The sequence below is a fragment of the Prorops nasuta genome, unplaced genomic scaffold (genome assembly GCF_024137725.1).
Source record: "Prorops nasuta isolate Cenicafe-Biocafe unplaced genomic scaffold, Cenicafe_Pnas_1.2 PNAS00032, whole genome shotgun sequence".
NCBI classification, from domain to species: domain Eukaryota; kingdom Metazoa; phylum Arthropoda; class Insecta; order Hymenoptera; family Bethylidae; genus Prorops; species Prorops nasuta.
Genome location: NW_027116829.1, coordinates 2,222,795 through 2,344,690, shown reverse-complemented (window position 1 = coordinate 2,344,690; position 121,896 = coordinate 2,222,795). Strand labels below are relative to the sequence as shown.

General features: G+C 39.9%; 11 protein-coding genes and 3 long non-coding RNA genes across 30 annotated transcripts; 10 read left to right on the top strand and 4 right to left on the bottom strand.

Moving 5' to 3' along the window:
- Window positions 1-5,009: 5,009 nt before the first annotated feature.
- Window positions 5,010-23,302, bottom strand: LOC136783093 (retinal homeobox protein Rx1-like). The gene is made up of 5 exons (XM_066742945.1): window positions 22,826-23,302; window positions 18,024-18,256; window positions 7,425-7,522; window positions 7,146-7,327; window positions 5,010-6,667 (listed from the first exon to the last, which is right to left on the bottom strand). Exons 1-5 carry the CDS (start codon window positions 22,998-23,000, stop codon window positions 6,504-6,506), a joined length of 852 nt encoding a protein of 283 aa, XP_066599042.1. The 5' UTR covers window positions 23,001-23,302; the 3' UTR covers window positions 5,010-6,503.
- LOC136783119 (uncharacterized) lies at window positions 8,255-10,028 on the top strand. The gene is made up of 3 exons (XR_010824222.1): window positions 8,255-8,522; window positions 8,602-8,852; window positions 8,915-10,028. It is a non-coding gene; the product is annotated as an uncharacterized lncRNA (long non-coding RNA).
- LOC136783094 (uncharacterized) lies at window positions 14,922-29,492 on the top strand. Its single transcript, XR_010824221.1, has 5 exons — window positions 14,922-15,033; window positions 17,996-18,234; window positions 22,656-22,813; window positions 25,285-25,566; window positions 29,361-29,492. It is a non-coding gene; the product is annotated as an uncharacterized lncRNA (long non-coding RNA).
- Window positions 29,493-30,554: 1,062 nt separating this feature from the next.
- On the top strand, window positions 30,555-32,055 carry LOC136783130 (uncharacterized). Its single transcript, XR_010824224.1, has 3 exons — window positions 30,555-31,581; window positions 31,653-31,755; window positions 31,842-32,055. It is a non-coding gene; the product is annotated as an uncharacterized lncRNA (long non-coding RNA).
- Window positions 32,056-33,886: 1,831 nt separating this feature from the next.
- On the top strand, window positions 33,887-38,108 carry LOC136783092 (kynurenine/alpha-aminoadipate aminotransferase, mitochondrial-like). The gene is made up of 8 exons (XM_066742944.1): window positions 33,887-34,738; window positions 34,855-35,042; window positions 35,257-35,427; window positions 35,528-35,788; window positions 35,871-36,050; window positions 36,502-36,628; window positions 37,048-37,256; window positions 37,355-38,108. The coding sequence occupies exons 1-8, from the start codon at window positions 34,645-34,647 to the stop codon at window positions 37,415-37,417; spliced, it is 1,293 nt and encodes a 430-aa protein (XP_066599041.1). The 5' UTR covers window positions 33,887-34,644; the 3' UTR covers window positions 37,418-38,108.
- Window positions 38,109-50,804: 12,696 nt separating this feature from the next.
- Window positions 50,805-74,426, top strand: LOC136783117 (homeobox protein orthopedia-like). Its single transcript, XM_066742978.1, has 7 exons — window positions 50,805-51,072; window positions 54,879-55,019; window positions 55,743-55,924; window positions 67,811-67,991; window positions 68,137-68,304; window positions 70,911-70,956; window positions 71,044-74,426. Exons 1-7 carry the CDS (start codon window positions 51,027-51,029, stop codon window positions 71,357-71,359), a joined length of 1,080 nt encoding a protein of 359 aa, XP_066599075.1. The 5' UTR covers window positions 50,805-51,026; the 3' UTR covers window positions 71,360-74,426.
- A 247-nt stretch (window positions 74,427-74,673) lies between these two features.
- On the bottom strand, window positions 74,674-79,093 carry LOC136783116 (peptidyl-alpha-hydroxyglycine alpha-amidating lyase 1-like). The gene is made up of 6 exons (XM_066742976.1): window positions 78,505-79,093; window positions 78,215-78,416; window positions 77,532-78,155; window positions 77,055-77,453; window positions 76,756-76,959; window positions 74,674-75,967 (listed from the first exon to the last, which is right to left on the bottom strand). Exons 1-6 carry the CDS (start codon window positions 78,613-78,615, stop codon window positions 75,759-75,761), a joined length of 1,749 nt encoding a protein of 582 aa, XP_066599073.1. The 5' UTR covers window positions 78,616-79,093; the 3' UTR covers window positions 74,674-75,758.
- A 378-nt stretch (window positions 79,094-79,471) lies between these two features.
- LOC136783053 (HEAT repeat-containing protein 3) lies at window positions 79,472-81,848 on the top strand. The gene is made up of 6 exons (XM_066742848.1): window positions 79,472-79,681; window positions 79,750-80,010; window positions 80,074-81,011; window positions 81,080-81,362; window positions 81,455-81,628; window positions 81,702-81,848. Exons 1-6 carry the CDS (start codon window positions 79,541-79,543, stop codon window positions 81,846-81,848), a joined length of 1,944 nt encoding a protein of 647 aa, XP_066598945.1. The 5' UTR covers window positions 79,472-79,540.
- A 135-nt stretch (window positions 81,849-81,983) lies between these two features.
- LOC136783054 (enolase-phosphatase E1-like) lies at window positions 81,984-91,182 on the bottom strand. 9 transcript variants are annotated; one of them, XM_066742858.1, is made up of 9 exons: window positions 90,804-91,180; window positions 89,683-90,632; window positions 85,254-85,533; window positions 84,576-84,640; window positions 84,090-84,339; window positions 83,889-84,014; window positions 83,535-83,814; window positions 82,776-83,444; window positions 81,984-82,633 (listed from the first exon to the last, which is right to left on the bottom strand). In XM_066742858.1, exons 3-9 carry the CDS (start codon window positions 85,439-85,441, stop codon window positions 82,595-82,597), a joined length of 1,617 nt encoding a protein of 538 aa, XP_066598955.1. In that variant the 5' UTR covers window positions 85,442-85,533; window positions 89,683-90,632; window positions 90,804-91,180; the 3' UTR covers window positions 81,984-82,594. The 9 variants fall into 9 exon arrangements, with proteins under 9 accessions (XP_066598955.1, XP_066598954.1, XP_066598946.1 ...); XM_066742857.1 differs by having other exon boundaries at window positions 81,984-83,444; window positions 83,538-83,814; window positions 90,804-91,182; XM_066742849.1 differs by having other exon boundaries at window positions 81,984-83,444; window positions 90,804-91,178.
- Window positions 91,183-91,505: 323 nt separating this feature from the next.
- LOC136783056 (activating signal cointegrator 1) lies at window positions 91,506-94,797 on the top strand. 3 transcript variants are annotated; one of them, XM_066742864.1, is made up of 6 exons: window positions 91,506-92,744; window positions 92,821-92,961; window positions 93,023-93,420; window positions 93,486-94,343; window positions 94,406-94,597; window positions 94,662-94,797. In XM_066742864.1, the coding sequence occupies exons 2-6, from the start codon at window positions 92,894-92,896 to the stop codon at window positions 94,733-94,735; spliced, it is 1,590 nt and encodes a 529-aa protein (XP_066598961.1). In that variant the 5' UTR covers window positions 91,506-92,744; window positions 92,821-92,893; the 3' UTR covers window positions 94,736-94,797. The 3 variants fall into 3 exon arrangements, with proteins under 3 accessions (XP_066598961.1, XP_066598960.1, XP_066598962.1); XM_066742865.1 differs by having other exon boundaries at window positions 91,512-92,961; window positions 93,023-93,135; window positions 93,199-93,420; XM_066742863.1 differs by having other exon boundaries at window positions 91,507-92,961.
- A 5-nt stretch (window positions 94,798-94,802) lies between these two features.
- On the bottom strand, window positions 94,803-98,047 carry tamo (PUB and ZnF_RBZ domain-containing protein tamozhennic). Of its 3 annotated transcripts, none has more exons than XM_066742859.1 (5): window positions 97,861-98,047; window positions 97,715-97,771; window positions 97,378-97,518; window positions 97,115-97,314; window positions 94,803-97,043 (listed from the first exon to the last, which is right to left on the bottom strand). In XM_066742859.1, the coding sequence occupies exons 3-5, from the start codon at window positions 97,508-97,510 to the stop codon at window positions 95,547-95,549; spliced, it is 1,830 nt and encodes a 609-aa protein (XP_066598956.1). In that variant the 5' UTR covers window positions 97,511-97,518; window positions 97,715-97,771; window positions 97,861-98,047; the 3' UTR covers window positions 94,803-95,546. The 3 variants fall into 3 exon arrangements, with proteins under 3 accessions (XP_066598956.1, XP_066598958.1, XP_066598959.1); XM_066742861.1 differs by having other exon boundaries at window positions 97,715-97,784; window positions 97,866-98,047; XM_066742862.1 differs by having other exon boundaries at window positions 97,866-98,047.
- Window positions 98,048-98,534: 487 nt separating this feature from the next.
- syd (JNK-interacting protein syd) lies at window positions 98,535-108,100 on the top strand. 5 transcript variants are annotated; one of them, XM_066742957.1, is made up of 18 exons: window positions 98,535-98,798; window positions 99,158-99,463; window positions 99,532-99,706; window positions 100,226-100,633; window positions 100,720-100,914; window positions 101,025-101,060; window positions 101,309-101,326; window positions 101,478-101,535; window positions 101,605-101,661; window positions 101,722-102,054; window positions 102,146-102,319; window positions 103,374-103,575; window positions 103,842-104,716; window positions 104,797-105,016; window positions 105,091-105,376; window positions 105,440-105,634; window positions 105,784-105,873; window positions 106,564-108,099. In XM_066742957.1, the coding sequence occupies exons 2-18, from the start codon at window positions 99,158-99,160 to the stop codon at window positions 106,698-106,700; spliced, it is 3,765 nt and encodes a 1,254-aa protein (XP_066599054.1). In that variant the 5' UTR covers window positions 98,535-98,798; the 3' UTR covers window positions 106,701-108,099. The 5 variants fall into 5 exon arrangements, with proteins under 5 accessions (XP_066599054.1, XP_066599055.1, XP_066599052.1 ...); XM_066742958.1 differs by adding an exon at window positions 105,989-106,049 and having other exon boundaries at window positions 105,091-105,634; window positions 106,564-106,700; XM_066742955.1 differs by having other exon boundaries at window positions 105,091-105,634; window positions 106,564-108,100.
- Window positions 108,101-108,961: 861 nt separating this feature from the next.
- On the top strand, window positions 108,962-115,388 carry Cat (Catalase). Its single transcript, XM_066743138.1, has 8 exons — window positions 108,962-109,315; window positions 111,564-111,738; window positions 111,863-112,004; window positions 112,487-112,637; window positions 112,796-112,975; window positions 113,057-113,248; window positions 113,387-113,623; window positions 113,927-115,388. The coding sequence occupies exons 1-8, from the start codon at window positions 108,977-108,979 to the stop codon at window positions 114,326-114,328; spliced, it is 1,818 nt and encodes a 605-aa protein (XP_066599235.1). The 5' UTR covers window positions 108,962-108,976; the 3' UTR covers window positions 114,329-115,388.
- A 1,439-nt stretch (window positions 115,389-116,827) lies between these two features.
- On the top strand, window positions 116,828-117,591 carry Def (Defensin). Its single transcript, XM_066743185.1, has 3 exons — window positions 116,828-116,944; window positions 117,144-117,345; window positions 117,437-117,591. Exons 1-3 carry the CDS (start codon window positions 116,878-116,880, stop codon window positions 117,483-117,485), a joined length of 318 nt encoding a protein of 105 aa, XP_066599282.1. The 5' UTR covers window positions 116,828-116,877; the 3' UTR covers window positions 117,486-117,591.
- The last annotated feature ends 4,305 nt before the right edge of the window (window positions 117,592-121,896 follow it).

Here is a 121,896-nt window from a genome sequence, read left to right as displayed (position 1 = left end):
CCCAGCGAGCAGCGCCGTTGATTTTCCCGAACCAGTCTCGGGCGATAAAGGGAGTTTCTTAAACCTTGGCACATTTTTCACCAGAGTGTAAGAGTTAGGAGTTAATCGACGCACGACAAATCATTCCGCCAAGTATTTTCCAATTTTTTCCCTTTGTTTCGGTCGTTTTTTGCGTCAACAGTTTTTTCTTCTTTAATCTAATCTATCGACAATTTGACGGGCGAAAAAGCAGCCGCCATTTTTCGCCCCTCCGGCCCCGAGAGCGTGGCGTAAAGCTATTAAAATTCATAAGCTCGGACATACGAGGGGCTAAAACGTGGAAAGGTGGACGAGAAGGCTCCGCTGCAAGAATGTAAGAGAGGGAGAGACGTAAATATGGGATACAATAGAGAGATTACCGGACAGAGCGAAGCTTCAAATGAAGTAACGAAATTTGCGCTACGTTGATGCATGGCCGGTGCGAAATGGAACAAGAGAATATATATGTATAGGTAGATACGAAGCCCGCGGCTGAATTTTGAATATGCATAGCTCGTGCTTACCAGTTCATCGGTACCGCAGGCTGCACGCACCAGGCGCACCTGCAATTACAAGCCTCCGGATAGACAATGTTGCTGTGGCCAAACTATTCGATTATATAGCGACCTCTTCAGCGTCGTTAATCTTTCCTGCACGCTCTCGTCTACCACCCTCGCCTCCCTCCTCCTCACCGAAATTACAGCCCCGCGCGCGAACTCTAATCCCTCGTTAAAAAGTTTGATTGCACCGGACAAATCCCCGCTAGCCGCGTCGCATTACGATAAAATCCAACCTGGCCCGAAACGAATGTCACTTTTACGTCCAGGTAAAAATCAAATTTAACGCGCCTTCTCCGCGACCTGTTAAAACACGCCCTGCGTGCACTTGTGTTTCCGCTACCCCGTTCGGCAACGCCGCCCGATCAAATATTTACCAGGAGAAAGCGAATCTCGCATAATATACACCGAGCCATCTGCACGCTGCACATTTTCTACTAATTGATACAAATCCAACCGCCGATTACGTTCTACGGGTCGATTAGTGGTTAACCGAGGGCTTAATGAAATTCTATACAAGCCTCGGGTCAGTTGGTCAGTACACCTGAAAATGTATATACAATATATAGTACATATATCTATCTATATAGCTAATTCTAAGTACCATCGTAATCGTGTCCGTAACGAATTATTTTCACCGTCGAATCGACCGTATCGCTCGAGCCTCTCTATACTATACGCATGACTTATATTTTCATTGGTAAGTGGTCTCTCTTCTCTATCTCTTTGCTCATTACTCTACTTTCTTCTTATCCTCCTTTTATTTCACGTGTGTGTTTGTTATTACCAACAGGAGCTAACAGCTGCAAGTCATTTACGTTTGGATATATATCTTCTCTTCTTCGTTTCAAATTGGCCTCTATAAATGGTGTATTTAATTTATTTCTCTTTTTGAGAATCAAGTTTAAAAATAAGAAAGTATTATATGAGAAAAATCTTTTGCTACTTGTTACCGACTGTCGACTAATGGTGTGTTCCAGTGTATCGGTAAGGTAGAGAATCGTTTGCCGTTGTTTCATTCCCGGCCACCTACGTGGCAGCACTTGTCGCAAGACGCGGGGCGGTATCAATAAACCGGACTAAGCTGAAATTTTAGCTTAGCAATTACTTAAGACGAAGAACGAGCTAAGTATTGCACTAAAGGTTAAAGTGAGACAATTGATCTTATAGCTAAGCCTGTCCCAAGCTTAAGTTCAGTTTATTGATACTGCCCGCGGAAACCGCGAGACGAGCACCGACGAGAGTAAATTGCTTTTGAGTATTTCATCTGATATTGGTAATATGTTACAGTGATTATTTCGTATATTGAAGAGAAGGCTCTATTTTGTAATTCTAATGTCAAATATCGGTCGGAAAAAGAGTCTCTTTCTTAGACTCAACCTCTGAAAGATTTGAGGGTAAGACCATTGCAAATAGTCAAAGTGGGAGTAGGTGGGGAAGGGGGGAGTGGGGTTGGAGTAAATCGGCGGGAATAAAGAACGCTAAACAACTTAGGTTACTGGAGGAGAGCTAGAGTATTCATATTGGACTATCGTTTGCTCGTTGGCTCGGTTTGACGGTCATTTCACGTTCAGCAGTGCACTGTTATAATTACGTAGTAGCAATCAATTAGTACACCAATCATGCGTTGATTAAGGGGTCGATTGGAATGTAATGGGGCTGTATAGGTGGTCAGTGATAATTAACGTCCGTGGAAATCTACCAATGCGTACTGCGTAAAATCAAATAGTACGACGGTTACACCCTCTCCTCCCTTTCTCCTTGTGCCGAAGGCAGAAGTGAAATCAGGTGAAATATGTGATAAGTGTGGTCAGATTGATTTCCCACTTTTGATCGTCTTATACGTATGGACAATGAGCAATTGAAAATCTCTCTTTTGATTAAAGAGTACGAATCATTTGCACACACACAAAGGGGATATGAGTACAATACTATATATTTACTGATGCGTCCACTGCACCAGATAGAAATAACGATAAGAGAAAGCTGGAAAATGATTGTCGCTTAATCGATATTCTTGCTATAAATCGATATAATTATTATTTATAAACGGACGACGCCAAGCGGAAAATCGAGCCAAATTATTGCGTTCTACGCAAATTCTGATAGAAACGCGACTTTATAATGGAACGATAAACTCATTCCCGCACAATTATAAAATATAATTATTCTGCACGTCATGCGCAAGAAAATAGTATCGGATATTATTTTCTCAATTGCGTTAATATCCTGGCAAATGTTTCTCTTTCCATAATTGCCCTGGCTTTTCTCTTTTTTCCATAATTCCCTATCTTAATTATAATAATTATTCGGAAATTCAACCCCGTAGAAACTCCTGGACTGGTTGGCAACATTTCCAAGAAGAATTTGAGCCTCTGCCTGCAGGAATTCGGCTCTTGACTCTATGGACTGTGCGATTCGTGGAAGACGGAAGGCATAATTTTGTTTTCTATTGACTGCGGCGTAAGTATATTTGTTGACAGAGCGTTATATCCCACCTTTATACCATATGTATGTACGAGTATGTACCCAATAATGGTTCGTATATGAGCGTGCAGCCAGTGAACTTTTAACGCTGCATTTTATTTTTGCGCAGGGTCAGCTTTGAAATGCAAATCGATTGTTGGACGAGCCCCTGCAAAAAAGCAAGCAATTAGGGAGAAAAACAATCCTGCACTATTTGCGCCTGACTCATTTTGAAAAGCCGCGCCTCCCATCCCAAAAAGAGAGCTCATTTTTACCAAGCTCCAATTTCGAGCAATTGCCAAAGCAAGCTTCTCTTTTTCAGCCTTTGCTAATTTTCTCTATCGCCGACGGTTAATAACGAATGAATTTTTCATTGTCGCTCGGGTACCAGCCAATGAAATTCATTTATTTCTCTATTTCGCAAATTGCCCTTTGCCAAGGAGAGATTTTTCCTTCGTTGTGTGTAAGAACGGTGGGAGTAAGCGTGAAGGGAGATTAAAACTACGCCGCCGACCAATTAGCAGGCTAGAAGCAGCAGCACGAACGTTGCGGTATTACATTAATCAGCGTAAAAAAACGAAATTTTCCCTCAGCGTATTTTCACGTTAAGGCTAACCGCGACTTTCATTTAAGTTACCAAGTGGTAGCTAAACTATCTCGTAACTCGGTTCTCCCCACACCCACCCACCTCCACCATATTACACGGTTCTTCCTTCCATAAATATCCTGCTATAAAGTCAAAATCGTTCGAACGGGAAAGAAGAATAAAATTTAATAACAAGGGTATAGGAAGGATTAAAAACTAAAGTTTTCGAGAAGACGGTTTTATGATTTTCCTGGTGCCATATTTGCTGGGGGGTAGTATACAAATATTTTCCTTTAACCCTGCGAGTCCCGCTTAAGTTTTCTCTTTAGCCAATTAAATGTAAATCCCTTGGATCGGGTCACGGCTTGATTGATCCGCCTGGTGGTAAATTGGTCTTATTCCTCTTATCAAGCTATCTTCTCGAGCTTCTTTACTTTGTAAAAGCAATAAGGTTAGGCGGAGCAGACAGCCAAGCGAGGTGCGCGATAGAGAGAGAGAGAGAGAGAGAGAAGGGAGGAGAGAAAGAGAAAGAAAGAGCATCGAACGATATTAGACAGACAGGATCTAGGTCTTCGCCCCCCACCCCTCTCTTTTTCACCCTTCCTATACCCACCTGTCCCTAAACAAATTTAATAAAGCCACGATTTCCGTGCCAATTTCAGCGTGTCTCGTTCGTCTTGAACATCTACACTGAGAGTGGATCAAATCATTTATCTCGTTCTTCCAGCAGCAAAGTAGCAAGAATTGAAGAATTTATTGTAGAATACCAATTAGAGGACGAACGGACGAACGAACGGACTCGAGATGGCTCGAATCTCCAGGCTCGCTCGCATGGTTAAGCTGGGTAAACAGGAATTAGCATTTTATTGGGCGAGTTCTGGCTGGCTCTTAGCGGCTCCCCCCTCTCCATCCCCATCCGGTTCATCCCATTGGCACTCGACAGTCGACACCCCAACGCCGCGACGATTGGAATACGTAATGTTTCGGCACTGCTCGCCATCTACTGGATGAGACGAGATTCACTATCAACCAATTTTCTAACACCCCTCTATATACTTACTACTTACAATTTTCCCGCTTCTTTCTTACTCGGCGTCCATCTTTCTTTCACTGGTCTTCCATCGTAATTGCAACTCTAACAACCAAAAGAAAACTAACTAGGTACCAAATTTACCTGTCCAATCCGGTCTTCCATGGATTTTTGGCGCCAAACCAGACGAGAGGAAGAAAAAGGATTGGATTGATGGGAACTTGTGTGAAAGAGCATATACTAAAGCACAGCCGAGCACAGGCCGAGTTCTCTTATTTTTTCAACAAAGCTTTTCTTATTCGCATCAGGTAATATGATTAAATATGTACATCCAATTTTATTTTATCACGAACAAGGTATATACAAATAGAGGTATGGGGTGATTTTGGGAGATATGCTACAACCTACGCTGCTCTCGTTAGCAGCTTATTCAAACATAAGATTAACGAGCGTCGATCACCAAAATTTTCAACGGCACAATACCCTCTACGCGTTATTTTCACACTTCTTTCTCTCTTTTTGTCTATTACGCTGTACTTTTACCACGAGATTCGCGTATCTCCAGCTTAAGGTATTAATACTGCAGGATATTCTTAATATCAAAGTGTCTCTTCCTTATCTGCTTTTTTTTTCTTTCTCTACTCTACAGAAGATATACGTGTTTAATACCTTTCTCTCTCGGTTAATTAATTTCCTCGGAAAGGAGAAAAACAAACTCAACTGAACTCTAAACTGTCGCATTTGTTTTCCTCTAGTATACCTACTGTACCCAACGCTCGATTGCTAAATCGCCTATAAAATCAGGACTTTACAATTTTGTCTAAACGGTACAAAGTACTCTCTACCGTGATTTCATCGCTGCAATCATTGCAGTTTTCACTAGGCAAGACTTTGAGGTATTCTTGAAAAATTATTTTCTAAATTGGAGAAAATGACCAACCGTGAAGCTCGCCATGTCAAAACGACGATGACCACGAAAGCCTAAAATCTATTTTTTTTACAATTTGATGACGAACCAAAAGAAGGCGACTGCAACCGACAAACGGTTCTCAACCTCAGGCTTTCTTGCTGCGCTACTGCGAGGATCCAACACGCTGCAGTAGAACAACTTTGACTCGTAGGCGCGCGCACTTCTTATCTTTTCAGGTATATCACTCATAACGTATATACAAATAATTTCCATGCTTGATTGTCTCGTAGGACACTTGGCTCGTGAAATCAGGTTCTTCCTCGTTCCCGCTTCGAATGGAAGGAATACATTGAAAATTGAAAAATTCCGTTTACAAAATGAAGAAAGAACCGACCAATCGCGAACTACGAACTCTCCCTTCTTTATTCCCGATAAGTTCTCGCCAATTAAGTTTTACCTATTGCACTTTTAACACTTATTATTTTTTACTTTTCAGCCAATCCGAATTAGTGCTCCAGATATTGATGGATTTCCGTTTCCGTACTGTCGGGTCGATTGTGTGGACGACCTGGAGGTTGTACGAGCTCGCGTATGGTTCAACAAAAGTCTTGTCTCTGTGTCTTCCGGAAGCCCAAGAGTACCGGAGATTTTCAACAATGAGGAGTTCCATTTTCTTATTCTGGAAATAAAGTTGTTTGGAGCTGGCGAAGAGCCGGAACTTGGAACACGCCTCTTTGTCTTGTGCTATCATCAGGCATCTTTCGAGAGGTTTTTCATGAGATATTTCGGCCAGGACGTTGTTTGGGAAGCTGGGGTTTTATCCTGGCTTTCTTTCTAATGTATATATTCTCTCGTTCAAGGAGGAACACTGGTTTTTTCGACAATTGCAGTTTTAGGACACTTGGGGCCCGTGGCGTCACGTGCTACGGCCATTATTCAAACCATTTGGAGGCCTTTGGTTATGCTTTCCACGTGCTCCTTGGCTCGCATTCTCAGCGCCTGAATACTGGAAGTGCGAGGATCATGTCCGGGTGGACTCGGTGGGGGTGGTTGGACGTGCGACGACCCTCCTATGTTCGCCATGCCTGCTGCCAGGGACCCTGCAAATTTAAAAAAAAACACACCAATCCTCCCATTATATCACGAATCTTACCCGACGGAACCAATTTATCTTGCTCCGTCTTAAATCCCCCCATCCCTCTCCTCCTTCTCTCTTTTTCATTCTCATTAGAGATAAAAGGTGTAACGTTATGTGAAACGAACCATTTTTTGAACAAATTTAAAGAATTCTTCAAACTCTAAACTCGGCACGCCTGGTTCCAATGATCCTGTGAACGATCGAAAGGATCTATTTTTATTTAAATCCTACACTGACGGAGTAATATATCGTCCTCTTTCCCTCTCTCATTTTTTCTCTCCTTCTCTATAACTCTCCCTCAAATCCAACCGATTCCTCGAAATATTATTATTAACTTTAAAACTTATACAAGATTGTTTGCTGGGAGCATGAAATTCTTGAAAGAGGAATTTTTTTGGAGATGAGTCAGCACCAGTTTAATGGAAGAAGAGTGAACTCACCGGGGACTGTATTGCTCCCAACGGCGGTAACGCTCGGAGGTGATGGTAATCTTCTCGGAGATGTGAGGTAACTTGGATATCCCGTGTGTGGGGCAGCCAAAAATCCTGGCAAGGCGCTCAAAAGTCCCGGTGGAGCCAGCCAAGGATCCCCAGGTAATGCCAAAGCAGGACCTCCAACGTTTCTGATCAAAGAAGTATCCATTCCTCTTATTATATGGTTATAACGATAAAATTATTTATTATTCAAAGAAAACAAATTTAATAGGAAATATTATTCACCTTAAATTAGCTGCGTGATGATATTCGCTAAGACCTAGTCTGGCAGCTTCCATTTTTTCCTGTCGACGCCACTTTGCCCGCCTGTTTTGGAACCAAACCTAAAATTTGATTTTTCAGATTTGTTATTACAATGGGAGAGAAGGAGAAACACTTATAAACGATTAATAATATGGAGGAAAAAAGCTGTGGAAAAATGGACTTGGTCAATGCAGAAAGCGAGCGAAAGAGTGCTGTGCTTAGGGCAATGGAAAAAAAGGACGAGTGGTAGGAAAAGGGTGGAGAAAGGATAGTGAATAGAGTTGGTTGGTGGTGAAAGGGTGTGAAAAGTAGCTGGCGAGCTTTCTGTTTAGCTTTGGTGGAGAAAGAGCAGGAGCGGGATCAGAAGCAGCAGGAGGAAGTTTGGTGGTGGGTGGGGAGGGGGGGGGGGGAAGAGGTATAGGGAGGGGAGTGAGGAAATGTGTTTGGGCGGGCCGAGACGGTCCACCCCTGAAAGCTTAGCGAGAGAGGAGAGAAATAAGAGAAAGGAGAGACGAGGTTGAGGCTAAGAAGGGAACCACCCTTCACAGGCACTCCTGCCTTCTACTGCCGTTACGTCTCCCCCTTTCCCTTTTCATCCCTTCCAGCAGAACCATCTCTCACTCCCTTGCCATTTTGAGCAACGAACCATAAGGAGAAATCGAAAGTGAGCAGATTCTACATCATAGGCCAAAATACAAATACAGCAATCTCGCACATGATAAGGTATTATTTGAGAAATCACATGATTCGTTGGAATGTAAACATCGGATCCGTCGATCGTTAAAACTGTTAAATTTCAGGTAAGAGAAAAATGAGTGTGCGGGGAGGATGGCGAAATTACTGAAGAGGCTTTGGGGGGTATATATCGAGGGTAGGAATGGATATCGAGGCATTCCCGTCCTCATCAGGACGATATTCAGCTTTAGGACGAGAAGCAATTTTCTTTCCTGGGCTACGAGGATGAGAAAAGGCTACGGACAAGATGCCACGTCGAAATGATGGGAAAATAAGCGAATTTCCCTTCGCGTCTCTCGGGCACGTAGATACACCGTCGAGTAAATGTGTGAGAGAAGCAAACACGTAAGTATATTTACGTCGACCTTTCTCAGTCCCAAGGATCTTTCACTTTTACCAACCGTGCACACTTTTCTTTTTCTAGCTCCACGTTCATTGCTTGTTTCTCGGAGCTTGCTGTCAGCGCCCCTCTGCCCCTCTCCACTCCCGCAGCAGTCTTTCACGACGACTCGTGCCTGGCCTGCTGGTCTCCCTCTCTCGCGGAAATATAAAGAACAGGGCTAACGCGGTTTAACCTTTTTAGGTCGTAAATTTATTAGAGTAGGTACTTCCAAAGCTCTCCTACCCATTTTCCTCCTTATTCAAGACACTGCGCCCGGCAATGATATTGCCAAGGTAAACTCGCTTAGACGGCTTAAATGCAAGTGAATTGGGGAATAAAATGGAAGTTATTTCAGGATTAAAATTGCACGACGACGACGTCTCACGGACGAGGGCGATCAAAGAAAGGGAAGGAGCGGCTAGCTACACTGCTTTTCCATGGAATATTACCAAGGATTCTTTGCCGTCAAAGTGTTAAACGGTTGGAGCGGCGCTGGACGGGGGAGAGACCGATGCTAGATTCAATTAGAGAATGAAAAAGTGTCTGCTCTTCCTGCAGCTACTCTCTCAAATGTGGCCTCAACGTTGGATATTTAATTAACCAGTGGAAAGAGATAGTCAAGCTTTAACGTACTACGTCCTTATCAAGATAAATCAAGGGACATTGCGCAGAGTTAAAGATCCAAGAAGATTTCCTGCGAGTGTGGGGAATAAGGAGAAAATCCGCTAAACGCGGCATCGACAGGGACAACAATGTGACCAGGATAGCGTGAATAGCTCGTCGAATACCTTTTTACGGGCGCTAATCCGTATTCGGTGATACACGCATAAAGAGTTCACCGTACCGGAACGATGCGTAGATTAGTGAAGTGAGAAAGCGAGAAGGAGACGGTAATAGAGACACTCGAAACATTTGTTGGAAATAGATTTTGCTCGCGATACCCGCCATTGTTACTCTCGAGGATCTGCTTTTTTGAAAGCGCACAGCGAGTAAAATTAACGTTTTTATTCGATACTTCACGAAGAGTTTATCACTGCCGCAGCCTCGGGGCTAGGCTTATAAGGCTGGATTCTGGTTCAGGGCATCGAATATGCGTAGACTGCACTGGGATAGATGTTTGGGAAGGGTGGGACTCTATTATTCGTCGCGCTTTTTATGCCCCCCACCCACTGTACGCTCTGTCAAACTGTCGACCAAACTCAATTCAGCTCAGTCGTTCTCATATCTCGGCGCCTACTCTCTTCTCACTCCATCACTTTGCTTCTCTTTTAATTTATAACTTGCGTTCCAAGAAAATTCTACCTTTATACTCTCCTGACCATTATTATTAATTATTAAGACACATGAAGATTTTGTAAAATGGTAGCATATCGTTGAAATGTAACCGAGCAGTGAGTGTACAGGCTGAGAATCACTGCTCTCGTTCTTCAATAAAGCTACCCTTGTCGGTGCGTGTAATCACCCTTAAACACTCGAACGCCCCGACCCTAAGCCTCGTGCGCACTGCGATACAATACTAATGTGCTACAAATAACATCCCAAACACCACGGAGGCGATTTCACTATTACAATGAGACTAAAGAGCTTCGCTCTTTATTTCGGGATGCTCGCGACTGTATCTTTCAAGTATGGTATGTGTAATATGGTATTATAAGTTATATAAAATATATGTATGTACAGCTTATATAATACTAAGGCAAGTCGAATAGCGTTTGGTCTTTAAAAGCTAATTCGAAAAGTCGGTCAACAATGATGTAGAGGAATAAAAGGTCTCGACGGTTGTGGTGTGACGCGTAGCTTTTTAGAAAGTGAATAAGGGCGATGTATAGGGTAGAATAGGAGCGCAATGAAATCCAGTAAATTAGCCGTATGCTCCACGTGTATTTTGACACTGCACCCACTCATTGTTTCGCCAATTTGGCCATGATTCAACGCAAAATCAGCCTTTACCCCGTTCCAACGATTCTCCTATTATATGATATTTATATGTATGCGTGGTAAATCTAGGGGTAACTTGAAAATTGCATTGAATTTCGGCTTCTTTGAAGCGCGATTTTGCGCTGGTACACATATATAGGGCTAATAGAAACTATGGGATGACCTTGAGAATAGAGAAAGAACAATAAGAGTTCGGCTGCCGTTTGAAGCGACAATGAAGCGACGCTTGGTTCGCGAAAATCCGCGACGATGTAATAACTCTAATAACTCGTAATAAAGCTCGGGCGGAGGCATATTAGCGTCAGAAGCACGCGCGGCCGCACAAAGGGCGACCGCCCTCGACAAACACTGTGACTTTTGATGATTATTAACTTCACGGGTGAGTCGGCCTGTACGGAAAGGGGAGGGACGACACTGTAACAGTGTAACCGTGTAGTAGTGTAGCCGTGGCTCGTGGCGTGGTCCACGCAGACAGCGTGGTCTGGTCCGTGTGTAACCCACGTAGGCCTTTGGGACGTAGACTCGTAGTCCGTAGACAGTAATCTGTTAGCCCGTAGGCTTTCCAAGCTCTCTTGCTTACCCGTCCGAACAACCCCTCCCCGACCCGGCAATCCAACCTGGGAACCGAATTAATAGTTCGTTCTGCCGGATATATCTCCAATTCCCTCTCTATATCTATCTCTTTCTCTCTATATATACATAATATAACGTATATTCCCCAGCGAATCAGCCAAACCTCCTATGCATCATTAACAAATGCCTTCCATCCTCTCCAATATCATTAATGAGATCCAATTTTCATCCCATGCGATCACTCGTACATTTGATTCGAGTATAAGAAAAATCAAAGTTGTGTCAGTTATAACGTTGCATAACGTTGCGATGCAGGTAATTATAAGCCTCGGTAGATGGAAACTGGTCTTGTGAATTGTCGCGATCCCTTATATAGTTATACTATTATAGTATATACGTGTATAGACTGATCTTGAAGGCTCACCCTTCTTCCCTTAGCCCTTGCTGCGTTTGACAACGGAGATTAATAGTTATAGGAAAGACCGACGACGTCTCGCACGTGTGATATCTTCCAATTTGATCAAACTCTCTGCTTTCCTTTTGTATATGACTTCCACAGACAGACCCCTGTGTATCAAGATTATAACCAGTTAATTAATACCTTGATAAAAGCCACCCAATTATACCTCCGTTGCAAATAATTTCATACTATTACCAATAGCTGCTCTCGTTTGACTCTGGACTCTCGGATATTCCGTCGAGGAATAAGAGGAAAATCCCTTGTGCAATGTTATTGGAATTTCCCACATGTGGAGCTGCATATGGTTTGCTCGGTAGTCGATAAATAAAAGGCGATTCGCCTTTCTGCTTCCTTTTCTACTTTTCTCTACTCTTCGCTCGACAACCGTCGGATGTTTCTGTTTTGCATGGTTGTTCGCGTCGCCGTCGTGCATTCTTCGTGAAAAGAAGGGAAAAAAGAGCATCGGGATCTTTTTGAAAACACAAACGATACTTTCCTATTGCAGGGAGTAAGCAGTGTTTGTCCTATCTCTCGTATAGATCGTATCCCGAGGGAGGTTTGGTAGATTAAAATTTTGGGTCTATTCGTGTTTCGGCGTATACTGTATATAGTTTAGTGTTACTAATCCCGATTGCAAATCCGTAGGCGGTGCCGGCTCCACTGGAAACGGATATACTATATTTTCGACTGGTGACATTCATCCCTGCTGGAGAGAACATTTCTGGAGCGGGTAGCTTTGTAAAAGATCTCCGTTGGATTGTACGAGTTTGGCATCATCGTCACAGGAATGGAAGAAATCTTAGAGAAAGGTGGGGTGGAGGCCAGGCAGAGGCAGAAGCAGAAGCAGAAGCAGCTACGACTACGGCGGTAAGAAATTCGATCTTAGAGTAGAAAGAAGAAACGAGCCAATGAGAAGGGGACCAAGGGGGACAGAGATCGGAACTGAATACGTTTGTACCTGGGCCCGACAATGGCCTCCGTAATTCGATTACAAGGACCGCCAGCTAATTGTTAATTGCTGCCCTGCGAAGCATGTGCCGACAAAGCTCTTATAACATTCGATGAAATATTAAAACCAGCGATCAGGTATGATTCAAAAATCTTCAAATTGTCCTTTCCGCTGAGAAATCCTCTTTGTGCATATATAAAAAAACCCTCTTTATCCATTGGCTTTTTTTTCGCAGTGACAAAAGCATCCAGCAAACATGTACGTTTCATCGCTGTAACGCAGCTATGCTGTATGGTGGATGTTGTACACTTGTTGAAAATTAGTCTCGAAGAAGCTGAGAGTTTACGAGGAAGAGAAGAAATTCTTCTGGTGTTCTCTCCGAGTGTTTCTGAAGGAGATTAGCTGGCCAGGAATTGGTATAGTTTCCGAAGGTAGGAGCATCCGGGGCATGTGGCTCAATTAAGTATAGTAGTGCGTTTAGCGCGTGGCTAAAAAGGGTTCAGCTTCGAAGAGAGGCCGGGCTCTCTCCCCCTCGAGCATCAATCATGCTGGCAACCCTTTCCCAAGGGCGGTTTTGCTCCTCTATTGAGACGAAGTGTTGTGCTCAAACACAAAAACACTTCATTTGGCAGATTAGCTGTTAAACATCGCCTGGGGTACGATCTGGAGAATAAGGAGTGCAAAATGCGACATGTATCCACTTTCTCAACGAATGCAACGAACCAGAAGAAACAGCTCTGCAGCACGTAAAGCTATTTCAACACTTGCTCTTTAATATCCGCCTTCTTCTCTTCCTTCTTTTCCGTGGATATATTTATTCTTGGCTTGATTCGCGTCGACCAGACTGAGAGAGCGAGCGAGAGGGAGAGAGCGTCGCGACGCTACGTCAAACTTTGCCATGTGTGTGCGGGGCGCGCATATGGGCGTGCGCGTACGAAAGGACGAACACTGGCCGTAATGGAGTTTCCAAATATTCGGGGAGCCCTCGCTCAATTTCGAACAATTTGCATTTAGGGTGAAGTGCAATTAATAGAAGCGGGGTGTTGTCCCGCACCATTCCACGCCTATTAACACTATATTCCGCGGGAGTTTAGCATATCGAGGGGGCAATATTGAGTTACCCGACAGTAATTATAATACTCGTTAGACGGCGCTGCAAGAGTTTACCTTCTCCGCATGCTGCTTGCTCTGCAAGGACCTCCAGAATTGAACGGGGAGTCTCTCGCAGCCTCTTCTCCCGAATCATCCAATTTTCATCAGAAAATTCTGTACAATCCCTCCTAACGATCCTCCAAATTTACCACATAAGCACTTTGTAAAATTATTGCCCGTCTAGCGAGTTTTATTTTTTTGTTCGCATCATAATTCTCGCGTTCTATTATACTACCATTATTCAATTGAAATCAGATGTTTGTACGTAGAGGTGCGCGTGAACCTGTTGCTCTGGATGACGAACGTTCTTGAGGAATAATCATAATGATTTTATTATCGTGCCTCTCGTCGGCTTCCTCGAGATTCCCGGGAGCGGTGTCTATCGTTTTGCTGTTGATCAGTTTCCTTCGATCCCTTCCTATTCCTTATCGCGCTCTTCCTCCGGCAGCTCGTTAGGATGGTTCCCGCTCTTCTTATTCTCGATGGTTATTTTTACTCGACTCTCTCCCTCTCCCTCCGAGCCGCGCCAGTACCAACGAACGTACACCATGCCGTAGCTTTACTTTTCTGGCCCCCATCGTCGGAGAGAGCGAAGAGTCAGCTGTCCGGCTCTCACGATCTTTGCTATTTCTCGCCCGTGCCGCCCCATTTTCTCGCGTCTAGCGCGCCAAGCCATTATCTTATTTTCCGCCTGAAAACATCACACCCACAAGAAAAACGATCCCAGAGGCGAGAATGGTCCGACCAGCAGCCCCTTCCACCCCCGACTGAGAGATCAGAGGTGCTAGTGTAATAACATTTGTATCCCCGAGCGCCTTTCTTTCCCCCACCACCCTCTTTTTCTTTCACTCCTCCTTTTTTCATTCCTCTCCTTTCTTCTGTCTGTATCCTTATCTCTTTTGTCCAATACGGCTATCCGCTCGTTAATCCTCTAAACTATTATTGCATATATATATATATATGTATGAATATATATACCTCGCTCAGCTAACCAGAATGATAATGATTTTTATTATTAATAGGTGATCACCCTCGATACTGGAAGGAGGATAATCCTGATTTATGTATATGTATACACATATGCAGAGAACACTACACGGACGAATAAAGGATTCCCACAGAAAATGATCCGTGGCCCGTGGCCGAATTCTCACCAAGAGCTAAAGAACGGACGACATGTGTGCAATAATATCGAGATAGAGGGCCGTTACATATGTTCCTCGCTCCGCTAACCACGAGGGAGTAGCTAACACGGCCGAGCTTTATGACTGAAATAAAAAGGGGCTGATTGCTTAATACACCTTCACCCCTCCCGCAAAACGGACAAATACTCTGCCGTCGAGAAGATTGCATTAATTGAAGGCAAAAGTCAAATGCCTCTTTCTCAACGTTTTTATTCAAGGTAACAATCTTTATAATCAACCTCGCTTAAAGGAATTGGAGAAAGTACTATTTACGTTGATTTTTGTTTAACTTCTGAAAACCATAATGATATAATATTTTACTCTTTGATTGCAAGAAAAAATTTTCTGGACATAGCGCATACATGTATATCAGTGTAAATAGATGACGTTTACCAGCGTTTTACACATTTTTTGTTTATTCCTAATGCGAGGTTTCGCACTGCTCACGTGTTTGCTTTCATAACGGTCTTTAATCTTTACGGTATAACCGTAGTAGCAGCGTCGTCGTGAAGCACTGCCTGTTGAGAGCTTGTATTTTAATTTTTTCTTTTAAAATAATAACCTTGTCAGATTTTTAAGCGTGTTCAAGCAGTGTAGTGCGTATAAGCATATTACTGTCCAGCGAATCTGATCTCTACGAAATTATCTTCTCGAAAAATACACGAGTAATTGTTTTACGAGTAATATTTACTGCAGCTATTTTGATAAAATATTGAAACTTGACGCGCGATAAAATTCTGTAACTTTTAAAAAGCTTTGTAATGCGACATTCGAACGTACAAATCTGATTTCGATTTGGTTGTTGAATTGAAAGATGGTCAGATAGAAAGAGAGGCGAGGAGCAAGAGACAGAGTCTCGTGTGCGCAGGCCCAAATAGAATTGCGTGTATATAGCATAGTAGTAGGGAAATTTGACGTGCGGCAGTTTCCATGGTGACGCGTCGATTAGTCGAGGAGGAAAGGAAAGCAGCCAGAGCGTACTTGGCTGGCTAATGTGACACTTGATAGTTGTGCAAGTAATAAGCACACAGCTGTAGCGCGCAAGGTGAAGGTGAAACCGTCGTCGTCTGAACGAAAAATCAAGTTCGATTTGCAGTTTCTATGCCCTTTTCATAGCAGCATCGAATTAAACGCTCCAGCAAGCATTTTCGTCCATCGAGAAACCTCCAAGGCCGGAAAATCCGATATAAACCTATGAATTCCAGCTTGTAAACTTGCTTCCTTCCTTCCTTCCTTCGTTCTAGAAGAGCTTGATTGGCTTAAACCGTTTTTTGTGCGAGCACACTGTATTTCGTCTCCATCGGCTCGAAGATTGTTTATAACGACGAAGGAAGGAAGGATTTGTTGATTGGAGCTGCGATGGAGGGGAGAAAAACTGTTAATCGAATTCAAGAATATTTCAATTGGCAATTGTCTATCGGAGAACGAGGGGAGCCATTTGGCGTATTCCGGCTGGACAGTCCATCCCATCTCTCGTTCGATTCCGAATTAGTTGGCCGACCGCGAAAAATCAATCTGTTCCCTCTCTCTCTCTCTCTCTCTCCCTCTTTTCCTCTCTTTTTTTAAGCCAACGCTTATACGGGCGTAGTATAGGCTCGATCGTTGTCGATTGCACTTGGCGGTCGAGGTGGGTGGAAATGGTTAGTTTTTTTGGCCTGCCGCCCATTCGTTCGAGAGAACGGATGGAAACTGAAGCTTGGAAGAGCGTATATAAATCCGGAAGTAATAAATGTTGTAAATAGCATTTTCCACGGGGGATTAATTGCGATAAGTGTTTTTAGCTGCACGGCAGTATCGATTGCTGGCAAATCTCGTTTTTAAATCGACGGATTACTCGGCCCTCTTTTATTAGCGTAGGTGGTTCCGGTGTTCGCGTGACAGGAAAGTAACACTCGCTTCGACAATTGCTTCGTAATAATATAATAGGTCCCAGCGAGGTTTTATTGTTTCAACATGAGAGATAGAGTGAGTTTTTCTATCGAGTGGAGCTTTGGCCGGGCCAATAAGAGCTCGTCAACGTTCATCCACCCTCGTTTCGTCTCTCGACTCGACTCGGCTCGACTCGCTGCCTCTCCTTCCACCTGATCTCACCTCGCGTCAGTCGATCCAATAAATCTGACAGACGGGATTGGCGTGCGCTATCAATTAAAAATGATGAAACTAAAAGGGCAACAGCTTGGTCGCATTCCTGGCCAGCCTAATAAGCTTAAGCGATTAGGAGGCGTAGGTACTTCGGAGCCACGCCAACCTAGCACCGCTCTACCCTGCCTCTTTCGTTTTTTCATTCTCCTCCTCGCGCTGGAGGAGGAAAAGCAACGAGAAAAACTTGGTGCTTGATAAAATTGGAAAAAAGAGCCAGCAAATGTTCACCTCCTCGTTTCTCTCTCGACGACGCGACGTCCACGGCCAGCGAAAGGGGTGGGAAATGGGAACGAGCGTGGTAGCCGGCAGCTTTTAAACGTAATTTAAAATTTTAATTGCGTCTCTTTTTAGAGAGCCATTCGTTCTCGTTCCGGTGAATCTACATGTATAGTGCATCACTTTTGTGAAAAATTTGGTGCAAATAGTCCATAAGGAGGGATAGAAGCAGCAGCTGTGTGCTAGGAGTATAGAAGCAGAGGAGAAGCGGAGGAACAGGAAGAAAAGACGGAACGGAACGGAACGGTTGTTGGCGGGGAGGTAAAAATCAATTTGGCGTATAAGAAGCGAACGAGTGAGCGAGCAGGTGGCTGTCGAGTCTGGCTCTGGGTAGGCCAAGTTATTATCCGAAGGGTTGCCGTTGTGGGACCGCTCTGTATACGTGTGTACACACTGTACATAGGTGAAAAGCGCGTCCGCTTCCCCGGGAACACCTAATCGATGCGTCGTCGCATGCGATTGCGTGCTTTTATCGCTGTCACGCACATAATTAATTTAATTTAGTTTAATACGTTGGCCCAGCGTCAGGCAGCGATTGCTGTTCCGATTGTTTGCACGGAAACACTGCCATTAAGCCCCATTCCCCTTCACAAACCGAATCCTTCTGCGCATTATTCGAATTTCACCGTCGTCGTCGTCGTCGTCGTCGTCGCCATTACTCCTCAATCCCGTATCCCAGAACGATCGATAACCACCTTTTTAATTCATCCCTGCCAATTGCCACGATATGGAAAACCCGACTAATTGCTGATATTTTTTCAGGTGAGATTGAGCAAAGTCGAGAACTGACCTGAACACGAACTTCGGGCAAATTAACCTTCATGGCGAGCTCCTCCCTCGAGTAGACATCAGGATAGTGGGATTTTTCGAAAGCTCTTTCAAGTTCGTGCAGCTGGTACGTGGTGAAAGTAGTCCTGTTGCGACGATGCTTTTTCTTGCCGCCATTTCCGTTGATGTCATCCGTGCAGCCTGGCCCGAGCTCCTCGTCGCTGCCGCCTCCAGTTGAGTTGCAACTATTTTCACCTGCAATGCACGCAAACCATAAGTTTCCCTGCGATCGACCGAGCCTAATTGCACCTGGGTAAAATTTCAAAATCAGCTGGCTCGAGTCGGTAGCAGCAGCGAATAGCTCATTAGAATTAGGAAAGTAATTGAGAGGAGGAAGTGATAAAGAGGATTTAATCCAATAGAAGTTGACGAGTCGAGGAAGGGCCATTGGCACTCTCGGGGTGCCATTATTGATTGTTGTGTTGCGATAATTAGCCAGAACAGGCGTGTCAATCACGATGCAAGGCGAGCTTATTAGGCTGTTGGTTAGCACCAGACTGCACCTCATAGTAATGCCTAGAGTGTGTCATCTCGCTCTAGCTTGCTCAGCGTTTCTATGTGTACACGTGTATCGTCGCCATTGAGCCACCCGATTACCTCCCACAATTCGATCTAATACGCTGCTCTGCGATGCGAGAGAAGACTAATTATGCTGTTAATGAGAGCCTCGATACATGCACGTTTAACGTGTGCGTGTGCTATAGTGTAGCTAAAACACCCTCACCCTCTATTGGGAACTGGCCAACGTTATATCATGGCGAATTGCGTGGCAAGACAGGCAGCGGAAGATGTAAACGGAAAATACCTACTTTATATATATATATAGTATACATATCTCGATTGATTATCCCTTAAGGACCAATATACGATCGCCTTCGCTTTTCAATATCAAAGCTCTGTGTAATGATTGAGCCTTCGGTATCACTGCGCGATGTAGAATGGAAAATTAGTTGTGACGCCTTGGTTGCTTAATAACCGCAGTTTTTAACTTGATTAAGAACCGTCGCGTCGGAGGAATCGGAATGGCTCTTGGAACGTTTTAAAATTTATCAAACGATCAATGTGTTGGCCCATTAGAGTCAGACGCTGCTTTTCGAATAAGGCAGGAGTGAGCACTCTGCTCATTCTCAGCTATCTCGACTTGTCAATCTCTTAAGTAGTCAGAACCGACTAGGATACCATCAATCTTGATCTGACCTACCATGGAACTTCCAGCAGCACCAAACGCACGTGGATTCAACACATTTTCGGTAGTCGGTTGAATTCTTATACGTACATAACAAGTAAGGAGAAATATCCAATTAGAAAATTTGTTTTCTTGCAAAATCCTAAGAGATGGAGAGAGGAAGAGGGGGAGGCTGAGAAGGTGGGGAAAGAATAAGGCACGCCGTCATACAAAGGGCTTAGCTCACCGCGACCAAAGAGGATTACAGAATTTCTCTTCTCCTGGACCATCAAAGCTTCCTCTCCCACCCATCGCTTTCTCCCCATTTTTTTTTATTCTTAAAACTTGTCTCAACTACTTATTTAGGATCCCCAGACGCTCTTTGTTTTTTATCCTCGATCAATTTGCTCGATTCTTTTTTCTTCCAAACCCACGCTACATCTTCAGCAAGCAATACAAGCGTGCATAGAATAATTACCGGGGTGGCAAGAGATAGCTGCAACAAGCACTTTGCGCGCCACGCTAAACTTTCGCTAGAAATTTCATCGTGGAACCGACCAACTGTCAGCTGTCGCACCTTTTAATCCGACGTGCGCGCTTCGAGGCTGGAAAAAAAGTACTTTTGTAGCTTTTCAGCTTTTTTAGTGGCTTTGTCGATAATCAATAAATGGTCGGTTAAGGATTGATTAAGGAAGCGATTTGTCGATTTTCATTGGTCGAGAGGAGCGTATCGATATCGAATGATTAAGTTGTCAGACGACATGGCGAGTGGAGAAAAGTTTAGAGAGCCTCTCTCTCTCTCTCTCTCTCTCTCTCTCTCTCTCTCTCTCTCGAGGAAAGCTGCTTCTTCTTAAGCTGTCATCGAGTTCTTGCTGCTGGTGCTGGTGCTGCTGCAAGCGAGGATAAGGTTTCCATGTAAACGGGTCAACGCACCCCGTCGCGACGTCCGACATCACGCGTACACACTGCACGTAGGAACAAAGCGCTATATCGAATAACCAGCGTAATCTATATTAATCGATTATAAGAAATGCCTCGATCGAGCCTCGAGCTTTTAATTAGCAATCTTTACAATTTATCAGTTTTTGTATGCGTTTTATTTTCTTGCGGTGCGCTTGATTATAATATAGTAACGAAGGTGCTCGTTATCGTAACTGCGCTCAGTAATTTAATTGTTGGCTGGCGTGCAAGCTTTATTGGGATATCTCCGGTGGGGAATCGCCACTCCAAAAGAACAAGCTGTAGTATAACGGGGCTTTTGCGCAGAGTCACGTAAAAGCACGCGTGTCATCACACTTACCCTATCCAAGCTTTGCCTTTTAACCGCGGCAATCTTGAAACGCTCAAATCTTCAATTGTATCGTATAGAAGCGAGAGTGTATTGTAAATTCACTTTATATCAGGATTACACGGTCTTATTAAGAGAGATGCGATCGAGCGAGCGGCGCGGGAAAGAAAGCGAGGAAAAAAATATTGGGAATCGATAGATTGGCAATTGCAGGTGAGATCGTTTTCTTTTCCGAGTGTCTGCTGCGCTCCCGGATTTAAGCGAATTACCGTCGGATCAAAGCTTACGAGTAGTAATTGGTGCACAGGTGTCGTCGATCAATCGTACACCACCACCACCCCCATCATTCCGTCAGTGGAGGGGAAGGCCTATTTCGCATGGCATAAAATACCGATCGGTACACCTATGTAAGGAAAAGCGTTATCGAAGTTTCCATGTGTCTATCATAGTATGTGTCTGATTGTAATTGTTTGATGAATGTCGATCAGAGTTGTACGCAACCATCGTTCCCCTGCCAATCTTACACTGTTTAGAACACTGATCGGTACACCCATGTAAGGAAAAGCGTTAGCAAAGTTTTGATGTGTATAGTATATCTGCTTATAACCGTTCAATGATTGAAAATAATGTCTGCATTAGCGAAGGAGGTCGAGCCTGTAGAAAGGGGGTAGGAGGGGCGTGACAGTATATTCACAGCGGTCACAGCAAGTCACAGTGACTCGGAAACGTTGGGCCTTCGCGTGTGCAGCACGCTCGCGTCGCTCGTAAAAGCTTCTGTCGAGGGAGTAATTTTGATCGCGTGACAACGCACCACCAGAAGGCCTCGTCGCGTCGTGCACAGCCAATTACGTGTAATTTTATACCCATTTATTGCGGGAATACCTTGTATTTTGATTGCCACTCGCCCTTCTAACAGAAATTCCAGAAAATTTTCATCGAATCTCGTTCCAAGATTGTTATTAATACTAGTGTTATTGGGAGATGGTAGAGCGCGCACTGCATAGATCGCAGATAGGTTTAAGGTAGTCAGGGTGGGAAGGAGGGGGGGGGGGGGGAGAAAAGGAAGAAAAAGTAAAAATGAGATGAGGTGGGTGCGATCCATTAGTAGGTACGTCAATTCAGCTCTTAAGAAGCGAGTGACTTAAAGCCGCTTTCATCTATCGCTTCTTTTTATCTCTCGGCCACATCCTCCCCCCTCTCTACCCACAAGCTTCTCTATACTACGCTTCTACTTATTACAGGAATCCTCAATTAATCTTTGCTCTCGCTCGCCTTATCATAATTAACGATAATTCAATTATGACCAGCGCTCCGAAACCAGTTTCTCCCTATGTACACATAACTCTTTCATCTAGTTGGAATTAGGAGAATCTAAAGATTTTATTTTTTTCTTTCGGGACAACGATAATTAAAGGGCAATTACCGGCAGCTTTTAACGAAACGCAAACGTCATTCCGATCGATCTACCTTGGAGGAGCTGCAGTAGCAGATAGCAGGTAGCAGCGTTGCGTGCCAACGTGCGTACTAAACACACACATAAGGAAGCACAGTTAACACATGCCAGCCATAATCGTTACGCCTCGCACGAACCCGATCGATTACACTCTTTCTTCGCTCTAATCCAGTTTCACCAATAAGACAATTAAACTATTACGCAGTTTAATTAATTTCACCTCCCTCCTATGGAGGCTTCGACGAGAATCGAAATTTAGCAATAACAAAAGCGCCTATGGAAATTGTTTTGTCGATTCTTCATTGTCACTTTATATATATATATATACGAGCATAAAAGTGTCGCGCGAATGTCCAGCGTGTTCCGAGAATCGACATATGGTCTCGTGAAAACTTTGTTTAGATTATAGTTTTATTGCTTATCTTGATTAAGATTGTGTCCAGTGGATTAGCGTAATAAGTTGATACTATTGGTGAAACGTGGGCATGGCTAGGTTTCGCGGTGGTCGATACACATTTGTCGGACGACAGATTATTAGCACTCGCGCACACCTACAGAGATCATGCTACGTAGATACTAATGATTTTCCAATTATACGCTACTGCTATTACTCGACCTAAATACTTTAATTTATTATATAGAAATATTTTCTTCGATACACTGTGTAACCGAAAGTTGAAATTTGCAGATTTGGAGCGAGCCGTCGGCAAATGGTTGGTTAATCAAAGAACCAGCGGTGTAATTAAAGAGGACTGTACAACGGTGATATAGCTGGTTGGAAAAGGAATTAAACGAAGACTATGGAAACAAGGATAAGCAGTGCAGTGTGAAGCAGCAATTGTCTATGTACTTAATTACCAGTATTTTCCTGGGCATCACGGCCAGTTTCCTCCATCTCCTGATGACTCCTTTTGTGATTGGCGAGTCCTAGGATCGCGTCGATGCTGTGCCTCGGCGTGGTGACCGCTGGTTTTGGCAAGACCATGTCTTGACTGTTCTGCGAAGCTGTGTCCACCAATTGTTGCGAGTCCATTTCTGGTAGATTTTCTTGGGAGACTTTGTTTTCTCTCTCTCTCTCTCTCTATCTCTCTTTATATTATATATATATATGTCCGTAATCTCTATATCACGTCGAGTATAACACTAGTCTTTCCTGATTTCAACTCTGAAGAAAACGAAAAAATATCCTCGTGCCGTTCCGGTACGGTTCCGTGACACCTCGGGACATCTCGGGATCTATCGTCGGTAGATGCTCATCGAACCTCGATGACTGTCCGCTGACACGAGGGATAGATACACTGAAGCACGCATTGACACGAGAAAACCCATATAATAGCGACGACACAGCGCTTTAACCGTTGTCTTATCACACGGCGCTCCAATGCTGAATTTGTGGATGCTTTGATTGGATGATGAAGAGTGGCTACCGTGTGTCGGCTGGCTGTTGATCGTAGGTCGTTCGAGTGGGGACTAATCTAGAGGAGCACGAGCGACGTTTGGAAAGTGGTGGCGGAAGCTAGAGGAAGAGAGTTAGGTGGAGAGAGCGAGCAAGGGAGAGTGAGAGTGAGAGAGAGAGAGAGAGAGAGAGAGAGTGAGTTAAAGGGAAAGGGAAAGGGAATAGAATGGCTTCGGGGTGGGCTTTGTCGGTGGTGGAGAGTCGTGCTGCGCCGTGGGTCTCGGCACACTATTACGGGAACGGGAGGTGGTGCGAGCGGTCGTATGGGCGTGACGCTTCACCTCCAATCATCTCCATGGAAGAATCGAGCGTGAACCAATGGTTGGCGAAAAGCGGGAACATGGCGAGCGAGCAGGGATGCTCAGTCTGCTCGCTCGATCATTGAAAAGCCCGCTGCACTCCGGAACGAATCTGCCTCCCTCCCGCCTAGGGCTGGGCTTGATTCGCCAAAGAGGCGACTCCCGCTTTTCAAGCTTTAGCCGGGCTTCCGTGGCGCGGAGACCGGGCGGCCGGCACAGCTTTTGGAGAGACCCTGCCAAGAGGGATGTGTATAAGGACATACATACACAGACAGGGGTGTGTCTCGTTCGAATTGGTGCCTCTGCGCAATCGAGAAACATATACAGCACACACAGGCTCGTGCGGCTTGATTCTTGCGGCGGATTCTGGCATCCCCTGTAATTGCCAGAAATGAGGTAAAGCTTACCGCTTACCGCTTACCGCTTACCGTGTACGCCGTGCGCCTCCTCCACGCTCCCGAATCCTCGCCTATTTACTCCACTTGATTATCATAGTCCGTATACAATAACGATTCTCTCTCTCTCTCTCTCTCTCCGCACTCTCCACCACCAGATTTGCCGATAAAGCTCTCCACGCGCTGATATGGATCTGTGCTTTGAATTTTAGCCTCTTCTCCTCTTATACACAGCATTTGGCATTTTAGCCTCCGGCCGTCACCGAGCCACTCCGTGAACGCCCACAAACCGCGCGACAAAAGATATCCGCCTCTAGCGAAACTGTAGCTTCGCTCCGAATCGATTCGGTCAAACCGGAGCAAATTATACGTTGCGAGAGACGTCTCATTTTTCCCATGCCGAAAGATACATTGTTATCGCGCTCTCTGCAGATGGCGGAGAACGTTTGGAGCTCCATTATTCGACGCCTAAATTCCAAATAAGCCAAGGAGTACTGTGGTCAGCGTGTGCCGGTCTACTCTACATATATACGTGTTTGTGTGTGTGTAGAGGCGAACGGTACGTTCAAATGAACAGCGCTACCACTCTGTATGGACTACCTATAATGTATATACCTATATCCTATAATAGTCGCAAGGGCTCCTTCGTTCGGAAGAAATCGGCGGCGCGCAGCTGTTTCGTCAAGAAAGATCACCAAGATAAGTCTAATTTCGTTGGATTTGCAAAGAATCGAGTGGCGTTAAGAGAGTGAGAGGTGCGAAAATGCTAAATAAAAAAAGCTCCTTTTTCTCTCCATTCTTCGTTTCGATCCAATTTCTTCGCGTGAGCAGCTTTATCGCCATTCAGCCGTTTCTTCTTGCTTTCCAACAGAAGCTTGTTTGGTGTTTACGCCATTGTTCAATCACAAGAGGTTCGCGACAGGTTTTTCGAAAAACTCACCCAGCGGGTGTGCTACCGGCTACCGTTGCCAGATCTTTAGATTTTCCTTGGCTAATCCGCCAGAGTCCCTTCTATAAACTTTCAAAACATTTCCACCTTCTTCACCGCAATAATCCTAGACTGGTCTCTCCTCCCCCCCCCCCCCCCCCCACCCCTCCTTTTCTCTTTCTATCTTTCTCTATGGAAAATATTCTTCCTCCATGAATAACTCTCTATTTATTTTACAGATTCGAGTGAAAAGTTGGGTTTTGATACTCGCTTGGTGATAAAGGGAGGACGCCTGGCTAGCGGTGCTCCGGTTTAATTAACTGTGTATACACTGCAGCCGTTGTCTTTCTCCCTCCGACCAATTGCACCACGAGACAGCGACACATACCGCCAGCATCCCAGTTTAATTCCCGCGGCATGATTTCATCAAGTCCACCGTTCAATAATTTGGATTTTTGGGTGCGCCAGTGTTTTCCGTTTTTTCATGCTGATGAAATGGGAAAGAACGAGCGAGAGAGAAGGTGAGTGAGGGTGAGGCCGATTTGGCGCGGTACAAAAAGCACAAAATTTAATTTTGGCTCCCCTCGCGCACGCAATATACGAGAATCGCTCAGTCCTGATGGAGAGAGAGAGAGAGAGAGAGGATTGGGGTGCGGGATGCGAAGAACGAGGTGGGGATGAATCGCTTCTCCAATGGCGTTTAGCGGTACGTTAACTATCATTCGGCTAGAGCCCTGGGGCCAGTTCGCTAACCCGTGTTTACCAATGCCCACGGCGCTGTTAAATAAACTACGTCCTCGGACCGAATGCGTATAAAGCATTAAAAGCGTAAAACCATTCTTCGTCGAAACACACCCCTTATATTCGTTTTACTCTTATCCCAATCGACGATAAGAAAGGTACGAAGCAATCCACGCGGAGACGTCACAGTAACGTAATTATTTCGAGCACAAAAGACTGAGAGAAGGGCCTGTATAACGTAATCTTTATCACAGATTGGTAATCTATTATCGCCCGAGCGGATCGTCGCAGATGCACGATCCTAGGGATTCCTGCTGAGTGCATATGTCCAGGATATGCTACAACTTCTGACAAGTATTTATCTCTGTTGGATACCTTTGTACCCCTTTCGCAAGTACCATGTGCTGCTTGCCTCCCCACCTCATCCCCTCTCAGAAAATCCCTCCTACTTTTATCATAATTTTTCTCATTGTCGTTAACACAATTTTCAATTATCCAGTGTAATTATAATCAAGCTTCGATCGTTCAGTTAATTATTAATTTATAAATAATCTATAAATGGTATTGATAAGTATTAGTTTGTGCTCTGGTATATTGTCCAATGAGAGAGAAGTTTGCGATTATCCATGTTCAATACGATTATATCCTTTTCGCAAGTGTCAAGTACTGCTTTTGCTCCTTCTACCAGATAATTCCTCTTATTTCTATTATAATTTTTCTCATTGTCATTATCCTAATTTTCCATTATTCAAAGCAATTATAAATACACTTTGATCGTCCAGTTGATTATAAATAGAAAAGTATATCATTCACTTGCACATGCATTACGGTACCATCGAATTTTAAACAATGAAAGAGGAGCTTGGATTTACCTTAATATTTCTCACTGTCTTTTATCGAATTTTCAATTATCCAACGCAATTGTAACCATACTCCGATCATCCAGTTAATTATCAATTATAAAAACTCTGTAACCACTGACATGTATATGGGTACTAACCTGATGATGCTTGACCAATAGGAGAAAATTTTTTATTTATCTCTATTAGATACTTTTGTACCTCGATAAAAAATGTTCTCACTATCTCTGCCCAATGTCCAATTACTCAAAGCAATTACAAACACGCTTTGATCGTCCAGTTGATTATAAATAGAAAACTGTATCATTGACATCGACAATTGCCAGTCTGATGGTATCTTGGCCAATAGGAGAGGAGTTTGCTGCTTTTATGCTTTGTGGAGAAAAGCGAGGGACGTTTCCGTGTGGTTTGGTAAAAAAGGGAGGCTGAACTCAGGAGGTGAAAATTGAATCGTGTGCGTACGGCATGCTGACGTTTTCCGCCGCGGGCTCCTCTTTTTTCTCTCTCTCTCTCCCTCTCCTCCTTTTTCGTTGAAACGCGAAAATCGCTGGAACGCGCAAATGTGACCTGCCAGCACGCCCGGCCTTATAAATCCGTCATTCCGCGCGATTGTGTATGTTGGAATTCGGTCTGTGGACGAGTCGTAGAGGGAGGAGGAGAGAGCGAGCGAGAGAAGGAGAGAGAAAGAGCGCGCCCTCCAGCAGCCATGTTTGCGGGTTTATAAATTGGGTTCGGTACTGGGGATTTTTCTATTAGGACAAAATTGGTTCTTTCAACCGCCACCAGAACGGTCGCCACCACCTCGCTCGTGCTCGACCCAATCTCTCCTCCTCCTCGTCTCTCTCTCTCTCTCTCTCCACTCTTTCTGCACATATCGCGACTTTGCATCTCGTCGAATCTGCTCTTCTTCCTCCCCCCCCCCCCCCCCTCTTACTCCTTTTACCTTCTGCTGGCAAGATTATAATATTCCGGCGCATTTGGAAGGGGATAGACGGAGCGTGAAAAATCTGGGAATCTCGCGTTTCGGGGGTGAAGAGAGGCACGACACGGCACTTTGATCGGTAACCTCGTTTACGAGGACGCTGGACGCTGGAGAGGAAGGTAGGAAAGAGCGATAACACCGCTGACGGAAATATCGACTTTTCGGAGCAGCCACGAGAGCGTACCCGAGGCATCTCCTCTACCAATACACTGGTGGCTGACACCCACACCTAGCCACGTCATAACGGTGTCCCACTCTGCAACACAGTCCTTGTACACACATCGGTCCCGCGCAAATGCCCGTAAACGGCTTACGTACACTCCAAACTCCCCCTCCCCCTCCCGCCCCTCTCACATTCCACCCTTAGTCTCAAACCGATCATCGTATTGCTCGTTAAATCATCCGGCTCTTTTCTAACTCCACCCCCCCTCCCTCTTTCCCCTCTTTTCGGAGAGTAGCGAGTGGTCTATCCCAATATTTATATGTATATGTATATACGAAGAGAAAAATTTCATCCCTTTAATTATAATGGGCGGGTGGTCGAGAAATAATCGAATTGCAGATGAAAAATCGAAAACGATGTATTCGCCGTTCGAGTTCTTTGTTCCCCTCGTGTTTTGTCCTCGGTATGCTATAAACCGGGCTTGCGCGCGGTCCTCCAAAGCAAAATTATTGGATTTTCTCGCAGCGGCAACTCGAGGCACCGTATCCCGGGGTGACAAATACGAAGGGAGGCTTTGGTCATTTGGCTTGACTTCATAAGTCATTAGATTCAACCCCGTCCACGTCGCGTCGTTCCTCGGTGGCACGATTCCTCTACAAAACATCCAATCAGAATCTTCGACGAACATTTCTTTCCCACTATGCATATATTTATATGATATAATTGATATGTTTAATCAATTAGAAACTCGCTATTCCGAACCATTATATTTATCGATGCGAAATACTGGAAGAATCAGAGTTTAGCGCAACGTTTGGTTATAAAGACTCGGTGTGCCGGGCGCAAGTACCGAGGGGGATCCGCGCCTAACCGAATTACATCAATCCTATTTCACATCGTTTTCACATGGCAATTGAGTTTTGCGAACGAGCAACTGTTGTGTTTTCTCTGCTGTTACAATATATATATATATATATATATATATATATATACATAGAGAAGAAGACTAACGTGCAGAGAGAAAGAGAGAAAGAGAGAGCACTATACACAGCAGGCTAGTCGAATGTTTTTTCCAAGTTGTTGAATAAGAAAGAGGCAGGAACGCCACGCGAATAGCTATTCGAGTTTTCAGGCCAGTTCTTGCCAAGGGGGTGGAAAAGGAAAAAGGGTCCAAGTGCCTTAACTTTTCCTTATCGAAAATAAGTCGTTAGCTAGCCTTTCATCTTTAAACGAGTTTTCGCGGCGTGCTGACTTTTTACCCATCCATCCAGCCAACCCGTGCACCCCTCTTGCGCGACTCTGACGCATTTCCACTATAATCTTCTCCCTCCCGCTCCTCCCGCTCACCCCCCTCTCCCCCTGCTGCTTCGGTTTAAGAGATTTTTCAATTTTCTCGTGGCAAGCTAATTTAATTTCCTCGCGAGAGCTCGACGCACCCGCCGTGGATTCCTTTTATCGGCTGCTACCCGATCGCAACTTCCTCGACATTATGCCCCAATTATCCTTCCAATTAAATCTCCACAAAATTTCTCAATCTTTTTCACGCTGCAGCTTATTATTTTCTTTCAGACTCTTCAGTCACCGGAGAAGAGTTATTGTTTTTGGCGTCGTCCCGGTGCTGCTTGCGTTGGGGACGGATTTTGGACGAGCAAGCAAATGCACCCCATCCACCACCACCGCCACTACGAGCTTCTCTCTCACTCTCGTAGTCCCGCTTCTACCCCCTGCTGGACTTTACTGGTGCGGCTTAGAAGACTACAATACTGTAAAACCATCGACAATCCGCTTACGGAGTGACATCTTTACGCAATTACCGATAATTGGTCTACGCACTACTTTGAAACACCACTCCAAGCCTAATTAGACTTGAAATTCTGGATTTCCCTCTCTCTCTCTTCGTACCAACCACAATAAGCAGCATTGTTATGCTAAGCGATAGGAATTCTACCCGCAACCAAAAGAGAATGTTTACGAGCGACGATCGGCCACCGGAAACGTCACAGCGATAATCGATTTATTGAAATCGAGGCGATAATTAAATGAAAGCATTTCGCCCAGCTCAGATGAGCGTCTTAACGAGGTTCGTCCGAATTATCAGCAATTATCGAGCCTTCGATGTAATTCCGTTAGCCAGGATGAAGTTGGAAAAGGCGTCGCTAAAAGCATTTGCCTGGAAAGGTCGCAAACTGAATTTTAGCAACCGGCGCGTCGGGAATCATTCTGGATAAATCGTCATTGTCACAGCAACCAGGAAACACTGGTATTTTCTTCCAGATTGTGTAATATTATTCTTTAAGACAGATTTATAAGTACATAAATCAATCTAGACGAGTCGATGGCTCGTAGAAATTAGAAATTTTGTAAAATTGAAGTGTAAATATACCAATACACTTGCGATCTTTGTAAAGAGGAATAACGCGAACGACGGTTTTCTCTCTCAAAGAGAAAGAGAGAGAAAAATTCGGTCGGACACTTTGAGATACAGAAGCATAGTGTGTATATATATATATATATATATATATATATATATATATATACGTGCATACTCCGTGTTACAGTATTGTCAGGTAGAGAAAAGAGAAAGAGAATGGTGGTTGGTGAGGCGTTCTTGTGTATCGTTGGGAGGATTACGAAAGGTGTAAGGGAGTATTTTGACACTCGATATAATGGAGAGAGCAGGGGGCTGCACCCAATTAGGCATCAGCGGCCCGTGAACGAACCACACCGCAGTACAACAACGCGTGGAAACTCAAGACACTCGATTGTACACTAACACACGTATACAGGAGAACTATACTACAATAAGCTTTTCTTTCTCTTTCCCTCGTCGCAACTGACAATCCAACAGGATTATCTCCTCTTTTGTTCTCGAAAAAACAACGTGCTATAATAAGAAAGTGTATCTATGTATGTATGTATGTGTGTGTATATATAAGCTAGAGGCAGGATTGTCCAATTAATAATTCCTCCAACGAAATCCCGGTCTTCGTGGGACGATAATCAGTCGCCGGTATAACCAGGAAATTCAGACCCGCGAGAATTATTAGCAGCGAGAAAATAATGAAATTTCTGGATAATCGCTAGGTAATTCATAGTCGCTGAGTGGTGCTTTCCAATCCTAGCAAGACAATATCCCGTGAGGAGATGGACCTTTTCTGCAATATCTCCGACGTCAATTCAACCCGCTTCGATAAGTTTTTTTTTCTTTTTTTATTCTGCTGCGATGCTTTACTCGGTTATTTCCTATGAGAAACTGACATTGTGTCGATAGTCAAAAGTGCAGTGAGAAAATAATTTCAGGCGTGAGAATTTGATTGTTATATTACAGTGAATTAATTAATTTTGTAAATAGTATTATTAGAAAGATCTTTCTAAATTTTGCAAGTTTTTCACGGATTAATGTAATGAGATAATTAAATAAGGCGTGAGATAATATTGTTAATCGACGATTAAGTTGATTAGATGAAAAATTAGTACAATCTCTCTCAGGTTTGAAAGATTTTTGCTGATTGGTACAGTGAGAAAATCATTCGAGACGCCAGGATGTTATTATTAGTTGACTTATTCCAGTAGGTGAAAAATTGACACGATCGCTCCCAGATTCAGAAGATTCTCGTGGATTGGCAAGGCGGAGATGGAGAAACGTACTTAACGAACGGAGAAGTTCGTTAAAAGCGAAACGACATTAGTCGACCTAAAATTAACCCTGCTGTGTCGACGTTGAATCTCTGCTGGAGAACCTCCTACTAATTAACAGGTGCAGTGATAAGGAATCACAGGAACGAGTTATGTAAGATGGAAAAAATTCTGTAATTCTCTGCTTGTTTTCGAAGCATTGATATTGTAATCCAAAACCTCTAGTAATCTTCTTTTGAGTGATAAAATGCTGTTGACCTTGGATGCCCTTGTTGGAAAACCTGCCAATTAACAGGTGCAGTGATAAAAAATCACAGAATCGAATTACGTAAGATGGAAAAATTAACTTAATTTTCTGCTTATTTCTAAAATATTAATATTATAATCCTAAGCCTCTGGTAACCTTCTTTTCAGTGATAAAATACTATTGACCTTGAATCCCAGCTGAAGAACAACCCAATTAACAGGTGCAGTGATAAGGAACCACAGGAACGAGTTACATAAGATGGAAAAAATTCTGTAACTCTCTGCTTATTTCTAAAACATTGATATCATAATCCAAGACCTCTAGCCGTCTTCCTTTCGCTGACGAAAAATTCATCTTTAAACGCTCCAAGTTTATCACGGATCAAGGTGGAGCTGATAAAGCTATGGTAAAGAAAGTTTTCCAAATTATCTCTTTCTATTCTTAAACGATAAATAATTATTTCGAAAGCAATATTGCGTAACGTAATAAGAAACACAGTTTTCTTTCTTTTGTAAAATACCTGAAGATCGAGTGAGAATCAGGTAAAACGAGGGGTTTCCTCGCTTTCAAATTTCTATGAGAGGCAATCGTTGCTTTCGTCGAATTTAATGGTAAATTGAATAAAGCGATAGCTGGGCTATCGAGAAAAAAATAAGAGATACAAGTGCATATTATTCGTGCGCTATCTCTGACGTTTAACGATATACGTAGATTTAATGCGAAGAGGGGAGAAAACAAGGGAAGAGAGAATGAGCACGAAAGAATAATTGTTATCTGTTGTTCCATTACTAATGACCGTCCCGGATTATCTTAAGCGATATGTATTTGCCACGACAAGAAGTCAGCTTTTATTTCTGCACACCACTATTCCGATACTCCATGCAACAATACAGAAATAGCAAAACCGGAGGAGCAAGAAAAATACGAAAAGAGCTAAGTAAATTTATGCTGGATGTTGCATCAGAAGAATCTCTTACGAAATTGAAAAATTTTTTAGTTTATAAGGTGGTATATCACTACATATAATTATGCAAAAAAAATAATATACTCTTAGTATGCTATCTCTCAGAGGAAACCAGAGAAACGTGATTTTCCTATAAAAATCTTGCGACGAATTAATATTTCGATTAAAATTATAATCACGAGAATCCCGTAAAATTCCTATAAAATTTCGTAAATAATTTAATGTTGGTATCTTGAGTACCAAGTGATTTTTCATAATTGATTCTCGCTAGTTAATTTAACGTAGAAATTATTTTCCATGCGTGAAAATCCAGTGAGAACACTACTAGTTAAATAAATAAATAAATAAACAAACAGATGAATTGCGTTATTCGGTATATAATAAACAGCAGCACGTAACGTGGGTTTCGCTCAATGTCTGGCTGACTTTCGTCATTCATTCATAGTACGCACCAGCACTGCGTAACCGTAGTTTTCTGTTACATCATTATTCATACAGCTGCGACCTCCTATCGGCCAAAATCTCGCGATTAGAATGAAAAGCAGGAACTGTGTATATAAATAAGTCGATCGATTTGCGAGTCTATAGCTATATCGTGGCTGATTATACGTATACATCGAAACCGCAAAAATATTGACCATAAACAAGGCCGGAAGTCTGGATTAATTTCCAAACTATTAACCTACATATATATATATATATATATATATAAAAGAAGAAACTCTCGAAACCCGTTATTAATTTTATCGCAGAAAGAGAGAGAGAGAGAGAGAGTAAAGAGATAAAGCTTCAGGTGGATGGTAAACAGGGAATACGAGTCAATATTCTTTCGGACGATAATATGAAATTACGATTCACATCTCTGATGCATCTAATGCGTTCGTCGAAAAATAATCGACTTAAAGAGGGAATTTTTCAGGAGACTCGACTTCCGTGGAGTGATTTAAATAAAAAGCAAATTGCGCAATTTTCTCGAGAGCATTTCTCGAATGCATGAGAACTCTATTGAATGTGCTGGTACTCGTATACGTGTATTTGTATCGCGACTGCGTATAGGGTATATGTTTACGTCGTTCGGTAATAATTAATCGGGAAGAAGGAGGAGAGCAGTGGCTCGCTCTACGCGAAAGAGCAATCGTGTTCCTTTGCGCCAAGTGTGTTTATGAAGATCTGACGCAACCAAGCCAATCGCTAAATATAAAAGCGGACTGGACAGGGCGTCTTGTCAGTATTGACAAGATCGTTAAGAGCATCGAGAGCGTCGTCGAGGTAAAAGTCGTTCGCGTTCGAGGAAAGTCTAGTCCGAAAAGAGAATAAAAATCGCTAGGCGAAAATAAAACAGCTTCCTTAGCGCGAAACTGGAAAGACCAATCGTGTTTCTTTGCCAAGTGTTTTTACAACCATCTGACGCAACCAAGTCAATCGCTTAACTATAAAAGCCAACTGGACAGGCTATTTTGTCAGTATTGACAAGATCGTCAGGAGCGTCGTCGAGGCAGGAATCGTTCGCTTCTCGAGGAAAGTCCAGTCCAAAGGGAGAAGGAAAATCGCCGGGCGAATAAAAAAAACAGCTTTTTTGCGCGAGACTGGAAAAAGTGGGCGAATAATTGGCCGAGATTTTTCACCGCGACTTACTTTCCCGGATCGATCGTTATTTCCGATATTAAAAGCCGAAAGCTGCGAGCGCTTTTATTCCGCTTTTAAAAGTTTCATCCGAACGGCCATAGCGAGTTTTTACCGTGCTACCGGTTAATTGGAATGTCGAGAACGAACGAAATCGAGTTTTGGAACTCCTAATACCCTCTCTCTCTCCTTTACTTTTAGTCCTTCTCGCTCTTTCCCTCCGATACTCGAGTACAGTTGCACTTTAACGTTAAGAAATTGCAAAGAACTCTCGCCAATTTCTTATTCAATTTTGCACACGAGTGTTTGTTGTTTTTATCGATTAAATAAATATATATATATATATATATTATTGAAGAGCAAGTATTTTCTTCAACATCGACATGCACAAGAATAAAGAGAAATTCAAAATGGATTACTCTTACTTCAAAACAGACATTTCCAAACGCAGGCGATCGGCAACTACTAGAGAATTGAGTAAGAATTTTTTATTTCGATTCTAGAGGATCGATTTTCTGGGATTGAACCTATATGAGTCTTTTTGTATATAGTATTATCTTAATATAGTTTGTAACAGTGAATTTTTCTTTCAGCAAAAATCGCTTATTCAGCGTCGAACAATGTGGTGTCCTTGGCAGAGGGCATGCCCAATGAGGAAACCTTCCCTTTCACGGAAATCGCGGTGAAACTCTACGATGGATCTTCGTTCACTCTTGAGGAAAAAGAGTTGGGTGCTGCTCTTCAGTATATACCTAGTCAGGGATATCCGCCTCTTCTTCAGGTAAACATAAAGCTATATTATTTTTGTACAGGGAGCATGAGTTCATATTCACAAATCCCTCGACATTAAATAAAGACAGAGCGATGGTAACAGTACTACTATTACAAACGCAAAAGAAACAGTATATATGTGTATATATTCAATTTTTATAAATAAAAATATCGACTGTCAAGATCAATGACCGATCTCCTATACTAATTTACCTAATTTTCAGGTAATAAGGGAGTTTCAGAAGAAAGCACATGCACCCCCCATGTGGGAGAGTCGTGACGTAGTTATCGTTTCCGGATCCCAAGATGGTCTCAGCAAGACTCTCGAAGCTGTAATCGATACAGGAGACCCTATCCTGGTGCACGATCCTTTTTACCCTGGTGTGGAAGTAGTGGTGAGTATAAACATGTTTTAACAAATCAATTCCTCCTGCAAGAATAAACCAAATCGCTTTTGTTGACAAAATAACTAAAGACGCGTGCGTTTGCTCCTAGGTGGCTCCTCACAAAGCAGAGTTCATTCCAGTGCCACAGGACGATTTTGGAATAATTCCGGAGAAGCTGAGAGAGATTTTGCGAGAGCGCGAGTTGTCCGCGAAAAAAATGCCGAAAATTATGTATATAAACGCAACTGGAGCCAATCCAAACGGGGCGGTTATTCCTCTGGAGAGGCGAAAAGAAATCTACAGGCTAGCTTGCGAATATAATTTCTTGATCTTGGATGATGATCCTTATCACTTCATGTACTTTACTGACGTATGTTTGAATGCTATTTGTATATTCATAATTGATGAATAAATAGTCGTAAAGCTTCAATAACAATTTTGTATCATTACAGGAGGAACCAACGTCATTTTTATCGTTGGATATAGAGGGTCGAGTGATTCGTCTGGATTCATTTTCAAAAGTCGTGAGCAGTGGGCTCAGAATTGGTTTTCTCACAGCAGCGGCACCCCTCGTCGCCAGCATAGAACTCCACATGCAGAGCAGCCACTTGCACGCTCCTACGTTATCCCAGGTGGGTACAAAATATTTTTTATTGATTTTTCACTCGTTTCTATTTTTTCCTTCAACATATTCGATTTTTATAAAATTCCTTCTTCTCTGCTCCTTAGTCTTATCTCTCAAATGGGACGAAATAAAAAATAAAAAAAGTGAATTCAACAAAAGAACTCTACGAGTAATCTAGAAATTTGTTTTGTTAGCGGGAAGTATATTAGCGATGATGAATGTATCGGATGTTCTAAGAATACTGGATAGCGAAATCGTAAATATTATTATCATTCTTGTTCAATGATGAAACTGAATATCAAAGTTTTCGCACGCTTCGTTTAATCGTTGAGCTTTAGACAATCGTGGCGCGTGTCGTGGCTTATCAAATTCGTAAACACTGTATAAACGAGCTGAGGTTTTGCGGGAATTAAAACAGGAGGAATGAGGTTTTTCAATTTATCTCTTTAATTTTCCAGGTGATAATGTACAGGCTCCTGAAGATTTGGGGCTTTAACGGTATGATGGATCATTTTGAGAGGATAAGACTTTTCTACAAACAACGCAGGGACGTTATCACTGACCTGGCGAAGAAACACCTTAATGGTAAACTGAGAGGATGCAGTATATCCTTTAGCATCGTGCAGATTTTTTCTGTCTACCTTTGAAATGACAATTTACCTCGTTTTGCGAAGCAGAGTCCATGCGAATTGTATATACGAGCCTTTTTTCCCGATAACATTCTAATGCGCGTGCCGATGCTCGGTTCCCTATCGACGTATAATATTATGCATGACCTACGATCCGGCATGATAACAGCCTCATAACAAGAAAATGAATACTCGGATGGATAACGAGCTCTTTGATTAGCTTTTATCGATATGAAAGAAAGTATGCAATTATCGAAATGACGCGCTCCATTGTAACACATTTTTATTGCTAATAATTGTTGTTCGAGCCTCGTTCCGTGTATACATGAATGTATGTGTATTTTTTAATTAATGTTGATAATCGATGATTTTTAGGTCTGGCAGACTTCGCTGAACCGAGCGCTGGAATGTTTCTGTGGATCAAAGTAAAAGGTATAAAGGACACTTGGAAGTTGGTAATGCAGAAAGGGATAACTCAGGGTGTGATAATGGCCCCGGGTGCTGCATTCATGAAGGATCCTACTAAACCCTGCAATGCCATTAGGGCTAGCTTTGCCAAGGCTAGTTACGAGGAAATGAACCTGGTGAGTCGAGGTTATCAACTATAGGAAATAATATTTTAGATAAGAACATTTAATGGTTCATCAATTCCTATATTTATTTATTTTTTTTTTGTTTTTAGGCCATGGAGAGGTTGGCTCAACTTATAAGGGAAGAACTGGAGAACAGTCCTAGTTTAACGTAGTCGATTTAAGGTTCTGAAATTTTGAAAGAAAGTTAAAGGAAAATTAGACAAAAATAGAAGAATTTAGACGTGGAAACGTGTATAGGTCAGGAAAAAGAAAGTAGTATATTGAAAATTCTGGATTACCAGCTGTATGCCCGTGCACGCGTTACCGTGAGTCGGTAACATGGAAAGAAGGAGGATCGAAAGCCTCGTAGGAGACTCGTTTCAAGCATTACCTGAACGATCGGTCTTTCCAGACTGCAACCGAAAACAAAATATAACACTTTGACCTCTATGAAAATCAAGAGTTATTTTCAGTTAGAATAATTTTTGTATTCCGGTGATTTTTACTACTTTTTTATTATCGATAACATAAGGAATATTGGTGAGCGTAGTTGCCAGAGGGCGCTACGCGTCCGAAATCAATATACGAGAGATGTATTAATTAAAATACACCTCGAGACATAAAATTTAAGTATTAGTGATGTTGTCATTAAAATCCATGGTTTTCTATCAATTGGAAACCCCTGTCGTAAAGAGTTAAACTGTATATACTAGTATATGGTAGGAATGTCGATGAAATAAATAGCTTGTGATAAAAAAATTAGAATTTAATATAAGAATTATTTCTCTATCGAAATAAGAATATAACATAATGTGTAATATCGAAAGGTTTATAACAATAAAATCCAACGAACGTTTAATGTGGATCGAAAAGGGGTAAAAATTTCAAATAAAAAAACATAAATATAAGATTGAAAATAAAGAGGGAAGAGAGGGGATCGCGAATTTCTCCAGCGGAGAGACGACTACTCTCTCACTTAGCGCTAAATATCTTAACTACCAATTAATTTAGCGAAATTAATTTAATCTGCTGCAGTATAAGCAGACGAGAGATCAGTCCTGCTTGCCCACTTTTCACCGTCACGCACTTTGGTTCTCTCGCTCGTGTTTCGACCAGAAATGCGATAAAATTGTGCAAATGTTCAAAGAGGACTCTGAAGAGATCCCGGAAGCTACGATATAAGTCGACGTCGAACGTTATTTCGCCGAAGAAAACTGGTGAACAACCACCTATAAACTTATCTGTATATATATACATAAACAAAGGGTGGGAAAGTATATATGCGAGAAAAATCGTAAAAATGCATCGGGAATGAATCGTAGTGGGGGATGCAGGCTATAAAAGAGGAAGAAGGTATAGTGACGGATTTAAAGACGCGTTGGCTGGTACATTCCTCGATAGAGAGAAGAAATCCTGAGTGGAATCCCCGGGACGCTCGAAGATATAGTGTATATTAAAAGACGTTTCGGGATCCGGTAGCCTCGGGGTGCAGGATATAGCCGATCATACGAATGGCCACATTTTCCTCGTTGAGTTTTGGGGCTGGGATCCAGTTTTTTTCTTCATCCTCAAAGAGATAGAGAGGGAGGGAAGCAGAGATCGAGAATATAATTCCCAACCGATGCAGGATAATACAGGACCTCGTTGGCAATAACCATCATCATTCGGACCGGGAAAATCTTAATTGGACGAATCCCAGCAAAACGCAGCGCGATAATATTAGTTTTCATCAAGGTCCGCAGGTGTAAACGTTCGATATTAAGCAACGGTGACCACATTAAGGACGAACGAGTGGGAATTTCTATATGGCAAGGTCGATTTCTTCTGGAGCTTTCGTTTCATCGCTAGGGCCATTTATCTCTTTCTCTCTCTCTCTCTCGCGCGCGTAGTTGGCTGGTAGCTAGCGCGGGCGGCTCCATATAACAGGAGGCAAGGGGGTTATTCCCAGGGGGTAGGTGAAACCGAGAGGTGAGATATACCGTGGGGAGAGAGGAGAGACGCAGATTCACCGAAAGAGGAAGAGAGGAAGATGTGGAAAGGAGGGGGTGTTTGTATTTGTGTTCGTGTTTCACGAAGAGAGAGAGAGAGAGAGAGAGAGAGGGTCTGGTCGAAGGAAGGGTGCGCGAGGGGTAGTGCAGTTTCGTGTTGGCATTACTCTTGATTTCCGTGGTGACGTCGCTACCTACCTTCTCCTCTACCCAGTCTTCCCTTCATCCTCCTTTTCCTCCTACTTCCCCCCTCCCCTATTCCTCTATCTATCTCTCTTCCTCCCCCTTATTTATATATATACATACATATACTTAAAGAGAAAGAAAACGCTACTGCACGGGACAAATAGATCTTTCCACTCTATATCTACTTTCGGATTTCACTGTGTTAGGACAAGTTTATACACGCGTGAGCACCCAATAAAATTGATCGCTTAACGAGTAATCCACGTAACGCGCGTTCGTTTATTACGTTCCTCTGTATATGTACTCGCTGTACTGTTTATATGTACATATAAATGATATTAGAACGCGCCAGCCAAAATTTACGAGAGAATTTCTATATGGTCATCCGATATTTTTTTTCTGTCTTATCCTTATTTCAAATTATACTCGAGCCAGGATCAATTCGCATACGAAGCCAACTTCTCCGCTTCGCACGGCTATTTTTGCGTTCTCGCTGGCCAAGGACTGCCAACAGAAAGAGAGAGAGAGAGAGAGAGAGAGAGAAAGAGAGAGAGAGAGAGCGTGGCAAATGCTAGAAATCAACTGATACGATTAGTTTACATTATCGACTCGCATCTTAACGCTCGTATTATTACACTGCAAATGGATAATATTGGAAATGGAGTTCATCGACCGAAAAAAGGGATCTTCTTAAATGCCATGAGAAAGAAATGATTGTATTAACGAGACTAGACGAAGCTCGTTCGTATAAAAGATCGGAAAGCGAGTGCTGGATAGTCGAGTAGATGGATGTATAGATGGAGAAAGAGTCTGAAAGACAGATATTAGACGACTTATGGACAAGGATAAGAAGAGAGCAAGAAAAAGGGGGTGGGGGGAGAGGGAGAGCAGAAGCGATTAATGGAAATTGATCTGATATAGAAATTTCATACAGGAGGATCCAGAGATGGAGGAGGGGGAGGTAAGGAGGAGAGCACAATCAGTTTGGCGATGCCGTGGAAAATTTTACGATTGGAAGGGAGGAAAAATCGAAAGGTCAAATACGGGACAGCGGGTCCTGGCAATATCGCGCCTGGTGCGATTGCCCAGTAAATATCGGGCGGAGAGAGGTTATAGCCAAGCTCCACGGCCCCGTAAACCAAGGCATTAAATTTTATAATATTGCGTTTTGCCCCTCCAGGTCCCTCTGCTTTAGAGCCTGTCCGTCCGTCTCATCCCTCGGAGTAGCGCGCGAGCGCACGCGGCGCGCGCTTTTATTGGCTATTTACAGAGGAAATGGCCTCTAAATTAACTGCAGACTGCCGGATTGCCAGCTATATCGAGCCAAGTATAACGCTCGCGCCGCCTCGCTGTTAAGATCAAATTCCAAATCACGCCGTACTGTCTCGCTCGTCCTCTACTGTATAGCTCTTTTCTTCTCTTAGAACTTCCTCTCTTTATCGGAAGCCAGAACAAAGTCTTGTGGCTCCTCCAGATTTTTTAATGATTTTATTAATGATTTATATGTGCGAGCCAAGTATTAGGGAAACTACAACGTGTCTCGTCATCAGCGAGCTTTTCCTCTCGAATCATTTCCTTTTATCGAGAACCGGAAGACAATATTCTGGTTCTTCAAGGTTTTTAAATATGCTTGTATTGATAACGTTATAGGACTATCGTTTTAGGGTTGACTTTTTTGTACAATGTCATTGGTCCAGCTATCCTGGAAAAAAGCCTGGTATTCTCCATAAAGAGGAAAGCAGTGCAGATCTTTATGGGGTTTACTCGATATTTTTTTTGCACCCTGTGTGAAAGTTTACGTGAACGCGCGTGTGCTGTATATACAGTAGTGGCCGTCCGGCGTGCGTTAGCGGGGGTTAAATATCGGCTTGTCGGCGGCCAGCTTTTTCGTGCCGTGGCCTTCCCCCTCTCTCATACCCCTCTTACGGTCCCCGATATTATGGGGAGCGCGACTACCCCATTGGATTAGGAGAGACCCCATAGAGGGAAAAATGTAATATAAAAGGCTTACCGGCTAAGCTGTTAATATGTTGTACGACGATGTATCCGAGCAGGAGTCATGTATATATTACCACCTTCTCTTCAAACATATGTCTTTGCCCGCGATTCTGTTGACTGTGCAAAGATTAACCTACGAGTCAATCGATTCCAGTATCATTTGACAATTGCTTTTAATTTATATATTAATGAAACAATTAATTCCAGTCGTTTTAATTTATTATTTAATCTTGCAATTTTATCAATTAACTTTGTATACACGTACACTACAGTGCCAAATTCGTGCAAGTTTTTATTCTTCAAACGAGCGTACGTCTCTTTTTTCGGATGCAGAAGGGAATAATTATGCAGTATTGAATCAATTCCAGCGTGCTCGTATGCATATAATTTTAGCCAGTAAAACCATACATGCGATCTATTTTATCACGATTGCCGTGCAATCCGGTCATTGAACCTCCGTAGAACGCAAGTTTTCACGAAAATTCTGCAAAAGTTCATTAACACTGTCTCCAAACGGTTAAATCTGGAATTTTCTAAATTAGTCTTTCGAAGGATTGAAATATATGCATTGTCTGTTCCAGGTGGATATGTTTTTTTGCTGTGGGAATGCTTGAGGAGAGATGTGGAAAAATGTGAAGGATCACTGGTTCAAGGATCATCAGAAAAATTTACTAGTGGACCAGGAATATTTTTATAATCTTATAAGTCAGTCATACACACATAAACAGGTAGTTGATTTTTCAACAAATAGCTTTGAATAATATCCAAAGGACTCTTGGATCTTTCTAAATGATTTTTTCCAGGTGGATATACGAATGTATGCTTATGGGAAAGTTTGAGAAGAGACAAGCAAAATAAAACATGAAAGACTACTTGTCCAGGGATCACGTGCGAATCTACCAGTAGATTAGGAAAATTTTCATAAGCCTGCGTCATTCACACACTCACACACAAACACACACACGCGTGTAAACACGTGGATGATGGGCGAATGGCGATGCAGCTTGGTGAAAAATATTTATTATCATGCTAGATAATACGCCCGGAGCAGAATCCTGCCACGGACAACACTTGATGGATCTGCTTGGCTTTCAGCTGTACGCCCCTTCAGGTTTGACTCACGTGGCGGCGCGTGCCACGAGAACTAATTGAGATGTGAAATTTATTTGGCACCGACTTGTCAGAAGCGATGCTCGTCTCCTACGATTCACCAAACAGATAATTTCCTTGCTACCAGAGCACTTTGGACACCTGTGCATGCTCTGGCCAATTCAACTGGAATTTCGTTTTATTATAGATAGATTCTATTTTAGCAGTAGTAGATGTAAGCTTTCCCATGACACAATCTATCATTTGCTTTATTCGACGCTTCAAATAAAATATTTTCATTTCTCGTCGACTTGCATTTTCGGAAATGATGTTCGTTTCGTAAAATCATCAAAATGTATCATTTTCCTGCAACGAGACTCATATCATCAAAAATTAAGCTGGTCTCATGAAATCATTCACACAAATGATTTCCCTGCAACGAGAACTCCTTGGACATCAATATATGCACGGGCTAGCCAACTCTCAACTGGAAATGTATGTACGATAAACGCAAAACTTCCCGAATAATTATAAAACAGCAATAGAAATTTAGCCAAGAGCTGATAAATATAGATACGACTGGCAGCGATAGATCCAAGTTTTCCCACGGCTGAATCTATCGGTTTCCCGATGACTGCCACTTCCTCGACTCGACTCTCCGAACGTTTCACGCCCGAAGCTCGAAGCTTCAATTAAGTAGAATGACCGGCCGAGTAAGCGACGTCGAAAGTTTTGTCCATTTTGCTTACGGCGAGCATTGCTGCTCCAACGATCAATACTATTGCCACTGGTGATATTTACAGGGCGCGTCTAACATCAGCCTGGGTCTGGGCCATTGTTTACCCCCTTTCCCCCCTTCTATCTATGTTGCGTATATTCCCTTGGAAAGCCAAGGCACACACAGCGGGATCCAAGCAAACTGCCCATTCACGCCAAACTCCTCACTTTTTTCGCAACAACTCGACTTTAACTCCGCGCTTTATTTCCATCCGTTCAATCTCGATAATCTCACTGGCTGTATAAAGCAAATAAGGGAGAATCTTTATTCGTTGGCGGAGGATCGCGTATAGTCGGTTGTTAAAATTTCAGCCAGATAAAAGCTCGGGCCGGTGGCAAAAAAGGGAGGAAAAAAAACGGGAGGAAAAGTTCATAAAAATGCAAGTCGCTGCAGCGCGTGAATGTTCTTTTCGTAACGTATAAAGGGGGAGGGGAGGGAGACGCGATAAATCTTTAGCCTAGACTTAAGTTTTCGAGTAAATCTTGCCACGTTTTAGCAGTAAGTCCGAAGCTCATCCCGCAAAAGGATCAGAGTCCGCGGACCAAATCCACTTGTGACGAGTTTAACAACGACTACCGCGCCCATACTGATGTCAAAGATACATCCACCGTTTCCTACCAAGCCTGTGATTTTTTTTATTTTTTTCTGTGACTGTCGATTTTAAGGAATTTTGCTGTTATTTGAATTATAAATTGAGATTTTTCATAATTGTAGCAGGAAATAATTTCAAATGGAAAATTCAAAATGCGGACCCGCTGATTGGTCGGCTTACTGCGCAGGCGCACCAGATTTGGCGCGATCTTAGATCGATCACAACCAATCAGAAACGATTGCTCAGTAAGCTGCCCAATCAGCGCTCTCCGTTTTGAGCGATCCCATTATTCACCGCTAGTGACCGTTCAGTATTAAAAATCCCGCGTCCCGAAGGTCAGTGAATCGTTCGTCGTATATCTTTCGTAGCTACTGGCAATAATTTAATCATACAAATGCAATTTCTTTATTATATTAAACTAATTTTATCGAAATTCGGGCATTTTCTAATTTATAATTGGTCGATTTCTTCAAATACAAATTTACTAGTGAAGTGCATTGTGCGAGTAAACTAAAAGTATTTTTCTGTTGTACGTTGAAAAGTTCTTCTAAGAATCGTAAAAACTTGTAAACATTGCAGTTCGCGGCGCGAGGTGTTGTGGTGGTGCATTATTTGGGTGATCGCAGCGGCCAAGGACAAAAGCCTTGAGGACTTTCACAGCCTGTAAGTAGCCATCTTTGTTTCTTTAAGCTACATTAAAGAGTTAAATCAATTCTATAAAAATGAATTCAATAAGCTCATCTTTTCTTTTCTTTTTGTTACAGCGAGTGCAGATCTTGCTATGAGATATAAGTGCGTGCGTACCGAAAATCCTTATCGTTCGTAACATATGAAAAATTCGCACCACGAAATAAAGTTTATTTAAACCCGCGTCGCGTAGTGCAGTTCGAAAAATTCGCGTCGTATAGTGCACGTAGTGCGTACTGTTCTTAAAATTCGCGTCGCGTGTGATTTTCATCAAATTCATCATCGCTCCAGCATCATAGGTATCTTGCAGAGAGACATGGTTGCAATATCGCCGAACAAGAGTGGGTGCATCCAGAAGCACAACCGCTCAGTGAGCGCTCGCCAAATCTCCTAGACAAAAGTAATGGATGAAACTGCTCATTAAGCTGCTCAGAGTGGGCGCCCGCCATTTTCGTGAGCCTAATTTTCAGTCGCTCACTCAGCCTCACTTTCTGCTCACTCTGAAGTTTTCGCGCGAAATTTAAAAGTTACTTAACATCCCTAAATCAGTAAAATAAATTTGAAATGATTGCAAGTAGTCTGAGACACCGTTTCGTTGTAAAAAATTTCGTATTTTCTTTTAAAAGTGAAGAAACTTTAATTAACTTTTTAGAAAATAAAACATGGCATTTGAGCAGCAATACAATATTAATGGAATATTATATGCAATTACAGAAACGGAGGATATTCATGCAAGAATAAATAATGGTAAGGTTAAAAGATAGAAGCTCATTGAAATCCGACTATTATATATATATATATATATATATTTAAAGTATAGCTGTAATATTATGTTCCTTTTATGTATGAGTGAGCAATGAACGTAATGTCCAGACGCCCAGTATATCGCTTAGCGCTCACCAATCGGCTACTTGCGAGCGCTCAGTAAGCGCTCACAGAACAGCTGTGCTTCTGGATGCACCCAGTGAGTCCCACGGGTAAAACCGTGGAATTTTTTGTATTAACCTAAGAATGACCGAAAACCTACGTGTAGGTTCCAATCGGTCCTCCTTCGGTTAAAACCATTTTTTATTTTTCTGCATGTTTTTCAGCTTCTTCGATGCGATTTTACCTATTTTGCGCGCGTGTGTTTTTCATTTTCAGGTTTAACTTTCTGAAATAGGTAGGCTATTTAGCTTCGCGTATTAAATAGATATATATTATAGCTTCCGGTATTAGGTAGGGTTTTTTTTCAGGTCTTCATGACGGAGCTTATGCTGTGAACTATATAAAAATAATATTTATCGTTCATAGAGCGTATTGGAGTGTTAAAATTACACTTGGAATCAAGTCTCATAGATTCCTTTCTCGAAGGAATTATCCGTCCGGCAAAACATACCCGATAGAGACTTTTTACACTTAAAAAAATTATCAGCATTAGAATTGGCGTGCGTGCTCTCCGTTTAAGAATCCCTTGCGAGGCATGTCGTAGTAGAGGACGTGTCGCGAGTTTAGAAAAAGAGAAAAATTAAAGAAGGAACGGAATGTCTTTACTAAGACATAGACGACGTTGTAAAGGATAAGGAGTGAAGAAGTCTGTGCTCTGAAATTAATTTTCTTTTCGGATGGATTCAGGATTCTCCTTGGACAGATCTTTCTGGAAGAGGAAAGTTCTTAATCCAGCCCACTATATATATATATATATATATATGGCACTGTGCCCGGGAGAAAGTTTCGCGTGTATGTCCAAACTTTAATTAGTTTTTAGAACGTATCGAGCATGGGGAAGAGATAAGTTTGGTGCAAGCAACCGACTCGGAGTTATAGGACAGTTTTACCGTCAAGTTTTTCAATTTTCTCTCAGCTCGAAGAAACTTGCGGTGCTTTGAATCTCCCTTGGAATAGCTCGAGTGCCGGCTTTTCCACGATCGGGCTAAATTTGAGGGGATGTAAGCTGAGATATTGTCGCCAAGAAGCGCGAGTCGATCGAGGTGTAGGGTCAGGGTGTCCAGAATATCCAAAGCTTTATTTTACAATAATTGACGAATACCTCGACTCGCCGAAATAAAAGTATGAATTAATCCGTCAGATATTCGAGTTTTTATCTCAGCTCCTAGAATATATATATATATATATATATCCATCGAAACAATCGAGTAGTCAGCTTTTTCACGACGTGGTTAAAATTTGATGGGCTACAGGGTGGAGGGGGGATGTAACGCGAGGTTGTCGCGAAACGCGAGAGTCAATCGCGGTGCGCGATTCGAATAGCTATACGCATGGTTAAGCTTTGTTGTAGAAGTACACGGCTGGCTGAAGTACCATTCTGAAATTATTACATTCTAGTGGGGTGGATATTAGCCGAGCGCGTATGCTTTCATTAGACGTTACCTTGGAGCGTTTCAATTTAGCAGGAAACCACCCCTCTGCCTTGTTCACAGGTCTATAATATCCAGCCAGGCACTTGCCGACTCTCCAGCGTGCTTCATTTGTACACCGATCGAGTTCCATCCATATCTCACATTCCCAATTCGCCTGAAACGTCAGTTATTCCATTCGGTGCCCGATTTCTGCGAATGTTTTCCCACTCGACGCGCGAGCGCGCGGCTTTCTCGTCTAATCGCCACTATAACTATCGCCGATACCACTGTACATGCACTTGTGTATACGTACCGTGCACGCCACCACCCTTCCACTTTTCGCGCAACTCCAATCGCATACGCACGTGCATCGCGGTCGATTATAGTTTAAAAATAAAAATCAAGCAGTAGTTGAGATATCGAAGGAACGAAAATTGCTAATGAATCGTAGCGATCGAGTCCATAGGCGTATCTCGCCATCTCGAATCACTTGAAACGCGAATTAATCCATTCTGTATATATATATATATACTATATTTTTGCAATTTTTTTTGCCACTCGAAACGAGTGACTCTGTTTTAATCATTACCAGTGTCGGTGTATCCTCCACTCGCGATAGAACTCTGAATATAAATATATCGCGCTATTCGTCGTAGAAATTAAAAAAATAAAGAGAAAAGTAGAGAGTTGATAGAGGAGAGCAATGAAAAGTGGAGATGGAAAACTGTGATCAGACCGAGTTCCACCGGTTGCAAAGGGCATATAGGCGCGCTACTGTGAGCACAAATTGCTGCAAATTGGAGAAAATTGAATGAAGCTTCCAGCTTAACGAAGCCACTAAATCCTCGTGGAACGACCTATCTCAACATGCAGCCCATTTGAGCGATAAGCGAGGAGGGACTGACACCGATCGACCATATTCTTATATATATAATTATATATTTCTATCGCAGAGTTGCTACATTTTTTCTATTATAAATTTTATATATGCGGGAGAAATATTTGAGAAAGAAGGAAATATTTGTGCCAAGGAATGGTTTTGGCGCGAGACAAGGGAGCACAAAAGTATATACAGAGTAAGAGTGAAGCGCGTCTGGCTTATGCCGAGGATCTCCTGCACTCTCTCGAGATTGTTATCGAGCATTCCAGCTTTTGGTATGTAATATCAGAAATTCCTGTCTACCTGTGCGTCGCCTGGTGCCACCGGCTTGTCCTAAAACTTTGAAAGTAAAATTCTCCGCTCGGTTCGTCGTTGCGCATGTCGAAGGCGAAAAAATTAACGAAGCTTAATTGGAATTTTAAAACGAGGCGATTGTGCACCGGTGGAAATTCTTCTCCATGCGTTTCCTACGTTTTTCAAAGATGACTGACTGATGTAGGGCCAAGGAAAATCAAATTCTTTTGGTCTTTTGTGGAGCAGGAAAATTTATGGAGGTTTTAATTGAAATTGGAAGATTAGATGATTATAAACATGGAGGGTTGGTTGAGTGTATCGGTATTAGTTTTTCGAAAGTTTTTCACGAGGAAAGAAGAGGGGGGAGGGGGGGGGGGGAGTTTGTGGAAAAAAGGGACGAGCATAGGCGCAAGAGCAGCAGGGTAGTTGAACTGGGATTGGAGATTTCGCACGACTGCATTCGACACACTGTCAATTCGGCACAAGCTCGTCTCGCTCGCTCGCTCGTTTAAAATCGATCGCGAACCTCCGCCAACCTGTATACTTGCCCAGGAAAACCATCCCATTTTCATCCCCCACCCCTCTCTCTTTCTCTCTCTCTCTCTCTCTCTCCTCCTCCTCCTCTCTGTCTCTGGTAATCACTCCACGTCCAAAATCCATACACTTTTGTATTAATATCCTTTTTTTGAAACATTCTTCCTTTCTTTCCTCGCGTTTAATTCCTTTTTGGGTTTCTACTCCGACTCTTAAATACATTTTTTTATTTGAAAAATTGCAACGAGAATTAGTGCATGGAATTTTAATCTCGTTGGTATTTGTTGCAATTACTCCAACATTGAAAATTCATATTATTCTTTTAAACGAATTTTTCATCATAGTTTCTCTTGTTTCTCACCCTGTAAATTCCTTTATAATTTTTATCTATCGCACTGCAACTGAATTTTGTACACGTATTCGTTTGTCCAAATGAAAAAGGAATCAAAAACACCTGAAAGCAACAATTTTTCTCTATAAGAATCTTCGTTATAAATTATCTTCTCTTTAACAAAGGAATGTCGAGTATCGAACGGACAAAGCTGCTTTTCTCTCTGCTGTTTATTAAATTTCTTTGATATCCAGTACTCCCCTTGGAAAGAGCAGCAGCTTCGAGGCTAGAGAACGTCGCTGCAGCTTCGGATAAAACTCCACGAGACACAAATTGCGATGAAAAGAAATTTCAGCAGAAATCTCTACGTGTATAGAAAATAAGATCAGAAAATTAGTATGGAGCACTGGATGTCATTCTTGTCGTAGACAAAAAGACTTAAAGGAGTCCGAGAGTGACCAAATTACGATTAAAAATGAGATTGTATAAAATTCTGGTTGAAGAAAGAGCAAAGGGAGAGAGAGAGAGAGAGAGAGGATATGGTACTATTTCATTTGCAAAAATAAAAGCTTTCGCCTATAGACGTACAAAGCGAAATTTCCTGAAAATAAAAATTAGCCATTGAATAGAAAAATCGCTGAAGGATAAGAATATCCGAAAAAAGATTAAGATTTTGAAAGATGAATCACTATATATATCAAACCAGATTTAAATAATATCAGAGAGTGAGAAAATTAAAAGAAAGGAATAAGATAATAAGAGTGTGCGCGGTTGAAGAAAGAGCCTGAAAGAGAGAGAGAGAGAGAGAGAGAGAGAGAGAGAGAAGGTGATACTATCTCATTTGGAAAAGTGGAGAGGCTTTTGCTGTAGACGTAGAGCGCGCGACTTCCGCTTGCTCGTCGCGTTATAAAAAGCAGGTTAGCTATTGAATTAAAAGGGCGGTGGGGAATAAGATGGAGTGGAAAAAGAGAGAAGGAAGCTTTACCTGTAAAGGGTGAAAATTTTCTCTCTCTCCCTTTATTTTTATTTTCGTTGCTCCAGCAGCCCCTCTAAGTTGGTCGGGGTTCGAGGATCCCGCCATCCGGCTCACCGGTCCGTGCTCACCAGCCATAAAAATAAAATTTCAATAAATCTCGGACAGAGAGTAGCTAGTGGGGCTCGTGGAGAGGGCGGGCTACTCTCTCATTGGAGGGTCGGCTTCCCGATGGTTACCGCCTACCGCAAACGCACACACACACATTTATACACACGGAGAAGAGAAACTCTGTCTCTCCTCTCCACTCTTCGCAGCAAACACCCACACACGCGTGGTAGTAGTACGTAACAGTAGTAGTATAGTAACATACCCATATGGACAACCCTCTTCCATCCACGAACCAGCTTCCTTTCCCTCGTGTCTGCTTCGTCTCTCCACTCACCTTTTTCTACTTACCATCATCGATACATTCCCCATGCAAAATCTACATTAACATATATATATATATATATATATATATATATGAAAAAACCGTAGATCGGTACAAAAATTTCTCCTACAAAAAAATCAATTAGATTAAAATATTTTTAATAGTGCAAAATATAAAAGAGGGTAGCTGTACATCGTCGATAATATTATTGGAGAAAGGAAGGAAACGAGCGAAAGAGGAAAGAAAGAAAGAAAGAAGGAAAGAAGGACAGTGCGAGCGTGGATTTAATATCACGCCCACAATGTGCGGGAGAATCGAGGGGGGGGCTGTGTTGGGGGGTCGGTTGCGGGGGCGTCGAAACGCCAGGGAGAAGATGGGAGGAGGACGATGGAAGGAGGCCCGGGGTGGGGAGGATGTACATGGCAGCCGAGCAGTCCGCTGTTTGCCTTCCTCAGGCACGGTACGTCGCCGCCGTACCTCGCTCGAAACGCCGAGAGAAGAATACACGCAACGAACCAAAGATCCCTGTATCGTGACACAAAGTTAAGAGGGTGAGAGTAGTGCGCACTGTGTATAGTATACGTGCCGCGTAATCCGAACTGCGTCCGCCACCTTCGACACACGCGGATTTTTCTGCCTTCTTCTGTGCAGACACACGAACCACCTCCACCGAACGAGGCATGCTCAACAACATTTCCACCGGTGCTTCTGTACACGGTCTAACTGGTGAGTTTCTTTCCATCTCAACTTGCTTCTTTTTATTTTATACATTTTTTTTATTATTATTCGCCGTGATATAATTGGATTCTCTGAGATTCTTGTGGTCCAGTCGTGAGAATAGAAATTGCAGAGTGACTGAATTTTGCTTCGAGTATAGAACGTTCTTTCATGGTAATATGGAGAGAGAGAGAGAGAGAGAGAGAGAGAGAAAAGGCGAAGAGTAACTCCTGCAGCGCGGTTGAACGTTGTGGAGTACTCGAGATGCTTCGCCATTTGTTTTATCAGCTTGCAAGGCCATTCGTCGACTGTTCTGCTATTAATTAGCGAGCTTCGGTGATGTAAGCTTGCAAGGAATATTTATATATATAGGGGCGTGAAAGAGTATATTCTGTCATTTCGGAAACTACGTCGAAATTCGCAAAGGTGTTACACGGCCGATTATATACGATAATTAAGGGGATTTATTGCAAAGTTTCGGAGGTACGATAAAACATTGATATTTTGTTTAGAATTTATCGAACGCTTCGCTGTATAACCGTTTCTTATCGAAGATATACACCGCGCACTCGAGTGGACGAACGTTCGAAACTCGAGAGAAAGAATGAACGTTACGACGATCAAGGAAATTTATGGGCGATACGAGATAATTTTATCAAATCCGTCGGTTGCAAAAGCAAAGATCGACGAGATTACATCGTGCGGCCCAATTATTACCGCGAGACCAAATTTCTAAACTCGCGCTATCTCGAATCATCCAGACGATTTTATCTTTGTCCCAAACTCTTTATCGTATTTCGTGAGAACCACACAGAGAGTATACGTATATATACCTATATGTATATAGAGCAAGGAGAAAAGTGCAGCTGGAAAATTACGAGAAATAAGATTATTTTGGAAAAAGTGTGATTTTGCAGGATTTATATCGAAGAAAATTGTGGGAAAATGGTAGAAAATTGGAGAGGTTAACACGTGCTGCACGCGTCATCGCTTCCCTTTCTCACACTCCTAAGGAAAGCGCTTCTCGAGTTTGATGACCTTAATTACCTCAACACTGATTACATTAGGCGAGAAGTTAAGGAACGATTTAGCGAATTAGAATGCAACCGTGCGACTATACGAAGCTCCGAGTCTCGTCAGGCAAACACACTCGATCCCAACCTACTCAATCTTCAACTTGGATTCGTTTACATGCATCCACGCACCATTCGATCCACTAGTTTCTCTCATTATAATTCTGCAAACAATTTTCATCGTTATTCTCTTTTAATGCCATATAAGAATTTTCCATTATAAACAAACCATTTTCACTCCCATTATTTCCAGTTGAGAAAAACTAATAACCGAGAATAATTAACTCGAGTATACACAGGAAAGTTTGAAAATTACAAAATTAATAAATATAAAGTGCATGGAAATAGTCAATAATTTCCTTAAGGAATAAAATATAGTAGTCGAGGTTTTTGGTCGTGATTGCTGGGTGAGATTGGACTTGAAATGTTTAACGTATTGATATATATATAGAAAGAGAGAGAGAGAGACGTTGAATAATAATGAAGGATACCGATTGGAATTGGATGGTTCGTCTCCTCTCCCCCCTCTCTCTCGTCACGAGGCAGTCGATCTTTACGTTGCATTGGATCGCGCGCGAGTGTGTTGCATTTTGATGAAGCTTTAATGCACCGAGATAATGCGTATTTGTATCGTAGAATGACACCCACGCAGATACGTCCATCAAAAGATTCATGGCTGGCAATTTGATTTATGAATATGATTCTTGACGCTCCGTCGCGTCGCGTCGCGTCGCGTCGCTACCGTCGCAGCCAACGGCCGCGTTTGCCCGTCTGTCAATCTCTCCGCTTGGCGAACGTCGATCATATGCACTCGGCTTAACATTTTTTCTATTATTCCCCGGAGATTGGCGCGCCAAACCTTTCAGAACCCACGACTGACGTCCCCCGCCAGACTAATCAATTAACGATCCTTCGCCTCGAAATAATTATAGACGCACAACGCGATCCTCTTACAACTTTTAACGCGTTATCGATGCAACGCGGATGGAATATATCCCGTATCGGTCGCGCCCTCGTTAATTGCATTTTCCAGATTTCGCGAAAGCTCCGAGACCTTGACATAACTTTACGATTCGCTTTTAAGAATATTTTACAACTTTACGCGTTATTACCGGGTTTTCGGTAGATTCGTGGATTTGGACCAACAATGTTTTAATTATTTTTTCAACGTTTCGCGAAAGTCTTGCAATGTTAAGATAGGTTTGTAAATTAATTGTAGAGACCACGTTCTTACAACTTAATTCTTATTACCGATGACTTTGTTTGAAATATTTGAAAATTTCTGGAAACCTCTCCACAACATTCCAATAGACTCGCAAAATTACTCGATTCTTGCTGGAAATAATTACGGACACTCAAAATTCCTCTCGCAAGTTAACTCTCGTGTCACCTTTATCCCGACCCATGCAGCGATGTCAATGATGCTGCATCTCCCTTAACGTGCTTAAACGAATGATCGTTGCACGGCGGAAATAATGACAGACACTCGAGAAGATTCCTCTCGAAAGTAAACTTTTGTATCCACGGAACCCACGGCAACAGCACCGTTACCTCCCTAATTTCATTTGAGCCTCGATAATCCGGTCGGTTAAAGCAGGATCAAGCAATCATTTGCAGCGTGAACAAAAAGACCAGCGCGCGCACGGGGCCCCTACGCGTTTAATTAAACCGCGAAACGACGTTTTCCCGGCTGAAAACTTTTCCACTTTGTGCTTTCGTCGAGAACATCAAAGGGATTCACCGAAAATCGTGTGGGATCCCGGAGCTCAGCGGGACGTTTAATAAAATCGGTATAAAGTCATCAGGACTCGTAAAAATAAAAGCCGAATGAAGACCGGTCGTAAAGTTCATTCATGGCGGTTTGCTTCATTGAGCCGCGCGCGCGCAGGGACGATCGTCGAGCGTGCAGCTGCACTGCCGGATAAACCCGACTTCTTCTACGTCGCGCAGAAACTTTGTTGCAAATTTTCCTCCTGCAATTTCTTCCGCGGGAAAAGCGTGCGCTACAATCTGCGTGCTCGCGCTGAGGCTTTGGGATGACGTCATAGCCACTGGAGTGTGCGATAGAGAAATATAAATGTAAAGTGAACGCAAAGCCGTGCGCGGCATGTGGCTCTTCTTCGCGATGCAAAAACTTTGTTGCCATCTTTTCGCCAATGGAGAAATATAATTTTTCAAAGAGTCGGCCAAAAGCGCGAGGCTCTTGCTCGCTCGATCTTTGGGATGAGGTCATCGTTACCGTTGGAGTGTCTGTGTGTGTGTGTGTGTGTGTGGGAGAGAGAAAATGTAGATGGACATAGAAAGGGAAAAAAATTTAGGATGTTGGTGTTGGGTTTGGGTGTGTGTGTGTGTGGGTGCGGTCACGCGGGCGTGTTTCGTCTCTCTCTCTCTCTCTCTCTCTCTCTCTCGTGCCCGAAGCACACATGTGTTTGCTCGGATAGAAGCCGGAGGCCGGTGACGATTCTCACACCTTGCTGCTAATTGATACGTACGCCCCTCGCCACCAGTCCGTCAGCTTCTGCTCCTATACAAATTTAAACTACATCGAGTCGAAGCCGAAACCGAGGAACGCGCGAAACACAAACTTAAAGATTCCCGAAAGGATCGAAGGATGGGACGAGTTTTGCTTAATGTAAATAAAACATTGCTCTCTCTCTCTCTCTCTCTCTTTATTTATCGTTTATCATTATTGTTATGAAAGAGAAGGATTGCACGAAAGCTAAAGATGTTTCTATTTTAAAGGTGCGAAGGATCTACATGCGCAGGATCTGAAGCGACACGAAAAATTGGACGGGGTCCTCGGTGTGAATTTGGGCAGTGGATTGTCCGCCGGTGGTGGTCTTTCGTTGCATCAGGAGCTAATCATGACCATGCCGGGAACAGGTGAGCCAAGCAGATCATCAAAAAATTTCCAATCGATCCAGCTCAGAGATTCCGACTTCCTTCGTAAGTCAGACTCACTCGGAGCTTTCCTCTAAAGTTTTTTTCTATAATTTTCCTCGAATTTTCCGACTCGTGCGCCTCCTACTAATTACAGGGCCCTCTCCCTCCCCCCTGCCCCTCACTCGGACACATCGCACACACCAAAATGATCCTCCGAGTGTACAATTGAAACGATTAAAATCGTGTGCGGAGGGCCGTTAACTAATTAATGCAAGTAGATAATCGAGTTGCCGAAATTAGAACTGGGCTAACGAATAATGGATTATCGAAAAGGCGTGGAGAAAAGGGGGTGAACCTTGCGCGATGAACCGTTGGTGGAAAGGAGGAGGAGGGGGGAGTAGGGGAGTTTAATAAAATCATGGAAATCTATAGAGAGGGACGTAGGAAGATTAAGAGGAAAAATATGAGTTTACGTGCATGCGAATTTGTGCTTTTGTAGATATCACTCGGCATGCTTTTTTTTCTTTCTTTCTTTCTTTCTATATATATATATATATATATATATATACTACTCTACAGTAATACTGTGATTACTTAACGTACATGTATATATATATATATATATATATATAGAGACGTTTCGTTTGAACATCAGAGCCTGGGGTGGGTATTGATAAAAGCTGTTTGCAGGTACCATAAGTTACGATCATCCCGTATTTCCAGGAGGCGCGGCGTCGATAGGCCAAGGCGACGACAAGCCAGCTAAGCAGAAGCGACATAGGACGCGTTTCACACCGGCGCAATTAGCCGAGCTAGAAAGATGCTTTGGTAAAACTCATTATCCAGACATCTTCCTGAGGGAGGAAATTGCCGTTAGAATCGGTCTGACCGAGAGTCGAGTTCAGGTATGATATATGTGTGTGTGTGTGTGCATGGGACTCTATTAACTTTTTCATCAATTTTCTTCGACTTTCCCTTCGCGAGTGGCGTGTATATATATAGTGTAATTCGCGCGTCATCGAGCGAGTTAATCACCGACTGCCTGGAGAGAACCGTCCCGCAATCAATTGCACCGGCCTATCGTGGCTTTTGGGATTAAAGTGAAACTTGGAGATGCGGCTAAGCCCCGGGCCCTCCCGTCTCGCGTAACATGCCTTTGGTAGATACGTTTGTCTGCTTCGAGCAACCTACAAAGTTTCAAACCTTGCAATTCTCCATTCTAAATGTGTTGCTAAAATTTGGTAAATTATTGTTTTACTCAGACTAATCTTGCTTCTTTTTTTTTTTGAGGGAAGGAACACGTGGATGACAGTGGCTTAATTCGTTAGGATTAACTCTGTTTTACGAAACGTATATAGGATTGGTAGCTCCGATTGATCGATTAAAATATCCAGAAAACTTTTTTGACTCGTGTTGGAAAAATTTTTTAAAACGATCATTTTCCTACTGGGATCATAATTGCGATCTTGAAGATGTAGAGTAAGAATGGTTTCTCGCATATTAGATTGTGTAAAAATTAAGAAAACATCATGTGTGTGTGTGTGTGTGTGTTGACCAATGACAGTGGTTTGATATATATAGGATGAAAGCTGTTGGTGATAAGCCACGAGAAAGTAACCGGTGCCGTGTTAGCCTTGGATAGCCGTTTGAGAGAGCTTTTTTTAAGTCTTCGGGGCACGTCGAGAAAAACGGAGCTAATAGAAATTCATGAAAATTTTATTCGCAACTTGGAAGCGTCAGTCAAGCGGGACGTCGTGCTGCATATCAAGCAGTCATATCTCTCCCTCCCTCCCCTTCACCCTCGGCAGCTCGCGGAAAAAGCGTAGCTTGTTGAATACGCTGGCCGGAGTAGCTCGACTGACGTATCTCAACCGCATTTTTTGCTTCCACCTGAAACTAATCGGACAGCCCGGAGTCCACTCGCAACGTTATTTTAATATAGCGGGATAAGTCTACTTTTATTTCAAGCGGAATATCCCTTATAAAACGTTATTATTTTAACCCCCATGCACCACGAACACCAGTCGACAAATTCATTAAGAAATTTTCACTCGATTAATAGTTTCCCATTCTGTATTTTTCAGTTTGACGAACCAACGATTCTCCATTCCCTTCCATATACGTTGTATCCACGTTGGATTTTTATTAGCTTCCAGGTATAGAAATAAGATAGAGAGAGAGAGAGAGAGAGAGAGAGAGACGAGTTTAAGAAGAGACAAAGTTATAAAATTGATTCGAATCGCTCGCGTTGAGTTGGTTAAGAAATTTTCACTCGATCAACAATTGTCCTATTCTGTATTATTCATTCGAAACAAACAAAACAACGATATTATCCACTCGTTCCACGCGTTATATCCACGTTGAAATTTGTTCAGTACCAAAGTAAAAAGGCGGAAAAAGAGAAGTAGAAAAGTTTAAGAAGAGATAAAGATATAAAAGAGTGCGTTGAGCATAGGCGTTGGATTTGGTTTGAAGATAAAAAGAAGGGAGAGTTTTCTCGCTCGATTTCTTGGCTCAAGTGAATGAGAGGGAGAGAGAGAGAGAGAGAGAGAGTTTCGGGGGACCTTGACTCGGTACATCCACCCTGTCGTAGCTCTGAGAGAGGATGGAAATATAGGTAGGCAGGAAAGATTTGGCTGGTGCAGGTTGTGCAGAGGATAGATAGAGGAGGGGTTGTGGGGTGAGGGCGAAGATTATGCTTTTGGCAAGGGGAAAATGGAGAGAGGGACTTTGTGTCTGTGCGTGCTATATATATATATATATATGACTATATCCCTCTCTCTCTCCGTACTGCCGCGTAAGGGTAAACAAAGAAAGAGAGAATAAAGCGAGGGTGGAGCAGCAGGGTGGCTAATTGAAAGAGGTTTTCCGCGAGGTGGGCAGGAGGGTAGACATCAGAGCGAACGAAGCGTTTCCAAGGAAACCCGGCGCGGTGTGCACTCGCGTGGAGAGGGCCTCAGCCACGGCCACCAATGGGGCTGCGAGAGAAAGGCGCCGGCGCTCAGCGCTGCGTAGCTATCGAGCGTCGCTATATCAAAGATTTCTTGACTTGCCATGGCGGATCTGCCGACGCTGCCGTCGTCCTTTTCCTGCTACTCCCCCCTTCTCCACAAAACTCTCTCTCTCTCTCTCTCTCTCTCTCTCTCTCTCGCTCGCACCACGGCTATCTATTCACCTGGATTTAAACGCAAACTTATACTCCCCTCCCCCCTCTTGAAATATTTCCAAAGCTAGTCAATACCTTTCAATATTACAATACACTGTTTTTTCAACACTCCCTAATTGCTACTCCGGATCTCTCTCTAGAAATATATCGATAAATCCAGATGGGATTTTCCAACGGAGTCATTTGCGAAGAAATAAAAGCGGGGACCGTGTGCCATGTTAGCTCGGCAAATAATACAACGGTACACCGATTCGTAATAATTAATAATAGCATCCGAAAAGAGATGTAATTGCTGCTCCATCGATAATTGTTTGTCAATTAGCCGGCGTTACGAGACCGAGTGCGTCTGCGCACTGACAACGCTTTAAAGTGGTTTGCGAGAGTGGTCATTATTTTTGCCGCTGGCCGCCAGCTTGAAATTTTTAATCGCCTCGTATCCCGTGCAATGATCGCGCACTGATGGAAAAATCAGTTTAACCTTATAATGTTAATTCTCTTAAGCTGATCGGTGCACCGTTCTTCCTCGCTCGTTCGATCGATCCGTCAAAAACATATACCGTAGTCCTCTACAAGGTTTACAGCGAGTTGTTGCCATCTTTTCAGATATCTTAGAAATCGCGCTATACTTTGCATAATTTAATAAATCAATCTTGTACTGGCCTTTTAAGCCATTTGCAAGAAATTTCTAAATTTTCTTCTCCATTGTACAATTGAGAGTTGTCTGTTGAAAAAATCACACGAACGTTATTTCCTCTCTTATAATTTCTGCAAAACCGACAAACACCCTTCTTCCTGAACCATATCCGATAAATCGATCAAAAAACATCCACAATCCACGGTCCACGGTGAAATCTCAACATCCTTCGGATACCTTGCAAGTCGTGCCTATAAAAATTAAATAATGTCAATGAAACTTGCAGGATACACTTTAGACAGTGGAATAAACAAATGATATTGTTTTTTTAAGCCGCTTGCACGAAATTCCTCTCGATTGAACGAGATGAAATAATGAAGAGCCGTCGACTTTTCAGCTGAAAAATGCCCGGGGCCGTTCACTTTATTTAATTATTGCTAATGGATTTAATGGATTCCACGTTGGGTCGGCCTTTATTATTTATCGTCGGGAAAAAAAAAGCTTCCATCGCGAACTCTTTACCCCAGAAAAAATGCGCCGGTCCAAAGAAAGCGACCGAGGTAAATGCGAGAATGAATAGTTGATATTTTGGGTAATATAGTGAAGAGGGAGGGGGGGGGGGGGGAGAGGAAAATTGTAAATCGAGGAAAAGCTGCATGGCATTTGCAGGATCAGGAAATGGACGATGGTTCGAGATATATAGATAAATAAAGTGCAAGATATCGAGAGTGAGAGAGGGAGTGAGAGAGAGAGAGAGAGCCTGGGGGGTCAATGGCTTTTTTTCTGCGCTCGATACCGTTTTAGAACGAACAGCGAGTATTTCTTACCGTCAATCAATTCTGGGATATATTAATTCTCCGCGCTCTCTCGATGCTTGAAATAAAGCTCGATCGCTCGGTTATCCGCGAGAGCTCGTCGAGGCGAAAGCTTTTTTCAGCCGGACATTCATTACAAAGCCGACAGTTTATTTCAGGAGGCTGGTGGCCATTGGCGCTCCACGCTTTTAATTACGCCGATATTAATCCGCCCAGGAGACATTTTGCGCCGGAGTTGGCTGAGCGTTTCGCACCGAACGACGCAAGCTTTATTATAGAGCGTACCTAGCGCATCGGCCGATTCAAATTTAAGCGTAATGAAGAGCCGATTAAAATTGCAATCGTTCGCGAAATAGAAGAGAGAGAGAGAGAGAGAGAGGGGGGCATAGAGCAGCAGCGTGGCGGGCCAGTTAACATCTGCTAACGGCCATTTAACTTAACTGCTTCGGGTAACTGCTCGTTCCTAGGCTGAAAGGGCCCTTTCGATTGCTACTATCGCAAATTTTATGCTTCGCAAAACCCTCTCTCTCTCTCTCTCTCTCTCTCTCTCTCTCTCTCTCTCTCTCTCTCTCTCGCTCTCTCGCCCTTCAAAATTCTGCGCTACAACAGTTTTACATTATATATATAGGAATTCATGTTTGATGAATTACGCGAGAATCAGGAGAAAACTGTCTGGAAGCAACGGGATTTAATGGACTAGTGTGATGCATGGCTGTAATGCTTCCATGTGCGTGTGGCTTGAATAAAAGAAGCTAAAAGTCACATATGTCGGGGGAGAAGGATGGCCAAGGATATAGCGAGGCTTGCCACCGAGCCGTACGCTGCTTGTGGGCAAAGTATTGCTTTCAAAGTATCCCTTGGGAGCAGAAGCGACGACGATGCCATTCGACTGTCCTCTGGGACAAACAAGTGACTGCACTGGGGCTAAATGTACAGTTCGTTATTGCCCTGGCCCGCGAGCACCCAACTCCGAAATGCTCTTTTCCTCTCTTCTCCTTTTTTCCTTTCTTTTTGTTTATTTCCACCTCTCTCTCTCTCTCTCTTAGTATCAAACCAATTTTCTCATTCGGCACATGCTCCTAAAAAATTGTATTTTAATTATTCTTCGTTTTCTTTTGTTTGAGAATTTTTGTTTTTGGTTATTGAGTATTTTCTTTCGTTTTATATATACGGTTTTTGTACCTTGTTATATACTCGCACATTCAATTATCTATGAAATTTCTGATCTCGAATATTACAATCATTCCCCAAACTCTTTTCCATAGAAATCTGCTCTTGGGAAAATCCCTGCTATTCCTTGGAACTTTTTTAAATGGCAGAATGCAGTGCGTTGGGTATATATTGAATTAGTGGAAAAGCACCCTGCGACTGGTACCAAGTCCTCCTCGTTTCTTTTCCATCGCACCAATAACGCATACTCCATTTTTGTGCAAGCCAAGATTTATACGCCGCAAATCGATATTTGTATATAATGGAGTTATCGTCGGTCCTAACTCCCGTAAGCCAATAAAGCATTGCTGCATGGCGAGTGTGAGCCAAAGTATTGGCTGAAATAAAAAAAAAAGGGTGAAAAAATAAAGGGCAGAGAAAAATCGATCGGAACAGTTTGTAATCGTAATTTTTCCGTGAAAATTAAAAGAACGCCATTGGTAGGGGCCGGGTCACCATGAACGGGGAAATTTTGAAGCGTCGAACGTTTAATTGACAGCGGTGAACGTGAGAGAAATAGTAGTGTGGGTGCATGTGATTCAGTCGATCGCAAAAATATATGCAAACGTTAAATCATCATAAATGCAATCGAGTGTAACGTCCGCTACAAGCAATTTTAGCATTTCTATATACGCGACAACACAAAAATTGTCATTTCCCTTTTGGACGCAGTTTTATTTAGGCGTTGCTACAAAATATACCACGTACCACCAGCTTTGCGTCCTATAAAATTGATACGCAAAATTGTGCAGTAATTTTTACGCTATTGCACATATAGTAAAATTTACAATTAAAAAGAGATTCTCGATTATTTTAGCTGGACGCTGCTCGTTCGAAGACTTTGAATTCTTTCCTTCTCCAATTTTTTTCTTATTCGATAAAATCGTGTTTTTTCTTCCTTCTTTCCGGTGTTTAGATTTTTCTTGGGGGAAGATTGAGAAAGAGGCGCTGTGTGGGGGATGTGTCGGATCGCGGAATAGTCGAATGGCAGGAAGGAGAGTTTTATCGTTTTGAAGGACAATAGGGAGGCCGAGAGCGAAGCGGGAAGATTCAGCGCCTCTGCTATGCAGCAGACTATGCATTTTAAGGGAGGGCTGATTTTTAATGCCGTATAAATATGCATAGACCACGATATTAGCTCTTACGTGTCGCTGGGCAAAAAATATAATATATAGGGTCCGCGTAGTTTCGCCTGGACCCAACAAACTTTTCCTCGCAATCCAAACCAGACGATAGATTCCACACCTTCGTCTCCTGCACTCTGGTGAAAAAGCTTTATCGTCGCTCCAGCAAGATTTTCCAGAGTCGATTAACGTCGATTGAAAATTGTTAGAGAAGCAGCGAAGAAAATTTATCTAATAGATATGCTGGATAAACAAGTTCTACTGTACACCTGTACTGTTAAACGCAGTATCCTTTATGCACATTGTTTGATTGTGTCGTTATAGGAGATGACGAATCTGAAATTCTTGTTGTAGAGGAGTACAACGTTTACTGGTTCTCCAGTGGACTGGTCCAAAGTTGTTTAACGTTGAGTCAGAGTCGATTCTGAGCTGAAAAACAAAAAATAATTGTTGAGTATAGGTGCAGGGCAAACAGTTTCCAGAGTACATTTGCGCGAGAGAGCGGTATCCCTTCATGCATATTTCTTGCGTTGCGAGTGGGATGGAGCTATGGTTGAAAAGGGAAAGGGTATGGGGGTGGAGGGAAAGAGAAAAGCATCCTCGTGTAAGGGCGACGTGACAGCAGGAGTATATATACGTATAACGGTAGCATTTGGGGCTCTCGATGGATAAACTGTGTCGCCGCGATGACCCCAGGGAATGTCATCTAAAGCCCATTTCGTTATGATATTTCTCTCCTTGAATAATTTCACAGTGAAGAATTTTAACGATGAATTCGACGCCGAATCGTCCCCCTTCGCTTTATTAATTTTTCATTTTAATTGTCCCCTTCTCTCTCACGCGCTGACTCCTTTTGTCAAGCATTTATATAAATGTATATCTTCCAATCCGACGTGTCAAATCCCATCGTTTCCCGCGTGAAAATATTCTATTTGTACTAACAATTTTACACACACGCACACACTGATGGAATTTTTTTACCAGACAATAATCTTGTATTATTTTATAACTTGTATAATGCAAATGTACATCAGACTCTAGATATTATTTGTGGAGCAGTTTGTGCTCAATGCGAGGGAGTCTCTTCGCTTTCGAATTAATCGAGAAATGGTTTAAGGTCGACACTTGCGTGGTTCTTTTCAATTTAAACGCACTTTTTCCCCGGCGAATCTAATTTTTCTGCCGTGCATAAGTCAGCCCACGGAAGAATGTTGCAGCTTAGGCGAACCAACAGGTAAATCCAGTTGTAGCAGCAATTCGAGCTAATTTCACGACGGGTCTCCTAAGCCGACGATATTGCACCTGTGAAATAATAATAAAGTATAAATGGATCAAGTTTACAGCCACATCGTGTATACGTATGTAAGAACGGTGCCAGATGCATTTTATCGGCAGTTCCACGCGCAACTATCCTCTTTACGAGATTTTTCCACCTGAGAACCTCCCCCCTCCCCCCTCCCTCAGACTCTACCCATGCAAAGCAATCTTGTGTATCAGACTTCTGATTTTATCCTCTCTCCCTCTCTTCCCACTTTTCAGTCAAACTTCAATTTAAAAAAAATAACCCAAATCTCTCGAAAAACCCAACAATAATAATCGGCTTATTTCATTCGTGTTTCAACCGAGATTTTAAGTTAAACTGATTACCGGCTTAATTAAAGTGAAATATCAACGTTCGTTTTGTCGATTTTGGATTAATCTTGCATTTCCGTTAAACGATGAATGATAAAGCAGCCTTTAATGCATCGGGATTATAAGTGATTCATTAAACTTTTATTACAGGACTTTCCCGGGCTATTTTCCATATTCTCCGATGCATTAAATTTCAAATCGAATTTTCACCCAGCAAAATTATGATATGGATGAAAAATCGATTCGCGTGGTGGACTTTGCGCGAAATTTCGCGAGCCACTGTGCATCGGATGGTCGAGGGATATGAACCACCGTAAGAATCGCGGTATATGGTATGGTTAATATTGAAGAGATAGAGGGCGGGGGGGGGGGGGAGGGAGGGAGAGAGGGAGAAAGAGCGCGCGCGAGAGCAAATGAGAGAAGAAGGTGATCTTTAGCGTGGTTTAATTTAGGGGACGGGACGTAATCTGTTGGCCGGGTAGAATGTGCAACGGGTATAACAGTGTGTTAGACGTGGTGGTGCCTGGCTAATGCGTCTTTTCACCCTCGGACAGTGCGGAGGCCCCACCACCGTCATCAATCAGGCTTCGATTCGCGTCCCGCAAAACTTATCTAGTATTTATTTTCATTAAACTCACCAATACCCTGGCACCCTTCGTACTGATGAACCAATAATTTACCAGAAACAAAAATTCCACTATCCTCGTTATCCAAAAATATCCCTAGCCTCGCACTCATATTATGCATGGGACTGTGCTCAAACCGACAGAGCAACATTATAGCAGTGTACGTATATATGTATGTATACACACCTTCAGCGTTGTCCATGTGTACGTTTTATCATTTTCGACCAAATTTTCCCCTATATTTATATATAGAGAGTTAGAAATTCTCGTTTGACCGACATTGCTGCACGTATCGCGACATGGTTGATCGCGATACATCCGTGTAGCGTAACGTTCCTTAAAATTCAATCGGACGATTGTTCGGTGAATATAGGATTCTCCGATTTATCAGAGAATCAGTCCCTTTTGAATTTTGATCGCGCAGATTTGGAGGAACGACAAGATTTTGCCGGATAACGATAAAGAATAGTGCTTCCGTGCGATCTCCTCTGGTGGAGAGAAAGGTTATCCGGTTTTCTGACGATTCGAGGCGTTTCTCGGCGAGCGTAGTGTTTGAACTATTCTTCAATAGCGTGCTGAAAGCTACTTCTATATATCTTGGGGTCTTGGGCAGATCCCGCCGCTTGCCTTGATGGCGAGCTCAATTTATATCAGCGCCTGCTGAAACCCCCTTTACGAGCTCTCGCAGCCCCCTCGCATCCCCTCGAGCCCTTCAGCCTCCTCCACCACCATCTTCGTCGCCACCATCGCATAACCTCGTTTCGCCTAGCTCCAACCACTCCAATCCAATGATCCTGCAAGAAAATTTAAGAAACGTTGCACGTTACTCATTTTCAAAATAAAAATCTCTATCCATTTATATCTATTGTTTCCAGCTGTAACGATATATATATATATATATATATATATATATATATAGACAGTGGTTATATAACAATGACGATGATGATGACGAAAGAAAGGAAGTTAAAAAGTTCCAGGTGTTTCGAAAGGAAACAGCCGGCACGCACGCGCCAGCCAGAGGCTAGCAGTGATTGATCAATTTTTAAAAAGCAATGTTCCTAATTGAACCGAACCTACGCTGGCCGAGGAGGGTCGTCGTTATTCCAACGATAGAAGCCTTAGTCACGAAAGGTGTGTTCGCTTCCAATATACATATACATATATACATACACGTTTGCAGAGTACGTATATCTTTGTACGAACGATCGACCCACTGCGATGCTTATTTTTTTCCACCTTTATACCCTTCTAATGGCTTGTCAATAATTCTGAATCTTCCCCCCCCCCCTTCCCCTCATTCATGGTATCCCTTTTACCGAAGACCGCTGCATCCCTTCATACACGGTACAATATCGTCATTAAAGCGAGAAGACACCACTCCGTGTCAACAACCGCAAGAATCCGCAGCCTAATAAAGAACAATATATGGAAATCTCTTGAATATTCAGCATTCCTGAAATCCATTTTCACCAGCTGTCACTTGCCATCGGTATCTATTATTCCAAAATTTATCCTTTATCGATCCATTTACGACTGTGTAGTTTAATATTCGATGCTCGGGTCTCTTAGAGGTCCTAGATTCCATACGTGGCTGCAAAAAAAAATAAAAAAAAAGAAAGAGAGAGAATTAATATGTAAACGTATTTTGCAAACTAAGTGGATTATTTTGACAATGATGTGTGCAGGTTGGGTAGCTTATCGGATGGAATGAGATTTATTAGTGGATGGATTGTGCGAAGCAGTTCGATTCTAGAGTTTGGGACGAGGGATTTCTTCGGATTTTTTTAAGAAGCTTTTGGTATACGTGTAGCGATTGGAAGATTCCGCAGGCTCCCGATGATGCTGGAATGCCATCCAGGTGGCTCTGCTATCTCGTACCAGAAGTAATTAGAGTCCGGTGGCGATAATCAGCGGAAGTTGCACGTTTGGAGCTTCTGAAAAAGCTTCTGTATCGTGTTTGCGCTCCGCGTCACGAATTATCCATGGGCTTTTAGTTCCAGTTGTAGCGTGAAATCGGTTGAACCACACCCACCGTACCGAACGTCCCCGACGCTATCCCGATCCAATGCCAAGACACGTCCAAGCGTCACTGCGAATAGTCTCTATTCTCTTATTGCTATTAAATTTCCTCCTTTCCCACTTTTCTTTGAACAAACCAATGGGTTTAGGATCGATAATTAGTATTATATATATATATATATATATGTAATTATATACCGCAGCGAACCTCAGGCTTTTTAGGGGAACTGGATGTTTTCGCTAAAAGCTGTTAATGGAAATACAAGGCAACTCCTTTTGATACGATCTTGCTAGGCGGTGGCACGTTTTAAGCTCCTAATGCAACGTAGATAAACTCCTGTAAGCACATAAACTGTAAATAACGTTTTCACTCACCTGGCTTCTAGAAAAACTTTCGTGTTTATACGCGTTAATAGAGATAGATAAACGAGAGATTTATAAAGCTTCCGGACGCAATTGGAAATAGTAAAATATTACATGTGAAAAAAGGAGTAATTTTGAGCAGTGAGAAGTCTGGCGAAATCGCTAGGTTCGAATTCCGTTGGCGTACCGTATTCCTTTCTCATTGCAGTTGCGTCCAGACGCTCGCGAATAGCGCAATGTTGGATTTTTGGTTATATTTTAACGTATAGCATAACCTCCAGAAATGGGCAAGGTGAACGCGTACGTGCGATATTTTACGAGGATACACCGTATATACCTTTGGAGAGGAAGGAGTACACTGGAGCATGTAAATCCCATATATCCAATTAGATTCGTATAATCCCTGCGCTCTAGCAAACAGTACCGTGCGCACCATCCAGCTCTTCGCATTAATCGTTCCTATCTTTCCCACATTCTCGCTCGCGTTCGTAAACCTCACCGATTTAGTTTTTCAGTGAAAGTCCTCTGCTCGCGAGACACATAATTTAATAATCGAACGTGTAGGTTATTTATATACGAAGGTGGAGTCGTAGAAACTCTGCAGGGTAAAGCGAGTAATCGTTGGCTAGCCGTAATAACGCTGTAATGCTGGAGTACTAATTTATGGTCGCATATGAGATGGTGCTGTGTACGAGGCACACACGGAGCAAATAGGGCAAACACAGGCAGTGTGGAGAGAGAGAGAGAGAGAGAGGGAGACGGGGGGTTTGGGCTTGTGGATATATATCGGAGAACACAGAGATGGGCTTTGCATGCGATATCAATAAATCAAGTCCCCGAGACCTCTGGCAGCTTAGGGGGCAACTACGTGGCCAGAATCAACAGCTCATAACGCCGGCTAATAGCTACCCGCGCGGTAGGGTCGAAGATATTGTCCTAACGCCCAGGGACATCTTACCGTTCCTTGCTAAGGGGGGAGGGAGAAAAAATTACTCCCACCACCACCACACGGAGGCTAAATCACACCACTGCTATACACAAAGGGTGCGGTGCAAAGTCAAAAGTCCATATCGCAACGATCAATGCTACTCGCGCCGCGCAGCCTGTATATTAATCTATAACCCAACCTCCCATCGGAGCCCCCCCCCCCCCGTTTAACCGGAGGAACTGATGAGAGGCGCTCTCTTCTCTCGTTCGCAGGTGTGGTTCCAAAATAGACGAGCCAAGTGGAAGAAGCGCAAGAAAACGACCAACGTTTTCCGATCGCCAGGATCTTTGCTACCTTCGCACAGTCTGCCACACTTTGGACCGATGAGCCCCGATCTTTGCGGCGCTGCTGGAATGTTTCATACCCCCGCCGAGAGATGGAGCATGGGTACAGGTCGGATATCGATATCACCTTTCGTTTCCGAACGCGACGCTACGTGTAAGGAATTTCGGATGAATCTGTCCCGCTCTTTCTCTCCTCTGGAACTCGTTGATTTTTCAAAGATCCTTGTGTTATAGTTGATTTGGCAAATTTTCAGGTCTCGGACAGTTGACGCAGGGAGGAATGGGCATGGGTGGTTTTGGACAACTCGGCCAGCAACCCACGGGAAGCCTCGGCTCTAGTCTGGCATTGAGCAACGCGGGCCTGCCTATCAGCAGTCCCTCTCAAACCGTTTATCAAGCCAGTTACGGACTGAATTCCCTCGGTAAGTCGAACCGCACCGTAAATCCTCCTCTCCCTCCCTCTCTCCCCCTCCAAGACAGTAAACCTTCGTGACTCGTTTGATTTACTTTTCTCCATATCGCACGTTTGGAACAGGCCGGAGAATCGTCGAAAGAGAGAAAAGGAGAGCGCATTTGTCTCGCGGCCGGTTAAAAATCCGTGAAGAAGGCGCTGAATTTTTCAGCGAACTTGAAGAGCGCGAGGCTCTCCTTGATGATCGTTATATACAAAAGTTTGTGTCGAAAACGATCGGCAAATATGGGCCTTTCGGCCCCGCAGTCGTTAAACGTTACGGTGCATTATCGTCCAAGTGGTTATGTACCGCTGCACGTAAGGAATTTGAGACAGAAACATAGAACCCAACCTCTTGCTTGTTTACGCGGACAAACTTCGAAGCAGGACTCGCACCTAGGTGCGAGATCTTTCGCTGTGTATTTACCATAGCATCTCGATGCAAGCAACCTGTATTATGCTTTGCCTTCTGCTCGTGGACACGCCTTCTTTTACCCCGTCCAAAAAGATCCGCTTAACAGTCTCTTTCGTTCCTCTAATCGCCGCGCCCTTTCCATTCGATGGAAAGTCCTGCATCGACTTCAATATAATTAACCATTTCCATTGAACTCTCCCGTCGATTGCTCGCTCCCCGAAAGAACCGTTGCAGCGTGTTCGAGTGCATAATAGAAAAAATCAGTCTAATTTTGCAGTATTGCGATCAGATTGGGACGGGATTGCTTTGAGAATATGTTGTGTTACATGTATGATGAGCTTTTATTAATAGGAGTGTATGTATATATATATGTATATGTATATATACACTGTGTAGAGAGTTGCAGACCGGGGCTAGAGGGTGCCCTTCGAGTTTGCAGTCGTTAATCGATCCATACTGTGCGAAAGCTCCTCTCCAGTGTAGCTGAACGTAGCACAGTTTCGGGTTAGGTTAGTATTGTCGACCAGGCGACGTATCGCGCCTGCTCATAAGCGAGCAGCAGCAGCCGCGTACGGATAAAGACCAACGGCGCAACACCTATTCTCGTTTTCGTGTGTGTTGAGCGACTCTGCTCGCGCGCTCGTATATACCTGCACACAGCGACGGGGGGGGGGGGGGGCGCAGCACGGCACGTAACGCGTCTACAGCCTGTTAATTAGCGTGCATTATCGCCGGGGCTGCGTAGCTTGAAAAATCGGCTTACTACGAACAGTAGAGCTACCGACGCGTTTCTCAACTCAATCCTGTGCGCCAGGCTAGCCACCGTGCCGAGCCACGCAGTCAGCGCCGACGAGAACAAAACCAACTTTCAACTGCCACGGCCCCCCCCCCCCCCCACCCTCTTACCGCTTCCAGCCATCTCGTTCTAAATATTCGCTGCCTCGCTCTTTTTTTTTTTCTCTCATTATGCAATCTCTCATCCCTGTAATTATATAAACTCGTGTATATATATATATATATATATATGACTGCGGATGTAAAAATATTTCCAAATGACCGTAGAACGGAATCTCGTTATAAACTCATCCGGCGTTGCTCGATGACGATTAACATCGTTTTTTAAGGTAATCGCGACGGATCGTGGGAGAATTATCAAGTTTTATAAGGCAATTTTGCTGCTTCGTCTCTTGTTACGCTACTGGTAAGAGCGATTTTTAACTCTACTCTCCTCCCCCCCCCCCCTCCACGTATCTCTTCCGTCCCCTATATATATAGTCTCGTGTAAACTATCGCAAAGCAGTCTCTATAAGGTGTGAATTAACACTCCTTAAAATGCCCCAAGTATCGACTAGCAACTCGGACAAACACGAGGAAAGAAGAAAAAAAGACGATAAAGAAGGAGGAGGAGGAGGAGGAGGAGGGTTAAAAAGAAATCTTCGATATGTTAATTGCGGGTGAGATATTTCTTCGACAAATTTGCTCTACGCTCTTTTTCTCTTTGTTCATTTTTATACTGGCTCGAAGCGAGTCTTAACCGACGCATTCGTGAGAAAAAAACTCGAGTATGTATTGCTCTCCCTTTCCTATACTATTTCGTTAAGTGCTTTTTGGGAAGCTCTCGAGGTTGGTTTAACGTTCGGTATATATATATACAATATAGAAAACAGCGTGTATCTCTTCTCCTCTCGGCCTGAGATTATCTATTTCGTTGTAAAAGCTTTTGAGAGAGATCCGCCGACAGGTGTGTGTGTGTGGTACGACGCGAGACTTTAGCTACCAGGCGTTTTACTCGCCGGCATCTCGCAAAAGGATTGTTTCTCCGTGTTTCATAAGAAGAGAAGCGACGACGGCCCGAAAGCCCACCAACGTGGCTATCTTGTCGGGGAAGAGAGAAAAGAGGAAAAAGAAGAAGAAAAAAAGACTTTACGATGTGGCCTGAGCTAGCCTCAGGCGCGAGGCTACCGACGAGATTCATCATGCATTTCCACGTAGAGCCGCGAATACGCATCCCACCGAACGGCTCCTACCTGCCTCGTCCTTTCGACACCTTCTCCCTGTCCCTTTTGGAGGAGTGAGAAAAAAAGAAGAAAATAAAGAAGCTTTCCTCTCCCGAGTTGCGCACGTTTCCTTGATAATAACGCGAGGTATACCTATAATTTCAGGTGGAGTGCACGTGTCGGCGTCCCGAGGCTCGCCACCGGTCGGTTCGTCCCTGGGAGTTCAAGGAGGAGGTGCTGGTGGTGGCGGTGGCGGTGGGGGTGGGGGTGGTGGGGGCGGCGGCGGTGGTAGCGGCAGCAGCGGCAGCGGGGGCGGTGGGGGAGGATTGGGCTCAGGACTGAACTGCGGTGGGCAGGGCTCACCCGGTGCGACTTCCGGTAGCGGAAGCGGCGCTGGGGCACCGGGAGGAGGGAGCGGTGGTGGAGGTGGCAGCGTCTCCTGCGTCGGCGGCGACGTTAACGCAGCGGAGGCATCGGACTGGAGAGGCGCCCATAGCATCGCTGCTCTCAGACGCCGGGCATCCGACGCCTCCCAACAGTACAGCCCGCAACCTCCACCACCTCCCGGACCACCCCAATACGCTCACGATATGGAGTACAGCTCAGTTTACTGATCGACATCGACCATCGCTCAGCACCCGACTTATGCTCTGCCGATTCGCAACTCTACCTTTATCGTAGACTCTGCTTAGACAACAACACCGTCTAGCTCTAAGCATTTCGCTGTTTCTCGCGGTGTCGACCCGTCGAGAAGCGAGAGAGGCTGAGGATCGCGAGGAGCCGGAGGACGATCACAGCCTCTGCTTTCTTATGCTTCCAATGACTATCGACTCTTTCGACCTATATAGACTCAGTCTGCTGACCTCATATAGACCAGATCCAAAGACGATCCATCCTTGTACGATTTCCACCGTTGGATAACGAGGAAAACTGTCCAATCGCAATTTCCTCCTTCGTATTATCCTTTTCCCCGCAAGATAACACCGTGTACCACGAAACACCACATTCTTCTGTGTTTCTCGGCACGATCTCTTGCGATTCTCCTGTTGTCGTGTTTACGTTTGCGCTCGTCATTATTTATATGCTCCATTTTCATGGCAGGCTTCGAGTTTTCCGCCGAGAGTGTGCTGAGACGCCAGAGGGAGACACGGGAGTCTCTGGTTATTTCCTTTATCTCGAATGTAACCTGAGAAGTGGATTTTTTTTGATAATCTGCGAATCTCGATGGCTCGTTGCGATGACAATACTTGGGATAGTCCTGCTTTAGAAAAGGTGGCATATTCTCAGGAGAGAACACGAGAGGGAGCGAGAGTAAATGTACGTATATGTGTGTATGAGGGAGAGAGAGAGAGAGAGAGAGAGAGAGAGAGAGATAGAAGAGACATGAAAACTTTGGTCGAGAAATAATGGACTTCCGTTTATACGTTTAGTCAGCGATGCAGTTATAATCACACTTATCGCAATAATAGATACGATGTTAATTAAGCATTATTTAACTAAAGTCTTAGAACAATTATAGCATTCGGCTGCTAGTTAATGAGTATTTAGCTTCGTTTTAACAATTACGCCGTAGCGTTTGAATGAATTACTTTCATAAATAAATGAGTAAATAAATAAATATAAATAGATAGTATATATAAAAATATATATATATATTATAAATATTTATGAGATAAAGAGAGTCCATTGTTTGGAGAGACAAGTTTAGGGATAAAACGAGATACGAGATTGAGAGTCGCGCGCGCGCGATAATAATATGTAAACGAGAAAAAAGTATACGACAAGTTATCCTAGTGCTATACGGGGGCATTGTAAATAGAGGCAATGAAAAATTCTTTATATAGGCATGGCAGTTATTACTCTAATTATATTCTTAAATATCATCATCGTCATCGTCGTCGTCGTCGTCGCTGATCATTACCATCGAGTATTATTATTATTATCGCACGATTTATAAGAAATTAGAGATCTTAATTCGTATATGTGACACGTCTTCTTTACCGACTGCCTTAAAAACTTTTTTATCAAAGCGAATGAGTTATTGCACGCACATTGGTTCTTGGAGTGAGAGGAGTGCAAGGGTGTTGGTACGCGTGATAAGAGGTTCATTCTTTTCTATTTCTGCACTGTTACACTGGTGTGATAAGCAAGCTATATAGAGAATAAGAAGAATTTTATTTGGAAAAATTGTTCGTGCCGCTTTAACCATGCAGCGATAGAAAATCGAAAAGTCCTTTTATTTACGATAGAGAAAATATACCGGATTAATTTATTCGAATTATTTATAACGTGCCTATACGAGACGAGCGCAGAATTTTCAAGTGTGTTTTCGACGACTTCTTGGAAATGCGACAGAGTCGACTCTCCGCCGCGTGGCAGACGAGCGAGTCTGTATCCAGGAAGAATGCATATATTTTGTTTTGATCTTATACAATGATATTCGCTTTATGGCAATAATTTGTTTACGAGGAAGAATATTGGACAGGGGGAGAGAGAACTCGTGTGGTACGTAAATAAAAGATAGCGGAGCACAGCCCTTTTCTCTCGCGTTATATTCCTAAGCTAATCTTCTAGAAAGCTATAATTCCTATAGTTCCGTTGTTGTCATCGAGTCGTAAGTTTTGTAAATAAAGTAACACGTCTCTACTAACGATACATATACGTCATTGCATTATAAAAGTACGTGAGAGAAACCCGGAGAGAGCACGCGCGCACTTGGACATTGTGATATTACGTAGGTGTATGTGTGCGTGGGTGTGTGCATGTGTGAGTGTGTGTGTGTGTGTGTGTGTGTGTGTGGTTTTTCTTTCTCGGCAGCAACAACACCCCTAATACGATATATCACAAGAAAATCGCGAATGGCAACCAAGGTCGTCGATTATTCTAGTTACGAATTTACGGTAGTATATTAGGTAAATTTAATGGTAGCGTAAAAATTTAACGATAGGCAGTCGTCAGTGTATTATTACGAACGTATACGATTTTTAATGTACAAAAAAACATAGATACGAATTTATCCTTTCGCCATATTTTCTCGTCTCACTGAAGTGGCGTCAAGTTAGTAGAATAAAAGATGAACGATTGGAGCAGCGTCAAATTCAAACTGTGGAAGCTATCACGAAGCTGAGAATACCTACGCTGAAGGGAATATTTGCAATACCCGTTCGATCGAATTGATTCAGCCACTATAGCGCGAACGAGAGCATCGAGACCGGCATCACGCGCACGGTGCGTCCAAGGAGCGACGACAGCGACGTATTGCGTGATTTCGGCCTCTCGTCCGCAGTTTATAAAAACACTTTTTTATTTCTTATTTTTATCTCTCAAAATTCCTATGTTATACGATTGGCAGAAATGTGTTGTACATATATATATATATTTTTCCTGGATTTGTTTACATTTCGAACGGGTCTCGCGTCATTTTTCAACTTTTTTTTGAAATTCAAGTTAATGGCTATAATGAACTTAACGGGAGCGGAGAAACGACTGACGTTGTATTTCCGCTCCACTGGAAAAAATCATTATCAACAATGGATTTCGTGATAAATAGACAAATTTTAATTTTCATCGTTGTATAGTTGTGTATAGAGGTCAAGTAAGTGTGTAAAATAAATCATTATCAGAATATTAAGTATTCTTTGCGTCATCGATCCTTTATACCTGATCTATGCATTAGCACTTAGATTTTTAACATTGAAAATGTGTATATCCTTCTTTTTTTCTTTAAAGATGTACAAATATACAAACACTCATTTTTATTGAAAATATACATTTTTGTACACCTATGTGATATATTAAATCATAACGCTTACGATAAGTTAATGCAATATACTGTAAGGGAAGGTATCAGTAATAAACAAAAGTATACATATTCAATAAAAAAAAATGAACAATTGTCTTGTTTCACGCATATAGGAATTGTTTCTTTGTACGGAAAGAATTCTTATTTGTTTATGCTCATAGAGATGTTTTCTTTATTATTTATAATTCTTTTAATGAAATGTATACATGTGTGTGTTTGTGTGTGCGTGTGTATGTCTGCAAAGGAAGAGATATTTCTATTATAATTGCAAAGCTGGATCTTTTGCCGATGCAAATGTTTACGTTAAATTAGTCTTTGGTTTTTATAGTTACTGTGTATCATATCAAATTTTACTCGTTATTATTTTCGTCAGGAGAAATAGCTCGACCTCGTAGTTTATAAACAAACTGCCGACTTTTATAATGTAGTATACATACACATACATATACATATAAATAATTACACAGTTGCACCATTCATACGCATAACACTTGCCGCTTAAAATCTTAAGAATACATTTTTTTTTTAGATTTGGTAGCTCATTACAAAATGAGAATGCAATAAAAATATATATTATTTTTAAATATATATATTTACATTTATTTTTTTGCTTGCTCTATATTAACATTTAAATGCGATTCGTCATTGCGTAATGAGCTCGTCAAGAGACTGCGGGTCTGCATACAAATGTAGAGCTTTTGAAAAATTTTAATGTATTTAATTTTCTTATTTAGCTGCATCGCGTGTGGTTCGTGGAAATTTCATAAACAGTTATATCAATCACACACAAACCATTCTTTTTCAATAAATTTTTAAAAAGTTCTACATTTTCTTATAAAAACCCAGAATCTACTCTTCTCATCAGTATTTAATTTAATTTATTTATTTATTTTTTTTAATGTCGCTTTATTAATTTTTTGTTACGGCATCCAGATTTACACAAACACAAGATTAATTTTTTATTCGATTTTAATTATTACATAAAAACGCGTAAATGTTACGTGATTCACGCTAAATGTGACAAGTATCAAATTATTGATTATTGTACAATTGAAATCAGTTTTGTAGCGTTTTCCATAAATATTAAAAATTTTTGAACGAGTTCGATAATTATCAAAATATAATTGCCGATTTTACAGGAGGAAGATTCAAGGGACTTAAGAATTATCATTGAATGCTATAATAATTCCATCAACGCGTTATTTATATTCTTATATCATCTTAGCGAGACTATTTTCTGGATGCTCTTCATCCGAAGTCTCCGGTTCGGTATTGAGTTTACTAAAATCCCGTGTATTTGGTCGCCTATCAAATAACTTAAAACCTTTTCCCTTGCGATGCTCGAACAAACCGGAAAGCTTAAAATTTTCGCTTCTCTCGGCTTCCCAGCGCATTCTTTTCCGAACTGTCAATAAACATCCTAAATAAGACAAAAGTCCATTAGAAGATAATATGATGGGGTTTATATACTATATAAGGGTGAGAGGTATTTTAAAAGCATGTAGGACAAAAAGAAAAAACAAGAATTATATAAAACGATAACATCTATTTTCATGCTAGATATAAAAAGCTTATAAAATAATAAAATATCCAAATAAGGTGAAAAAAGCTGAAAACAATCAAGTTATAAAAGTTTATACTTCTACGAGCTAAAACTTTTAGTATCAAATGCAAAATAAAAACTTGCTGCAGAATTATAAAAGAAGCTATTATAATAAATGATGAGATCTATGGATAAATATTATATGCAAATCATTTCGATTTCTAACACCTATTATAGTGATACAGTAATAGGAAAGTATTTGAGTAACTCTCTCTCTCTCTCTCTCTCTCTCTCTCTCTCTGTAAGATTTGAAATAGAAAAGCCTAATTTTTATATCTTCTATCAATTATTATATTTTTTTCAAGTTAATATTCAATCTGTTCTAGAAAACATGAAAGGCTAATTCATCCATTTCTCACAACCAGAGATGATTATTTATCCACATATTCCACTCTATATATACATAATAGTATGTACATGGTTAATAACACACTTAACACATAACATATTGCAACTCACTTTAAATAAAAAAAAGGTCATTCAAAATAAATTGAAATAATTGGTGTGGAAAATGGGCACAAAATAAAAGAGTAAAAAAAAATTTGCTATTTTCTACTCGACTAGTTTTCTAAATTCAACAGAGGAGTCAGCATAGATATTTCTACCTCTTTTCTGACAACGGGACAAAACGGCAGCAACAACAATGCAAAGTACAATTAGAATCACTGCTATTGTGATAATAGACAGGACTATTGTAGCGGTCGTAGTTTTCTGATTTGGTGGATCTATTGCTACAGTATTGCTACTAGTTAATGGTGCTGGCTCGTGACCAAGATTCCTAGATTTATTCCTCAAAGATGAATTAGTTTCTGAAAATGACAAAAGTAGAAACATTATATTAAAATGTATTTCTTTCTTAATGTTATTAATTTATTAATAATAGCCTCTGCTTAAAGTAGCTTACTTTGTATGAATCTATAAACTTGGGGAGAGTTCAATTCAACCACATAGATCTCTGATTCATCCTTGGTCACAGCAAGATCGTGGGGCATTAGCATGTCCTTCTTGGGTCCAAATTGTGACAAAATGCTACCAGAATCAATATCTATAACGAATCCACGTGTATGTACGCTTTCAGGTCCGTTTACTAGATAAATCTTTTCTTGGGCATATGCTATACTGTAAATTTTAGCTCCAATAATTGGATTTTTATACTCTTTATGAAAAGTACCGTTGCTTGCAAAGTAACATAAGATTCTACCATTTTCTCTGTCTGCTACAAATAAGTAATTCGATTCTTCTGCTAAAGCTAATGAATGTGGAACGAACAAAGCATTTACAGGTGGAGAACCATAGTTGATGGCTGAAATTTATTTTCATTATTAAGAAAAATTTGTTATCAGTAAAAATAATTATCTGAAAAATGTAGCTTAAAACATACTTTCTATGAAACTCCAGTGGCGTCCCCATACCAATATTCTCTCACCATCCTTGCTATATTTAATTATTCTAGAGTTACAGTACCCATCGCTAACAAAGAAATCTCCATTTTCCTGTATAGCAACTGCTGTTGGTTTACAGAAACGAATATTATCATTGCCAGGCTCAAAGCGTACCCCTAAAGTTAAAGAAGACTTTAAAATGCTATTTTCAGAAATTTCCTTTTTAATTTCTTTTGAAGTACTGAGATTAATTTTTAATCCATCTTGCTGCAATTCTTGAATGTGATCTTGAATATCTTGAACATTAAATTTAAATACTTGATGTAAGGCAACGTCAGTTACCCAATAATTCCCTAGAGAGTCTATTGTTATTCCATGAGGCATATAAAACATGTTACTGCCCCATTCAGCTATTTTTTCCCCAGTTTTGCTTATCAAGACAATAGTATTTTGCTTAATAGGTCCCAATCGTTGATCAAATTTGTTTTCTGTATTAAACGATCCAGTATTCCATGTATGATTTCCTCTGTGAAATACAGCTATATTTCCATGAGGATCTAAGCTGACTGCTGATATTTGTTGAGCATTTAGGCCTGGATTCCACTGTGAGTCCCAAGATATATCTAAAAATTAATGAACATGTATTTCACAATATTCAAACATACAGCTAATTTTAACTTACTTGGATCAAAAACATCTGTAGAAAGTAATTGAGATCTCTCAACGTTTATATTTCCTAGATTATAATTGAAGTTTGAAAATGCTAACTGATTCCTTTCGGGGGACTGAGAACCTTTTTCTTTTTCACCAACCGCAGAATATTCTTCATATTCAATTGAATTAAATTTAGTGTCAGGCAAATGATTAGCTTTACTTTCAATTTGCTAAAAGAGTAAAAAATATAGAAATTCATGTATTCAATATTAGAAAATTAATAAATAAAGGCACAGCAATGTTTTCCCATACATTTACCTTTGAGTCTGATAAATTTTGTAAATCAGCGCTGATTGTAATTAAACTACTAACAAACATTAAAATAAAATAAAGAAACTTCAGATAAAGCGATGTCATATTTATAGACATTTCTTATAAGATTTCTGATGATAGATTGATCATAGCCATTATTATATTATAGCAGGTGCTGTGGCTTTGACCTTTTATTTATCTTAAATTGTTTAACATGGCTATAAAAAAGGTTGAGGAACTAAATATCCAAAGTATATTTACAAAATTCATTTAAGTAATCAAATAATTCAACCACATTAAATTTTTAAAAATACAAAATTCACGCTTTTGATATTCTTTTCCTATGTGTTGTTAAGATATTTGCCTGGAACGATTTAAGTATAGTGGACCACTATTTAATTTTGAATTTGTATGAAGTTTTAACAAATTTGTAGAAACGAATTTATAGTTTTAAACTTTTGTGTTGTTATCAGCTCTTGCATCAAGAGTCAACGTGTCCTCCGATTTAGTTGGCTACAGATTACGAGAGCTAACCCATCTTATCCATCCACGTCTCACCTTGCAAAAATTACAACAATCCACAACAATCTGACTGACATCTGTCAATTTTTCTCTTGGTATAATCGGTAATTTAGATTCCCATATTTACTAACTTATCAACAAACATCAAAATATTTATTTTTTATAATCACTAGTGTTGGCATCATTTGTTGGTTCGGTATTTCATTGGCTTATGCCTCCATACTCAGAAAGTTTCTTTAACGTTGATTGGACCCAATGAATTTTTGCTCCTGGGGAAAGTGGTGGGCAGAAGAGAATCGAATACAAACCTATCGCACGCGCAAATAAATTGCCGTCAAAGTGGACAAAGCGAACAAAGTGGACAAAAGTGGACGGTGGTCGTGGTTTTACGTTATTGGCATTAAAACTCGCCTTAATATTCGTCGAATTCACCGACAGCAGCGACAGTAGTTTGAGTAGTTGTGTTAGTGTAGCTGTGTAGCATGTGCTTCTCGTTGAACTTAACCTGTAATTAGAAAAGATGGGTAAATTAAAACGTTCAAAGCAAAAAGCTCATAAAAAAAATCCTACTGGTCTTATGTCTGTAAAGGATTTTGAAGATGAAACTGAAAATTTCACAGATGACGATAAAGAGAAAGCTTTACTGAGAGTGTACGAAGAAGTATGTCTGTTTCCTTTAGTATTTACATATTGTTATTATTTGATAATTGATGACTAATTTATTACTAGGTTCAATCAGTTAATATTGAGGAAAAGATTTCTGGACTTCAGATGCTGGAATCAATGGCGTGTGATGCTGCGATGGCAGTCAGAATAGCAAAAGACGGAATATCGAAGATGATAGGATCTTTTCTTGTAGATTGTAATATTTCTGTTAGAGTTGCTGTTGCTACTACTTTAAGATATATCGTGGAAAATGGTGGTGAGGAAGCTTTAAATGAGTTACTAAAAGATGATATTCTGACTCCCTTAACAGCATTATTAAAAAAGGTGATTTTTTATTAATATATTATTTAAGACTTTACGTGCCTAATATAAATTTATTCTTTACAGTATAACACTGAGATTCAGTTTAAAGAGAAACACAAACTTGATGATGAAAGAGAATGTTTTATTCAAGGCGTCACGTTACTTTGGTCACTTGCTGAGAAACATGAAAGTGTCATTGAACTTGTAAATAAGGAAGATTTAACAAATATTTTGATCAGATACCTAAATATTTCTGTATACGACCTAGAAATAGTTATTGTAGTATCTCAATGTTTATTAGTTTTATCAGAAGACAATGAACCAGCAGTAAACAGTCTTAAGCAATGTGAAAATACATTATTAAATCTATTAGATTTGAAACAGGAAGGCTTTCCTTTGTCAGATGTAATTCTCTTGAAAACTTTAGCTGCTGGACTGTTGATAAATATTAAGGGCTCATCCCAAAATGACTCTCTACAATTAGGTTGTAAAATAATATCCATTTTGTCTACTATAATTGAAACCGAATACATTAGTATTTTGGACAATTTAATACCAGAGCTGAAAAGCCAAGAAACTAACCTTTCAAATACTACTAAAAAGAAAGTGCAGGATTTAAGAAAGATTCTTGGTGCACTGCAACAAGCGTTGGAGCTAGTAGCAAACTTATGCTCCTGTGATGAAGAAAGTGATGCAGATTCTGACTCGTGTATTGATGATGAAGAGGAGGACATGGGAAATGTTTTTGACACAGATTCAACAAATTCAAAAGTTTCCACAATAGTTTCACACTTTCCTGTACAATTTGTTGAAGCTATCAATAGCTCAAATTTGGTAAATATTATTTTACAAAAAACTGCCTCTATTCAAAAAGATGTTGAAACTGTATTAAAGAAAAGTTTGGAAGGAAATGCTGTCATTAAACAGATTCATACTTTAAGATGTCGAGCTTACATATCTCTAAGTAATTTGATGTCCAGCTTGGAAATAGATGCACTTGGGGGAATTGATAATTTATACAGGTATGTCATTGACAGAGTTTACAGCAATAAGACATATTTTAATAATATTAATGAATAAATTTTCTTAGCATTTGGTTGAAAACTGGAACTGTAGTTTTCCAAGAAATTCAACCCAATGACATTGAGCTATTGGAGGCAGCAACTTCCCTTATAAGAGTTTCACTTCAACAACTTGTAGGGGCAGAAGCAAATATTTTGAAACAGCTAACTGTAAATGATATTCACCCAATGTTAAATGGGGAAAGGCAATGCCCTGACCCATATGTGCGTGTTAATTTACTTAGAAGCCTAGGAAGTCTTGCCATGTTATTGGTTGAAGATAAAAGCATAAATTGCCAGGAAGTGGTAGAGGTAAATTGTATTTTTACCATTAATTTGCAGAGCATTAACTTAATTTCAATGTTATATTTCTTACAATTATATTTTGTATAATTTTTTTTAAGCGCATTATTTTATTTGTGCTGGAATCTTGCACAAAGGAAGTGGAAGTCTGGGTAATGGCAGAGGCCATAGATGCAATAATAGATATATTTGCAGAAGATACTTCGAACCGAATGATCGCTGAACTCAATTTGCTCGAAAAAATGAAACAAATACACGCAATTTTTAAAGCTAAGGTTAACATCTCTCTTCTTTCACTATATGTGCTTATTTAATCATAAAACACCTATTATAACTCTTAATTTACAGATAAGGCAACAAAAGAAAGACCTTTATCCACACAAGGCTATAGTCTCTACTGTATGTTATAATATGGAAAGATTTATGACCTACAAACGCAAGCAATTAATGCTTGAAGGATATGCTCAAGTTAAAGCTCCATTCCCAAGGAAATAAGGAGTGTAAAGGTTCAGATTAGTTGTGATTAATAAGCGCCTAATTTTGTAAAATTGTTAATCACAATTGAAATAATAACTTAACTTGGTAGGTAGTTAATCTTACACACATAACTAACAATGAATACACATAAAATTATTGTTTTTATAAATGCAATATTATAATTTATTCAGTGCCTCATTAAAAGATCATAAGAGAGATACAAGTAACTTTTAATCATTGTCTAAATGATTATTATTATTATTGCAAGTGATCGCACAGTGTTATAGTCAAATATTGTTTTGCTTTAAAAATTAATTACATTAAATATATAATAGCGAATTTCAAACAAACTTTCTCCGATTGACTAGCTGATGGATCGATTATTTAAAATATTACTTGAAATTGTGTTTTTTTTTTGTTTCTTCTTTATGTATATAGTTACATAATTAAAATTACTCGGTAGGTTGCTAGAAATCAAATCTCTGACGGTTCCTACGACTTCAATAAATAGAAAACAAAATATTACCTGAGATTTATGTCGATATATGTATATTGTACATTTTTCATTAGTAAAAGAATGAATTTAAATTTATGCAGTGTTTCTTTTGATACACTTGTTACAAAACCAAAAGAGTATCTGTTAAAAATAATAATTTATAATGGATTTTCCCTACTAGACTGTAGACTGCGTCGTTCTTTCTTCGAATATTTGGCAATGCTCTCCAAATTGAGAGAGTTGTGCCTTCGAGGTTTTGGTATCGGATTTACCTCGTCCCATAATTCTGGTCGATGTCTGATCGGTTCTGAAATGTGAAGCTCAATCACTTTGACTGGTTCGCTAGGCGCTTCTACTGGAACCGGAGGATCCGTCAATCTCACTACATGAATATCGTTTTGTTCGCAGGGCAGTTTTTTAAATTCTATTTTTACTACCTCGTCACCCACCATATTTTCGAAGAAGCTTCTTCGAGTTTCCTGTAACGACAATCTCGTATTTCTGGCTTCCATCAAATCGTCGTCATCGTCCAACGTTCTCTGACCGTTCTTTGATTCGAGTGCTTTAATTTGTCTCTCGAGTTTCTCAATCTCGTCTTTAACAGAAAAACTGTCGCTTCTCGATAATGTACCCGTAGATCCTTTCAAATCTCCTTTATCCTCGTCAACATCCTTAATAAATTCTAATTTATCCTGGGATATTCTTCTCAATTCGATCTCCGTCACCTCGACATCTTTGTCCTCTTCAAAAGTCTCCTCGTCTCTCTCAAGGGATTTGTCTGCGGAGGCGTCTTGCAAAAATTCCAATTTTTCCCTATTTTTTAAGTCGCCTGCAGGATCCATCGAAGAATGCTTTTGCGTCTCGCTCTCTACCTTAGCAGGATCAGTCTCGATTTTTACATCGCTAACTATAATTTTAATTTCATTCTGGAGCACAGGTATTTCCTCGTCGCTCTTTCTAGTTTCTGCGCCACCTTTAAGACTAGACAACTCTGTTAATTCAGAGCTCTTTTTCGTTAATTCGTCAATATTTTCCGTAACACTAGCAATATCTATGGGTTCCCTTATATGCTGTTCGATTTCTGCACTCTCATTTAGTGCTGATTTGTCGTCCTTTGTCTATAGAAAAAAAAATAGAATCAAGAAAATATAATGGTATAAATTAATAACAAATATATAAAAACTAAATGAGCGTAAAGAAAATAATACCACTTGATTTTCCAAAGGCTCTACGCGTATCGGCGGGGGTGGTGCTCTTCGCTTTTTCCTCGTGTACGTGCTCGTCGTGCTTCCTATCGACATGCAACTGTTGATCGACAAGTTTGATTTCCTCACAGCATCTTGGCTGAATCTTTTAAATACATAATCATCGGAAACATTCTCGTTTTCATCGCGTAGCGACGTATCGCGAGATTCGTTGGATTCCTCGTCAGGGTCCAGCCCTCCTGTATTCGATCTTCTCATCGACGATCTGTTGCCAGATCTCCGACTAAAAATTAATTTCAGATTAAAAAACGTCGTTCGATATCGATTTCTATCGATTAACAATTTTACTATTCTTACGTGGGAGGTACAGGCGTACGTTCTGGAGAGTCCCTATTAATTTCTTCGTGCTGGATCTTGGATTCTTTATCCTCGTAATGCAACGGCGGTATTTTATCCGTTGGTCTTGGACTCACTTGACCAAACCTGGAAATTATTTGTAAAGTTTGATCAAGGTTCATGTAAAAATAAAATTTTTTAAAGAGAAGGGAGTGGCTTAACCTTCTCACGGGAGCTTTGGGGGTAAGATCGCCCATGATGGACGCTGTGGTATTTCTCGGGCTGCCATCGTAGATTCTAGCAGGATCTCCGTTGACCGTCAAGCTGGAACTGTAACGGGACGAGTTGTCTAGCGTGTATTTGCGTCTTCGAGCTAAGGTACCCAGAGCTTCGTCGAACTCTTTCTGATCCTTCGACAGTCGGGCTGGAACTGGAGGTCTGTCCTCGGTGTCTCTTTTGTAGGTCGATGAAACTGTTCGAGGGTAAAACATGTGATTAAACAATTTGTCAAGTTTTCTCTGCGAGATAAACGAAAAGCCACGACCAATTATAGCAATTGGTCGCTCGAGCGATGGTTCCCTATCGATATGTGTGGTTTTAAATCTAGATAAATGTATACAGTAAGATTATGCAAACACGTTTAACAGAATTATTTTTGGACACTGGTTAATGTGAAACTACTCAAAATTTCAATGGTTATCAACGCACCTGTCGTTATGGTAGACCTTTTTTCTGCCATAGGAATTTCCTTTTTCTTCCCAAATAGTCCACTCCTAAAAATATACAATACGAATTAATAAAACCAAACGTGAACGAAAGATATCGATCGAAAGAATTGATTTCTTGCGGAAAAAATTGTCGTCATTATCAAAGTTGCACTTTCGTAGTTTAAATCTAGTCTGATTAAGATTTTTGAAGATTCGATTCTTCAGTTGTATTTTATTCGAGAGATTCGAGTTCCATCGACTTTCACATATACGTATAACCAAGATAATTATCACTGCGCATACAATACAAGATAGCTAGAAAAACACGCTCGTTGTCTATCTTTGCGAGAGCACAAGACGACTTTATATTTAACTATCGGTGAAAGAAAAAGAAATTTCCGTTCTTTTGCATTGGTCTTGAAGTGCAAATAGTCAACAGAGTGACGTATGCAGCACTACATAACTCAAGCGTTTTGAATCACTGAGCTAAGTAAGATACATTTGGATATCTGCCAAGTGCAGTGTTGAGCTTGACCAGTGATCACCGGTTATCGCCCACTGTTTCAAGTTCAAGATACAAGAGATTCTCTTGCAAAATGTATTTTACCAGCTTAACGATAATCGGAAATAGACTTGTCGAATTAAAAAGACGCGTTTGTCGGGCTTTCTCGAAACGAACCAGGTAGATTTGATGGAAAAACTGTTGGATCTCTTCTTTCTACTCCTGCCGAATGTCCAGAATTTATGCTTCCCTTCCTTGGCTGGATTTTTCGTGGCCAGAGGAAGGTCGTCCTCTTTGAAAGGGTTCAGATGCTCTGGGTAATCGTAGATGGTAGCGCCGGAGCGCCTTAAAGTCACACGTGACATCACTGTGGTTTATCGCTAGATCCTTGCGTTCACGCTTTCATCCCTTTACAAACTCTGCTACACCAGTTTGCGAATCTTCATGTTCTCTTCATCTAAAAATAAAACCAGAACTCTCTCAGTTTAATTTATTCTCTCATAATTAACTTAAACGTGTATTAATTGTTTTGCGAATTAAATTATAGTTATTTATATAATGTTAGAATTATTAGAAGAAAAAAAAATTAAAGTAACGTCACAAGCTTTCACGAATACATTTTCCTTCAAAGATCTATGCGCAAGTGTTGTTGAGTCGAAATCTCGTGCGCCATATAATTCGATAAATCGCGCAAGTCTGAAAATACGCGAAGCACAATGTATTTTTTGTGATACAAAAATAAATGGCAACGCCAAGCGAATCGAGGTTACAGTTCCATGAAACGTAGACGGAAAAGTACAATTAATCGAGGTTGTTCAATGGATTTTAATTAATAAAGTCCATTTGTTTATGCTGAGAGGCCCTGTGGATCAATAATGGTTACTTGAAATCAGCTGATCCCAAAACGAAACAATTACTGCTAATAATCTAGTGACAATAATAAACTGCTGATCGAGCTGCTTTTATAAAAGAAAATTGCAAAATATTCCGGAAGAGGAGATGATTCACGGATTTAACACTTTTGTCTCCAAGCTATTTAAAATGTGTGGTAAGAGATTAAAAGTAATTAGATATTCCTGCATAATGCAGAGTCTCTACAAAGTGTTTGCATAATATTAGACTTGGTTTAATAGACAGCAACTGCTTAATAAACCGAATCTAATCGCTCGAATCTTCATCGATCATTTCGTGCCCCGTTGCATAATATCACAAATGATTTGCAAGTGCTCAATAATGTCAACAATTTGCTTCATATTTTTCACGTAGAGTCATTCGCGACAGCCACATTCTCCCATAAAGAATCATGATAAATTTTTGTCATTGAGCAACTGGCTTTTCAACGATCACACTTGTATAATTTCTTAAAAAGTCTGGAATAAAGATTTGATTGATCGAAATTCATGAGATTCGATGAAATTGTCAATGTAGAAACGCTCGTCAGGAGTGTCAAAGGCTAGCGAAGCAAGTTAGTCAGCCATTGGCAGATGAAAACGAACTGTAGCAGTGAACTAATTGAACTAATTGCGACCGTTAGCTGCAACTCGTCGGTATTTCGCTTAACAAATACGTATTGGTAGAATTTTTTTATAGAAGCTCGGCTATCTCGTAATCAATAATAAAATTTGACGTTTCTTCGCTTCCCCAATATACCCCTCCTTCTTTCTTCCTCTCTCTCTCTCTCTCTCTCTCTCTCTTTCTCTGCTTGCTCCACCATCCATCGGCAGCTCTTGGAGTTTGTCCCCAACGAGGAAGAAATTCTCATCTTTTGCAAGAATCAGATTGCGTCATTCGCTCTAATTAACTATCTACTAACAAGCCTCTCTTATCTCCCAGTGCCATTTTATTATACGTGCATTAGCAAACATTTCTTGGCCAGTTTCATTCGAATTCCCACAAGGTCAAACGCAATTTCCGCGTTGGTTATAATTTTTCCACCAAATTTGCTACGTTTTTACGAAAATTCCTGTCGCTCCTCTTCCCTGGAACTTGGTACACAGACTTGTGAAATAAATATTTTCTTGTCGTCGTTGCTACATTTTTCACTCGACATCTGGTATCGTTACGAACGGCCGTGACGACACATGTGTGCATTGTGCAGTTTACACAACTGCATATATCTGACACTATAAATGTAGCCCTCGCAGAGCTATTACGCGCAAACTAGAAAATTCTATCGAATCTCGGTTGATCGATCATACAATGCTCTTTTTGCAGGAAGCATAGATTTTTCTCCTCCGTAGAATACATTCGTGGTCAACCTCGAAAAGTGGAAAGTGTATCTCTATTAGCACGCATTGTTCTCTCGCACGCTTGCCATGATTTGCACTTGTTAGTAGGTACCAGCTGGGCATAGAAAAAATGAAACGTTTGTTTCGCCAATGATACTCCTCGTTTTCTATTCTTCCCGCATCCGAGTGCCCTGCGTGAAATAAAATTGTGAAGAGACGAGAAATAAAAGTATATGTAAACAACGCGCGAAAGATCTGTTTCACCATCGAAGGATAGAAAATTGCGTTCCGCGAGGAATACAAATTTTTCTTACCTCATTACAATTCGACTTTTGTACTCATTACGAGTAAAATCCTATAAAACGATTCTCTAAGCTGGACTATAACCACTTATCGCAATGCTGCCTCTTCGCTCGAAGCACTGCAAATTGAGTAATGCAATTACTAATTTCTACTAATAGATTGAAGCGCGACGGTAGATTTGTTACCACGCGTTAACTAATCTGGAACGTAAGATAAAATTTATCTAACGATGCAAAGAGTAGGTTTAACAATAGAGTATCGTATATACTTAAGAGAAAGGCGCGAGAGGTAAGGAAGATAATAATAAATGAGAAAGATAAATTGATAAGGTAAATAAGTATAAAGATTCCCAGCGTGCCTCGAGTTGATACGTTGATGATAAGCGAGAAGGAACTTTGTCGCTGGACTATACTCGTTTCATATTCGTTCAGCGAGGCAATAATCGGCCTATCTGTTTATTGCGAGGGTGCAACCGAACCCGTCTTACATCGCAGATGCTCTTAAGTGCACCGACCCAGTCAATTGTCCAGCTTTTCCCATTAATTCTGTCACGTGCCTACGTACACCTATCCCCTTAGCCAGTCACGCGTTTCCTTCACCAGCGATTCTCTCCTCGACAGACTTTCCATTTCTCCTCTAAAACCAGCAACAATATTTTCCACCGCACCGTCTCATTGCGTCCAAAGAAATAGACGAGAGAAATACGTACGATAAATCATATTACTTATTAGAGACACGCGAACTGAGCGGAGAATTAATCGACTCTGCGCGATACAATTTCTGCACGATTATTGGTGCTCCTCGTGAAAAAAAAATATAAATTCATTAGTGGTGGAAGAGCGGCACGAGGAAGAAGCAAGCCCCTGCGAAGACTTTAAAAATAGCGTTTTTATTTCCTTTGCTAGAGGGAAAAGAGGGGAGGGGAGGGGGGGGGGGTGGGGAGAGGGCTGTAGAGGAACGCAAGAAGCCAAAACAAAATAGATACGAGCTCTAGGAGAAATTTCCGAGGAAAATTTACAACGTGCCGCGCGCACGATAGATCGATAAACCTGGTAGCAAGACTCTCGCAACAACTTGTACACTTCATAGAAAACTGATAAAAGTTTCACTGTGTGATCAGCCAGGGACTCGATAGTCTGGTCTATCGTGAAAGCAATAAAAAACTCGATTAATCTTTCATTTGTAAAATTCGTAATTATCGCACAGCACGTATCGTCGTGCTTCTAGAATAACAGTGGTAACCGATATAAATTATTTCTAGTTCGATTAAAGTAAATTACGCGAAAATTGCTCCCTCGGGGTTAGAGAGATTGGAAAAGGGTGGGAAAATGAGGGAGGGATGGAAAGCAGGGATTTTGTGGTGAGAAAAATTCGCAAGGAGGATCGCGAAGGTCGAGTGATCGATGGACGAAAGTTAAAAGCGACGAAATTAATTCAGCCCATGTAGGTCAGAGCGATGATTATATTTGGGGAATAATATTACTATAGATAAGAGTCGCGTGACCGGCGAATCTCATTTTGCAGAATAAAATCGCGTCCTAGCGAGAAGCAAGTTTCGCGAGGAAAGAAAATAATAAGAAGCGGCCCTTGGGAGGGATCGATAATGTGCACGATCGATACTCCTTACTTCCGTCGTTTTGCATAAAGACCCGTCGCGACAATTCATTATAGCTTTTAAGACGCGATAAAACGGCCGATAAGGATAAAGAATGCTCTATTGGCGCTATCGAGCAGACATTCGACGTTTTGGTACGGCGACGAAATTTCGTTTTCGTCTATCCGAGCCACGATAAGGCGCGATGCAATTCGAGCGATAAGTCCATTAACGATAATTGAATCGAATAGCACCGTGCTATAATTGGCCGGACGATGGACGAATTTATTTTCGCTCAATGCGGGATTATTGAGTGACAATGAGAGCAGTTTGCGGAGAATGTTAATGAGAGCCGACCTTCTTAAGAATTCGTTTCAGCGTCCAAAAGAGCTGCTATAGCGTTCCGCGTGAGAAAAGCACGATTCAAGGTGGACCCAGTGGATGCGAGGTGAGCAGACACAAAAAAAACTTAAATTCTTACGTAAGTGCGTCTATGTGTGTGCGTGCGTGCGTGCGTGTTTCGGTGACAGGGCACGTCACGGTGCCAAGCGATAGCGAGATTCGAAAGAAACGTGAGAGAGATGTATCACGCACTATTGCAGGACACGTATTTCGAAACTCAACATCCGCCACTGGCACTTGTTCAGCGCAGCCCGGTAGTTTCCTAGAACAGCATTCTTGTGTATAAGTAAACACTGTGCTCGGTCGAGAGAGAAATTCGTCCCACGAAGGACGTAGCCAGGTGCTGGTTACGTAGGATTATCCAGAGTAAGTTTGGTTATCGATCAAACAAGGATAAAATAGTTGCTGGCTGACTGGTTATACTGGCATAAGAGGAGGAAGAGCACCTTCTCGCATGAAACCGGAACGGAGACTGGCTGGCAGGAGAGTGACCGCCGTAGTCCGTCCGTACGCGGTGCGAGTTGCAAGTTGCGACCGTGCGAGCGGTACGCCGTACGTTTTCAGCAGACTCGTTTGTTCGGTGGATCGGTTGTCTTCGGACATCCTCGCCATTCTTCGTATTCTTCGGCAGCTTCATCGCGGCGGTATTAGCTCGCTTCGTGGATATCCAAGTCACTCGACTCTACCATGTGTCTCTTCACCTAAATTGGATCCGTATAGGTGCGACACTAATTTCTCCAAGTGCCCGACGCAAATGCTCGGCGATTATCATTCCTATCGCCTCTCCCATCGATCCTCGACTCTCCTTTCGATGAACCAGAGATATCCAAATTTCATCGAGCGACTCGTGGAGAATCGCCATGGGTGTAGGAAAAGGACACGCGATATAACGCGCCCGTTGACTGTGTTAGTAACGACAGTTCCGTTAGTCCGTGCAACCAGCTCTTTCGCATACTCTCCTTCTTCCAATTGGCGACGCAGAAAACAAACTGCACCCTGAGAACGTCTTTCGCGTGCTCTTCTCGATCCCTTTTTGGACAAACGAGGAAAATTAAAAAAACAATCGATTAAAAGCTTCGCTTGTTACGTACCGATGCTGACTAATGCAAGCCGAATGCACAAGCGCAACAAGTGCTGAATGCAGCTCGTAGGCGTCAATGAAATTAACATAGAAAGGCGTATGGTGGAAAAAATGCTTACCACTTTCAATTTGCAATAAGCTTTATAGCGGAGCTTTTTAAATTTTCGCCATAAACCGTTGGATGATGTTCTTTTCCCGCGGAACGGCCAGTTTTATCGCGAATCAACCATACGTCGTGCGAAACATTTATTGCTCTCGAGTTGTTCCAAGTTGCACCATGCCATCAGGTTTCCTTCCACCGCGAGTTTTCGTCGATCCTTCAAAAATCCAGGGTCAATGCTCGAATCCTTGTTGAGATCGAGGCTCCAGCACTACATTATTCTGGATATAAGTTGCATTTCGCGTGGGTGATCGTCCGTGCTGCACCTACGCATTTTACTAGTTTTACCGGCGACGTTACTAGTAATATCGCAACTTGGACGCTTTTCCCTCTCGCTGCACGACTGTCTTACACTGTACGAGTCTGAAAAAGAAACAAAGTATATGGATTTTAATAAACAGACGATATCAACGTTTACTCTAGACGCGTGTATTCCAATCGATGACGTCTTCACACAGCTCGCATATAAATTAAGTTGCGAGTTTTTGCATCGCTCGAGCCACCCGATACCGTAAATAATTCCTCTTTGCAACATTCGAACTTATTCAGCAGGGACTCTTTTCTCTCGAGCTTAGAAATTGTTGATGCTTTTTTTTATTATTAAAATTCATTCAGGCAAGTAGTTAATCTTGAAAGAAGTTTTCACGCTCGAGCTATCTGAATCTTATCGAAGAGTGATCCAGCTTATCAGTTTGGCCACTGATAAGATATATTTCCAATATAATCGGGAGCTCGCTGGAGATCGTATACATCCTCGAGGTTAGGCGAATGCACAAAAAATGTACGATTTCGGCTGACAATGGAGATCAGAAGACAAATGTAAGCCTCTCGCCAGAGACAAGAATCAAATTTCAAAGTGTAAGGCCATGGTCAACGTCTCATAACGATAGCATACGTGCCATTTAGTTGTTGTTAAGTCGTTGCTCGTGCATTGTGCACAAAACAAGATACTTCTATTGAGAGCCCTTTGAAAGAGGCTTTTGGGGTCCTCGTTGCGATAATCCAATGGAAGCTTCTCTCTCTCTTTTATTTCATTTGTCCGTCTTCGTGGATGACTTCAATTTGGAAGATTGTCAAATCTACGGAAAACGGCACGAGTTCCTTTAGATTCATCGAGTCGAGAGAAAATGAGAATGAGAGGTGAATACAGGAAGGTTAGAGTTGAAGGGGGAGGGGGGATTTGTGAAATGGAAACGTCTGTCGCGACAGACCGATGATTATTGTTATTATTATGTAATTCTGGTAGAAATCGTAGAAATGGAGACTGGGTCCTACGTGCGTTCATGTTTCGAATACGCAACACGTACGATAATGGCTCGCTATGCAAATTTAAATGCAGGAAGATCCGTCTGTTAAACGAAACGAAGGTCTTTCCGCCACTTACCAACGAAAACTTTTTTAACCTACATCGGAATCTCTCGGAGAATTGGCGGTCACCTCAAACTTCGTTGAGATATCAAACCTCTTCAATTTCCCTTTTATTCATTAGTGACGGCATTTTTCATAATATCTCGGAACATAAGAAACTTACTGAATCGTTAAATGATGGTTTGACGAGACACCACACATTTCTTGTTAATCGGTGATCCGTTCCTTTCCTTCCTTTCTTCCGTCGATGTTTTCGACTGAATTTTCATGGAGCTTCGTTGTTAATATTTATTCATGATCTACAACAGAATTATCGGGCTAACCCATATAATAGATAATTTAATTAATGTCTCGATTCTCTCATCAATGTTCTATTTATTAAATTTAAATTCTACAAAAAATCAAATTTTAAAGTAAAAATGGCAAAAATAATCTTTTGTGATTGCTGTGTGTACTGTGCTGTATTAACAGTAGTATATATAAACATATAGATGTGATGTGTGTATTATGCGGCATGTATGTGAATCTCTCTGTAAGTTTCTCATCGGTTGATCAGGTTGGGTTTATGTTTGTCGGTAAATGGTCTCATAACCTAGAAATTTGTCCAGGTATTCTTACAGGCTTTTAAGCTCGAAGAAACTTCAAATAATTTTAACTCGTTTTTAATTTATTTAAAAAATAATGGAAGAATGGGTGAAGAAGAGCCTGTCCGAATTTTTAGATTTTCCGGTGCATCAGACTTTAGTCGAGTAAGTTTTCAGCATTATTCAACAAACTTTATAAAAACTAACGTGTTCTTATATTTTTTAGATTTGTCTTAGATATTCAAGATGCAGGAGATCTTGAGGATTATCTTCAATCGTTGTTAAAATTCGAAGATCCAAAGCTAAAGAAATTCATAACAGAGCTAAAGAGAAAGCAGGGTTTGTACAAAAAACAAGTTTTTTTTTATAAAGGGTTTACTTTTCTAATAATATATATTACAGCATCTTTAAAAAACAATAGCAATCAACAGAAGTCAATTAATCAAAGATCAAACTCTAAGAAACCAAATGACAAGAAGAAAGGAAAAACTAAGGCTAAAGATAGAGAAAATACAACAGAAACTGAACAACTGGAAAGAGAAGAAAAGTTAGAAAAGGCTGAGAGAAAGAAAACTAAATTTGTCAATCTATATGCTCGTGATAGTAATGTTGTATTATTGAAAGGTATTCATGTTTAAACTAATTTCACCGTATAGCCTATATACCCATGAAAATGATTGGTTTTTTAGGAAGACAAAGATGTAACTGTGAGGCAAAAAAGCATGCACTGATAAATAACTGTCTCAATTGTGGCAAGATTGTTTGCGTACAAGAAGGTTCTGGACCATGTTTCTTCTGTGGGGAGCTGGTTTGCTCCATGGAAGAACAGAATATTCTTTCTAGTAATAGTAAGCAATCTGATAAGTTGTATAACAAATTAATGAATCAAAAGGACATATCGGCCTACGAAGAGTCTCTTAAGCATAGAAATAAACTTATTGACTTTGATCGTAATAGTACAAAACGAACTACAGTGATTGATGACGAATCTGATTATTATCAGGCTACAGATGCTTGGCTTTCGGCTGCCGAACGGGAGCGTGTAAAGAAAATGGAAGAGGAAGTGAATGCCCAAAAGTATGCTTCGCGTTTCAGTAAAAAATTAACATTTGATTTTGCTGGTAGACAGATCGTAGAGGAGGATCCCGTGGTGGACGAAATTACGGATGAAAAGCTGATGGAACTTTTTCAGTCTATATCACTCGATAATATCGATAAATCTAATATCTGTCCAAATATAGAATTTGATCGTCCTACATATATTGAAATTGGTACAGTGCACAAACGGAATACTGAAAAGTCTCCAAGTTTCTCTATGGCGAAAAATAGAGTACAGGATAAGGAATATTTGGAAATGGCAGATGAGGGCTATTGTTTAAGCTTGCATCAACCGTATGCTTCGTTATTGGTCGAGGGAATAAAAATGCACGAGGGTAGAACTTGGTATACGCCGCACCGAGGAAGACTGTGGATCGCTGCGGCGGCAAAAGCTCCTGACCCAGAAGATGTTTCTAAAGTTGAGCAGTTTTATAGACTAACACATAATGGTATGTTTTTTAAGATAAGATTAGCAACTAACCAATGTGGATTTAATATTCCTTTTGTTTAGAGGGGACTAATTTTCCTTCGTGCTATCCTGTTGGGTGTTTATTAGGCTGTGTCACGGTGACGGACGTTCTGTCACAGGAAGAGTACCAGCAAAGATATCCGAACGGTGAATCTACCAGCCCATTTGTTTTTATATGTGAAAATGCTTTCGCGCTACCACTAAAATTCCCAATACAGGGAAAATATAAGATATGTAAGTAAAGTGATACAAAAGTTATTTGATCCAAAGTACATTTAAAATTATGCAATTTTTTTAGACAAGTTAGATACCAAGATTCATCGGACGGCTATGAAGTGTTTGGAAAAAGCTATGAAAACAATTAGAAGATAATATGGCTTCTTTTATTATAACAGTTTATAGATATTTTATTATTGTTATATATTATAAACACATTATTATAAATTTTAATTTTAGTGAAATTATATTTCGGTATATGCTTCTCTCTTATTTGATCTAAATGTTATATTCATTTGTTAATTTAAATATTGTTTGATCATATTGTAAAAGCCATTGCACTCAAAAATAGTATACTTTGAACAAAATAACATAACAAAACTCATAAGCCCACATTTAATTAAAGTCACTAAATAAAAAATGTGACTAAAATAAATATCAATAATTAGAAAAAATACCAAGAAAAAAATTAATTCTAAAAATAAACAGAATAAACTAGCATGGGGAATGTGTGTGAGTTAAGATCAAACTTTAACATTACCTATATGAATAAATAAATATTTTTTATGATTTCAAAAGCACATGATAAGCAAAAATATTATTAATGGATTTAAACAATGATAATAAACTGGTTGTATAATATCTACAAAACACTTGTACATATTTCATAGCTGAAAGAAAGCCTGGAAAATGCACAAAATTATATCGATTGTCTCATGATCAAGGCAGACTAATTTTTACATGATACCTTTTTACATTGCCTTTATAATTTTTCATTCTGTCAAAAATAAAGCATTTAAGTTACAATATTTATAGTTCATCTGAGAAGCCATTATAACTGATATCACTATGAAGCACTTTTTGCCACATACATATATGTTTAGCGCACATTTTGCAAATATTTAAATATAATTAAAAATATTTCGTTTTTTCAACAAAGTCAAAAATTTTCTCGAGACATTCGTCCCTATATATAAGTCGGCGAATCTTTCAAGCTTTTGCCACAAGCATCACACGAGGAGACATTTTTCTCATTTACTAAAGTGCAATATGGACATTCTTTGCCACCGCTGGCTAGTGGTTTTACTTCGTTTCCTTTGTGCCTCGATTTTCCGCACATTTCACAAATCTCCCGACCTCGTTCATTGAGAAAAGTGCACGTTTCACAATTCCACTTTTCTTCTTGCATGACTGACTTTTTCGCGTGAAACGGGCCAACATCTTTAAGTGACTCTGTTGGTCTCACAGACGACTCCAAGTTCGCTTGCTTCCGTTGAGTAGGCAATGTTTGGCTGTTGAGCTTCTTATCGTAACGTTGCAAATTGTACTGAGCTTCTAAATTATCGAGAGATATCTTCGTATCTGACATATCGAATGAAGACGACTTTTTCTTGGAAGGTAAGATATCATGACGGAAGTTGTGACCGTTCGTCATGGAAGAACCTCCATCGAGAAACTCCGTTATCTGTCTCCTTTCAACTCCACGAGTATCATATTTATCATCATAGTCAGATGGCTGTTGTTTGCGCGCACCCAATTTTTTCTTTAGCAAAATATCTTCCCGATCTCCGAGATCCTTGGAATATCCTAAACTTTCTAGATTCCTATACACGAAATCCCAACTCTCATATTTATTTTTATCATTCGAGGGACCGGATTTTGCACATTTTTTCTCAATTTTACTGTAATCCAATTTATCGGTATCAGTCGGAGGTTTTCTATAAAAATCTACCTCGTCAGGACCTAATATCTTGTGTGGGGTTTTACGATTGTGCGCCTTTTCATAATTCGATACAGTAGCTGGGACATCATACTCTATCAGTTTACCAGTTGGCACTCGAGTTCCGTAATTTGGCGTCACGGAACAATAGGGATTTGGATGACAACCAGTGAATTGTTTGACACCTGGTGGCACATAGTCGTATCCACCGCATCTGTTTACCATGCCATGTCCTATTGTATGAAAGTATGAGTAATTAGTAGGCATCATATTTGAATCATCCATGAATCTATAATCTGGTTGACACATAGGCATATAATTATTATACGGCATTGGATAGGCCATTGATGACAATGCTTCCATACTGGAGGAATGCGGATATCGATATTCTCTTGGTATGCTATCAATTTTTGTGCTACTATGCAGTGACTTTTCAAGGAAACGATAGTTCAATGCTCTAATTGCCTGTTCTGGTGTACCAACATGATTTTCTCTAAACTCTAGAATCTCTAACCATGTAACAGTAAAATTTTGAGAAACACTCTCCCATATTTGTTTCAATATCTGACACTCTACAAAAGCAACAATTGCATCTCTGCTAACATTAGATACTTTGTCCGGATCGATAGGTCCTTCTAAAGTAAGAACACCTAAGCCTGTATGCTTATATCCCATTTGCTCAAACATCAATTCAGCTCCTATTAAATTTGCTTCTACCTCATGTTTGTAATATCCGCTATAAGTCTAAAATATGGACAAATTTCATGATGTTTTTCTTTTTATATTTACAATCTTTAAGTAATTAAATCTCTCACCCTTAAAGTCCTATATTCTTTTCTCCATGGCTGAGCCAAAAGATTTGCTGCGTACAATGAAATTGCACTCCAAGCTGTTGCTGCTCTGTAACCACTGAAACTTTGCACTGTAGCTGCAGATCTATGCAATATATCAGCAGTGTCATGAAAGACGTATTTATTTTCATTCGGTACCATACAAAGAAACTCTCGTATAAAACCTATATGATAAATTAATACTTGATTCTTATCAAGATTGGAATGCACAAGAGATAAATATATACCTTCTAGTTTGTGACGCTTTTGTAACTTCAATGGACTGTCATCAGTTTGGAGATACACTAAATGGCTTTGATCTAATTTTATACTTATTTCTAGAAGTCTGTCCTTTCCTCTAAGCAGTATGTCATTAGCCATTGTTGCTTCTGCAATAAAGTAGAAATATATATTTTTAAATACACATATATTAACCTATAAACCTAAACATTCGACGTATTTAGAAATACCATTCATATATTTTACTCGGTTTGCGTAAATAAACCAAACTGTATAGCATTGTCAAGAAGGATGAGATGTGAAATGAACATTATATATGAAATTTTTATGAAAAATCTTACAGACCTTTTAAACCTTTAGGTCAAAAAGAGAATCTTGATTCAAAGCATAGTTGGCTCCAATCTAAAAATAAATCCTATATTTAGAAATAAAATATACGGAGGGTTATTTGCACTAGGTATTTTGTTGAGCTGCCATAAAACATTTAATACACAACAGAAACTCCATTTCCACCACAGCTTTTCTGTAGATGTCATAATAATTAAGATCCATCTAATGTACGTCTCATTATCCTACAAACTAAATTATTTACAAATTGGAGACAGTTTCGGTAATCTGTCTGTGGAGTGTGGCTGTCTGTCTGTAGTGTATACTGGTGTATACTACAAATGCCAGCATTGCCAACTGCAGACCTAAAATGCGAGAGAAAATGTTATTCGGTGACCCAACGTCCAAGATTGCAGAAGCGCGCCAATCCTCCACTGTATGTACTTTCCCAAGTGCTGTGTTGCCTCGACCTGCTCCGTGTCTTGGCTATAACAGAATTGAGCAATTAGAGCATTAGCACTTCTTATATACCCTTCCGACTGCCGAATACTTGTCGCTGATTGGCTGGATTCTAATTGACTGACGGTGCCGCTGTTCAGAAACTTTCCGTTAAGACAGTGCTGCTATAGTGCCGTTGCGGTCACTTTCTGAACGCGGCCGTTCTCACCAGCCAATCAACATCGAGGTAGCTTTCTGAACGCAGCCGTTCTCATCAGCCAATCAGCATCGAGGAATATTTTTCCAACTCTTTATGACGTCATTTAGTTGCAAGTGCCACCCCCCTGGTGATTTCCATAGCTGCATGCTAGTGACAGTTAACTAACTGCACAGTGAAAAAATGGCGGTGATCTATCTCTGAAAGGTTTCGTCGAATATTACGAAAACGTGAAGATAAACTAATGTTTTCTTATTAAAGACTGATCTTTGTGTTCGTAAAAATGTTACTCCTGGTTCGGACTATCGTTATGTGCTTTTCATGAATGTCTCATTATCTCCAGCCATTTCCTATCAATAGGCTCCATCATTGATAAAGAATTCCTATACTCAGACTATACTTGTACACTTGTAAAACGTCATAATATACGAAAACTATTTATTCAAGGTAACTCACAATTTTCTTTATTTTATTACTTGAATTTTAAATAAATTGAATTAATTTTATCAAAATATTTTGTCCATTTTGTATTATTTAACAAATTTACTTTAACCTAGTTTACTGTTGTTTTCATACTAATTAAGTGAAAGGTTATGAGTACGAAATTCTTATTTTTATAACAAAATTTATTTCTTAATTTCCTTTTTTCTTGAAGATAAGTAATATATTTTTTATACCTATAATGTTATTTATTAAAGTGGCTTAAAATTAATTAGACTTTTGTATATTGATGTTTGAATGGACAGCTGCTATTGGAACAGTTTTTCCAGTGACCATTTATTATTTAACATCTCTTATTTGTATAGATGAGTGAAATAGGAATGGATCAAGAGACTGTGTACGGTACTCATGAGGATAATCATGTCATGTCAGAAAAAGTACGAACTCTGGCAAGCAGTATTTACCAGGAGTTTGAAAGAATGATAGCGCGATATGATGAAGATGTAGTGAAAGACCTGATGCCTTTGCTAGTCAATGTTCTTGAGTGTTTGGATATTTCATACACTGAGAATCAGGAGCGAGAAGTTGAATTGGAGTTACTCAGAGAAGATAATGAACAGTTGGTTACACAGTATGAAAGAGAAAAGCAGCTAAGAAAGACATCGGATCAGGTATTTAAAAAATACTATGTAGCATGCTATCTTTGATAATTGGTTAATATACTAAAATTCTTTTACAGAAACTTCTGGAACTGGAAGATGTAGCGGAAGCTGAGAGGAAAGCTTTATTGTCAAAGATTGATAGTTTGGAATCAATTGTTAGAAAGTTGGAACTGAAGACAAAGAATTCACAAGACCACGGTACAAATGCTAATGGCTCTTCCAGTTCATCCTCTCACAGAACATCCCTTTACAGTAGAGTAGAATATTTTGTTTTTTGTTTTATATTAGCAAAGTAATTGTTTATTATATAATTAAAAATTTTTACAGTGGGCCAAATTATGTAAATTGTCAGTAAACTTGGGGTATTATTTTAGTAGCATGCTTTATCATGGGAAACCTATATGTTTTAATATTTCATTGGCATATATAGTCTTCCGAACGAATGCAGCATTTTCTTTAATTAAAATAATTTTTTTATTATTAGCAACTGTGAATAGGGTCAAAAATTCAAAATGAATTAAGTTTTTCAGTAAAGTCCGATCATTCATCTCTCTCTCTCTCTCTTATCTTTTTATTTTAACTTTAGCGTTCTTTTGAAAGTTCCACAACATGCTTTTACATTGTCTATCACAAATCATTATAGTCATAAAGCTTTTGCACTATGTATTGCTATAATGCTGTTGGAGTGTCAATTGTTTTTAAATATTTTTTCTGCTATACCCTTCATTTTTAAAATTTACACTGTATTCTAAGATGATTTTTCTTATGCAGTTTTACGGCTGGAAGAAAAGGAATCAGAGCTAAAACGAGAATATTCTCGTCTGCATGATAGATATACAGAATTATTTAAAACTCATGTTGACTCTATGGAAAGAACAAAATTATTACTTGGTAGCTCCGAGCGATTAGAAAGTACAACTATTGGTCGAGGTCCATCAAGATTACCTTCTTTAGGTATGGCTCATATGTCTCGAAGTTCAGGACCATTAAGCTATGGATTTCAGAGTCTTGAAGCTAGTTTGAATGCCAAAGATATTCAAGATGACAGCTTACTCGATGCTGCCAATCTAAGAAGTGAAATGCTAGACAATAGCTGTGAAACAATAGCAGAGACATTCGATAAGAGCCAGCTGACAGATCAGCTGATGTTAGAGAACAAGATGACAGGAATTTCCAGACGTATGTTTATGTTCTTTTTTAAATTTCACAATGTTTTGCCAATATAATACTTAATAATACATAATTAATTGGTAATTAATAATTAGATGAAAGTCCAGAAACTGAAAATGCTCAAATGCTAATATCACCAACAACACCTACTAGAGATAAATTAGGTACAACCCTAAGTGGAAGAAGTAGAACTGATCTTGAGCAAAGAAGTGGTAATACTTTGTATCAAGAACTAAGTTTTCAGGATGCAGATGCATTAGGTGAGATGGATGAAGGAGCAGATATCACAGGTAAATATATCAGTTTTGCATATATGCATTTATATTCCTATTTTACAAATACATAGCTTGACAATAATTTCGACGTTCATTTAACTAATATAATTAAAATCATGTAATAGGAAATTCCGTTCACCCTGGAGAATATGCTTCCTCTGGTATGTTTAACTTACAAAAATTAATGTCACATTTGACCCTATCAATGATCATTAGTATTTAGCTTACAGTTTTATAGCTTTTGAACTTGTATTATCACTTTCTAATTTAAAAGAAGCTGTATATTCCCCGTACACAAGTAGTAATCTGTGTCTCTCTGTTTCATCACCCCCCCCCCTTTTGCTGCTGCCTGTTGGATCCTAACTAATCTTCATTGAACGAATACGCAATGCATAACACTCCTATGCAGTTAATGACAACTTCTTTGGTAAGATATAATATTGTAAATATACTGCTGCAAATAAAAATTACTTTATCAATACCTAAGATATTTAAAAACAAGGAATTAAGCAATGCTATGAGTAGTAATTAAGAAATTGGTACTTATTTTTTTAGCTTATATAATATTTCTTAATTAGGAATGGGAAAAGAAGTGGAGAACCTAATACTGGAGAACAATGAATTACTTGCCACAAAGTACGTTTACTTTTATTACTTGAATGATTAATACAAATATTAAACTAATATTATTATATTATTTCAAAGGAATGCACTGAATATTGTTAAAGATGATTTGATAGCCAAAGTCGACGAATTGACCAGGTAAATATAATATAATGTATGACTTATTTAAAACAAATTTTTAAAAATTTGTTATTTTAGTGAACAAGAACTATTACGAGAACAAATGTTATCGCTGCAACAAACCAAAGAACGATTGAAACAACAAGTGATCACAATGGAAGAAGAATTAAAGAAAGTGAAAGAAGAAGCTGAAGCAGCTGCTAAAGCATCAAAGAGTGACGATGATGACAATCTACCAATGAATCAAAGAAAGCGATTTACAAGACTAGAAATGGCAAGGGTACTTATGGAAAAGAACCAGTTCAAAGAAAGATTTATGGACCTTCAAGATGCTGTAAGATGGTCAGAAATGATGAGAGTCAGTAAAAACGATAGTATGTCTGCGGATAAAACGAAATCATTCTGGAAATTGTTAGTATAACTTTATTTAGTTGCATTTATTTGATTTTATAACACTGAATCATCACATGAATATAATATAATGCTTTTTCTTAATTTATAGTTTTAGTAGTCTTTTTACAACGAACGAGCGGAGAGATACGATACGTGGAACTAATACTTTGACACACGTGCAATACAGTCCGCCCACACATCAAATCGTTACAGCATCATATATGGATGCTACGCGTAGACGTACTTTAAAAAGTCGCCAAGACTTTCTCGACCAAGGAGACATGTGAGAAATTAATTGTATTTCATAAGCACGTAAATCTATTTCTATGGCACTAAACTTGGTTTCATTCTATATTTATTTTTGGTAGAAAGTAAAAGTTAGTAAAGAATAATTACATTAGTAGACTCGGTGGGGGCCTCGCTCACGTCAACAAGTTTCACATCTTATGTAAATAAGCATTAATTTGATCGTTTTCGAAATCATTCATCAGGTGGACTAAAAATGGATATATAGTTGATTAATTTTTATTTGAATTTTTTGAATCGCCTTCATCTTTCTAGATTAGAGTCCTCTTTCGTCAGTTGGGATCCGTGAGCTTTTGTCACAAATTGAAATTAGTCTAGACCACTATTAAAAAATGTGAGTTAATTCTAAATGAGTTCGAATTTAGTTTATTCAGCTTTTACTGTTTAATGGTTGCTTATATTAGATTAGTTTATTTTTTAATCATTCATCACATTACTAATCACGGTCAACGAAAGCTGCAAATACTTCATTTATACTTTTGAAACAAGTTTTCTTGATATTTTTGTGTTATTTGACCAACAATTGCGCTATTTTTCAAGAACTTATTATTTGCAAGAGTTTTACCCCTAGACTTTTGATTTACGTTGTAAATACATGTATTATACTGGAAAAATATTACTGCTAAATATCGAATGTTAAGTATTCAGGGTTTTATAGAAAAATTAACAGTTTTTGTAAATGCAGATTTGTACAGATTTCTTAAAAGAATTAAAGATTCTATCGTGGTTTATTACTAAATAAATATTTATCAATTGGTTTAAAATGCCTTTTCTTATTGTCATATTTCGCTTTTGCGTTACATTCAGTCATGCGGGTTTATTTCTTGCTTTTTCCTTATGATTTGGTCATGAATTCCCCTGGTCTGGTCCTGGTCTTTAATCGCGGTGCTTATGCTGTGTAGCAGGTAAATTGAATCTGCTTAATTTACAAATTTTTGGCAGCGAAATATCTGTATAAGATTCGGTAACTGATAGTAGTGACTAGTACTGTGGTATGCTGTTTCTTCAATGAGACCTAAATATTCTTACAGATCTTCTGAAAAGCTCGTAGCTAGACGAGCTAATGAAAGGAGAGAGCAATATCGTCAAGTCAGAGCGCATGTTAGGAAAGAAGGAGGGCGTTTACAAGCGTATGGATGGAGCTTGCCAGGAAAGCAAAGTGCTCCGTCTAAACAACCGGTACCGGTACCGGTCTATTGTAGACCACTTCAAGAAACTGAACCAGGAATGAAGGTGCCCCAAACAACCTATTCTTACTTGAATCAGATTGAACTCGATTTTATTATTTTGTTTAAATGTAAAAACTGTTAATTTTCCTTTTAAGAATTTTCATTTTTCCGGTGATTTCATTTCATTTATCATATTCTCTAAGGATCTTATCTGAAACGAAAACTATACAAGCTGTAATTAATGTTCCAATGCTATTAATTAACTGCAGCTGTTAGCGCAACTGTGCATGATGATTTCATTATTCTAATCATTTAAAAATTTCTTTGCAGATATGGTGTGGAGCCGGAGTCAACTTAAGTGGTGGAAAAACTCGAGATGGAGGCTCTATGGTAGGCGGAAGTGTATTTTACGCAGCCGAGGCGCAAGAAGTTAATACCACGTCAAAAGTCGAAGCTGAGGATGCAGTTGAACATCTTAACAAAGAGCTTGAAGAGAATGAACAGCGAAGAATTGAGGCAGAATCACTAGAGCAACAATTGAGCTCATGGGTTTGGATTTGTACATCTACGCAAAAGTCATCAAAAGTCACCGTGATAGATGCAAATAATCCAGGGTACATTTTAGAAGTTTTTAATGTTTGTCAAGGAAATTTATTGTGTATCGCTAGCATTCCCGGTGCGAAAGAGAGTGATTATGTGTTAATATCAAACGAAGAGACCGTTCAAGCCACTAATGGTCCAGCTGAAGCTAGCGAAAATAATACGGGGGAAGCAATTCACAATGATAACACACAAACCGAGCCAAGGCTTTCCGAGAATGCGGAGGGCGAGGATCAAGATAAGTGCGGAGGAAATACTCAGAATAATGCCGAGAACGATGAGAAACTTGGACAAAGTGAGTCTCAGAATAATACAACAGGACCTCAAAGTCTAGAGAGCATTGATAACGAAACAACAGTTTTGGGAAAAATTACATTTGTGAGAGTAACTCCAGACGATGCTTTATACATTATTGGGAATAATGAAGAAAGAGAAAGAAGTCCTGATGCTGAAATTGCCGATTCTAGTTTAGAAAAAATGTCTACCGTACAGCCAACGATGTGGCTTGGAGCCCAAAATGGGGCAGTTTTTATTCATTCTGCAGTTGCCAAATGGTCCGTTTGTCTAAATTCCATAAAATTAAGAGATGCCGCTTTGGCTATCGTGTATGTATCCATTGTTACATTTAATAATGAAATTCATATTAACAGAAAGTACTTATATTTAAACGACTATCACTTTTTAGTCACGTGCAAGGTCGGGTGTTGGTGGCACTGGCTGATGGGACTGTAGCAATATTTCGAAGAGGCATCGATGGCCAGTGGGATCTTTCACAGTATCATATAGTTACCTTGGGAAGCCCCCAATTTTCAACGCGGTGTATGGTTGCTGTACTCGGAAAAACTGTGTGGTGCGGATATAGAAATAAAATTCATGTGATTGATCCAATAACAATGACCGTTGAGGTAAATTTGTGTTACTACAATCATTAGTTTGGGAGAATGCCTGTAATATATAAAAAAATACCTTCATTTTGCAGCATACCGTTGTTGCGCATCCGCGCAAAGAATCTCAAGTTAGACAATTAGCATGGCTAGGAGAAGGAGTATGGGTCAGCATTAGATTAGATTCTACTTTAAGACTCTACCATGCCCATACCTATCAGCATCTTCAAGATGTTGATATCGAACCGTATGTCAGTAAAATGCTTGGCACTGGTAAACTTGGTTTTTCCTTTGTAAGAATCACTGCCTTGCTCATCTCTTCGTGTAGATTGTGGATTGGTACAGGAAATGGGGTGATCATCTCAGTCCCTCTCTCTGAGAGTAAGTTTAATGATTTTAGCTTAATAAACATAGGAATACTCTTTAAACGTATTATTTATCTAGGTGCTGGTGGTTCAATGGCGGTTTCGAGGTCTCAAGTAGCCACAAAAGGAGATGCACCAGGCGTCGGGGTGAGAGTATTCGCTAATGATAAAACTGTCACTCCCGGTAGTTTCATACCATATTGCAGTATGGCACACGCTCAGCTCAGTTTCCATGGTCACAGAGATTCTGTGAAAATGTTCGTTGCCGTACCAGGTATGTAAGATTAAAATTAATTTTTCTGATCGCTTGCAGCATTTATCTAATGTATTCATTGAAATATTTCGATTGCCATATAATTTAGAAATAACTGTTATACGTATTATTGTATATTTTTACATTGTATTAATCATTTGTTTTAAAAGGTCATGGTGGTCAAAGCGCAGCATCAGATGGTACCCAGCCAGCAATGCTTGTGCTTTCAGGTGGTGAAGGTTACATCGATTTTAGAGTTGGTAAGTAGTACATGTATTTATAATTTATCTATTGGATATATCAATTGATAGGGATTGCATTCTGCATTGCCATGCGGGGAATTAATATGACGATATATTCCAATGATAATTTCAGCTGATGAAACCGAGGATGAAAGTGATTTAGCGACTCATCTAATTGTATGGCAACTGGTCAGGTGAGCCCCCAGAGAAATAAATAAGCAATCGACTGATTCTTGATGCAAGCATTACATTAATTTAATTTTGCTCTCATTAGCAATTTAATAATTACCTATTTATTATCCCGGAACTAACCAAACAAACTAAACTAACCAAGTACTTGATAATAGCAACTAACAGTAATTTAATGTGTAGTTGATTTGTTACAAATGCCTTACAAAAGTACAGTCATAACTGCTCACTTTTACGGTAAACTGTATGTCTCTTTTGGTACTTTCTAATTCTCTGGGGGTTGGTTATTCACAGCTGGAATACAGCTAATATAGAAAGTATTTTATTTTTAACGCATCTTGTATTATTAATTCACAAAATCTGTGCGGATAAAAAATGTTTATTGATGATATTCATTAGCTGAATGCCTTTAAACAGTTTAATGAAAAGTTGATATAAGCGAAATTTACAGAAATAGAAATCAATTGAAAGCGTAAAACAAATTTTGTAATATTAAAATATGTAACGAATTTGTTTTAGGTGATGGAGAAGAAACTGATGATGGTATTGAGAGGTCAAACGCCGCTGCAATAGCCAATTTGGAAGAACATGGAGAACAGAGTCACCTTATTGTTTGGCAGGTTCAATGCCCGCCACCTTTACCAATGAGCGTCTAATTTTCTATACTGAAGAATATGTAAGTCAAGCAGTTTTTAGCTGAATATTCGAAGTCAAGCGTTAAGTAAAATATCAGAGAGTAAGAAATACTAGCTTTTCAATTCACGGTGATTAAGACGCAGGCTAGTCTAGCTTGCTAATGCTTGGGGATTATGATGCATCTATAACACAGAGATGCGATATGCTTTCCCAGTAAAGAGCATCCGCTCTTCACCTCATATAATCAACTTCTGAGAACAAAAGTACTAACTTGATGGATTTCATGATAAATGTAAAGTGATTTTTTAAATTTTGTTATGGATATACAAATTTTACTTTTCTGCTTTAATTGCATAGTATAAATCAGGTTGGCTAAACGAATAATCACCTGGTTTGCAACTTACACTATATGTGGTGTTTTCTAAATAATGCTGCGAATAATAAATCATTCGTCTCTTGCGTTTTTAAGCTTTTATCTTAATGAAATTAGTAAAACTTTATATTAGTCCTGAAGGACTGAATAGTCGCGTCTTTCAGAGGACTTTTAGGTCAATAGACTGAGGAATCTTGGAAGATAGTATTAAAAAAACAAAACCGTGTGATAATTGTGAAAATAACTAATTTCAGTCTACCGTATATTTTAATTGAAGCTGCGGGCTTTCTTTTTGGCCTTAATAATACGGTGGAAATGTAAATATTATATTTCTTTCCAGACTGTATAATTTGTTCACGAAAGAATAACAAAGCACACTTTTTATTTTCTGCACGTAAGTTCAGTTGGGATTTCAATAACAAGAATGAAATATTTATATCAAATCAATCCCAACGTGTGTGGCAATTATGTAAATATTATATATTGATTTATTGTCAATAGATTTATAATTTATTTTCCGTTGTTAAAGTAAAGAAGTAATAGATGAATATACATAAATAATATATATGCATAATTTCAAATTCTGAATTATTTTCCTTCTACGTATAATTTTATAATATACTTTAAGAAATATCAAGGTGCAACAGAATAATTTCTTGTTCAGCGTAAGCGAGGTGTTGACAAAATTAGGATGAAGAGATACATTTATTAAGTGACCATAATTGTAAAAAGTAGTGAAACGCGCTTCTGTTGCTATTTATTGTTTTTTGTTGATTAATTTTATTAATGGTCGCATTCAGCAGTTATAATGGGTCTTTACCTACTACCACACAAAATACGCATTATGATTGGTTCTTTTAAATTGAATAACCAACCATATTTAGTATATTTGGTAGCACCTACGGAACTCCTGTATCAGTTGAACGCGATCGATTCTCCTACCTTATGACGTATGTATAGCTTTATTAAAAAAATCTTCGAGAGTAAATAAACATTCTTTTGGAATAATATAACAAATAAATTATTAAGAAATAGTACGATGACTTTATTTATTTTCTTAAAAAGATGTAGGTCTTTAAAATTTACGGGACCCAAAAGCTATTGTTAATTAGCGATGAGAAAACTATCTTACAAGAGGAAAGCTGTTTGCATTTCGTCGTCAGAAAGCGTTGAGCGAAGGAGGAATCAAGAGCCAAGGGGAAAGTAAGAATCAGTACGTATTAAAGGTAAGGAAATGACCAAGTAGTGCACGATTATAAAAAGTGTCAATAAGATATGAAGATAAAATAAATATTTAAGGATTAATTTGTTGTATGTTATTATTGTAATATAATTATTATTATTTCGAAACTTTTGACTATGGATAATTAAAAAATAGAAGACTTATAGACCAGAGAAGCCCTCTTCAGGCATTTCCCTTCCTTCAATAACATTATTTGTAAGTGCGTGTACGAAGCGAATACCACTGCTCTTTCTAAAATTCTAATCCCAAGAGAAAATCGACGCGTCAGTTTAAAACACTGAAAAATCGCAATGGGATATCGATATCAACTATAGCAATGTTTGCTTAATATATGATACTTATGGCAAAACTATTTAAGTGAAAAAGGTTATAAGAGACATATCACATCACATTAAAATCTGTGTTTATACTTATAAATGATTTAAATTCAGTTTACCGTGCAAGTTTGCAGAAATATTAATTGCTTTGATATAACGGATACTGGTAATAATAGAAATACTGTAGAAATGTTAAATGAATAATTCAAAGTCTAATAAAATTTTATCAAGGGGATTGAACGTATTGGTTGTACGTATAGCATAACTATTGAAAGGATCTAACTTGGAGTAGCAGAATATCAAACGATGAAGCTTTGGCGGGCTGAGCAGTGATAATCGACGCCTAACGGAAACGGCCGAAGAATGCCGAATGGAAGCTCGGTTCTCGTCAAATTTTACCAGGCGGCACCGGTGCGTCGCCTGTCGTCGTACTGTAGTGTGGTCGTCCCTGGTTTCCTCCAATCAAGGCTCGTCGCACTTGATAAACAGCTGCTGTTGCACCGCATTACCAGTCGCTGCCTATTCGGAGCCGCGGAACAAAATTTACTCTTCCCTAAACAACAAGCGAGGATTTCGTATTTTTCGTTGAAACGAAATAACAGAACTACCTATAACTTGCCTGAAGAAAACTTCAAAGCAGACGATATGGCATCGAGGGACCCAGCCTCCGAACAACTAAATGATTATAAGAAGAAAGTGAAGGTACCTATATTATCGGTTTCGGTACAATATACTCTCAGATTCACAAGCGTTTATCTACTTTCCAAATCTCAATATTCCGGCAAACACGCTCTACTAATATTCTCGAAGCTTATCTCCTATTCAACGCTCAATAATATTTACTCATCTTAATATTCTCTTCTAAGACAGCATTAACTTGTTGAATCTCTCTCTCGAGATAAAACATTTTCCAATCAGTGCTAAATTGCTTTTAGCCGCCTCTTAACTGATACAAGAATGCCTATTCGGAGCAATGCTATTGACAAAATAAAAACAATAAATGTTCAATCAATTAGCGGAAAAACACTTTTGATAACTTGATCATTTTTCCAATATTACCGAGATACAGTCTATTTTTGACAGAAGTGGTATGACTTACGGATTTTCAAGCAAAAATATTTATTCAAGCAGGAATTCAAGGAAAACAATTCTACTCACTGTTCATATAGCTAAGTTCAAAGTTCGCGGCGCCGAATACGACATATTCCATCGTTAAAAAACAAGTCCTTTTTCATCAATTCTCATAATTTAGTTAATGGTCGACTGTTTATTCATATTTTTTTTTTACGATAATATTAAATTTTATTCGTGACAGAGGTTGAATACCTTTCTATATATTATCATCGATCTAATTTTAATTAACACATGCGATTCAACATTTTTTAGGTGATTCTTCTTTCGACTGCTCCAATTTCAATCACTTACGATTTCCTGACGGATAATGAAAACACAATTAATAATTATAAACTTACCTTAGTTTATTTTAAGCTTTTAATTCATATCACGCTTTTTGTAAAGAGACTGAGCTAATAGTATACCTGTTTTAACAGATATAAATTTTCTAATGTTATGCACACAAATGATAACTGGCTAGACAGCTAACTGGAGCGAAGCGTTAAATGCCCAGCATAAACGGTGATAATTTGTAAGGATAGCTGTACCTATATTTCTAGCCTGCAATTCGCCATACAAATTTAAAGTGTATCTTATCATGGTGTGCTATAGGAAGTTGTTGCAAAACTAGCGAACTAATTACGCAACAGTGGGAAATCGCGCATTATGCCTTCTTGTATAATTGAATGAAAAGCAGACCTGATTCGAAAACAATGGCATTATAAAAGTAAATGCTGATCTGGGATGCAATTTCTCTTTGAGAACTCAAGTCGATAAGCACATTAACGATCGCGTGCAAGGTTAATCTTCTATATTTACACTCATTATCGATTCGTTTACCAACTAGCGAGAACGAAAAAAATATATATAAAATTGTCCTATAAAAAAACATTAGCCAGAATAATTTCGTGAAAGTTGAACAAAACTATTATGCAACATTTGTAAGATTCTATGTATATTATATGAGATATTTTTAGAAGAAAATGTTTTGATCCTAAAAAATCAATTTGCATTGGTAATTTAAATACAACAAGAGTCACCTTGTGCGAAGTGATTCCACGCAATGAATAATATACTAAGGCGATCGTTTGAAGTGGGAAAAATTATTCTTGCGCAATGCTGCGCTTTCAACACTACGGTTCGATGCATCATAGTAAATGGGTAGACAATTTAAGATCTTCGAAGTGATTGGCGTGTCTTAGAAAAGATTCTGACGTAAATTTGTGCCAGCAGAGGCAAATACTTGATCTATTTTAACGCGGAATAAGTTATATATCCAAAACATAAAACTTTATTAAAACCCTTGATTTAAACTACTTGATGCTCTCTCCTTAAGGTTTACTAAATCATCTGTAATATATCGTTCAATCTTTGAAATTATTTTACGAATATTAGAAAAACACTTATTCTATCAGGCAGTCTATCGTAGCTTGGATGAAAGTTTTAAACATTGTGGTTTGTTTTTATAAATGTGGTAGTTGGATTTTTACAGAGAGAGAGAGAGAGAGAGAGCAAGCGAATTGAATAATATTGGCGAAAACGGCAAGCCACGATCATAACAAAAAGTTAACTAGTTAACGTGTAAGATGGCGTGGGTAAAGGCAAAAGCAGCCGAGGTGAACTTCCATTGTTTCAAATACCAATGCAAAGTTATCTAAGCTGTTTGTTTTACATTTAACTTAAAAGTATTATAAAATTACTTCAAAAATAATTTTGATAACGTACGATAACAAAGATGTTATCGGATTATTTATAATGCGTGATTCAATATAAACAACCTATCTGTAGGTAAACTAAAGATATTAAGAGTTATATTATTTATTTATATTACTTACAGAATCAGGCACCAGTCCTCTTGACCGGAAATGGAGCACCTATTGCCGAAAAAAAAGCGAGCCTTACGGTGGGCCCGCGCGGACCCATGTTACTCCAAGATTTCGTTTATTTGGATGAAATGTCGCATTTTGGAAGGGAAAGAATTCCGGAACGTGTAGTTCATGCTAAAGGAGCAGGTACAATATTACTCTTATGGCTCATCATTTATTATTATTTATAATAGTGAAGATTGTCTTTATTCATAATGACAATGCATTTGGCCTTAGAAACGTATGTATATTAATTTGTTATAAATTTCAGGAGCATTTGGTTATTTCGAAGTAACAGACGACATCACAAGATATTGCAAAGCTAAAGTATTTTCTGCTATTGGAAAAAGGACTCCAATTGCTGTGAGATGCTCTACAGTGGGTGGTGAACAAGGTTCAGCCGACACTGTTAGGTATAAAGACATTCTTACTATAATTAACCTCTATTTCAAGAATTCATATAAAACCCTTGAGTTAGGAAATTTTTTTTTTAAAGGATATAATTAAGACGAATGAGAAACATTACTAGGATTTCTCATAGTGATTAGCAGTTTCTTTGCTAGCTATACAAGGGGAATCTATTTTAATGAGCCGTATTTTATTATTCAAAACAAAAAAATCCTATTATATTTCTTGGTAGTCCATAATGTTCTTTAAATAAGTTTCTCTAAAAAATAATATTTCCTAAACTGACCAAAGGAATTTGTTAAGTTGTCTTAAAAGACAATGGAACTTGTCTTTTTATGTTACATAATAAAATGATTTAACAAATTTCCCATGCTGGCCTTTAACAGTATTCTATTAATGGTGTAATGAATACTAAGAAAGGTATGATTGGAAAGAATAACTTTTTTTTTTCACTTTGTATAAAACTAACCTACTTAATACGACTCAGGGATCCCCGTGGCTTCGCAGTCAAGTTCTATACTGAAGAAGGAATTTGGGACTTGGTAGGCAATAACACTCCAATTTTCTTCATCAAGGATCCTCTCTTCTTTCCCAGCTTCATTCATACGCAAAAAAGAAATCCTGCAACACATTTAAAGGTATATCGATAAATCGTGTAATTTAATTATATTAGAAACTAAAGTTTTGCAAACTCATGTTATATACATGTGAGCAAAAATAGATGCATATTTATATTTGTATAGATTACATAGAAACACGCATAGCGATTACTAATCAAGTACTAAATTTTATGCAGGATTCTGATATGTTCTGGGACTTTATATCTCTAAGACCGGAAACAACACATCAAGTAATGTTTTTATTTGGCGATCGTGGCATTCCTGATGGCTACCGACACATGAATGGTTATGGATCTCACACATTTAAGCTAGTTAACGAGAACAATGACACGGTCTACTGTAAATTTCATTACAAAGTAAAATTACAATTGATATTCTTAAAATATACTTATAATGCAAAAAGTTTAGAATACTATATTAGATATATTTTTTAACAGACCGACCAAGGAATTAAGAACCTTTTGGCTGAAAAAGCTTCGGAGTTAAGTGCTTCGGATCCGGATTACTCAATCAGGGATCTTTACAACGCGATTGCTAGCGGTAGCCACCCCACTTGGACATTCTACATCCAAGTCATGACCGAAGACCAGGCTAGACGTTTCCGTTGGAATCCGTTCGACTTGACCAAGGTAATTTTACATGGTCACCAAGTACCGAGACACTGAATTAGATTGAATTTCTCGCTGACGAAGCTAAATCGAAGCTGTAATCTTCCACGAAGATAGCGTCGATGAGAATTAAGTTTGAAAGTCGTTTTATACGTACAGATCTGGCCGCACAAGGACTATCCATTGATCAGAGTGGGTAAGCTAGTATTGGACAGAAACCCAGAAAACTACTTTGCAGACGTTGAGCAAATGGCTTTTGATCCTGCTCACATGGTACCTGGTATTGAACCCAGCCCAGATAAAATGCTACAGGGACGTCTCTTCGCTTATGGCGACACTCACCGACATCGTCTTGGACCTAACCATCTTCAACTACCCGTTAACTGTCCCTATAAGGCAAGTGTCCGCGTTTAAAAATGCTCTTATAAAATTCTTACGTTTAAAACTCTGCGTTGAAATACTAAAATTAACTAGGTTATTGTGTTACTCAAAAGATTATTGCAACTTGAAGATTGAACGAATCAAGATTATAATATCAAAATCTAAAGTCTAATTAGATTATATAACAGGAAACAATAATATCGCGATCCGAGATAAAATTATGCAAACTATAATTCTCCGCGGAAAGATCTTATTGCGTAATTGATAAGTTTTGGAGATATAAAAGATATTGTGTATTATATCCAATTAATTCTTTAGGTGATGACGACTATGAATTATCAACGCGATGGTTTTATGCCACTCTTCAATCAAGGGGATGCACCAAATTATTATCCCAACAGTTTCTGTGGCCCTCGGGAATGCCCGGCAGTAAAATCTCCACCTTTCTGCGTTACTGGTGACGTAGATCGTTACGATCCAGAAAATGAAGATGATTTCGGACAGGCAGGCACATTCTGGAGGGAAGTGTTGGATGCCAACGCGCAAAATAGACTAGTGAATAATTTGGTCGATAGTTTGCGTAAAGCTTCTACGTTCATTGCTGAGAGAGCCGTGAAGAACTTCTCACAGGTTGATATTGACCTTGGCAAAAGACTTACGGATGGACTTCGCAAAGCGGGAGTTCCGATCAATGTTTCAGGAAAATCCGCTAATTTGTAAAAAAAGACACTCATTTTGTTTTGCACTGTTTCTACAAATTTTATCTTATAAGATCTATACGATGTAATTTTAATTTTACTTGTGTTGTCGTTTCATTATTGTGGGATATATTCAAATATTCTATTATTAAGCACTGATGTTTTCTTGATATCACTTTTAAGAAGAACACCATGTAAAAGCTTAGCCTATCAAGTGATTAAAATTATATTTTCAGCACACATAAGTTTGTACAATTTAACTTTTTTTACCCTAATTATTAATATTTAAAACTTCGTACGAAAATGTGAAAGATATCCGGTGTTATTTTTATTTATCGGTAAATCTTTTAAATTCGTGATTACATCTACATTTCATATCGCGTATTATCAGATTTTCAAAATTTAACAACTGTTTGTAATCTTTCGATCAACTTGAAGCATATATAACGAAGCTCTTATTAACCGAAACGCGTCAAAACTCTCTCGTTTTTCTTCGATTAATATTGTACGATCAAGAAACAAACAAATTTTAACATGAGGATCTACATGCTAGCTGCTATTCTTCTGCTAGCTGTTTCTGCCTACGCACTACCTTTTGATGGTAAAAATTCTACACCTACTTCTAATTTACCTCGTATACATATAATTAAAAATAAAACTATAAATATTATATAAAATATATAATTTTTAATTGAAAGTAATATATTACTGAACGAAAAGAAAAATATTTTTGTTTCTGATAATACTTTTGGTGCTTCTGTGATTATTTTACATCGAATTACATTTTTCAGAAGACAGTGGGGATGCTAAAGCCTCCATTAACGATTTAATTGTTTCCCTGCGACAGGTAGAACGTGCTGATAAATCAAGCGATTTGAATAAATGCGTTGTGTCTGACACGACTGAAATAGTGAATTCAGCTGGCTGCTCAGCATATTGTAAAGTTCAGCGTAGAAATAAAATTGGAGGAAAATGCATGTTCGGACACTGCGTATGTTTCATTATCATACATTAAGAATATAAATTATTTATTACTAATTGTAATACGAAACTGTCACATAAATCTGTAAAATATATCGTAATTTTGGTGCAAAGATTCCTTGTTTTGTACTCCTCTCTTTTTTTTTTATCAATCTACCGCATGAGATTTGCAAAGGATAGAATTAGAATAATGTGTTACAACAATTTATATTCTTTTCTAACAAGTTCGCGACGTTGCATATTTTTATTAATACTATTTTAAACTAACCATGTTCCATCGATGGATCACCACGTCACGAATGTGTAAAAAAGTAATCATATAAATGATACAATTCTCAGGTGCTTAATTGAACCGTTCACTGCCGAAATCGATTAACTCCACCAGTCACACAAAAATTTTAACGATACCGACGATTATTTTTTGACTATTTTTTCTTATTACTTTTATATACCGTTAGATGAAAGCTACATCTGTATTTGTGCATTCTACAATATATATTTGGTTGAATTTATGTTAAAAGGTAGGTTTTAAAAAAGAGTGTACATTATTTTATCGCATTTCTCAACTTCTTGTTTTACGGAGTTAATCAATTTATGCAACGAGTTACTCAGTTGTTCGTCACAAGGAGTAGTAATGGTAAAGGCGTAGATTGCTATACTAACACGAAGACGAGGACAATTTTAAAGAGGAGTATATATACTCTGAAGGAATGATTCTCGGATAGTAATGAGTAAACGAAACTAATCGATGGGATAGTTGTTATTTTACGGGAGATTTTAATTTCTGTTAATAAAAGAACCGTAAGAGCGAGCGCACGGATCAATCTAAATAACTTCTAGTAAACTTAACGTGAACTCAGTTATCAAGACATACGAAAAATCTGCTAATCCATAAAAAAATGCGATCAATTCCTTGACCCGTGTCCATATTTTGATTTTTATCTATTTCCGTTTATTAAAAAAGCAAGAAAACTAGATAAATATGTATCGCTACGTATTTATATTAATAACATAATAAAGTGTAGAAGCTGTTTTTTTTCTTCAAATTTTTACAACTTTTGAGGAATTATATTTTTTATTGAAAGAAAACTACAAGTCTAATTTTAGATAGAATATAAAGTATGAGCTATAATTATTATTACCGAGTTGACCAATGTCAGAACTAATTAATTGCGTTAAATTGTATGGTTGGTAATACAATCAATTTCAATTTTAATTTAATGTACAATTCACTTTCCTGCGAGAAGAATGTCATGTCTGCTGTATGACTTGAGTGCAATAACTGTTAGCTTGAGAGCTTGTCGAGTTATTATCGTGACGGCGAGTCAACAAAAACTGAGAGCCAGCATGGTGAAAGAAATATTGCTCAGTCAACGTCTTCCTCTTATCTTGGGAAACCCGAAGATCGACCATTGTCATGGAGAGAACGGGGAAATACCGAAGTATTTATACATATGGATCATGCGTAACACGTCCCGTTTGTACTTATCAATGTTATTTAGCCTATATAAAGAAGTTTCTACCGAGGAGGAGCATCACACACAATTCTTCAGTCTTTCCTGTCTGACTAAATTGCAAAGAAGCTTAAACATGAAGATCTACGTGGTAGCTGCTCTTCTCCTGGTAGCTGTTTCAGCCTACGCTCTCCCTATTGAAGGTATAAAAAAAACTAGTCTAAATTTCTATTAAAAACAAAATGTTATAGAGCAGATTCGCTTGAAATTTAACGATTTCTATATAACAATTGTTAGTCATAAGTTCTCAAATTGGTATTAAACGAATCGAGAGAGATTTTGGTTCGGCAGAAATACTGCTGAAACTCGTGTGATTATTTTGCATCGGTTTATATTTTTCAGAGGAAAACGCGGATTCGTACATTCCCCTTGATGATCTGGTTGTTCCTCAGCAAGAAGAAGTACGTGCTGATAGGCAGAGAAGGGTAACTTGCGACTTGCTTTCTTGGGGTGGCGTAGTGAATGACTCTGCCTGCGCTGCAAACTGTCTCAGCATGGGCAAAGCCGGAGGAAGATGCATTAACAGCGTCTGTACTTGTCGCAAGTAAGTGTAATATTTTCAAACTTTGCAATTTTCAAAGCTTGTTAAATAAATTTATTTGTATAATTAAAACACAAAATTGTGATATTTTTAGGACCAATATAAAGGATCTCTGGAACAAGCGTTTCGGTAAAAAACATTAAACTTCTGTGGTTGCAGGAGGAATCGATTTATTTATAAATAATTACAGTATCTAAAATTTTATCCGATTGTATTATAGTTACGAATGCTGAAAATAAAATTTAATTTATTCTACATAAAATGTACCTGTGTTGCGTGCAATATATATGACCGGGATTGGAACTGAAAAGCAATATGAACCGTAGTTTTTGGATCGAAAGAGCTTTGAAGATGATATTTTCAAGCCGCAATTATTGATATCCGAGAATCCGGTACGTGATTGCACCGAACAGCCTAGAAATGACGATGATGATTCTCTCTCCACCCTCTTGTATTTTTCAAGAACCCTTGTGCACTCTATATAGCCACTGACCATATACGCACTTCACCGTCTTTATAGCCACTTTCATTAAAAATTGGCCTCTCTCCCCTCAACCATTTCGACTACTAACATTCCAAATCACCGCACATTTTTATTTCAATTTCCTGCATCGAACGCTTCAATTACACTTTTAACCGAAAAAAAACCCTCCTATATATTGATTGTACGGAAATTGCGAGGACTATAATTGGATTCGCGCTTGTAAGAAAAATATTTTCTCTTACTTACAAGGATTATTGATCCGAGTGGCGCAGTCATTAAATCTGCCGAGTAGATTTATTACGAAATTGGGTTCCTGATTCATTTTCGTTGCAGACCAAGAAAAGGCATTCTGTGGTTATTATCTGGCAGCCTTGAAGACTAAACCGCACATAGTGCCTGTCACTTTGCGAAGATCATCGAAGCATTGCGAAATTTTCAGGCTCTCGCATACTGGACAGTCGAGGATTCGTTCAATGCAATTTTTATTGGCCACGCGTTTCAATAACCTTTTTTTTTTTTTTTTTAACATTACGGCATATAAGTAAGAATAATTTGACTGTGTCATTGGTATTAATCCTTTATCCATATATCATGATTACACAAAGTACAACATAATATAAATAAGTGCCAAAATTATTAAAAAGGTTCGTATATATATCGGTAATTAATTTGCCACGGAATTTTCACGTTCAAATTGAATCGTATTTGTTATCACTTGGTAGTTTTATTATTCTACTTAATTATAAAGAGCATTGGTAATAACTAATGCACGATTACTATATAATAAGGGGGACTTTTTGTTCCCCTCCCAACGAAACAATTTCTTTATTCTTACTTGGCAAAACTGATCGACGTATTGCGAAAGCTAAAAATCTACATTTATATTGACTACAGCTGTATCTAAACCTGTTCGTTGCTGCAAATAAGTATCTACCATCGCGCCACGAATAATAATGTCGCATATGGACAAATATTTTAAACGTGTCACATTATAACTAAAATAGCTGTGGGAAAAAGAAGCTAAAAGACAAAATTAATACCCACTATTTATATCCGAAGTATATAGTTTTTTCTAAAACACTCTTTTATATTATTATTAATTGCATTAACATTGCAATATATTTCGTAATTGCTTTATAAAGAAATTATAAAGTCATTAATAAAAAAAAAGTGGTTTACAGGACATCGAATTGACATCCTTTCGCTCTTACACCACAAGATCATTGAAGAATTACGAAATGGCAATGTAAATGCGTGTCCGAACAATGCAGAGGGAGATTCGTCCGATTTTTATGGTTTGAAGCCTGCGATGCTGCTTTCCCTCCCATCGCGAGAGTTGGCGTTAATGCACCGCATCAATCGGTCCTATAAAACCTTATGCTTTCAATTTAATCGACCGTGAAATCGTTGTTTGCTCGATTAATATCCCTGCCCATGCGCCTTTGCACAAATTTCATCATTTCCTGCTTTCAATTACTTCCTGAGATAATCAAAACGAAGTCAGTTGGTTATTTAACTTAAAAAAAAATAAAATTGTTCATAGCTAGATTCCATTTATTTAAGCTACCGTAAATGTCGCTGCGAGGTAAAATTACAATTAATTTTCTTATAATGTAAAGAAAGTCTACAATACTACATGTATATTTTTCTAACGATCGATCGAGGAATTAACAATCTTTTAGCTGAGAGAGCTCTGGAATTAAATGTTTCGGATCCGGATTATTCAATCGAGAATTTTTACAACGCGATTACGAACGATATTGACCCTGCTTGGATAAATAATGCAATTTTCATTGTTTTTAATTAATGGAATCTAATCTAAAACACACTCTTTCATTTACTACAATATTTATTCATCTTTGTAATTCTTATAGCAAACTAACGAATGCGTGTTATCCCTTTTTATCCTCCTTCTATTTACTGTTAAACTATCTGATACCGCGAATAATAAAGTTGTACATGTACACATTCTAATACAAGAGCGTTTTAATAGCATATAAAAAAATGATATTTTACTTGTACCGAAAAACTTATATACGCATTAACGAATTATACATGCAACTTTCAAACCATGGATGTTTTTTCATATACGTAATTAAACCTCACGTTCGCATAAAAAAATATTGTGAAAATCAATTATCGAGTTAAAATTTGTACCACAATTTTTAATAAAGATATTTTAAATTTTAATCAAAATGCTTTACATAGGTTATAATTATTATAAGATGCACGAGTAATATTATAGATAAAAACTTTTTTTTATGTGCGACTCGACCTTCATAATATTTTGAGACCGAGGCTATTTATGAGCGAATCAAAATGTCATAATAAACATTTAATCTTCGGAAGATCAACAAATATATTCGATCGTGTACCATTGACCTTCAACGCCTTCAATGGTGACGCATAAGAAAACACGCAAACTACAATCTTGCGTCAAGCAAATGTTTCGGTCGTTAGGTAATTATTCGATGAATTCAGCAAATGATTATTGTATGAAAGTTTAACTCACTCGTCGCTGCTTTGTCGTTGACTTGCTCTCCCCCCTCCTCTGAATTGTGCTGCGTTGTCCTGTCGTTCCGCTCAAATTGTAACCTGCAGCTCCTTTCCAATTGTTTATCATTGTTCCCAGCTGAAGGTCCTTCTGCTCCGATTGGCGGTTGCAACGTTTCTGTGTTTGTCAAGCCCTCGATGGATTTATCGCAGCACGATTATCGTGCAGTTTGATTGGCACTCGCCTACTCCCTTAATTACTATATAGTGTACGGCGGAGCGATCCGAAGGGTTGCGAATTAACCTTGACACTGATGAGGCACCTGACTGGCTCCGAAATTCAGCGAGCCTGGCCCCATCTCCACTCGTCTCAATCCTTAGCCAATATCACTCGAAAGCTGCCAAATAATAGAAATTTTCGAAATTTCTCAAATATTTAGCCCACAAACTGAAGGATCCAATCGGTTTAATGCTCCAGTAGTAATAATAATTCCTAATGACAGCTTCTCTCTGTAACAAAAACCAGCTGATAACAGATTAATTATCCGAATGTAATGGAAAGCGATAAAAGCTCGTGGAAGCAGATACCCACATTATTTTCCCACTCTACGAGGAAGATGATCGGTCTGTGCCAAACTTTTATAGCTTTTTAACGTCTATATTTAATCAATAAATTTCAAGAAAGAAATAGAGCAAGTAATAACAGTGGAATAAATTTAAACGAGAATTAAAATTATTCTTTCGTCGGGACATTGATAAAATTGGAATAAAAAAATTGTATCATTTTAAAAAGGTAATGTACGATATAATGTAAGGGATATTAGCGAGAGTAAATAAATTTAAAACATTTATCTTTGCATCGTATAACAATGGATTATAAATTCAATTGAAGAGTCGGGAGAGTATATCTCGAAAATCACGCTGCGGTATAAGTGATTTGGCCAAAGGTGTTCTAATACCGGAGTCGGTAGATAAATAGAAAATCAGATAGAGTTAGTAGAGTGGTAGGCAAAGCAACCAGGGGCTATCTATAGGTCACGAAGTAATCCGATTTTCCGTGCGTTAATTTTCACGACCAACTGAGCGTTCGCACTTTCAAGATTATACTCTTTCCGCCTTTTAACAGCTCCCACCCCATTCATCGTCCAATTAAAACTTGACACTCTAAATAAACATAAGTCGACGTTATTAAAACACCTCTCCTTGAGTAAACTTGACGCCACTCCATGAACAAGTATCTTAATTATCCTATTAACGTTAAAGACCTATTTTTTCCTCCTCGGCCAAGAAATAATTTATTCCTTTGACTGACTCTCAGTATCCTTACCGAAGGTTATTTATCAGGAAGATTATACCGCTTTATGACGTTCGCGAGAGGCTTTCTTGGGATAGGCAATTGTTGTGTTATTTATGAAGACTTTGCTTTGACAAATGTTTTCATCTGGCGATAATGGAGTTTATCGTGGAGCACACACAAGAAGAAACTAACTAATTTTCTTAACTCGTCTCATGGGCAGGTTGGAGGGTGAGGTTCTCAACTTCGAGGCACACATTAGCCACCTCTCGAGCGAGTTTCA

Coding starts and splice junctions, on each gene's coding strand:
- LOC136783056 (XM_066742864.1), top strand. CDS start 92,894: ATGGAAGAATGGGTGAAGAAGAGCCTGTCCGAATTTTTAGATTTTCCG. Junction 93,421..93,485: donor TAATGTTGTATTATTGAAAG/GTATTCATGTTT, acceptor TTGGTTTTTTAG/GAAGACAAAGATGTAACTGT. Junction 94,598..94,661: donor ACAGGGAAAATATAAGATAT/GTAAGTAAAGTG, acceptor CAATTTTTTTAG/ACAAGTTAGATACCAAGATT.
- LOC136783093 (XM_066742945.1), bottom strand. CDS start 23,000: ATGGACTCGCAACAATTGGTGGACACAGCTTCGCAGAACAGTCAAGAC. Junction 7,523..18,023: donor TGCCCGAAGTTCGTGTTCAG/GTCAGTTCTCGA, acceptor ATCAAATTTTAG/GTTTGGTTCCAAAACAGGCG. Junction 7,328..7,424: donor CATCACGCAGCTAATTTAAG/GTGAATAATATT, acceptor TTCTTTGATCAG/AAACGTTGGAGGTCCTGCTT.
- Def (XM_066743185.1), top strand. CDS start 116,878: ATGAAGATCTACGTGGTAGCTGCTCTTCTCCTGGTAGCTGTTTCAGCC. Junction 116,945..117,143: donor CTACGCTCTCCCTATTGAAG/GTATAAAAAAAA, acceptor TATATTTTTCAG/AGGAAAACGCGGATTCGTAC. Junction 117,346..117,436: donor AGCGTCTGTACTTGTCGCAA/GTAAGTGTAATA, acceptor TGATATTTTTAG/GACCAATATAAAGGATCTCT.
- LOC136783116 (XM_066742976.1), bottom strand. CDS start 78,615: ATGTCTATAAATATGACATCGCTTTATCTGAAGTTTCTTTATTTTATT. Junction 78,156..78,214: donor TACAGATGTTTTTGATCCAA/GTAAGTTAAAAT, acceptor ATTAATTTTTAG/ATATATCTTGGGACTCACAG. Junction 76,960..77,054: donor AGTTTATAGATTCATACAAA/GTAAGCTACTTT, acceptor TGTCATTTTCAG/AAACTAATTCATCTTTGAGG.
- Cat (XM_066743138.1), top strand. CDS start 108,977: ATGCCGAATGGAAGCTCGGTTCTCGTCAAATTTTACCAGGCGGCACCG. Junction 109,316..111,563: donor ATTATAAGAAGAAAGTGAAG/GTACCTATATTA, acceptor TATTACTTACAG/AATCAGGCACCAGTCCTCTT. Junction 113,624..113,926: donor CCGTTAACTGTCCCTATAAG/GCAAGTGTCCGC, acceptor TTAATTCTTTAG/GTGATGACGACTATGAATTA.
- LOC136783053 (XM_066742848.1), top strand. CDS start 79,541: ATGGGTAAATTAAAACGTTCAAAGCAAAAAGCTCATAAAAAAAATCCT. Junction 81,012..81,079: donor GGAATTGATAATTTATACAG/GTATGTCATTGA, acceptor AAATTTTCTTAG/CATTTGGTTGAAAACTGGAA. Junction 81,363..81,454: donor ATTGCCAGGAAGTGGTAGAG/GTAAATTGTATT, acceptor ATTTTTTTTAAG/CGCATTATTTTATTTGTGCT.
- LOC136783054 (XM_066742849.1), bottom strand. CDS start 85,441: ATGTCACGTGTGACTTTAAGGCGCTCCGGCGCTACCATCTACGATTAC. Junction 84,641..85,253: donor TTTTCCATCAAATCTACCTG/GTTCGTTTCGAG, acceptor GTATATTTTTAG/GAGTGGACTATTTGGGAAGA. Junction 84,015..84,089: donor CCCAAAGCTCCCGTGAGAAG/GTTAAGCCACTC, acceptor AATAATTTCCAG/GTTTGGTCAAGTGAGTCCAA.
- syd (XM_066742955.1), top strand. CDS start 99,158: ATGAGTGAAATAGGAATGGATCAAGAGACTGTGTACGGTACTCATGAG. Junction 99,707..100,225: donor TCACAGAACATCCCTTTACA/GTAGAGTAGAAT, acceptor TTTCTTATGCAG/TTTTACGGCTGGAAGAAAAG. Junction 103,576..103,841: donor AAACTGAACCAGGAATGAAG/GTGCCCCAAACA, acceptor ATTTCTTTGCAG/ATATGGTGTGGAGCCGGAGT.
- LOC136783092 (XM_066742944.1), top strand. CDS start 34,645: ATGCACAAGAATAAAGAGAAATTCAAAATGGATTACTCTTACTTCAAA. Junction 35,043..35,256: donor GATATCCGCCTCTTCTTCAG/GTAAACATAAAG, acceptor CCTAATTTTCAG/GTAATAAGGGAGTTTCAGAA. Junction 35,789..35,870: donor ACTTCATGTACTTTACTGAC/GTATGTTTGAAT, acceptor GTATCATTACAG/GAGGAACCAACGTCATTTTT.
- tamo (XM_066742859.1), bottom strand. CDS start 97,510: ATGGCTAATGACATACTGCTTAGAGGAAAGGACAGACTTCTAGAAATA. Junction 97,315..97,377: donor AAAGCGTCACAAACTAGAAG/GTATATATTTAT, acceptor TTTATCATATAG/GTTTTATACGAGAGTTTCTT. Junction 97,044..97,114: donor AAGAATATAGGACTTTAAGG/GTGAGAGATTTA, acceptor TCCATATTTTAG/ACTTATAGCGGATATTACAA.
- LOC136783117 (XM_066742978.1), top strand. CDS start 51,027: ATGCTCAACAACATTTCCACCGGTGCTTCTGTACACGGTCTAACTG. Junction 55,925..67,810: donor TGACCGAGAGTCGAGTTCAG/GTATGATATATG, acceptor TCTCGTTCGCAG/GTGTGGTTCCAAAATAGACG. Junction 67,992..68,136: donor GAGATGGAGCATGGGTACAG/GTCGGATATCGA, acceptor GCAAATTTTCAG/GTCTCGGACAGTTGACGCAG.